General features: G+C 40.3%; 10 protein-coding genes, 1 non-coding gene and 1 pseudogene across 19 annotated transcripts; 9 read left to right on the forward strand and 3 right to left on the reverse strand.

The window, feature by feature from the left end:
* Positions 1 to 9005: 9005 nt before the first annotated feature.
* LOC103715686 (transcription factor LHW-like) lies at positions 9006 to 17414 on the forward strand. Of its 6 annotated transcripts, none has more exons than XM_088702224.2 (13): positions 9006 to 9173; positions 9490 to 9616; positions 9728 to 10131; positions 11024 to 11230; positions 13319 to 13397; positions 13496 to 13537; positions 13675 to 13734; positions 14511 to 14603; positions 14703 to 15749; positions 15949 to 16050; positions 16766 to 16906; positions 16977 to 17102; positions 17186 to 17414. In XM_088702224.2, the coding sequence occupies exons 3-13, from the start codon at positions 10031 to 10033 to the stop codon at positions 17282 to 17284; spliced, it is 2097 nt and encodes a 698-aa protein (XP_088558350.2). In that variant the 5' UTR covers positions 9006 to 9173; positions 9490 to 9616; positions 9728 to 10030; the 3' UTR covers positions 17285 to 17414. The 6 variants fall into 6 exon arrangements, with proteins under 6 accessions (XP_088558350.2, XP_089780776.1, XP_038980020.3 ...); XM_089924650.1 differs by having other exon boundaries at positions 9006 to 9091; XM_039124092.3 differs by having other exon boundaries at positions 14511 to 15749.
* A 3926-nt stretch (positions 17415 to 21340) lies between these two features.
* On the forward strand, positions 21341 to 34463 carry LOC103715684 (putative methyltransferase PMT11). The gene is made up of 9 exons (XM_088702225.2): positions 21341 to 22288; positions 24203 to 24352; positions 24444 to 24714; positions 25112 to 25222; positions 29154 to 29313; positions 30383 to 30640; positions 32844 to 32966; positions 33624 to 33701; positions 34042 to 34463. The coding sequence occupies exons 1-9, from the start codon at positions 21614 to 21616 to the stop codon at positions 34247 to 34249; spliced, it is 2034 nt and encodes a 677-aa protein (XP_088558351.2). The 5' UTR covers positions 21341 to 21613; the 3' UTR covers positions 34250 to 34463.
* Positions 34464 to 37041: 2578 nt separating this feature from the next.
* Positions 37042 to 37201, forward strand: LOC113463283 (U1 spliceosomal RNA). The gene has a single exon (XR_003387271.2). It is a non-coding gene; the product is annotated as a U1 spliceosomal RNA (small nuclear RNA).
* A 6165-nt stretch (positions 37202 to 43366) lies between these two features.
* Positions 43367 to 53512, forward strand: LOC103715683 (very-long-chain aldehyde decarbonylase GL1-8-like). Its single transcript, XM_008803404.6, has 7 exons — positions 43367 to 43655; positions 46886 to 47023; positions 50562 to 50707; positions 50991 to 51110; positions 51179 to 51391; positions 51479 to 51559; positions 53152 to 53512. Exons 1-7 carry the CDS (start codon positions 43620 to 43622, stop codon positions 53219 to 53221), a joined length of 804 nt encoding a protein of 267 aa, XP_008801626.1. The 5' UTR covers positions 43367 to 43619; the 3' UTR covers positions 53222 to 53512.
* Positions 53513 to 54611: 1099 nt separating this feature from the next.
* Positions 54612 to 62034, reverse strand: LOC103715682 (tropinone reductase homolog At5g06060-like). Its single transcript, XM_008803403.6, has 6 exons — positions 61766 to 62034; positions 61459 to 61666; positions 58372 to 58588; positions 58155 to 58261; positions 54857 to 55173; positions 54612 to 54751 (listed from the first exon to the last, which is right to left on the reverse strand). The coding sequence occupies exons 1-5, from the start codon at positions 61861 to 61863 to the stop codon at positions 54994 to 54996; spliced, it is 810 nt and encodes a 269-aa protein (XP_008801625.5). The 5' UTR covers positions 61864 to 62034; the 3' UTR covers positions 54612 to 54751; positions 54857 to 54993.
* A 9171-nt stretch (positions 62035 to 71205) lies between these two features.
* On the forward strand, positions 71206 to 72054 carry LOC103715702 (uncharacterized). The gene has a single exon (XM_008803430.5). It carries the CDS (start codon positions 71206 to 71208, stop codon positions 72052 to 72054), a length of 849 nt encoding a protein of 282 aa, XP_008801652.3.
* An 8159-nt stretch (positions 72055 to 80213) lies between these two features.
* LOC149752942 (transcriptional regulator TAC1-like) lies at positions 80214 to 80780 on the forward strand. The gene has a single exon (XM_089924613.1). The coding sequence runs from the start codon at positions 80214 to 80216 to the stop codon at positions 80778 to 80780; it is 567 nt and encodes a 188-aa protein (XP_089780739.1).
* Positions 80781 to 86387: 5607 nt separating this feature from the next.
* Positions 86388 to 94645, forward strand: LOC103715679 (ethylene receptor 2-like). 2 transcript variants are annotated; one of them, XM_008803398.6, is made up of 2 exons: positions 86388 to 88400; positions 93316 to 94645. In XM_008803398.6, exons 1-2 carry the CDS (start codon positions 86712 to 86714, stop codon positions 93859 to 93861), a joined length of 2235 nt encoding a protein of 744 aa, XP_008801620.3. In that variant the 5' UTR covers positions 86388 to 86711; the 3' UTR covers positions 93862 to 94645. The 2 variants fall into 2 exon arrangements, with proteins under 2 accessions (XP_008801620.3, XP_088558353.1); XM_088702227.2 differs by lacking the exon at positions 93316 to 94645 and adding an exon at positions 90308 to 90445 and having other exon boundaries at positions 86603 to 88400.
* A 7658-nt stretch (positions 94646 to 102303) lies between these two features.
* On the forward strand, positions 102304 to 104513 carry LOC103715680 (AT-hook motif nuclear-localized protein 15 pseudogene; annotated as a pseudogene). The gene is made up of 2 exons (XR_015967681.2): positions 102304 to 102812; positions 102932 to 104513. The product of XR_015967681.2 is annotated as an AT-hook motif nuclear-localized protein 15 pseudogene (transcript).
* A 6569-nt stretch (positions 104514 to 111082) lies between these two features.
* Positions 111083 to 119580, reverse strand: PTAC16 (plastid transcriptionally active 16). The gene is made up of 9 exons (XM_026807924.4): positions 119441 to 119580; positions 119255 to 119317; positions 119015 to 119085; positions 118770 to 118884; positions 114598 to 115864; positions 114000 to 114464; positions 113842 to 113910; positions 112780 to 112838; positions 111083 to 111724 (listed from the first exon to the last, which is right to left on the reverse strand). Exons 5-9 carry the CDS (start codon positions 115048 to 115050, stop codon positions 111211 to 111213), a joined length of 1560 nt encoding a protein of 519 aa, XP_026663725.3. The 5' UTR covers positions 115051 to 115864; positions 118770 to 118884; positions 119015 to 119085; positions 119255 to 119317; positions 119441 to 119580; the 3' UTR covers positions 111083 to 111210.
* Positions 119581 to 121457: 1877 nt separating this feature from the next.
* On the reverse strand, positions 121458 to 128698 carry LOC103715678 (uncharacterized). Of its 2 annotated transcripts, XM_088702228.2 has the most exons (12): positions 128547 to 128698; positions 128336 to 128425; positions 127860 to 127982; positions 127620 to 127787; positions 127450 to 127536; positions 127170 to 127309; positions 122901 to 123446; positions 122697 to 122819; positions 122337 to 122576; positions 122140 to 122244; positions 121840 to 122040; positions 121458 to 121659 (listed from the first exon to the last, which is right to left on the reverse strand). In XM_088702228.2, the coding sequence occupies exons 1-12, from the start codon at positions 128565 to 128567 to the stop codon at positions 121644 to 121646; spliced, it is 1860 nt and encodes a 619-aa protein (XP_088558354.2). In that variant the 5' UTR covers positions 128568 to 128698; the 3' UTR covers positions 121458 to 121643. The 2 variants fall into 2 exon arrangements, with proteins under 2 accessions (XP_088558354.2, XP_088558355.2); XM_088702229.2 differs by lacking the exon at positions 121458 to 121659 and having other exon boundaries at positions 121840 to 122065.
* Positions 128699 to 135623: 6925 nt separating this feature from the next.
* LOC103715676 (protein PSK SIMULATOR 1-like) lies at positions 135624 to 137767 on the forward strand. The gene has a single exon (XM_008803391.6). The coding sequence runs from the start codon at positions 136121 to 136123 to the stop codon at positions 137549 to 137551; it is 1431 nt and encodes a 476-aa protein (XP_008801613.3). The 5' UTR covers positions 135624 to 136120; the 3' UTR covers positions 137552 to 137767.
* Positions 137768 to 143237: the final 5470 nt, after the last annotated feature.

Raw genomic sequence — 143237 nt, forward strand, 5'->3', positions numbered from 1 at the left:
GGATCTCCAAGGACCGGAACCTACCGGAGTCACCACTAGGTAATCGCATGTAGTGAGCCGAAGGCGACTCGTCGAACCAAGAATTCGCTGGAGGAGTTTGTTCGCCATCCCTGTACTGGACTATGGCCTTGTAGATAAATGGAATGAGGCCTTCCATTTTGAGAGTATAGCAAACGCGCGCCGAATCCTTTCAGCTGGAAGAAATTAAAGGGATCCTTTTGATCCTTGCTTTGCTTGGGAGGAGAGGGTGGTTGGCTGAGAGAGCCTGGTGTTTTCTGGACCTTTGGTGGGGAAGAGGGAGAGGGACTGGTTTAAAAGGAGGGGAGGTTTGAGGCCTAGGTGACGTGGAGTGCTTGGTGGAATCCAGCTCCATTAATTTGAGGAAGCTACGCACTTGGTCAGGAAGGACTACTTCAACGCAGAAGAGTAAAACTGGAAAGGGTTATCCACAAGGAGAAGTTGCCATCTACCTATTACATCTCACCAAATCCGGAATGCGATGATATATTTATGGGTTTGGTAGATTTTGTCTCTTTATAATGCTATGTCATGACTCATCCATTGTTGGTAAAATGTTTCTTTCGACAGCAACAAAGTGGAAAAGCACTCGGTTTTGATTTTGATTTGTACGCACTCGGTTTGGCTGAAATTTCGTAGTTTGACGATATGACTTCTAGAATAAACTACAGATGACGTTCATAAGTTGAACCGTGGAATTAGCTTCTCTGAAAATTATAACAACTCTGAATAAATCAAGAAAGCTAGTATTCTGCAGCAATAACACAAATCTCAGCAAAAGATCATGAAAATATTGGTTATATATTATATATATGTTGTGTGATTTTTTTTTTATAAACATAAACTGCAGGCAGTCAACTACATTTTGAGAGCTTATGACATAATGGCATCATCAAACTTTCTCAGGGTTAAGTAGCCTTCTCTCCAAACATTAAAATATTATATTTTAGTGTCATTGCCACTAGGACTAAATTTATATCTGCTGAGGGGTTATCACAATGTAAAAAAGTAATTTTTGGTAATTAATATTTTTCTGAATTATCATATTTAGTGTGTACAGCATCTGCCAGCAATTCAAACATCAAATGTTCTGAACTTCTGATTAATTTACCTCTGTCATTTTACTTGCTTTATATGTCAAAATGTGGCTATGGATATACTCAAATAATATGGCACTTTTTCTCAGAGAATGGTCATATAAACATTTAACTACATATAAGTTGCTGATGTAACAGTAGCTAGTGAAGAATTTTCTGCTATTGATGATGTGCTTAGAATAACTAACCATACTTCTTTTTTTTCGGGAGATTTCTTTAGTCTCCAAGGTCATAGTCCTTCTAGATCAGCAAGAAAAACGAGGACACTGGCCACAAAAGATAGACAAAAAATTTAGCAATAGTTCAATTGGCTCTTCTGCTATACAAAGTAGAATTTTTGCATCTTGAGCATACTCTAATGATAATTCAACAAGCCAAGTCTAATGCAGATGACCCTACATTGCCTAACTGGACATATATTCTTTTAGTAAACTTCATTATACTTATAAATAAACTTAATTACGTTGTCTCCAAGAAGTTTCTTCTAAATTTGGGCTCATGGATAAGAGGAAATGCCACCTAGGTAGCATAGTTTATTGATGTTATCCTTGTGCAGCTGCTAGCTGAATACGGCATTGCTTCGATTGTGGGCATGCGTTGCCAAAATTTAGAGAACCAATTAGTAGTTGTTAGCCTATAATTTAGAGTAGACGTGTCGTCAAAGTCATTTCAATTCAAAATGGGTAGCATCATGATGGTGCCATCTGGATAAATACCGTAATGGTGTTTCAAAGTGGGGCAGGTTCACAAGAGGAAGATGCCTTCTTTTCTCTATCTTAAGTTTTTAGCTTTCTGCACTCAATTGCCAATAACAACTGCATATTGAAATGGGGCCAATGACTCTGATCCATGTTAAATTTTAGCAAATCAATGATAGCTCAGAAGCTAGACCTTGGCGATCAAAATCTTCTAAGAGATGGACTCTACAACGAACACTTGTTCCGTGCAAAATTTCCATTTCATCAGGGAGGACCGATTGAGTTCTGTTGATGGTTGGAGAGAAGATGAACATGGGAAGGGGACAAATAGCCGCGTGGTGTAGGACGTCAGCAAAGCCGATCAGTTACGTCGACATCTCATCATAAACTTCTGGACAAAGAAAACCATCTGATGACTGTTCGAGATCATCTCAATCAAGCTTGGTCCGCAATATTCGTCATGGATAAGATGCGAATCGCTTTGTCAATAGAAGTAGTATTGGGATGTTTTCAAGGGAAGTTAAAACCAAGGCAAATCATTTAGATGCCATATTTTTCAACGTTAAAAAGAAATTATCAGGGCAAATTGATGCAATGGATTGTGCAGATTGGAGGTTGTAATTGGAGAGAGGCGGACTTATCTCCCTTCTACAAACCCAACCAAAAGAGAGAGAGAGAGAAAGAAGGAAAACTTCGTCGGCAAATAAATCATCGTATCGTTATCTTGTAGGCCGATTATGAACGGACTTAAAAACAAAAAATATCAAATTTTATATAGGCCCAACTTGAAGCCCCATTAAAAATAATAAAGTTTAGGCCTGAGGTCTGGGCCACATCAGCTCTACGTGTACTCGACACATCATTTCTATTAATATGAAACCATTTTTTCAGGAAAGTTATCCAAGCTCATTTTACTGTGCTCAAATTTATTTCGTTAAGGGAAAAGTATTTATTTTGTTGAATTCTTAATTTTTAAGGACTACTAGACCTAAAATGGAAAAAAAAAAAAGATGGACGCAGACACTAGAAACGTAGCTGTAGATTACGACCTATAAAACTGGGCAACTAGGATGATATGCCCTCTGAGACAACAAGAGGTAATCATGAATATTTGAAATTTAATAGGCCTTCACAAGACCAATGCTCCAGGCTAAAATTTGCTACTAGCTTTTCTGACATCATCTCGGTGTAAGAGCTGTCATCAGGGATCGTGCACCCTAAAGCAATCAGTAAAATACCATAGCTCTGCAGGGATTCAAATTTGGGTCCCAACTGTTCTTTTGATGCTGTTCTGAACCTAGGGAAGGACACAATTATCCATTTGATGAATGGTGTTCATGGTTCCTGATTCCAGATGCTTGTACACTTAACTTTTAGTTTGTAACCATGCACAGTGGCATTAGACTCCAGTTTCCTCGGCCGAAGATCTGTGGCTTTTTAAGCTAAATCTAACACAATTTTCACATTGCTCCAAAAAAAGAGAGGGTCGTTGCACATTTTCTCACAAACAACCACTGCACATATTTAGATAGTTTGAGTGTGTAAGGAAATTCAGACGGATTCAGCGTTATATTAACGATCCAGTAATCAGATTAAGGTACTCTATGTGCAGTTCGCCCCCGCCTCGGGCCGAGCTTGGGCCGGTCAAGTGGACCGGGCCCAGGCGGGCTTCACAGAGCAGGTACTGGGGAATCTAATATGCTTTCACTTATTCCATCGTGTGCTCGATGTTTGAAATAATAGCTGTCTCCAGAAAATAAAATAAAATAACTATCATTTACTCTTCAAGAATGGCCCATATACGGAGATCTTAGGAGTCAACCAATGAAGGGAGATTCCAGGAAATAACCATTATACTAATAAGCAAACTATATCTATTGCCCTTTCTGTGGTGCCGTGGCCTGGAGGGTGCTAACAACATCAACCAATAAGTAAATGACAGAAAAATATTGATTATTTCATAGATTTTTGAGTATAAGGGAGGCAAAAACATTCCGCCACCACGGGCATAATCGAACAGCCATGCCACCTCCGGTTGAATTTACCGACCAGACAAATAGGGGAGTGACTAAGTGAGGAGAGTTTTTCAAATAAGTGAAATGCGTAGCCCAACTCACGTAATGGATCACAAAGCAAAGTATTCCATTATGCAGCTATCCATGCGTAGGGCATTGCCTGGTGAGCTCGGAGGGAAATCGCGCTTAAAATCAACTCATCTTCATTTTGTGTATTTGTGAATCATTTTTTGATCGACTTTTCCGAAGGGAAATGCTAACCACCCGAAAAAAATGAAAGTGATTATGTACAGATTAACAAGATGTGAAAAGAAACTAAAGGAATGTTACAGCAAGCAAGGCCTATATCTTCCTGAAAATAAAAATGGCCAGCAACACAGAACATTCATGAACGAGGTCAAGATGAAGGGATCTCACCGAACGATCAGGAGAGGTGGTCTCCAAGAAAGCCAGCAGCCTTTGAGCAAAGATTCCTTCTGGTTTCCAATTCCATATGCTTGAGGTTTCCAAGGGAGTTGTGAAGTGTAGGCGCATCAGTGATGATTTCATAGATAAAGGTGGGTCCTACAAATATTCGCCTTGTCTTACCATTTGGCAAAGCATAGATATATGAAGATTATGCACAGTCTAGTGCACTGCCGTCTGAAAACAAAATATCATGAGATTTTATGAAGTGTAAACTTTCAGTGGTCAGCTAAGTTGCCATGCATCATATACTAATCGTATTAGTGTTCTCAACTAGTAATTTTTGCCTAGAAGTATCTGCCTCTTGAGATGGAAAGCTCGAGCACCTCAAAGCTTTTTTCTTTTTTTTCTTTTTTTTTCTTTTTGTTTGTTTGAGCAAGGGAAGCTCTGCAAGGCTGCCTAGAAGTAATTGCATAGTCTCAAACCAGTGGCTTAGTTTTCCATGCTGTTTCTCTAATCACCATTGCAGCTCTACAATTTTTGTTGCTGGCTATCATTGATGGAAACGAACGTTTATAGGTTAATTCTTTTATTTGGATGCTGTAAGGTCACGACTTTTTTGTATTCCCATATTATAGTTAACAGATTCGGTGTCAGATACTGCTTTCACTAAGGGCCTGTTTGGTTGCCAGCTTATATTATCCGCGATAATGTATGCACTGTGGGGGAAAGAGATGAGAAAGAAATGATCGATCCAAAATATTTCCAAGGTTGCTGCACTCAAGAACTCTCAGACGCTGGAGGGTGCGAGAAAACGTTATCTTCCGGATGGTATAACCCAGCATCTAAACAGCCCCTAAAAATTTATAGGACATCTATTTCTATATTACGATGAACTGTGTCTAGTGAGGTAAAGTCACAATATCATCTCTCTTCATACTCGTGGCATGGTGTTACCTTATTTTCGCTTGTTTTCTCCCAAGAAAGAGATGATTCCATCACGGTGTTCTTTCTTTAAGATTTTTTTTTTTTTTTTTTGAGCAAAACATTGGGGAAGCCATCCACAATTCAATGATGGAATCAAATGGCTACAGAGGCTGGGGTGGAAAGCCCACACCAGGCTGTGGGTTTCATAACTTTTCATACATAATATGAGGAATGGGAAGGACATGTCACTTGATAAGAAAACATGTTCTCCTCACAGTCACACATCATATGATGATATGAAGCAGCGGTCATCAATGTGACTCTGGATACCAAGTGGGTAGTCAGTGGTCCCAAATCCTTTGTGATTTGTGATGGTGGACCTCATTGAACAACTAATGGTTTCTTGTGTAACGTTCTTTTTATTTTCTTTTAGTTCCAACATATTGCCAGAAGGAAAAGAAATTTCATAACTAGTGTCCGTCCCCCCTTAGTAAGGATTAGGTACTACGCGCTCATTAAGGAATGACTTGCCACAAGTATAAGCTTACAAGAGAGAATAGAGGAGCAAGAAGAGAAAAGGAAACAACTAGAAAAAGCTGAAAACTATTTTCCTACAAGACAGCTTACAAGCTTGGCTAGACCTTTAAACCAAGTTTTTCCAAGTTACCTTTAACCTAATTCCTGGCTTCTGGAATCCCCCACCTTTATACTATTCTACCAGAGTCCTGATTATGAAAGAGTCCGGAGTTTCTTTCTTGCCAAGTGCCCCAGAGCACCTGCTATCAAACTACTACTCTCAGAGCTTAAACCAGATTCTCCACATGGCTGTTGAGCCGCATTGCTTATGCAGAAACTTTTGTTCATGAACAACTTGCTACAGCACGGTATTTGGTGCTGGAAGAAAGCCAAAGCATCATGAATTTTACATGACGAAGCAACTGATACTGAGAGTAAGTTTATAAGCTCGCATTCTTTTCCCTTCCCATACAGATGCCAGATTCCTTACTGTTAATGGATCATAGACATTGGTACAGCTTGGTGGTGCGAAGACGATGATTATAGTTTGACTTTGAGAAGCTACTCGATGCAAGTTAATTAAAAGAGGAGTACTTTAGGCTGATGGATTGATGACGTTTGAAATTGAATGATCTATCCCTCTTTGCTTGTGGCTCTCTTCTGTGATCTCACCAGATGCTGAAAGCCTGTCTGCCTGTCTTCTTAGGCACCGAATCTGTTTTCGTTCAAATGAGCATTCACTCTGTTTAAAGTTGAATTTTTTTTTGCTGACCTATGGATAATAGTTGACCATTTCTATGTCAGTACCGTTAATTATGCAAGGAAATATAAAGCCACAGTTGTTCAACCCAATGAAGTTGTCTGTCCCATCCCCCGCCATCCAACACTGAAAAGGTCCTGGTTTTGGTAATACATCTCTAGCTAGGTAGTAGCCCTTCCATCATCATATGTATCATGGAGAATCAAATATCAACTTGGTTTGAATGGTCAGAAGAGGCAAGTGCATTGCATCTATCATTAATCTTTTCTTTTCTTTTCTTTTTTTAGTACGTTATCATTAAGGCCTCATCTCCACTGCAAGCCTTAACCTTTTCTTTTTCGAATGATGACGATGCATAGTGAGGTATGACCTTTCTGGTGTGTTGGTGGGTCGGTGCATGATCTCGTCCATCCTTTTTGTTATTATTATAAACTGGAGTGGTAGACAAAGGCGAAAGAGACCTCTCAAAGTCCCTCCTACCGATTCGCCCAGCATCCCTTTCACACGTCACAATCTCAGTTCTCTCCGTTGTTGAATGGAGCACAACAATGTAGAAGGTCATGCGCCGGAAGAGCTCCTCTTTCTTTCGAAGGGTGGTCGCCTTCTTAGTGCGGCTTTTATGATAGCAAAGGGTTCTTCTCCTGCATACCTTGTCATCCACCGCGATTAGGAGGACGGATGCAGTAGTGCTCTCTTGGCGATAAAACTGAAGGAAAGGAGGGAGGTAGGGTATGCCATAAGTTTGGGCCAGCTTCATCCCTGTTCTCCGTCTGGTTCTACCATTGGATTAAGGGTACGTTTGGTTGGAGGAAATTGGACTTTAGAACGAGAATAGAAATAAGCGATTTTTATTAAAGTCATTTAGTTACAAGAAGAGTTCTATTTTCATTCCGATTCCAAAAAAAAATGAAAAATGTCTCAATCCTGTAAAACTTAATTCCAACTCTTTTTTTTATTTAAATCTTACTTTGATTCCAGTCACAAACCAAACGAAAAATATGGCCATCTAATTTTTGTTCCAATTCCATTTGAGATTTCAACTGCGAACCAACCACGCCTTAAGCTGCTTTGCCATGTGTTGATGATGAGGATGTCATGCTATCATCTCTAAGGATATATTTGGTTGGAGAGAATTGGACTCTAGAATGGAAATAAAAATAAATGACTTTCATTTCAACAGTTTTTGTTGGTAGGAGTTCATTCCCATTTCAATTCTTAGAGGAAATAGAAATACCTCAATTTTTTAAAATCCAATTCTTACTCTATTCAAATTTTATTCTGATTCAAATTTCGATTACAGTTGTGAACCGGATGTTCTAGAGGGTATAGCCATTTCAATTTTCATTCCAATTAATTCCAATTCCAATTTTGGTCACGAATCAGATATGTCCTGAAGGTTAATAAGGTGATTTATATGGTGGCTCAGGCAGTTTGGTGATCAATCAAATGGTGGTGAGTTCCCATAAGCGAAATTAGGGAATGCACGGCATGAATTGCAATGTCACGATGGTTTTATCCTACCTTAAATGAAAGTAAAGTGAGACGTCTTTTTGGCTACCAGAGATACCCCTCCACTAATCTAAATTTGTGCATAAATTACTGCTAAACAACTGTTTTTGAAAATTGGAATCCGTGAAGCTTCCTAGCATATTGAATATCCTAATCTCAATTGCAGACCTTTATGTCGCATGCTATCGACCTCTTTGAACCCCTGTAATCACTTAGTTTTGTCCATGCTTGGCGTATGGGAGCATGCCCTCCGAGCCTAAAATCTTTTAACTAAGCCATAGTTGTGAATCGTAGATGATGGTTAATTTCCTGATACGTAGAGACGGATTTACAAGTCTGCAGATTCAGGATTGCGCAAAGTATTTGATAAGATTTTTTATTTCCTTTCTTTAAAAATGAACTTAAACATATATATCAAGACTTCAGGTCTATTGACACGTCGAACTCACGCATTTCAAAGTGGCGTTGTATTATTGCTTTCAAAAGTCAACGCTATCTGAAATATAGAAGTCGACGTTTTCTGTGGATATTTAGAAATAATTGTATATTTTATAGAGCAATGCTATTGTAACTGAGAAAAATCATTCAAACAAGGCCACTTCTGGTGCTTTGCACCAATCAATTTGCCTCATTTTGCTTCATTCAATGCGCCCAATCTCCACGCTGCGGCTGCTGTAACGTGACGAGAAAAATCGGGGAGAGAGAACAGTTGGTGTGAAATTATGCTGTTGAAGGTGCGAGCTTTAAAAAAACAAAAAAGAAGTGGCAAGAAAGGGTTTGATAATCACGTGCGAGGAAATGATTGGCGGTGGCGCATCATCCGACGTGGTTGGTGTGAAATTATGCTGTTGAAGGTGCGAGCTTTAAAAAAACAAAAAAGAAGTGGCAAGAAAGGGTTTGATAATCACGTGCGAGGAAATGATTGGCGGTGGCGCATCATCCGACGTGGCGTTGACGCGAGGAGAGGCCTATTAAATGCGGCTCTTGGACGTTTCGTGTCCGTAAGGTGAAAGGGGGTCCCTGGACTTCGCAAGGCCCGGTGAGAGAGAGAGAGAGGGAGCGCAGGGGTTTGTGTGGAGGGTTAGGACTCTGGGCGAGAGAGTGGGAGAGAGCCCTCGTTCGCGCTGAAACAAGGGCAAGATCGAGGTGTACTTTGCTTCTCCTTTGATTTCCGTTTATGGATTCTGGTTTAGTGGTCGAGTTGTCTTCTTGATAGTTTTGATTCGAGGTGATTACGTTTCTCGGCTGCGAACTGTGAAATATGGCGATTTATGGGTTATCTTGCGTGGTTTTCTGATTTCTTGATCTCTGATCGATGATAATACCTAATTGTAGTGATCTTTTGCCTTTCTTTACTGCTTTCTTTTTGCGCAGTGATCATCGCTTGTGTTTCTTGGCGAAACTAGATTTAGTTGGTCGCAGCATGATTTCAAAATTTGGAATTTTCAGAGTCTAGGTTTTTTTTTTTTTTTTGGTCTGTCTCCTGTTCGATCTCTGAAGAAAGTTCTTTTCTGCTAATTTTCATGTTTCTTGAAAATAAACAGATTGATAATTGAGGCCATAAAAATGTTGCCGCATGAAAAGACTCTGAAAATTGTCTCTCTCTGAAGTCGCTACCGTGGTAAAAGATATAGTGGAGGACGGCAAAGTTGGCTTGATCAAATTCTGACAGTTATGGTCTAGAGGGCAGCAAAAATTTGCCCAAGTTTTCATCTTTATCGAGATATCTTTTAACTAGATTTTATCTTTGCTGATTTTTAAGTTTAACTGTTGGTGAGACAGGTTATCTTTCATGGCTATCATCTCCAGCAGCGCCAATCGCATCGAGAAATTACTTGCCTTCTCCACCATCAAGTTGTGAATTAGATTGTTCTCGCTTTAGATCTTAGGGCATTTAGATACTGAGAGGTAGAGAAAAGGTATGGGCTGCTTGCTGCTTGGTTCAACTGGACCACCGATAAAGCGACGAGCTGGTTTGCGTAGGAAACAAGCAGGACGGGGTTCTTACAGAGGCAGTTAGGGTACTGCAAGGGTGTGGTGGCTTGACATTCTACCTGGTTTGAATCACTCTGTTTGACTTGGGCAATGAGAACTCCTGCTGCATTGAGGCACTTGTTAAGGAGCTTATGCCACAATTCTCTGTGGAAATATGCGGTCTTTTGGAAGCTTAAGTATGAGAACCATATGTAAGTTGTTTCGCTTTTCATATTCTCAGAAGTTACCTCAAGTTCTATATGCTAGGAGATTATCGAGGTCTTCTTTTAATAATACTGTGTTTTACCATTAATCTGCCGATGCCATGCGTATGCATGAACTGGCTACATCAGACACCCACCGATTTATTCTTAACATGCAGATGGGTTGCTCCTTTTGGTAATTCTTGTTCTGGATCATTCCATATCTACTTAAAATGATGCTTCCGGTAGTTTTTGGATTTGAAGCAGCTAGTTTTCCAGAAAAGGATGATCAGAGCTGTACCAAAGCCTAACAATGAAGCCGCTGCTTACTTTATATATATATATATATATATATATATATATATATATATATAATTTTGATGGTGCAACATCCATGATAACAATAACGTGGAAGTTATATTTGAGCTACATTTTCAGAAGCTAAGAAAAATATGCCTAAGTCAACATCCATATTCTTCAATGTTATTTGTGTGGCAATGCTCTAAAGGGGTTTGTAGATAGGCATCATGGTAAAACATCAACATCATGCACAAATAAATAATGAAATCAGTATTTGCTTTCTTTACATTATCGTATTTGCGTATCTATACTATGGATAGCGATTTACTTTTAGGGATAATTACATTACAGTGTTTGTTTATATTCCAATCACATAGGCTAGAAAGTGGTGCTCCTGTTGCTTGTCTTGGTTCAGGAGTATCTTGAGGTATATAAACCAAGATACTATTTCATCCAGGGGAAACACTTATATAGTCTTCTTTGCTTCTGTTATGGATTTTGAGTTTGGAAATAATTTCCTCTAAAACCTATTCATAAACATTAAAGTATGATTTTTCATATGTTAGTATCCATTTTTTGTGTCTTATGGTTATTTTTGCAGGACATTGACATGGGAGGATGGTTATTTGGACAATGCAAAAGAAGATGTTACCGTGGAAAATACTTTGCGTGATGGATTACCTAGTGCTGAACCTGGGATCATTTCATTTCGCTGTGATAAGGATGCTTGGGTTGGAAGTTCTGCGGGATGCCCCATTGAGATGGTGGTCGCAAGCATGTCATGTGAGCTGTACTCACTTGGAGAAGGGTATGCTTGCTTCTTTTTACTTTTTTAACAGATAGATTTATAAACTTCCTTGACATGTTAAAATATTATGTGAAATTTTCCTGTACTTCAATCTTTCCATCGGGGAGGATTTCACTCAACAAAGCACTCGCTCCCTCTCTCTCTCTATATATGTATACACACAGACACACTCTATTGCTTGATTGATTTTTGGCTGCAAATTTAAAATCAACAGGGATGCTACCAAAATGCCAATCCATATAGTTCAGAAGCTAATAATAATTCATAGGATCTATAGGTTTGTTTTAAATCCTTCATAGATGATGACAGGCATGGCATTCTCTTTTACTTCAGTTTTTAGGAAAATCTAATATATTGCTTTTTGTGTGTTGATTGGTGCAGATTTGGTGGTTTTGAAATGTTTAAATTCAATGTTTTGATGTGTTTGTTTCATCATATTCCATGACTTTATTTGGTGGATGTTTGCATTTGGTCTTAAGCCAGCATTATTCATCAACAAATGCAGCCCGCGAGTTGCAGTACATAGTCATTTTTCTCTATTTGGACTTCTAGAATCAATATTTTTGAACATGCTTCTACCATCGGTTAGTCTAGCCCGGTGAGTAGAAAACATTGTAATGACGGATATTGTTTAGTGCAATATAATATTAAAGCAATGTGAAGTCCAAGGAAATTGCTGAATGTACCGTAAACTTTTTTTTTCAGTTAATGCAGATCAATATTCACGTTATCCTCACTAAGGAGGTATAGGTCTTTTACCTTATACAGTTCTCTACCTTTGCAAGGATTTTCCAGCTCAAGTACTTAGAACCTCAATTTAGTCCAGAATAGTTATTTTTGCATAGTCATGTTGCAAAGCAGTGTTAATCAATTTATGCAATTCGTTGCTTCTTTGGAGAACTTACCATATCTTCTACTTGTGTGTTCAATGCTTATATTGTGGCTGATGATCTTTCTTTCATTGTACTAAAATACATACAACATAAGTATACTGCTCTCTTTAGATCATTTGTCCAATTGTCCATCATTTTATAGAGCTCGTACAAATTTCATCGACAACTCTTTTTCCAATTAATGGGCATCTATTCCTACAAATTTATTCTTCACCAAAATTCTGATGCTCTGTGTGACATAACGTTCCATTACTGTGAGTAAATGCCACTTGCAGTTCAAGCAACCTGAATTTCTTCAACGCCGTATATTTCACCCCACCCAAAGTATGTGTTGCTCCAGTCAAACATATTCTTATTCTTGTGCTAATGATCTTGCAGTTTGAATTCTTATCCTGCAACATAGGAATGAAACCAATATTTATGAGAGCTAATACTTTATAAAAACCTGCTCAACAAATAAAGTCCAGTGGATGTAAAGATTGTGACAATGTGTCAATCATCTTGAAAATAACCAGTATTTATGTGTAATACTTCATTCAATGGATCTTCCTTTTCACATAATGTTAAAACATTTTTCTTGACCTGCACTCCTTATAATGGTAAACTCGCACCTTTCTGTCCAACCAAATTCTGTACCATTTCTTGCTAGGGTTGAAAGACAAAGTCAAAATGATCTGGCTTTTATTCCCATACAAACGTAATTAAGGCCCTATCCTATCTGCACATTCTACCTGATCTGCATAATGCCAGGCTGCATATGCAGGTTGCCTAGGCTCAGTATAGGGCGTCCAAGGCAACATGTACCTGTGCAGCCATATGGACAGCTTTCTAGAGAAGCGTTTCTAGCCATTTTGTAGAAATATAGATACTTCGTTCTTTCCCCTGTCTAAGATCAGAAAGTGCCACCCATAATTTCATTCCACGAGGAAAAAAGGTGAAACACCAAAGATGGACAGAGACAAAGGAGACAAGAAGTGTAAAAGCCAAAATCATTAAGCAAAGTAGCAATCTTATGACGAGACTCATCCAAGTTGGTGTGTCCTAATGCTGCATATTAGTTGAACTTTGCTGAGCTAAATTTCTGGGAATCTAGTAGGTTATTTCATTAAAATTGTCTCTAGAATGTTACCCCCAAAAAAGATCTATTGAGAGTTCCTTTTGCTGCATAATTAAGTAAATGCTTATTACATAACAGGATTATTGGTAAAGTGGCCCAAACGGGGAACCATCGTTGGATTTTTGCTGGTGAATTCAACTCTAAGTCACCATCAAAGGTGAGATATTAATCAATCATTCCTAATTCTAAATTGATTAGTGTTGTGTTTTGACTTTGAATAAGGATGTGGACTGAGGCAGATGTTGCTAATTACAGTGCAGTGAGAAATGGCAACTTCAGTTTGCAGCTGGTATCAAGGTAATTGAAATCTTTGTAAACAGGATCAACAAAAACCTTTTGCTTTCAGTACGGATAAGTTAGTTCATTTTCAACCAAATTCTCCATGCATGACAACTGCTAATGTATGCACTGGTCATTGTTTCATGGTTTTGCAGACAATTCTGCTTGTACCTGTTATACCTCATGGGCTTGTGCAACTTGGCTCATCAGATATGGTGCGTTCTGTTATACCATTTTCATTGGTTGATGTTTGAATATCCTTAAACTGATGAAGGATGAATTGGACCTACTCTTAGGTAGTTGGGATAAGGCTTGTTATGATTTTCTATAGTTTTGAATTGTCCTTTTAATCTAGGTTCCTGATAAAGGGTATTTCTTTTGACTTAAAATGTTATTCAGTGGTGAACTCTTAAATCAGATTGTTGGACATTTCTATATTCTTTTTGTCTTCTACTCCTTGTAAAGCATAAGTTTTCCAGTTTGCTCCATTTAGAGCACTTAATACATATTATAGTTGGATATATGGTATTTTATCTTCTTGATTATCAGAAAAGGTGCTTACTGTCTGCAGTGAAGCACGGGACATGGTCCTCCTAAACTTTTAGAAGTAATAGCCTCCTTTTGCATTGTTTCTTCAGGATCAAATTAACCAATAATAATCTAGATTTTAGAACTTCACAGTTTGAATGAATCTTTTCAAGCTTGTTCTGGAAGCATATTTGATCTTCTATATACATCATACCAAGGTTCGCTATCTCGATACCGGGCCTTATACCATTATTATGCTGGTACAGTGTCAGTATGTCCGGTATAGGGGTCGGTTCAGCGTATCAAGACTCAGTACGTCCCCCATATCGAGTCTTGGTTCCATGCTGATATTATACGGCACGTTTAGTATGGGGTAGTATGCACCAGTATGGTGAACCTTGCATCATAAAATTATTGCATATATCCTGCCTAATACAAAGTTTGTTTTTCCTGCAAAGCACAGGTCATGGAAGATTCAACACTGGTGGTTCACATTAAAGATTTATTTTCTACACTTTATGATATCTCAGGGACTTGCAGTTCCTTAGCCCCAAGGGTTTATTGTCTGAATCCTTTCTCATCATTCACTATGCCTTTATTGGGGAATCTTTCAGCTCCTTCAGCACTTAATAGTGAGTTGTTTAATTCTATCCAGATGCAACAGTTGCCGACTATTAGCCCTCATGTGCTACAAGATAATGTTCCAACCTCACAAGATGTTATGGACCATATATTTGATACAAGCACAAGATCATGTAAATATGACAACTTATGGAATGCAAGGTACAGCGACCTGTGGATAGATCCTGCAGAAGAGCCATGCTTACTGAATGGTTCTACAGACCTTGATAAGATACTCGAGGGTGATATCCCCTTCATTGACGATGAAACGAATTCAATCTCACACCCTAATGATGTGAATCATAGCTTGACCTATGAACAGATTGCCTTATCAAATGTTTTTGTGAAGGATGCAGAACTTGGTGACCCTGATCTTTGTAAAGTCAGTGATGTGACAAATCAGGAATTTGAAAAGGAGCATGCTGATATAGATGACAGATTTGTCAATTTCCCCATTGGCTCTGAGCTACACAAAATACTTGGGCTTCATTTTAATAACGAACATGATGACTATGTAATGGCTGCTGCTACAAAAGCTGATGAACTAGGAAGCTCGACTGCCATATGCCAAACAGCAGGACCTGAATTTAATGGGTCATTGGTTGAGGAATCTAATGCATGGTTTGCAAAAGAAAGTGATGCAGATTATCTCTTGGATGCAATGTTAGCCAATTTACAGCATCCAAATGATAATTCATATGAGACATTCAGTTGTATGAAATCATGTAGTAACTCATCAGAAGAGTGTATGGATTCTTGTCTGACACACTGCAGAAATGAACGGAATGTCTGCAATTTGGGAGATTCATCTCCATCCAATCACGAAATGCTTACATTTGTTTCTGAGAATGAAGGTTCCACGAGTGCTCCGACTGATTCTTCATCCAAGAGCATTTGTATGTTGATCAACAAAAAGCAGAACAGTTGCATGGCCTGGGACAAAAATGACGGGGGCCCAAAGTCGTCGCAGACTAACAAAAGACGAAGAAGTAACAAACTTCACAAACAAAGGCCTAGGGACAGACAGTTGATACAAGACCGAGTTAAGGAGCTGCGGGAGCTTATTCCTGATGGATCAAAGGTGACTCTTTGATTGTCTTGTTGCATTACCTCCATGTTTGTGACCAAAATTATTTGTGTGCGCATATTGAACACAGCATAGTTGGCTTCATCTTTACAAATAAGTTTTTGCTTTGTTGGTCTTCTATGTGATCATATGACATAGAAGATGTTTTGCATCTGGCATCAGCCTTTTGATATCATCTTCTTCTATGATACAGTGCAGCCTTGATGCACTTCTGGATAGAACTGTAAAGCACATGTTGTTCCTTAAAAGTGTTTCCAGCCGAGCTGAAAAATTGAGGATGTCTGCAGTTCCAAAGGTACATTAGCCATTCTGGTACCTATCTATGATGACTAACTATAGGATATTCTATAAATCCAGGTTAAATTAGCTCTGGTTGATTGTTAATTTGGACTCTCCGAAAATAGTGTTACAATTGTAAATCTGCAGCATTTCCAGCTTCTTGGCAACTCTTAACCATTCCTTGGAGTTCTTAATCCATCCAGGAATGGGATTGCATATGCATTCACTTGCATAAATTGGTGTTTGTGTTTGTATCCTCAGGTTTTTTCATCATTCATGCATTTCTTTTGAACAGATTTCACTTGCTTGAGGAAATGACAAAATTTGGCTGTCTCGTTATTTTCTAAAGACATCCTTACTGTTATAACAGTTGTATTTGAAACTTGACACATCAATCCCATTAATATTGAGGTGGTAAATGATAGCCAGAAAATAATGCCTGTTCATGGAGACTGCCAAGGCCACCCTACACTCATGTTCTTAAATAATACCTGACGTTGGCAACTGAGGTCTGTTGTTATTTATTTCCTTGTCACCCAGACTTGATTTTTTTAACAGGTTGGCAGTTTTTTTCCGTCTTGTTTTTATCTCTTTAGTTAAAAATCAGTGAAATGCCGCATCATCTTAGAACATTATAAATTGACGATACGGATACTCTGTATGTTTGCAATTAATTACTACACACTAGGCATTAGTGAGCTGATGTCAAGTAACACCACATCAATTTACAGGTTACAGGTGAGGGTTGGAACTCTGAAATTTCTCAAACTCAGCAAAATGGAGCCAGTTGGGCTTATCAACTGAGATGCCAATCTGAAATTTGCCCTCTTAAAGTTGAAAACCTTGACCAACCAGGCCAAATCCTTATAGAGGTACAAGACTATATCATTGGTTAAATTCAATGCTATACAGTAACTTATCGCATGCGATTCTACAATTCAGATGCTATGTGAAGAATATGGGCTCTTTCTAGAGATCGCTCAGGTTATCAGACGTCTGGAATTGATCATCCTTAAGGGAGTTCTAGAAACTAGATCAGACAAGCTATGGGCTCACTTTATTATTGAGGTAGGTAAATTGTATCCCACTTTGCTGCAAAATCCTCATTTTAAAGAACAGGATCGATATATAACATTAGCGCTCGTTGACAGGCTTCCAGAGGTTTCCACCGAATGCACATTCTCTGGCCATTAATGCAGTTGCTGCAGCGCAATCCCAAAGCTAATTCTGGTTGTTTGGCAAGTATGTAAATGCTCCAGATTTGTGATCATCTGTGGACCAATGTGAGCCACTTTTATTAAGGTGACATGAACAATTTCTACAAACTAGTCTGTGTAATTCATAACTGATATGGAGAGCTGGCTTTTTAAGTTGCATAAATTATTACAGAATATAAGAAAGCTACTGCACACCAAAGAGCATACTGAGACTTTAAAAGAATGACTGCATGCTTGTGATATATGGAGCTACCGATAAATACATCTCTTTGGGTGAAATCTGTAAACTCTCGACAAAATCTATGAAGTAAACAAATCCTTGAGGAAATCACACTCAAGTAGGTGATTTGACCAGCACGATCATATGCCACCAGCCACGGTATACAGAAGTAGGGTGGTATGTCTTGACTGGAACAGGCAGCGGTATGTTTCTGTCAATTGCATCTCCTTGCATCTCCCAAACCAAGCTGTTAGATGCAATTGACGGAAACATATCACCCTTTTATGAACAAATGGAATGGTGAGATGAACCGGCCGTACTGGCCGGTTCGGTCTGGCCTGTAATACAAGAAAGAACATAAGAATACCTGTAGAAATTATAACAAATATTTACAATAATTAGCATTGGCAAAGGATGTTGACCCTAATAAAAACCATGGTGAAGATGGGTTAACCTAAAATATGTGGGATGATGGCTGTAGTTACTTAAGCATCTACAAAGATTATTAGACATAGTATGAGATTTCATAAAACATAATCTTCAGATAATAAAGTACATCCAAATTACGACTCAGCATGGAACAAGAAAGAATTTTAAATGAAGCTTACAAAAGTTAGCAAATAAATTTTCAAGACATAAAAAAAAGTAAAAATAATTTTCCTTCGATAAACAGGTCAAGTTCACTATCATATAAATTACTTATAGCTATGCAAAAATAAAAGCTAAAATCAAACTTTGCACGATCATTACCTTGAAACAGGAGGTTTAGCATCTTGCACAATCACTCTATCCATCTCTGGATCCTCAGTTAGCCCAAAGAATTAGGCATCAGACACAGGCGAGCAAGCAGCAAGAATCTGCTTATGAGCTTGGAATGTCTCATCACCAACCTCAGAGTAATGTGCTTATGAGCTTGGAATGTCTCATCACCAACCTCAGAGTAATGTTAGAACCAATACAAGATTCCAACAGCTCCTTAAGACCCTTACCCATGTTTGGTGGTGGCAAAGGTATAGAAAATTGCCTCGGTATTTCTATGCAATTTCTAACAACCACTGTGCAACGCATGACTAGGCAATCATCCATAAGATAATCTGATGTTTCCAATGCGGTCCTGAAGAAAATGCTTATAATGCCTAACAAAAGATTTTCAGAATAATCTATAAAACTTCGCATTAAAAAAGAAAATATAGTTATGAGTCAAAAAGGTACAGAAGTGGAAATATACATCGTGTGCACAAAGTAGAGAACCAGCACAGATAATACAAAACAGAACACCTTATTGAGAAAATACCAGCCAGGTCAGGGCTGATAAAAGATCGACAACAAATTTGTCCAGCACAGGACAACTTTGCCTAGTAGATGACACTGCAGAATAGGGAGTGGATTGGTCTCACAAAATGAAATGCTTTTGACAGCGTGTCTCATCAGATTTTAATCTGTAACCGATCACATTCCTGCTGACTCCCATATTGGTTGGGCTTTTATTACAGAAATTTTCAGTGCTCCACTTACATTTGTAACTAAGCTGTTTTTTCTACTAAAAAAAATCCCTTTTCAACATCCCTGAATTTCTGTCAAATAATTTGTTAATTAATTATCTATGAGCATTTGTTACAAGAAAATCAGAAAATGTCATTAAAATCCTCCTCTATAGGCATCAATTGTGAGGAAATCAGATAATATCATATATTACTTAGATATCTCTGACTGCTTAAAGTCTGGGCTTTTATTGTTCCAAGAACCAATGCTGACATATGCTGAACTCAGTAGAGCATAAATAAGAAAGCTTAGCAAGAGTCAAAACATCGTCAAGAACTCAATTTGACCTCAGCCTATCCTCTTTCTTTACAGTTGCCGGCATCTATGCCCCTTGCCCAGTTTAAACACATAAATCAAGAAGCATTATTTGTATTCTATCTAAAACATTCCAGCACAAACAATTTAAGAAGAATTGTAGCACAAAATCATATCATAGTGACACATGAAAACATGATGGGAGATTTGAAAAACAAATAGCTATAAAGAAACTATGGCTGGAAGCATATCACATTCTCCGATTCTATTGAATCCAACCAAGAAGCAAAATAAATAAACGAATAGCGAAGCCTGGAACACAGCTGCAAATAGGAAAAGAAACAATAAAACATTCAAGAACCAAATATGTTCCTGCAACGTACCACATTCGCCCACCCCCTGCATTCAATAACCAGCCAGCGCCGGATCGAAGTTGCTGTGCACCTTGTGCTTCCCCTTGCCGCTCTGGTCGAGCAGCTTGAACAGGAATAGCACCCCCGTGCCCTCACTTGCGAGGGCGATGAACATCGGCACATAGAAGGAGTTGTCCCCGAAGTTCTTGCCATTCCGGGTAGAAGTAGACCGCCCACTGGTAGCCGCCGACGCTGAAGATGTCTCTGGTTATGTACATCCCGGGACCCATCCCCTTCACCAGGGAGTACCCTTCGCTGTGTTCTGGTGCGACCCATTCACCGTCTCGCACACCCACTTGGACTGCGATTCGCTGAGGCAGCGGAGGAGGTCGGCGGTGGCGGGGTGCGACCGAGCCCCCCAGTCCCCTTCGGGCTTCCCCATCTCATCGGATTCTTGGATCGCTTCCCGAACCACGAGCGCCAATCCCTCGAATGTGGAACCGAAGAGAACGGAGATCTTGGAATTGCTCTGGGATCGGTTCGGGGTTCTCGGAAGCGAGGGAGGAACCCTCGTCTAATCCTATCCTTGGTTCTTGATCGAAGAGGGGATGGAAGAGGGAGGACTTTGCGAAACGGTGGACATGGAAGTGTATGGGGCGAGGGCGGATACTCTTCTTGGGTTGGGAGTCAGGGCGTCGGCCGGAAAAATCGCAGAGCTTTCTGAAAAGAACTCAGACAAAGGAAACGGGGCGAGGAGGTTCGTAATGAATTGTTAAAAAAAAAAAAAAAACATGATAATAAATTATTACTCTCGTGAGAGCAGCCAACAAAGCCAAAAATAAATAAATATATAAATAAAACAAAAAAAATAGTAAAAAAAATTAAAAATATCTATTTGATTTACTCCAAAAAAAAAATTATGAGAATAATGCGCTGCATAAAATGCCACCTAATCTGCCATATTGTTTGCTTTTCGATAAACATAGATAGCTCGAAAGGACCGACAAATCTTACGAACCTTCGGATGATAAATTGATAGTAAGCATGTCGATTAGTGGAAGGACATAATAAAATATACTACCAAAGAAAGATTAGACCTTTTACGCGCCCTATATGACTTTTGGACATCCACTTGCATGGCTTAAAGGGGTCACTCAACTAACATAATCATAAACCTCATGCAAGAGTTCAAGAGCTTGAATGGATTGCAGGACGCAATTAGACTGGTTGATAAAAGTTTATTTTTTAGATATTATCATTCAAAAAATCTATCAAATTATTATAAATTTCTCTAAATATTCTAGATTAGGTTAGTACAATAAGTAAGAGCATACACTACGGATTAAATTAGGATCTATTTTTATAAAATATTCAGAAATAATTTTGGGATTCGAAAAGGCCCACTTAAATTATTTTTGAATATTTTATAAATAAAAATCTAGCCTACTGATCTTACGGGTTGTACTCATGTTACATTCCAATCCCAAGAAAAATCTATATTAATTTTTAATATTTTAAAAAAATTTAAGTCAAAGCTGAGCCGTTCCAAATTCAACCAGGATTAGGAAATCCCTCCCACCCAACACCTGATTCCCACAGATCCAATGTAGTGCAGGTTAAGCCCGCGTCGGACGGGTCGAGGCGTCCACGTGGGGAACATCGTACGAGTCACACGAACCAAGCTGGTTAACGTCTAGAAAAACCGGTCGACGAGATCGCACCCCAACATCTCGTTTTTAAAAGTCGTGCCTCCGATGGATCTGCGACCCGAGCTCGGAGTCCGGACCTCCTCGGAGCCTCGAAGGCATCCCAAAATTTACGACCTTATCGCCTTCTGAAGTTTATAAGCGACCGAGAGGCAGGTCATGATCCCTGCTCCAAGATCCGGCGCTGACCGCCCGTTCGTGTCCCTTTCTTCAACTTCGATCCAAAAGCCCTCGCTCCCCCTGTCCCCAGCGAGAGCACAGAGAGTTTCGTGGAGAATATAGAAGAATGACAGGCCTTCGCGAGCTGGGAGAGGTCTTCCACACGCCGCTCTTCGCGAGGATCACCGTCCTCGCCCTCACCGCCGTCGTTGCCTTCTACCTCGGCCGGCACTGGTCCGACGGCTACCCCCAGCTCGTCTTCTACACCGGCGGCGCCGTCGGCGACCGCCACTCCCCCTACGTCGCCGTCTCCACCAACGACAAGCTCACCCTCTCCGCTCTCCTCGCACCCGACGCGGCCGTAGCGCCGCCGCTGCAGGACGAGTCGCCGGAGGCGCTTCCCTCCCCTCACCCTCCTCCTCCTCCTCCGCCCTCGCTCCCGCCGACGAGGGTCGGGATCGTGGACGTGAATGGGACGATGAGGGAGGACTTCGACGTAGGGTCGTTCGACCCGGATTTGGTGGATGACGATGGGGGAGCGGGGAATGAGATGGGGAATGGGAATGTGGAGGTGGAGGGGAGGGCCAGGGTTAAGATTAAGACGTTTCACCTCTGTCCGAAGAGCATGAGTGAGTATATTCCTTGCTTGGATAACGAGGAGGAGATCAAGAAGCTCAAATCGACTGAGAGAGGAGAGAAGTTTGAGCGGCACTGTCCAGCAGAAGGAAAAGGGTTGGACTGTCTGGTTCCTGCACCGAAGACATATAAGACTCCGATTCCATGGCCTAGAAGCAGAGATGAGGTATTCTCTTTCTCCGTTTCACTCTCTTCTCCATTTGTCAATTAATGTATCTATCGTGTTTCATGAACGCGTTCTGTTTTCTTGTTCCTTCGGTGTGGTTGATTTGCTGTAGTTTTGCTTCGATTAATTTAATTATTGAAGCCCGTGACTTTGGAAGCATGATCGGTTTGGCCAATTTGTACCTTTTGGTTGAGTTCTGAAAATGCCAAGATATTCTGTAGCTCCAATCAGCAAAATGCACTTATGTTGTTTGTTTAATTTCAACTAATTAAATTGAAGTTTAAGCAACTAGTACAGTTTCTAATTGCCTGAATAAAGAGGACTTAAAATCTAAAAGTTGCAAACTGCAAGAGAAGGTCAATTAATTTAATGTAGTATTTGTCTGATCTTTCAAAAAGTAATACAATGGAAGTAAGGATTGCACTAAAATCTGATTCCTATTCGTACACTATAAAATTAGTTTACCCATCATGCTTCGACTGTTCTTATGCTCCCACCTTTTCTTTTTTTATCCGCTATTATTCACAAGTCTTTCTTGCGTGCATTTTTTACCAGAGCCAACCTGACTGCCTAGGAAACAGATTTTTTTTAACTGCCATGTGTTAATATCTTTGACTACAATACCTCCAAACTACGCATTAACCATTTCCAAGGGAAGGGGCTCTGAGCATGTATGTTCTTCTGACAAGCCCGTGTCCTCTTCTGATAAGGCCCCCAGCTCAGAATGCAACTAACAGAACTTTCGAGACATGTTATGCTCTGATAGGGCAGCGCCCATGAATAATTTGAAGATAGAAGATCTGTTGCATCTGACAATTACGGCATAGCACACAGAAACTCAGTTAATATAAACGCATTTTTTTAATTATTCAATTATGCGATGAAGTTCGCTAACCATTACAAAATCATTTCTGCCATCTGTAGCATAAGTGCCAACGAGGTTAGCCTTCTCTAGTGGGAGACCTTCTTAAAGTTGTTGTTTTGAAGAGAGAAAATTGAAGAAGTTGGTTTATACCTAAGCATTAGATAATAGGAGAGGCTGGTAACATTGAACTAGTTTGGCTTTGTTGAAGGCTAATGTCATCTATGTTTTTTTTTAAAAAAATAAATCCTCATTTTTGAGTATGGGTTTCTTCTGAAAGCTAGATTCATCTTTTTGGAGCGTGAGATCCAAACCTGACAAGTGAACCAAGAAGGTGGAATTTACAAAATCCGTGGAACAATGGAAAATTATATAGAGAAGTAAATCATATAGTCCAAAGGTAGTCAACTACCCAATTCACCAATATCTACATCAAAGTATTTTGAAAGTTAACCTGGAAAAAGTCAGGATGCTCAATTTTAAAAACTTCTTTTGCTTAAAATCTAGCCAAATGGCTGTTGTTTTTCTCCTAGCTCTGCTGCTGCAAGCATCTCTTACACCATACGATCAAAATTCGTAAAGTGGCATTTTGTAGCTACCAACTCAACCTTTGTAATTTGCTAGAGGAGTAACAAACTTTGTTTACTGAATATTTCGAGAGGCACAAGTTTTTTAAAGTTACTGTATCTTGAGTTTTTAAATATACCTGTATCTCTTTTCCTTTAGAGCAACCTTGAGCAAGCTGCAGCCATAAATTCAAAGTTTTTTTTTTTTGACTCCTAAGTAGCTTTGAAAGTGCCAATTGAAATGCAACACTCTTATCCCAAAAAAAGTAGAAGATAACTGAAGCTCGTACCCCAATCTTCAAATTAAAGTGTCATTTGAAGTGTCACTGAACTACATGTGAGAATCAGTGGTCCTTTGTTTCTTTCCTCATAGATAGATCATACAATCCACATTATTGATGCAATTTACTTTTGGAAGATCTTGCTGTCATCTGAAGACTTTTACTCTGACATGCTCTCTTATCTCAAATTAAAATTTTATCACAGGTATGGTATAGCAATGTACCACATACACGCTTAGTGGAAGATAAAGGAGGGCAAAACTGGATTTCAAGGGATAAAGACAAATTCAAATTTCCAGGTGGTGGAACCCAGTTTATACATGGAGCAAAGCAGTACTTGGATCAGATTTCTAAGGTTACATAATGCCCAAAATGTCTAGTTTTTAACTTATGTTCATCTTGTCTATCTGAGTTTGATATTTCTTATTCCTCACATAAACATGCAGATGGTCCGAGATATCGCATTTGGTACTCATACAAGTGTTGCCCTGGATGTTGGGTGTGGTGTGGCAAGTTTTGGTGCTTTTCTATTGTCACGCAATGTCATCACCTTGTCCATTGCTCCAAAAGATGTTCATGAAAATCAGATTCAATTTGCTCTCGAACGTGGTGTGCCAGCAATGATAGCAGCTTTTGCAACACGACGGTTATTGTATCCAAGCCAGGCATTTGACTTAATTCATTGTTCAAGATGTCGAATTAATTGGACCCGTGATGGTATGTCATTCTTCCTTTTTCACTGAACCTAAAAATCACTAAGCTTTAAAATCTTGAAGTTATTCTTACATGCATCCATAAAGACACTAGCATGCAGTGCAAGCACTGTATTCTGATCTTCACTAGTCCGACTGCTCTTGATGGATATATATCTGCACTATCTCTAAACTTGGTGAAATTGATGTATATTCTCTGCCAACTTTCAATTGCATGACATGTTCCATGGCATATTCACAACAAGGACCATAAAATGTCAGTCATTTTTTTGGTGTTGAGTTCAGATATTTATACCTGCTTAAAAAAAAGTTCAAACATATAATTCTAGAAAGAGTAAAGTTGTGATTGCTAACATTTGCTTGGCTTCTTTGTGCTGATAAATTTCCGACTTTTGGTGAAGATGGAGTTTTGCTCCTCGAGGTCAACAGAATGCTAAGAGCTGGAGGATATTTTATTTGGGCTGCACAACCGGTTTATAAACATGAAGAGAGCCAGCAGGAGGCATGGAAAGGTATCTTCCTTCTATGTTCAAAGTTTTTGTGATGTAATTGGTGCTTATAGGCGGATAGCATGCTGCAATGGGCAAGTTTTTGAATATGTTAAACATGTTTGCATTTGTACCATCTCATATATCATCTCTTTTATGAGTTCTTATTTTCATATAAAATTTATCATAGTCAGTTAACACATTGACCTTATTTGACTTTAATGCATAGCAAATTCTATATTTTTTTGTTATAAATTGGATAGACTGAGTTTGATACATGTAGCATTCACCAATGATGCATAGTTTCGATAATGCATTTAGCACAATCTTTTTTTAGCCTTTAACTTTTCGGGGTGCTCGGTACTTTTTTTTTCATTGTTGTTTGTTTGACAATGTAATAAATAAGAGACTGTCATCTACCTTGACACTGTCATCTGAATAAGTTAAATAAGTTCAATTCTTTACCCTTATCCTTAATTCCATTCCCATTTTAAATTTGGGAAAATACCTCTTGACCTCCTCAAGTATGCCTGACATGGACCCTCTTGCCTATAAAAAATTGCAATCAGGTTCCTTATCATAGGCATTCGATGAAATGTGATACAGCCATCTCTCATCCCACAAACAGTGCTAACGTAGTGCTTCAAAAGTCCAAAATGTCCCTTAATAGTAAAAGAAACTCTAGAATAATCTGATAGGCCAGTAAAAGAAATAAAGCACAACTAGACCAAAGGGAGGAGGCCATGAATGCTTGCCACAAATGCCTCCTCGCTAGAGATGAAGAGAGAGACAGAGAGAGGAGGTGGCTTAGGTGGAGATTGAGTGATGCAATGGCTCTTTGGGAGAGAAGCTCTTCCTCCTTACTTCCAACAATGCTCTAATATTTGTGTATTTATACAATTTGGGAGTGAAAATCTTGCTCTAATATTAGTGGATTTGGCTTCCAAGTTGACCTTTTTGGAGAAAGGCTTCCAAATTGACCTTGGCTGGATACCAAACCACGACAGCATAGAAGAAGAGGTATAGAAGAGGATTTTCAGATACCAATGTTGGATTTGCTAAGAAGGTAGAGAAGAAACCCAATCCTAAGCAGGTCTGGCCATTTTTGGCAAGAGTATATGCCTAGACTTAAATAAGGTGGCTGATATAGAGATGTGCCACTGTCTCTTCTACCGACAGTATCCTACTGCCTATCCCCAAGTCAAACAACCTAAAAGATAAGAAACTCTTTTATGTCCATAGCACAATTATCAAAAGGGTGTCTAATAATATGCCTAAGAGAGGTTTGGTTTCCTGGAATGCATTGATTTCATGGTATTGTTCAAATGGGTCTGGCCTAGAAGTTTTTGAGGCTCTCCAACTGATTCAGGAGAGTGGTTTCTTCCCTAATTCAAGCCGTAGAATGTTGTTTGAATTACCTATCAAAGATTTAGTTGTTTGGAATCTAAATGGGAAATGGGGTGAAGCCCTTGAAGTTTTTCAGCTCTCGCATCATGCTGATGCAAGGCCTACTTTAGTCACACCGGTGTCTGATTCTTCCTTCTTGAAACAATCTCTTTAGCATTATCTATTAAAATCAAATGCTAAGATCTTGGCCATTGCTGCCCTTGTGTCAATAGACTAATGTCAACTATTGGCGCAAGGAAGAAAATGCCATCTACTCTTTGAGATGGTGGACGAAGTAATGCTGTAGCATGAAATACTCTGATGTCTTTCTATATCCAAAGCAAACACATGTAGAAGAAATGTTTAATTCTTCTCAGGAAATGCTTTGAATGGAAAACAAGGCATGACTTTGCGGCAATGTTATCTCAAAATGCTCGTAGTTAGAAGTCCTAGATTTAGCACAACGTGTGATGGGTTTTGATGCTCACGAGGGCTTTGTGAAGAACATATCTGTGAGCAATTTCTTGTTATACATGTTTGCAATGTGGGGAAGTGCAAGAGAGCTGTTTGGTGGCTCAAAAGACAAGGATCCAAACACATAGAAATGTGATGATAAATGGATATGGGATGCAAGGGGATGGTGTAGCTGTCCTTGGTCTCTTCTTAGAGATGAAAGAAGCTGGGTACGAGCGAAATGATATAACTTTCATTAGTATTTTATTGGTTATAGTCATGCTAGCTTGGTTAAGCAAGGATGTTGTTCAAGTCAATGTCAAAGGAGCACAACATAGCACTAAGGGATGGAGCACCATGCCTGCATGGTGGACCTTTTTTGCAATTGTGCAGGAGCCCACCGTGGTGATGAAGAGCCAGAGGAGAGTCTCGCCATTGAGGAGCATGATGGCCCTTATGGTGTTGATCTTGACTAGGACGTCATTTCCCTCCAAGGCCTCCTTGATCTTGTTCACCATTGCCAGCATACCCTTGTCAAAGGAGAAGTCGGGCTTGGGGGCGGGGGCAATGTGGGGAGAGATGCTGAGAATGGAATGTCATCAAGCTATTCGCTTGGCCCTCTTATTTCTGGTGCCTTCAGCAGATGTAGACCTAGCCTATAGCAAACACCAATGCCTTCTAGCTCGTAGCAGCAGTAATGCTCCTATTTATTCCTCTTCTGCTTTAGAAACCGGGTTAGTGCTGGCTAAAGCTTAGCAGAATTGACTTCTCACTGAAAAAAGGATAATCATCAACTTCTAGCTTTAGAACATTTCGATACTTTGAAAAATCGACCTCGAACATAGGATGTCAAACCTTGCCTATGGAGGGTGGTTTTTAGTAGGCATAAGCTGAATCACAAAGGATAGAATTCTTACCATCGGTTAGAGCGGCTAAATCGAGATTGGGGAATACAGCTCCAAGCTAAGCTTTCGAAGCACGTGCCGCTAGAAGCTTGCCCACCCTCCAATGGACAAGGAGGTGAAGGAGGGGGTCGAGGGAGGCAGAGTCAAAGCGGCATTTTGTCGAGGAGAGGGCAATTTGAGCTCCATCTCTTTTTCCTTCCTCTACTAAATGGTAGGGTCAAATTGGATCATTCAAGTAACTTGAAGGTTCTAGTTGCAAGTTTTTGTAGTCAAGAGAGTCCATGTGCAAATCGGAATAACTTGAGGGGGTCAAGGGGTATTTTAAAGTAGCTATATCATTTTTGTTGCTTAAATACCATGGGTCTAGATACCTTTGATGTTTGAACATTTAATTTGAGATCATCCAAGTAAATATCCTTTTGTTAGTTCTTATGCTCATTTAATGTCCTATTCTGCATGGTTTTCAATAACTCTGTAATTTTTCAGTGTGCAAACAACTCTTTTATTAAAAGAGAAAATCTGCCCTGAAGATTTTACATTTAATTATGTAACTATTGTTTTCTCGACTGAAAACCCTTATTCATAAGATGACGAAGTGCTTGATGAAGTGCTCCTCTAATTTTTTTTGTTTCAGCAAAAGGATCCATCTTTTTCGATTGGCTGCACAGAAATATTCTTTTCTATCAGTCCTGTCAATAACAGGCACAGAAATATTCTTTTCTATTGATCCTGTCAATAACAGTAGAAATTGAGGACAGTTGCACATATGCAGTGTGAGTTTCCACATGTTGAACTGAATAAGAAAATTATCAAGATTTTATAAATTTCTTTGCGATACTGAAATATCAAATTTAGTTCTTTTTAAACCCCCTTGTAGAAATAAAAATTACATAAATAATGACTTTTCTCACTCCTATTTTATTCATAGATATATAAGGTTTTAGGATATCTATCTTCAGAATAAATAACACCTTGCCAAATCCTATTTTATCTGTAGAAATATAAGGTTTCAGCATATCCATTTTAAGAATCAATAATTTCCTTATTAATAATACCTTTTCTTCTCCTATTTTATCCACAGAAATACAAGGTCAGAGTATATATATCTTTAGAATCAATAGGTTTCTTTTGTCTGGTTATATCTGTGAGTGCGTTGATGAATCTTTTTATTGTTTCTCTGCATGTGGATCTGATGTGATTTATGTGTATAGAGATGGAGAACCTTACGGCTCGTATTTGTTGGGAACTTGTGAAGAAGGAGGGATATATTGCAATATGGCAAAAGCCTTTAAACAACTCTTGCTATATGAGTCGCAGTTCTGACGTCCGACCTCCACTATGTGATGCAGAGGATGACCCAAATAATGTTTGGTATCTTTAAATCCTTTAAGCTTGCAGTATTGTAGGAAAGGATCCAAAAATGTTTTCTATATAATGCTCTTGTTTAGTTTAGGAATTTTGTTTAGTTTAGGAATTTTAGACAAATAATGAGTTGCAGACTAGAAGCTTCTTCTAGGCATCCCCACCTTCTCTGCCAACCATATATGCAGTTGAAAATCCTTCTTAAGAAGTTCTGTGAAGCTTATTCTCAGAATCTTATTCTCACTGTTTATTTTACTAATTATAACAAACTATCATCTTAAAAGATCATTATTATCCCTATTAGTCACCTTGGATTGTTGTTGACTTGTTGAATGGAAAGATAGCATATATGTGGTACATAAGTTGAACTTTTAGGAAGAAAAGGAACGGTTGGCAGTGGCTTTTCTACATTTCAATATAATGCATGGCCATGATATTTTTGCGATATTCATGTTTTTGCCAGTTATAACTGTATTCAAATTGAATTCCGCTATGTTCTGGAAATTCACATAATGCCTAAGTCATGCAATTGGAGATTTGTTTGAGTAGTAATTTTGAATATCACAAGCCAGCTGGACTTGGGTCTCCTGATCCACACCCCTCTCCACTCCCACCATTATCTATTCCTTTTTTTTTGAAAAAAAAGAAATCAAATTCACAAGCCCTTCCATCTTATCCTTCCCTACTTGGATTTCTCTATGTTACAACTGATGACCTCTTATAAATCTTTTTTTTAATACTTTAAATTATTTAATTCAAAACAAGAAAATAAAAAAAACATGAATTTAAAGTGAAAACCTTCAGTTACAGCCTAAAATCTTTTAGTGTAGCAAACTATGCATTCTTGAGACCTTTTTTTTTAAGGTGCATCAACTCTTGTAGACCTCTGAAAATTATTAGTTTTGGCTGAAAATAGATCTAGGATCATAACTGAGTAACAAGATCCCCTGATTTAGCAAGAAATTTTGTTTTCTTCTGTTCACCAAAAATGCACTGCATGATGTTTTCCATGTTTATTTTTCTTCAATTTTCTTCATTTTCTCAGTATGTTCTGTAAGTAGCTCCATGCTTTCTGCAGGTATGTTGATCTAAAAGCGTGCGTCAGCCGACTTCCTGAGAATGGTTATGGAGCAAATATTACAGCATGGCCTGCTCGCTTACATGTGCCACCACAAAGGCTTCAAGGTGTTGAGATGGATTTTTATGCAGCAAAAAATGAGCTCTTCGAAGCAGAGACAAGATACTGGAATGACATTATTTCAGGCTATGTCTCGGTTTTCCATTGGAATGAAATGAATTTGCGAAATGTGATGGATATGAGAGCTGGATTTGGAGGGTAAAATTTTCCCCTTCATCCTTCTACTTTGGAGTGTTAATGTGATACTTGACAACATGATGCTTTAAGATGCTTTCAGCAACCTTTGTGAAAACCTGATTTAGAAACATTCAATACAAAAATTCACACACTTAAAAAAAGAGTAACAGATCAAATAATGGAGATATTAGAATTTACTAGGAATAACTTGATTAATGTATGTTTATCATTATGTAAATTGCATTCTCGTACTTTTGAAGCAATTGAAAAACATCAATAATTTCAAGTCTGAAATGCAATATAATCGGATAACTAATGATATCTTGACCAAAATAAAGCAACTTAGAAGAAAACTTTGTAAGCAGTAATGAAATATATCATTCAGATAGTTCTTCTATTTCTATAGACTACTGAAAGGAGAGTATTTCTATAGGGTAGATGGACTTGGTCCATGAACAATGTGTCTCTGCTGTATTCACTAAGCAATTAAGTTGATGGAGGTTTTTTTCTCCCTCTGTTGATCTTCCCTGTTAAGCTGATTATGTTGATAATTTTATTGATCAAAGTGTTATTAGACAGGGAAAAAATGAGGATTAGGATGTGAACTAGAAATGCTATGTGCTTGACATGGTTTTTTAAATTATCTCAGTTTTTTATCCAGTATATTGGCTGAATTTTACAAGATCCTGTAACCATACTAGTAAATATAATATTTCTAAAGAAATGATGCTATTCCAGATTAAGTATCTCTAAGTTATTTCTCTAGGCTAGGATGATTTGATTTTTAACATTGACCGGTTTGAATTGATCTTAAGTACTGGTAGAAAAAGATTAATTTTCATAGTGGTTGATTTGATTGTTTATTTGGGCCCTTAGTTTAATGAGTTAGGGGGCAGGTGTGGCATGCGAAATAGATGCTTTCAAAACTTAAGCATATTATAGATATTTAATTATTATTTATTTAAAATTATTGACAACATAAATAATCTGCAAATTCAAATTATTTATAGAATAATGACTGGTGCATTTTTGTACAGTTAAAACTGATTTTGGATAAAAGATACTTGATATAACTATATAAGATGGCATAAAAATGCTGGGAAGCCGTAGCAAGAGTAGGAACAAGCTTCTAAGATGGGTTCAGTGTAGTACTTGTCTATTGCATTTGGACGCTGGCTCATGGTCCTAATCCATAGTTGATTGAAACCCACTTGTTTGCACAAATCAAACTATTTCATTAGATTTTGAGAAAATTAGTTGGTCTAATCAAGGTTTGCTAGACCAAATCCAAGGCTTGTGTCCGCCGGTGACTGGTTTGGTAGGGTTCAGGTTCGTACCATACCATGCCGGGGTATGCTAAACTAGGGAGAGGGATGGGGAGAGAGCGGGGAATGGAGGGAGAGGGATAGGGAGAGAGAGGTGAATGGGCTTACCTAGGCATCGATCAACGTCAATCGGCATTGATCGGTGTCAAAGTGGAGCGAGACTAGCAGCTGTGTGAGCAAGATGAGTGACTGAGCTATCGAGACAAGCAATCGAGCGAGCAAGATGAGCGACTGACGCACGCGATGGAGCTTGATCATGGTGGAAGGGGGGAAGGAGAGGAGAGAGGGAGGGAGGGGAGGAGAGAGAGAGAGAGAGAGAGAGAGAACGGAGGGTCGGGGGCATCGGAGGAAGGGGTGAGTGACACTTGAATCGTCCCGGTTCTTGATTGGTTCAGTTTAGTATGGCTCGAACTGCCTGGTTTGGGACAATTCAATGTACCCTTGGTCTAATCATAGTGGAGAAATCAATTCATTTAAAAGTCTCATATATTTTATAACCGAAATTTCTACTATTGCTGGCTATGCAGAGTGCTTAGATAGTAATAAGATTGATCTTTTGGTACAGTTGCTATCTTATCACCTTCTGGAAATAGCAAATAGATGACGGTCAGTCTTTTCGTTAGTGAAGTGTTACCTGTGCAGATCCTTTTTCTGTAATTTTTTTGCCTTTTGCCTCCCTTTTGATGTACCATGGCCCTCATATCATCCTTTCTATGGCTTTGCTCTATTCCTATTACCATGCTATTTTATTTCTGCTTCATAATTTGTTTAGTTCTGGATTTACTGACTAGAAAGGAAAAGAAAAACTAATCATTCTTCACTTTTGCTCTCCCTACTGCATCATGCTGCTGAGCTGGTATTCCTTGTTATATGATCATGCATCACCATTTTTGTGGCAGGTTTGCAGCTGCGTTAATTAACAATCAGATAGATTGCTGGGCGATGAATGTTGTCCCAGTTAGTGATCCAAACACGTTGCCTGTAATATATGATCGTGGACTCATAGGAGTGACACATGACTGGTAAGAGCTCTCCACTGTCTTATCTCTATCATTTAAAGAAGAAAAATGACTAGCTATCATGTTTCAGTTTGAATATTAAAGATGGGGAACTTTAGACTGTTTTCTTTCTTTTGATGGATGTGACATAGTTAGAGACAATTTCTTCATCATTTTATGCATGATTTGCAGCTATACATGTTTATATGTGCTTAGATTCATCTAGGCCTTGTATTAAGCTGAATTATACTAGCTTTGATCAAATAAGCATGCCAAATATCTTGTATCTCAACTAAAAACCTTCATCTGCTTTATCTAAGCTATTAGATTGATACAGTAAACTATCGCATTGGATTGTCTGCCTAGGATCTGCAGACCTTGAATCCTACTAGTCTTTCTATGCAAAACTATGTAATACTATTTCAGAGCATGGAACCTAATCTATAGTATGATAACTTGAGGTGTTTTGAGGTTCATATGGTTCTTGCAGTTCAGCTACCTCTTCTTCACTTTATGCTTTTTACATTTTGTCCAAAGTCCTTCCACCATTGGACTTAACATCAGATATATAATTGATATTCAACGCATTGGTCATACATTTAATTTGTTTAAAGTAGGCTTTCCAATCAGTCCATTGTAATCTATCATTACCTTAAAATAGACAAATATTTTCTTCTACAGGTGCGAACCATTTGATACATATCCAAGAACTTATGATCTACTGCATGCTTTTGGCCTGTTCTCCAGAGAGCAAAAAAGGTACTATCAACTATGAGTTTTTGTAGTCAGAAATTTTAATTTGCATGGTTATATTTTGATATCCATGTCAGTTCGGTTTATGTCTTCTTACACAGTTGCTTTCTGTCCATTTTTACCCTCACGAAAATATTGGGGTTGACTATTTATGAAAATACATTTATTCTAGCTGGTAACTGTGGTAAACCTTGGTTGGTGACAATCCTCATTACGGGCTTTCTATGGGCCTTTTTTGATATGTTAGAAACCAGTTGGTCTAGATCAGTCATTGTACTCAGGATATGGAAGCAGGTAGGCTTATTCCATTGTAGCAACTACCTATACTAATCTCTCCTATTGTCAGGTGCAACATCTCAAGCATCTTACTGGAGATGGATCGCATATTAAGACCTGGCGGGCGGGCGTATATTACTGACTCAAAATACATTATGGATGAGATTCAAGAAATTACAGAGGCCATGGGGTGGAGGACAAAGCTGTGGGACACAACTGAAGGCCCACATGCTAGTAGGAAGCAATTGTTATGCGATAAGCCAATGTCGCTTTCATAAAGTTTATGCAGCTTATTCCCTGTTGTCTTCAGGAAGAAATATACCTCCCCTCTCGCTCTCTCCAGGTACAGATTGAGAACTAGCAAGCACACTTATTTGGGCAATAGTGCTTGATGGGTGTAACGTTGTGCATGCTCTTGGCTTCCAGGAAATGGGATTTAATGTTGTAGCAGTTAACAATTCTTTATCAATAGCCTATTCGTAGTTCCATCAATTTAATATCTCAATTTGTGTTGCTATTTTTTTTTTTGTCATAAGAGTGGATATTTTGTGCATGGAGGCTTTTCTTTCAAAGTTAGGTACTGTGACGAAATGTATATTTGTGAAGGAGACAGAATGGCATCATTTCTCAAGAATGATTCAGAAGCTTGTGGACAAGGTGATTTCCATAAAAGATAATTCTCTGAAGGTTTTTGTCAAAATTCATGCAGTTTAAGCGATTTTCCAATCTCCTATTTTGAGTTGCTCTTAATGGGGCCTTATTTCTCTTTTCTGGCCTCGCTAAATGAGCTCAAGGACTAAAACTAGCAGGCAACTGATCATTTCTTGTGCACTTCAAGATCCCTCTAAAGTGTTGGCTACCATGTGAACTAAGCGGGCTGCGCATATATATAATTATTTTTTCTTGAATGACCTAAGTATAGACGGTTTCAATTTTGCACTTTAAAACACTATTTTGAATTAACAGATCTACTAGTAAGTTTCCATATGAGTGATTTAATATACTATGATCTTAAGTTAAGGTTCAGATTAATGTTTATCTGAAGATCTACAGTATTGACATATTCTTAACAGAGATGCGTGGTTCTCTGTCGTCTGAAAGATCAGGTAATTAACAATACGTGATTAAAGGACTAGCGAAGGGCTTTTGGTTGCACGGCACATGTCATGGTTCTGGGGTCACCATAAGGAAGTATATTTCGGGTGGTCTTTGACCTCCTTAAAATCCAAAAACTTTCAGGCCTAAGCCCGGTCCAAAGCCCAAAAAAGCCAGATTTTGATTGGGGCATGGCCCGGCCCGGCCCACTTGCAGGCCGGTTCCTCGGGGACGGTAACCTGCATACGACACCATGCGCAGCGGCAGCTGTCAGCATATTGATTCGTATACTGATTTACATCCGCCTAGAAATTTTATGCGCCTGTCCTCACGTGTCCACACAAACCACATATCCGTGTACCCCCGCTCCGCCGCCTCCGCTGCCGTTAGCGGAACAACGCCACCGCTGGCGGCCGCCCCCCCCCCCCCCCCCCAAAGTTCGGAGGATGCGGCGATAGAAGACACCAGTCCGGATTAACGTAGAGATTCCTCCCCTCTCCTCTGCACCTGATCTCGCCGTCGCCGGCAACGGAAGCTCTTCGCCACGAGTCCCCAGGTCATGGACTAACGTAGCGATTCTTCCTCCACCTCCTCCACGGCCGCCGTCTCTTCTTCCTTCTCGTATATAATCCACGACTCCCTTCTACTTTCCCTTTTCCTTTTCCTCGTTTTTTACTTCTCTAACTGAAATATAGACTGCAAGAGATTGCTGAAAGTTTCATCTTCTGATACATAAGGTGTGTGCATTCCATGCCCCAAGACATAACATATCATTAATTAATTTGTCTTTGCTAATTTTTCCTTCGCATTGCCTTTGTATTGGTCTCTTCTTCTTCTTTCGTTTTTCTCTTTTTCTGACGTTATCGATTTTCAAAGATATGTTTTGGAGCAATTGTTGCTTTTCTTAATAATAGAACAAAATGATATGGAAACCGAAAAGACCTTTACTACTATATCTTTGGTTCAGGATGTGTATGCTTGTAGCTTCTGCCATCATATATGCAAGCCAAGATTTACGTCAGGAATCTTTTCAGCATCGTGTTCTTGTTATTTATTTAATAATTCTATTAGTCTATCATCTTAAAAGATATATTTCTTCATGCCCGGCAGGGTGCCTTGGTAACTTCTTGAATGGGAAGGTAGCTTGTTTGAGAACATAATATGATGCACCGATAAGCTTCTGATAACGAAAGGAAAGGCTGGCGGAGACCTACCTGCTTGCATGTAATTCGTAATCATGATATTTTGTGATTTTGCAATGTATGCTTTATCTAAAATAAAGTTTGGCTACATGTTGTAAATCCAGAAAAATGACAAGATCATGCAACTGAGAGTTTATTTGAGTAGTATCATTCAAGCTCACAGCCCCTTTCTTCACACACTTTCCTTCTTAACTCTCTTTCTTTTTCTCTCTCTCTCTTCTCACAATCCAGACATCGTAAAACAATCTTTTTAGTTTATTTTATTTGAAACAAGTAAGAGAAATGGAACGGGAATATATATAAGTGAAAACATTCAATTTAACATTAATATTCCAGTCGATCAATTATGCAATCTTGAGATATTTTGCTGGTGCAGTAATTCTAGGAGAGCTCTAACAATCGTAGTTTGGCTAAAAAGATTCAGATTTAGAGGATGATCACAGATTAGCCAGATCTTGTGATTTAGCAAGAGATTTTATATACTTGGCTGCGGGGGGAAGGAACTTGTTTGTTGCAACAATTAAGCAATCCTGCAGACAAGTGCTGCTAACTATCAAGCCTATGGCCAGAAGTTTGTCAGTTGTTTCGTTACTTTGAATGTGGTTGTAAATTTATTATCACAAGAATGGATGTTCTGGGGGTGGCCGGGCTTTTATTTCAACGAGCATTCGCCGATCATGCGATGCAGGGCTCTTTTAGTCCCACATCGGGAACGCGGGCAGCACGAGAGGGCCGACGGTCTATAAAAGGAGGCGCCCGTTGTACGTTCAACCATACTTACCTGGACGGGGTCGATGGGTGATCCTGAAGGCCCATGGCCTAGGTCAGGGGCCCACATTGCACTTGGTGGGGGCCCTGGCCTACCATCTCCCCAAGTGGGAGAGTGGACGTCATAATTTGTGGTAGTGGGGGTACGCGTCCGCGCGGCCCCTGCCAAATTCTTGAGCTAATTTTTGTCTTCTGACTAGGCAGGAGTTCCCTGATTTAAAATCTAGTGTGTTTTCTTTATTTCTGTATGAATATTTTTGATTTTGATGGGCCAAGATCGGTCCTGCAGAGTCGTCGTTGGGTCAGACCAGTCTTCGATCGGCCAAAGCTTGAAGCTTTCCGACGGGAGAAATTTGGGACCGGGGTCTGGCTTAGCTGTCTTGCTGATACCCTTCTTTGTGAAAATTAAGGTGAAAAAAAGACACCTCACCATGTCAATTCTGCCTTTGCTTCCTTGCCTTTAACTGTGTTTTTTTGACAACAACAGTTTTCTTGGCGTCGAATCATCTCTCTTTGAAGGTGCAACCACTTCATAGATGATTGCATCCATAGTTTGTTTATAGATGTTGACATAACTAATAAACAGCCTGATTCATAATGGTGTATGTATAAAACTAAGATGCGTTGATTTTTGTTGAAGGTGACTAAATTGATATTTCTATAGCTCTACAATTGAGAGTATTAATGGCAGAGTTGCTAAAATCACTAAGGGGTTGAATAATAGCGGCTTGTTATTTCAATCTTTTCTAATCATATATTAAACCTTTCTGGAGATCAACCCAACCAAAGAGCCAGGTTATCAAGTCATCGATCTAACGATCTAACGATCTAACTATTGAGTCAACTGGTCAAATTAGATTGATAAAAATACTAACAATATAGAAAAGATATAATACAAAAATGATATGAATTATTATTGATATTTTTTTACTATAAATGTTACTTTTTAAATAATACAGTTCTACATCGTCCAGTATTTGTTAATTGTAGCGGAAGTAAAGAACAACCATGAATCATTTATTTACTTAAATATATAATTCAAAAATACTTAATGATATTTTTAATTATTTTCAATAAAAAATTTAAAAGAATAAAATAAACTTTTTTTTTGTGTGTGTGTACTACTAAAGATGAAGAGATTGGATTTGTTTGATGAAAAGAACTGATTATTGAAATATTACATTACAATTACAATCTGCTAGAAAATAGGAATACCTTCAATTGATACATAATTATATCTTATATGCAGAAGCATAAAAAAGTATTCAGTAAAGTTGCTTCAAATTGTGCCCAAGTGGTTTACAGGTTTCTTACTAATTAAAAGGCCATCAGGAGGTTCCTCATGCATCTTGAATATCCAGTATTTATATGTGTTGAATAAACTAAATTCTTCAGATCTTTTTAATAATTGTTTTGCTTCTTTTACTGATATCATACAAATTCCTTCTCCTGATGTCCACCATATATATACTTTCATTGTCTCTAGACGTACTCAGATCTTAATATACACAATGTCGGCTTAGTATTTCTCATTTTCTTAAGAGGGAAATGAACTAGCTAAAAATAAAAAAAAAATATTAATCTTGGATATCTAACCATATCCATTGAGTCTTAATTGCCTTAATTATACATGGAATGTTATCACAGCATTGAAATAATAAAGAAACCCCATATCTCTATTTTCATATATATATATATACACACTCCAAAATCAAGCTAGGGCAACGAGCACACACCTAGGAATTTGAGCCCTAGTTAGTTATGGTAGATCAGCCTTAATCCTTTATTTAGCACGAAGGATGGATTGAAAAAAAGAATGAATAAGAAAAGAAAGATGGATGAAGAAAAAGAAGGAAGAATTTTTCATTCATCTTTTTAAGTGTTTTATGAAATGTAGAAGAGATAGGAACGATTTTCTTACCTATTTGGTATCAAAAGGATGAATGATACTTGTACGGTAAAAAAATATTAGAATTTTATTAAAAAATTAATAAAAGATAATTTTGTTAATATAGAAATCCATTCTTCATATACTTCATTGTTTCATGTATTTTTTTTAAATTAGAAAGATGTAAATTAATGAGCCAGAATGGACAGATAATCTCTTATTTTTATCTATTTTTTTAAAAAAAATTAAATCAAATGGTGAATAAGAATTATCCATCCCTCCATTGTACAGAATAAGGAATCCTCGCGGCAAGAGACGGGAAGCGCCGAAAAGGAGCGACCGAGAAGCAGGGACTAGCGTTGTTCTCATCTCGCATACGGTGGGAGGGAAGTTCTGGTGGTGACTGGTGACTTAGATTGTATGGTGACAATTCCACCATGCAACATGACGGCTTTAGCGAGAAGGGAAGGTCTGGTGGTGACTGGTGTGATATTGTATAGCGACAATTCCATCGTGTGACGTGGCCGCACAGCAAGAAGTGCTCTTCAACGTTGTTGGTATTTCCGCTCGGATTGTGCATCGAAATTCTTTGTCTTTCGAGTGACATCGACCGACCCTCGGAACATTGAATCCGCATGAAAATGACCATCAGTCATGCACCTTGACAAGAAGGATCAGGATAAGCTGCGTGGTATCAAAGAAATTAATTATTACCTGTACTGAATGACATGCAACCAAAAACAACCGCAGGTTTCTATATAAATATATTTTTGATACACTTTTATAAAAATTCGAGGTTATGGTTGATTGCATACACATACGTGCAGTGCGAGCAATAAGTTTTCTATGCATCAATCAATGCAAACTAGGCAATAATATCTCATATCATGTGGTACCTTCTTTTTACAGTATGTGAGAGTAAAGTCTCTGCAGAGTATTTCTGAAATCGGAGGTTAGAAGACAAATTTTCTGAGCTGCGACTTAGGTTCGGACTCTGGACACTTAGTTTTAAATGGAAAGGGAGATTCATCATGGTTTTTATCATTTCACCTGCCCAAATTTGTTGTGCATATTGATTATGGGAAGAGTTTTTAATAAAATTTTATCATATATACCAATTATTGTAATTTTTTACAACTACAATTGTAGGGAATCTTGTATCGTACAAATATACTATTCAATCTTTTTAGGGCCTGCACTGAGTTCATTACTTTTTAAGCTTGAAAATTATTTGGACTTAGGCTAGATCATAGGATGTGGTGCCAATCTAGTTGCTACGACTTGTTGGTTCCCGGATATCATAAAAGAGCCAAAATTATTAGCTCATAGTCAAGAGTTGCGTCTTGTGGTAAAAACAAGGTGCAGGGGAAGGGGAAAGCTTGCTTTTAGCTCAGGAGTTATCCAGCAAAATGCTGGACTTGCTAAGGAATAATCTGAATTATTAAATAAAAAATTAAACCAAATCTAGGAGGAACGTAGAAATAAAATTTAAAACCTAAAGGCTAAGAGATTAAGAAACTAAATTACCTAGAGGATAACCTGTAGGTTAGTGTCTCACTACCAAGAGGGCTTATCCATATTAAGGACTTCACTAATTGAAGCCTTGAAGCATGTTGTGACCCAAGAATTCACCGATCAATCTCGTTCTCATTCATAGAATACACCAGGGCCAACATAGAATCCACCATATAAAAGGAAGAGGGGCAGAATAGCATCTAAAAGAGAATAATTCATTGACTGACTGATCAAGATAGGGTATTTATGCACTCTAAACCCCTTACAACTGAAATGGGCGAGTATATTTACACCTTATCTCAACAACTTAGTTGGGGATCATAAGTAAGCATCACATGGATTAAGCGAATAGTAAAGACGGATGTAAATCACGTGATACTTACTAGACTGGATAGCATCTGTTACGATAAATCTTACCTATGGTGGTACAAACCCTGTCATAATGCTGATGAGCAAACCGATAGACTAACCACAATATAAGGCATATCAAGCTAGATGGTTGGTAGGAGTAGACCAAGGTGACAAAATCAATCTCTAAGATATTTTTGAAGTAAGGAGATCAAATTATAAGCTGGAATAAAGAGAGACAGCTAATATAAGACGTTTGAATAGGCAAAGGCTAAAAAGATATAATTACTAGTCTGATAGTTAGTGCAAAGCAACTATACCAATAAACGTGTATAGTGAAAGAACAACCGACTTCGGTTATCAAAATTATCAGGAATGGAGGTCAGACATGATAGCAACCGTTAGAGTAGGCAATTATTGACTTAAGTGAAAATTGTAGTTTCTAAAGGAACACCTTCGATAATCCAAATCAATGCATTTTTTCTTATTTTAGTTTTTAATCTGCCATTAGTTTCTACCTTAGGAGCAGCTATAACTTAGAATCTCTACTATTGTTGCCCAGTACTGCATTCTTATCTTTATCTAAATCCATCTTCTTCAAATAGTGGGATGACAACGATGAAAGTTTTTGAAAATCAACGCACCTGAACCTACATTACTTTCTATCTCTTTTCGATCACCATCTTTCCAACTAATCCAACATTTATGGCACGTCCGCGAACATATTTACCCCATGCCATCTAACTTTCTTTTCTCTTTACGGATGAGTTTCGTGGTGCAATCGGATGGGATGGAGCAAGAGCAAGCATGGTGCCATTAGTTACTTGTTCTGATGATGAACCCAAACAATTAGAGAATTTGTCCGCCATTATGCTCTAAACTATGGTGTCCAATAATCATAATTCATTCTGAAATAGATAACAATGCTAAACAAATCATGATCTAGTGCATGAGGCTCCTAACATTGTAGGATATAGAGAAGGTTAGATGCATGCAGTTAACTTTGCATGCGGAGAAGTTGTTTTCATATTTTAAATCCATGACCTCTAAATTATAATAAAACAAGTTTATAGTTGCGCCAAGACTCACTCTTTTACCAATGCTATTCACCTAGCTTTAAGTATGAAGCATGGATTCTTTTTTTTTCTTTTTTTTTTTCTTTTTTTTGTGATGAGGAGCTTTCAACTACCTAACTCATAAGCAAACCATTCAAATTGGTTCAGGCTTTGCTTTGGAATAGTAAAAGCCATAAATATATAGTCTTGCGTCCTCTTCTGTATCTATGTACCATCCAATTTTATATGTAACTGTTTTAAATATTGATGATTGTTTCTGATAAAAGAATATGGAACTGGTACCACAAAAACAGCAACAAGAAGAATATATTCACATGCAAGGATGCTAAGACATGAAAATTATTGAGCTTCCTTTAATGCACATATATATTGCATTGCTTAGTGGAAGATTTTCATCTGCTTCCTAATATACTATCTTGTGGAAACATTATAGAGTATCGACTGAGAGGTAACTTTTAAGAAAACCATTACAAGAAGAAACCCATTTTTTCTTTCTTTCCTCCTTTCTTCCCTTCTTCTTCTTTTTGCCATTTTTGACTCTCAAATGAGATATAAGATGTTGATTTATCTATATCGGATCTTGCATTTGCAATATTTTGGTAAACTATTTTTTGCCCCAAACTTAATGCTCAGTTTTAGAGAACATGCAAAGAATGGGCATCTCGAACAACTTTCGTTTCCATTTGTTTTTTCCATATAATTTTGTACTTTCATTTTTGAGTTTGTGTTACCATCTTTATATGTAACTAGCATAGGACTGTGCAATGCACAGAGTTTTTTTTTTAACTATTTATGAAAGGCAATACAATAATATAATAAATTATAATTTATAGAAGGTTTTAATAGCTCAAAAAATTTATTTCACAATAAGCGATAAACTTTAATTCTTTGGTCGATTAGAAACTTTTAATATCAATACTGATATCGTTGGTATGCAAGGTATAATTTTATTTTTTTAATTACTTTTGAAATATAATATAATAATATAATAAATTATAGCAAATAAAAAAAATATAATATATAAGTTTTTATTGTATATTAAAAAATAAATTTTGATGATAATTACACATATTAACATCGATATTATTAATATCAGCGGCCGAGGTTTTTATTATATATATATATATATATATATATATATATATATATATATATTAGGAGAGAAAAAGATTTGTATGATACATCCATTGAAAACTTGCTACCCTCGCTGGTCGCACGCAGATTTGGACACAGCAAAGCAAAAGGTTAGGTGGGTACCGTAGTTAAAACTTGCCGCTCTTCGCAAACCACCGGTCTTGGTTGTATCTGGCCGTGGTTAGGATCAATTCAATGGTCCTGGCCGGCCGGGAGGAGCGCTGGGTCCGGCGTGGCAAGTTATGAGTATGATGCGTCCAAATCGGAGGGCAATTTGGGAAACATGTAAAATAATCGAATCTCCGGGCCGGGGAGGCAAAGGGAAATCGATTTCAGTTGAAAAACCCCGCCCCAGGAGGATCCCATGTCGCTTCCGTATATATATGGGGGGCTTCCCCCTCCCCCCTCCCCCCTGGACGGCAGCCTGTTCGCGCTCCGCCTGCACACACGCACACACTCTCTCTCTCTCCCACTCTCCTCTCCACCGTCTTCCTGTCCTCCTCCCCCTCCTCCTCCTCCTCCTCCTCTCCCTAATAAATCTTGCTCTCGTTTTCTCTCTCATCAGTCTTCGGGGTTCTGATCGCTCGCGTCGCATCGCCGCCCGCCACCTCCCCTTCCATCCATGGCCATGGCGTCTCTTCTCGAATCCGGCTGGACGGTACTCTCTCTCTATGCTCATCTCGCTCGCATTCTTTGAAGCGCCGTCTCTCAGCTCCAGTGGCTTTGTTTATTTGCTCTTCTCTGCGATCGGATCATCGCTTGTCGTTCTTTTCTTGCTTTTCGCTAAAAAGTTCCTGCGATCTATCTGCTCTTGATATTTTTGTGTTTTCTTGAGGGGATCCTTCTTGGGCTTCCTTGGATGGTCGGCTGTTTTGATTTTGACTTTTGGGATCGTCGTTAGGGTTTTGGAGATGTTTTTGATCGGATTTGGTGCGATTCTTGATGTTACTTTGGCTCTTCTTTCGGTGGATGGTTTTATTAGAGGTCGGAGTTTTTCTCCTTTTTTTTTTTTGGTTTTTTTGGGTTTTGGTTGGTTGGCTTTTTTTTTTTTTTTTTGGGCTGGTGTCGAGGGTAAATCGGGTAAACGAATCAGTATTTACTGGCACTGCCCAAACGGTGGCATATATAAAAGATCATGGTCCTTTCCAAGCTGCTGAACGGGAGGCGATATAGTATTCCATCAATTCCGAGTCCAGATTTTCATATATTTCAAGAAATTTCCAAAAGAAAATAGTCATACTACGGTTGATCACTGGTTATTGATTTGGCACCTTCTAACGTCTCGTTCTCATATTATATACATCTGTTTGTTCGTAATGGGCCATGACCTACTTGCTCATAACTCTGTAATGAAATCAGCCAATTCATTAATTCTGTCTTCCCATCTTCAGGGGTCTAGTAGTGATATTGTCTAATTTTGGAAAACATGTCGATGATGTTTGGGATGGCTTCATTTACACATGAGTCACAAGCACTGTCATTAGAGCTAAGCCATAATTTTTTGACCGAACAAGATTAATAAAAACACTCTTGTTTCTCTCCCTTGACATAAATTAAGGAGAATAATTCTTTATTTGATTTGCATTGGAACTTTTCTGTACAGTCAGTTTGTGCCAGCAATGTTTGACTTGAAATTGCATGCTCATGAAAACAATGATGAAAATCACATGTGCTGGTGCAAAGTCGCCTAGAAATTGCTATGTTGCTGTTTTTAAAAATTTTAGAATAGTGCTGTAAAAGAAAAATCTAATAAAAGAAAATCAAAAGATTGAAAAGATTTTGTCTGGATCGAGGCGGCTGATGCATATTGCCTTAAGAACGTGATTCGCTCTCTACATGCGGGCCTGCGGCGATCTAGTCCCTAAGGTATAACAACCTAGCTCAGTCCGATCCTTCTTTAAACAGCATGATCTCTGGAAGGTTTGATCTGAATGACTCCTTTAGATGCATAGAAAGAAAGATTGCGAAAAAGAAAAACAGTAAATGGAAAAGAGAGTGACAGAGTGAAAACAGTAAATGGAAAAGAGAGTGATGGAGTCTGTATCTTAGACTGGCAGAAGAGAAGAGTCTCTCAGGAGATAGACCACCAGTGAGTGCATGTGATGCATTTGATATATCCTAGGGTGCTGAACCCAGAGTCAAGATGATGTTTCGGAAACACCATAACCCCTCGAAAATCAACGTAGAGAAGTGTCTAGCAAAAAAGGTATGCGGTTCGCGTATGCAATGCACCCGCACCTTGCTATGGGCACGGCACGTGCGCACGTGTGTTCACCAACCCACTTTCTATTTAAGCAAGAAGACTTGCTTTCAAATATCCGATGTGGGACTAAAAAAGAAAGGTGTTTTAAAATATTTAAACCAACTAAAATTTAGGGGATAAGGTTGGTTCATGTTTTTTAAATTTAAATCTTTTTCCAATTAAAACTCCAACAACATGGACAAGCACGTCCTTAGTATCAATGATATTTAAACAATGTCATCTTTCATATAATCAAATGATCTAACTTGCTGTGTTTATTGGTAATAGCTGTTAGAATGATGGGCTTTCATGATGTTGATGTCATGTTGGTATTTGCTTTTTTGTCCTGAGGTGTTTGCCTAGTTCAATTTCCAAATAACGAGACATGCCCCTACCAAGTACTATGCTTTTCAGACTGCTTTGGAAGAAGGACGTGTTAAGAGTTTGTGTTTTGGCTATGGGAAGATGAGGCTTTTTTTTAAAAAAAAAATAAAAAATGTCTTTGAGTGCTTTTTTCTCCTCCTTTTTGAAATGAAGTCCTTTTTTCATCAAAAAAAGAAAGAAGAAATGAAGTCCTTTTATTTTTTGCTCATTTCATCTGCTTTATCCCTTGTATCTAAGCCTCTTGCATATTTTTATACATCGTACATGGGAATTTTACATGTATATGGTAATCAAAAGCTATGCCATAATTTTTCTCTGTACAAAAATGTGTTGCTTATACTAATGTTGATATTGATAAATATTAAGGCTTTTATATTTTAAAAGAAACATAACATGATGCATCTAAATAATTGCTTATATTAACGTGGTTGTATATTGTTCCCAATGGCTTCCATGACTGTTGAAATACTTGCGATATTTAATTCTAATGCTTATTTACCAATTACCATGTTTATCATTAATTTTGAATATACGGTTGCTACTAATATGTATGCTAAAACTGTTATGATTCATTTACTAACGTTAACAATAATTCCAAATTGTTATTATAGGAAAAATGCCCTACAAAAGTTTCTTGGTTAACAAGAAATACCAAGGGAATCATTTTGGTCCATGGGGCCCAGTCTAGGTACTTCCTGAGTTCTATGGTGCCAAAAAGCCAACGGTGCAAGCACCACTATTCGTAGGGACCTAGGTACCTGAGCAAGTGCCAGTGGTAACCACGAAATTGACATTGATAGCATAGTCACGTTTCTAATTTCTTGATAGCACATAGACAGCATTGTTACCCCATGGCCTACTTGCATTACGTTAGTGATTCTTATGCAGATTTTCCGAGGTATTTGTGTTAATAATTCAGTAAATTAGTCTACCTGGTTCGAATGACAACAACATGATCTCCTTTTTCCTAGTTGTCTGTAATTTGCATCTGCACTCTTTTCTTGTCACTATTTATTTGAGTGCTTTTAAGACATTAATATGTTGGACAAGTAGCTTTTGCATCAAGTTGCAAAATGCACATCTTTTCTCCATATACTAGCTTGCACATTCAACTTTCAACTACTGGTAGTAGATCCACATGTTTCCAGCAAATTTATAAAGAATCTTGGTGTTTGCGCAAGTTCCTTTTTGCAAGTTCTTGATTGGATGCCAACTGTTATTCACATGGTTAGTTTCTTATCGATCTTTATTTGGTTCTGCAGTATCTGATCACTCATTTCAGTGAATTTCAATTGTCTATCCTGGGCACGTTCATAATACATGAAAGTGTTTTCTTCCTGTCTGGGCTTCCATCAGTATGCTTTGAGAGGGCAGGCCTTTTCAGCAAATACAAAATTCAGGTTTGCTGAGAAATTCCCAGCTTATGTTATTAACTTTTGGTCTGTAAAATTCAAGATCTCTTCCCCATTCATGTGCACTTGAATTTTGTTCTATCCTATGCTGCAATAGCTAAATCATTATGATGTTATCGTTCCATACAACAGGATAACTATTTCCTCAGGAGAATTGTCTGAAATACAAATTGAAGCACAATTTTTTTCTTGTTTGCTTAGCTTTGTCTTACATTTTGGCTGGTTGTGTTATAAGTTTCAGTATATTGCAACTTTTCTTCTATTTATATTTATTGGAATCACCACTTCTGATAAAGTTCTAGATTCCTTGGAAAGGAGGGGAAACTCCTTAATCAGATTGCAATGCATCTTTTCCATCTTCTTCAGTTCTTGATTTTGAAAATGGAAAAATTGTAATTGTTGGCACTGGACCTTTATTTTTATGGGTACAAATTGATTTCCTGAGTGTCTTCTTTTTCCCCTTTTGTTTCCTTATAGGTCAACTAGATTCTTATCCGTCCATCAGTTGGTTCTACCTTATGTTGCATCTTATCTGTAGTGTTCATCATGCTAGAGTCAATGAGATATTCTACTTCGAGTTTCAACTTGTATATATAGACCAGGAGTTACTTTCACCTATTACCTAAAACATATTATAAACCTGCTGTCTTTTTTAGGAAGTGCAAAATATTTGGCTTTGAGACCTGAAGACTATTTAAAGATGTGTGTGGTTCACACTGGTGGAGATCTCACTATTACAAGCTATCAGATAAATAGAGATCATATACAAGCTATTACTTAGAGATCTCCAAGAAACCCCCCAAACCATGGCCCCCCTTGCCCCCACCCCCCGAAAGTGGAAAAAAAAAATAATGAGATTTTGGATACAATCATTTGCAAGCTATTGCCTAGAGATCTTGCTGAGAGTTTTTTTTTCATAAAATTCGAAATAGATTTGCCTTTTCTGTTTGGACTATCTGAAATCAGAATTAAGTTGCCCTTTTAATCTGGATTCTCTAAAATCTCAGCCATCAATAAATCATGATTACTGTTATTCCACATCGAAATAAGATTCCACTCTAATCCAGATATTAAGGATTCTGTTACCTAGACAGTAGGTGGTAATTGCTAAGCAATCCCATCAAAATATTGCTCCTATTCCCCCACCCCCAGGGTATGAAGGAATGGATGTGGTGATGCTACAGTAACAGTCCTTATTTCTTTCCCACCTCCCATCTTTGGTTTTCTCCCTCATACATGTCCTCTCACTCTCATTCTCATCCTATTTTTCTTGTGCTAGTATAAGAATGATATCATTTGGTCAATATTTCTTCAAATTATTTTGATGTGTGGTAACTTATTCTCTTTTTTGTTTTGAAAATATTCTTTGTTTTCATCAAAACTAAGACTAGCAATATGAGACTATAGATTGCATCATCAAACTTGCAATCTTGCATGCAATTTATGCATTTGTGGTATTGAAGCTGGGTTAATTAACAATATATATATATATATATATATATATATATATATATATATATATATATTTAAACAAATTGTCCTCTCAAAAAGAGAATGGTGATTAGCTAAATCATTTACTTGATACAGGATGCATGCTTTCATGTTAATGAACTCATCTAATTGTTAGGCTTCATGTAGGAAAAGTCAATCTCGAAAAATATGCCCAATTGGTATATGCTTAATTTGTAAGAGACATAATATGTATTTTCTAACATTGTATTTCAAAATATTTGATAAAACTTAGATAAATTATTGCTTCTCTTCCAAAATCCTGGTTCCGCCACTGGTGGTTGATGAGAGAGATCTTTATTTGGCTTCCCAAATTACTAACTGTTATCCCGATTAATTCTTTATTCCTATTCTTCCACCTTTTGGACTGATTGTTGCAAATTTTCTTTTAATAATTTTTAACCAAAAATTACAGATGATGTATCAAAGAGGAAATGTGACATATAGAAGCAGAAAAAGAATGGCAGATACTGGAATGGTGATTGAAGAAAGAAAAACAAAGAGGCTGTCGGACATTTGATTAAATATCTCTCTTAAGAAGGATATTATATAAATTACCTCCTGAATGTTGGCCTCCACAGGCTATCTTCTTTTTTACCTCTTCACATGACACTGGTCATGTGGTATCACAGTTCGACTAATTGTTGACGATATAACCATTGTTGGTGGTGATGACTCCATTGCCTCTTGAAGCAGCATCTTTGACAATCATTGCAATTTATAGAGCTTCCTTCATCATTTTGCATGTCTCCTAAAATTGCACTTTCTCCTTAATGGCATCTGTTTTTGGTATAACATAAATTTGACTCTTGTAATGGATGCATATTTAATTTCTCTATTGATGAAACTATGATGGAACTTTGTTTGAAGTTTTGTTCCGTAAAAATGATGATTTCACTAATACATTACTTGGTATAGGCTGGTGGGTTGTCTTGACTTATTTTATGCACCTTACTTTTAGTGCTATGCATTCTTTCATGTCTTCTTATGTGTTTTCATTGGAAAATCAAATTTTCTTCGAAACTGACCCACAGTTCCTGTACTATCTTGTGCACTTTCTTTGAAACTTCAATCATCAATTAGAGTAACAAGTAGCAAGAAACTGTTTTCCTCTCTTTCCTCTTATGCTTTTCGAATGGAACATCAAATTTTCATCCGACATTGATCCATGGTTCCAGTACTAGCTTTTGCACCTTGTTGGGAACTTCAATCATCGATTGGTGTAACAAATAGCAAGATACTGTTTCCCTCTCTGATCCTGAGATTCGGTTTTCTGTTGTTTTTATTGTCTCAAAGGCTGTTTTCCCTCCATACCTTTTCTCTGACAGGGGCTTCACATTTGCCACTCCTATTTCTTTATGTTGAGATAACCAGGGTGCTATTTATAATGTAATAACCTGGTTTTACAATAACAAGCAAAAACTTGTTTTCAGGTTAATTTACTTTATCCAAAAACCAACTTATATGGATGATCTCTTGTCCTTCAATATCTGACAGCATTATACTAAGGGTATTATTCTTGTATTCTACCATGAAAATGTATAAGCATTCATGCTTGGTCATGAACGAGTTAGCAGGTTGCATGTTCCTACTGATTAGATGAACTTTCTTTAACCATGTTGATGTTAAATAGGACTGCTAATAAAATGTTGAAATCTGATTTTAAGTGCTCAGTTATGAAATCCATTTCGTAATGCATCTAGCAGTCTCTGGCCCAAAAATTGTGCAATTAGCTGAAGTCTTTTGAACCTTATAGCAGTCGTTAAGTGACTTGGCATACTTATCTTCCATCTGCTTTTGCATTTTTTTCTTGCTCTGTAACACAGAATTCTTGCTTGCACATTAGTTGATGTCGTTTTGGGGAATAAGTTTGTAGTTGTCCCTATATTAGCTGATCTGACATGCATTCCTCCCCACATTCCATCATAAGTCATGGTTTTAGCATTCACCATTTACACCTTTTTCCTATGAATTCTTTTTGGTTTTATATCTCAATGACCAGACTTTATCTTTGCAGAGAAAGAGTAACACTCCAGATGTACATGGAAAATGTATTATGCGCCTAATCTTCTACCATGTCTTTGTGAATTTACCAGTTATGATCGTTTCCTATCCTGCCTTCAGATACATGGGCCTGAGACGCAGTCTTCCATTACCGCCCTGGTATTAACAGGTTTCCTCTGATATGATGCTCTAGAATCAATCATTCTCCTAGCCAAGCTTCACCTTTTCAAAAATGCCCATGCAATTTTTAGCAGAATCAAAACCCACACTTTGCTGTGCACCTGAAAACATTTGAAGAAGCTAGTGATGTCTCTGTTATATGGCCTGAAATGAATGAGGAAATAAAAAGATTAAGTGCAATCCAAATAGATGGGAGTTGCTTATTGGTTTCAGTTAAGGTTCATGTCATTTATGCTAATCCATGGTTGATTATGTTTTGCAGGAGCGTTGTTCTATCTCAAATACTTTTCTACTTTTTCCTGGAGGACTTTGTGTTCTATTGGGGACATAGAGTACTGCATACAAAATGGCTGTACAAGCATGTCCACAGTGTTCATCATGAGTGAGTAGCACTGCTTCCACAGTTTTTGTTTGCTCATTACTGCTCTCCTTATATGGTACATTGTGCAGACATGCTACACCATTTGGATTGACTTCTGAATATGCACATCCTGCTGAAATATTGTTTCTTGGATTCGCAACCATTATCGGTCCTGCTCTCACTGGCCCTCATCTATTAACTCTGTGGCTATGGATGATATTGAGAGTCTTGGAGACAGTTGAGGTTCATAGTGGTTACCACTTCCCATGGAGCCCTGCAAATTTCCTGCCATTGTATGGAGGGTGAGTTCCAACCTTTTTCCATTTTGATCTCGTAGGTGAGGGTTGTGTGGTTTTCATCACCTGAAACCTGGTTGGCTGATGTTATAGTGCGGAATTTCATGACTATCATCACCGTGTGCTCTACACCAAGTCTGGAAATTACTCATCAACTTTCATCTATATGGACTGGTGAGTATGTATTTTGTGCATGTGCATAATGAAACAGTTAGGTAGCAATTTCCTTAGACATAGTCATGACAACTTGCATTTAGGCCGCCGCTTGAATTTGTGATAAATCACAAGGATGTTCTATGGGGAAAAATTGTCCTGTTATCAGCCCATGTCTTTAAAAGACTGAATGATATTTACTGCTTATAGCATGATCATTCTAATACATCGAAAGTTTTACCTGTTGTAAGGAATATTACCATTTCATGCTAACTGGTTTGAGCATCTTTGTCAAGATCCTATCTCTCAGCCTACTTCCTGTTTAGCCTGACTACTTTAGTACAAGTGATCAAAGATCAAGTTTTGAAATATGGCGTACTGTCAAAAATTATGAGCGGTTTAATTTTAGTAAGTTTGGTTGTTAAAAAAGGTTATTTTTGTTAGCATCTGGAAGATAAATTAGCACAAATAAATTATTTACATGTAAGCTCTAGTGTGTTGGATCCTTAAATTTGTTTACTGAATGAAGTGGGCCTTAAGTATCAATATGTTAGATTTCTCAAGTGTTGGGCATGAACAATTATAGAACGTCAGTCACACCATCTAATTTTGATATTTTTTGAGGCTAGTTACATGAGACATTAGGACTTTCCAATACACTATTAATGTACATATACTCTTAAAATCTTGTTATACGGTACATATATATATAAATATATATATATATATATATATATGTATGTATGTATATATATCTGCAAACAACAATAGAGGCTAACCAACCATGAATAACACAATAAACAAACAGTCGGATATGTTAATCTTCCCATGCAACATTGCCTAGAAGTGCACTCCGTAATAGCCTAACATTTTCTTGGCCATAAAAGTGCATCATGATTGATTCTCACATTAGCGTTTAATTTGGTGCATGTCCCATGCCTTGACTGATCTTTAAGGATACATCCTTGTGGGAACAACTCTTGGTGCATTTCAACAGAGTTTTATAGTTGCTGACTTTGGAACTGACCCTAATCATCAAGATCTAATGGTCATGGTTGTGGTTTTTTGTGACTGCTTGATTCAAGTAAGAAAACTAAAAGGCCACCAGAATCTAGCTTCAACAAATTTGATATCATTAAGCAAATTAATTCAATTATGGGAATTATAACATCATCTAAACGTGGACTTTCTTTTCTTCATGTATATCTTTGTGCCATCTTTGCAGGTTCTTCTGTTAGAATGTATTCTTTCCTGATGCCAGGAAAAATTGGCAGTCCTAATTAACATATGCGCTCACACATGCAAAAATTTGCTGGCTTGTTTATATGAATTTTGCTGATTAATCATTTTCAGTTTTAATAGAGTGAGGACACCAATCTTGCTTGTACAAATTTTATATTCAGAAAACATGGTTCCCAGACTATGGGCATGTTCTATGAAAACTGACTTGTTTCAGCTGTTCTCTTCATCCCAAGACTAATCCATTGCATTGGGGCTTGAGAAGCTAGAAAGCATTTTAGATATGTTTTTCAGAGCTGGTATATGCGAGTAGTCTGGGTGCCTTATTTTTTAAAACTATCCTTTTGACCAATCCAACTTTTTGTCACTATCAGGTTGTTCGGAACTGATAAAGGTTATCGGAAGCTAAAAGCGCTTGAGGAGCAAGAAGGAAAACAATGTTAATTAGTGAGGCTTTCTCAAAAATATGCAATGAGGTGTATTCTTTCTAACATCCTGAACTGGTCTAAAAGCATCTCGGAAGTCTAATGTTGTGTCTGATGGTGCAATTGTGAGCAAGGATTATATGAACTTGAGGCGAACTATTTGGTGAGCTCTCTTGTGTCCGTACCGTAGTGTACTGATGAAGTGATGTAGCTGCTTTTTTCTTGATTAGAGAGCAGTGATTGAGTGACAGAAACATGTGTGCTTCCACCTTTTTGGCATACAACGATTCAGGCTCATTGAAGTTTAAAACATGAGCAGTGTTTGCTACCGGCAGTAAATCTTGTCGGCTGTCGCTTTATTTGTTGTATGCGTCCAACAAGCATTTGGGCTGGTGCTACGGGCAGGTGGCTCGGCTCTTGTTCTGGCCTCAGGCGACTGTATGTATGTATTAGAGCATGGGGAGTACATGCGAACATCAGTTGCGGAGGTTTGTTGTGAAGGTGTCCGGTCCTCTCCGGTTTGGTATCGAAGCGGAGAGGCCAAGTTGGGACCTACACGGTACACTGCTTTATGTACCGTATAGGGTTTATATAATCATGACTGTCCTGCCGGACATGGACAGCCGTGATGTGATCAACCAGATCCCCAGTTCAATACCGAACTGAAGAGGATCCCAACTGCTTATGAAGAGTGCTTGATGGATACTACAGTAAAATTATTAGTTGGGGGGAAGATGAGTTGGCGATAGAACTAGGGAGCTTGAGGAGCCATCAGCTGCTTTTCCAGCACGAGATTTAGATAATGATGCTCCATCCCCAGCTGTGAGGTGGCCTACTCTTGCGTAGCTTCGGCATTTTCACTTTGTTTAGCTGTTGGCTAGGCGGGGATTAGAAATGTTGGTGCCACGAACGCTTGTGGAGGCCAGCCCTGCTGCATGTCAATCTGTTATGTTCAGTCGTGGTAAAATGGGTCAAAAGCGCGCTAGGTGTCGAACATTTCTATGGCATTATCGAGTAGTTCTAATCCATGATTGCAGACAGGCCAACGCATCCAAGTCAGGGTGCAGGTTTGGCCTGTTCCCAGCACATTTCGATGGCTTATGGCATATCTATCCAGACCGAGGCAGATTGGTTGTGGCTATTGGGTATTGTCTCGTATGATATTACCATAGATGGTAGAATTTTTATCCATAGAGTTTTGAAAAATAAAACTTTCACTAATAGAGTTTTTAATAATTTTTTTTTTAACTATTTGTTAACTATATTTTCGAAGTGCTGTAAAAGTTTAAAACATCTATTTGGTAGCTAAATTGATTTTTTTTAGTATCAAAAAATATCCAACTACGAGAACAATTTAGCTATCATTAGTTGGGAGCAGGAGAAGAGACCGTTCCCAGCAATTCCTCCATCAACCGACATAATCTGTCCGGTGATTTATGAAGCAGCAGGCAAAGGAATGCCTCCAAAGGTGAAATATCCCCTGGCTCTGCAATTCGTTCAGGAGGCGTTCGACACTGTCGGATGCCTATGCATTTCCCTCATAAATGATCTGCAAAGCTACGTTAAGAGATAAGATTAGAGCATATATATTGCATCGGCCACTCCATTACACACAGGAAAACACGAAAGGCTCATATTAAACCAGCCTAAGAACCTGCTGGGAGCTATTTAATACTGTTAAAATTTGCTGCACGTCCGTCACACACAGTTGTAACCTTATCGAGAAAGGAAACATAATAAAGAAGACGGCCAGAGCATCCACGGAGGAGACTTGGTGTTATCTGATAGTCCCTAGAAAAAAAAACCATTTACAGACATTCCTCCATCAGCGATGATGACCTGCCCGTTTATGTAAGAAGCAGCGGGTAGGCAAAGAAATGCTACCAAAGATGATACTTCCTCTGGCTCTCCCACTCGCCCAAGAGGGGTTCGATGCACAAACCTTTCCATAAATTCCTCATCTTTGATCACCTGGGAAGAATCACGAAACATATAAACAAACATGTTGAGCAAGAAGCTTATAACGTTTGCAACAGTATAAGAATATAAAATAAGAGCTCGCAAAAGCAATTGCACTTGCGGCAATTTTATCACATGCATAAACCCACAGGTACAAGAAAATTCTATGATTTACCATGAAGCAGTGTGAAATCATGTAAATTTATCATGTTATGGTAAAAGAGGGGAGCACCCTTCTGCTCACCAAAATCAAACAAGATCCTGGATATCATGTGGATGCATTTGACTCAAGGCCGGCCTAACCCTTAGGCTGGCCCAAAGAAGGTCCACTGTGAGTTCACCTAAGGCCGGCCCACTGTAGGGAAGACCTTAAAGACAAAACGACCTTAGGCCGCTCCTGATTTGACTTGCACGGTATCAAGCAAAGTTGCAGAAAATCACAAAAGGTTCAGAACAAGAAATTCAAATATGGTCTAAAACATACTTCCTTCCGGAAGATGTAACCCCTTATGGATGAAGATCTGTGCTATGGTCAATAGTTGCAATGATGACCCATCTGCATCTCCTAACTCATACATGTACTGGTATGTCATATTCCCAAATTATATATACCATGTATTCGAAGCAGATGTAGCCATCAACACATAAGACAACTGAACACTGAATGGGAATACAAACCAGGCTTGGCGAACTGTCACAGCTAAAGATGCAGGAGAGGGACAAGAAAGAATATAAATAATAAAACAAAACCATGGCCTCTAATTTGAAAAAACAATGTAACAGTCCAGGCATGATTCATGACTGTATGTTAAATGAATCATGATGAGGTAACTATCTATAGATGCCCCTTAGGATACGACATAAGTTCTTAATACCAAAACTCATTTTGATTAGACTTAAATTAAGGTTGAGAGTGGTATTATCATGGTCATTTTAAGTCTGCAAACAAATAACATGGTCTAAGCAGTACAATAAAAGTGCAGCCCAATGCACGAGGCTCCTGCCATTGCATAGTCTGGGGAGAGTTGGATGTACACAGCTCTACCCCTGCATGTGGAAAAGCTGTTTTCGTGTTCCAAGTCCATGACCTTCAGATCATGATGGAGCAACCTTTCTTTTATGCCAAGGCTCAACCTCTTGTAATTAGCATTGTCTGATAAAATATTTATACATCTTTTTTGAGAGAAATCAAATATTTATATATTAAATGAACTGAAATGAGAGGAATAAACTGACAGAAAATAATTTATAGTATTCTAAAAAGTCACTTGCCCTTCTAACAAAAAGCCTCAAGTCTCAAACTCTTGAGTTCGAAACTTCTGTGATTGTCGACTTCCACATTTCCTCTTCAATTTAATCTAGGAGGATTCTTTGGTGATTCAACTAATGACAATTTCAAGAGTTATCATTGAATGTTCAAAGCTATTTGTGCATGACATATGGTAGCAATCACAATGAATCCAACAATGGTATCAAGAATCAGTTTCCACATTCCAAATCACATTAACAATTTCTACTATTTCTCAAATGACAGTACACTAAAATTTGAATCCTCGCAAACATTAAGCTACCGGTTTGAACAAGAAACTATGATAGTATCTAATATATAGTCGCTTGAAGTGAGAGCAGGGGCTGATTTGGGTGCATCAAAAATTGGTAGGAAATTGATGTGCCCAGGATGAACTATATATAAACAAACCTTCATGCAACAATGAAGTCGTATGATTGCATGATATGTAATATTAAAAAATGACAAAAAAAAAAATATGCTAAAAACCAATTTATACAACAATAACCCCAATAAATGATATTCACATGAAAACACTTTGAAGCATCCAACATTGCAATTACGCTAAGGCATGAAAAGTTTCAAAAGTGTAAATACCACCTAAGGCAGATGGATCTTACAATTACGCTCCAATAAATTTCACTTGAACAATCATAAATATTCCCATCAAACATACTCTCAACATTGCTTCCTTGATTTCACAATCTTTCGGTTGTACCCATTTCTCAAATACTTTTGGACAACATTGGAAATCCATTTTACCTAAGATAGTTCTGTCTGAATATTCATTAGCACATAAAATAAAAAAAGTCATAATTTTGCCCTTCCAAACCCGTCTTTCTAAACTTTCTAAATAATTAACTTATCTTGCATTAGTCATAGTATACTTGCAACTCCATATTTATCTCCTTATCGGATATCCAATTCTCTAGATGAGATTAATTTTTAGCCTCAGCTCTTGAGCAGGTTTAAGCTTCCAGCAATGTCTATCTAGATTCAACCAATATATCTAATATAGTTCACAATTACCCTTGTTCTTTAAGAATAGATCAATGGTCTCTCCATTCTACACTAGACCCTTTTTATTCACCAAGCTTACTTTCTTAAATAAGTTCCATATCTCCATATGTAGTCATTGCTGCCGATCAAGAGTTGCATGAGAAGAAATGGTGAGGTTGCTTAAGAAAAGCTGGGGAATGCCTATTTGATTTGATTTCCTATTTGATTGCCAATTCAAGGAAATTACATAAGCCTACTTTGATCATATAAATAAATGATCCAATTAAATGAAGTGCATTTTGACTTACTAGCTTCATCTACACTGAGGCTAGTGTATGTAAGAACATTACAAATTTTGGTTCATTGTTCTAAAGTTAAATCATCATTAACTTTTATCAGATATTTATCTAATCTGAAGATTCAAATCAGGTTGACTTGTGGCGACTCCAATTGTAATAGTGGACTGAGTGTGTGAAGCAAGAGGTGCTTCACAATTGCTATATCTAAAGAGAGGCTATATACAAAGACCATAGCCATGACCAACAAAACATATGCCAATCATTCAGTCTATAAATTAGAATCCAATGTGGTGGAAAAGAGCTCTCTTGGACAGAAAAATTATGTGAAGTTCATAGAATGCAAAAATACCCAGGTTTTGAAGAAACTACATAGCAAGCATAAATACAATAACCAGAGATAAACTTACATTTTCCACGAGTGAAGTCCTGATGTACCACGGTGCAACAGAGTTGGTTCGAATATTGTCTTTTGCCCACTCACATGCAAAATTCTTTGTCAATTGATTAATTGCCCCTGAAAGAAACAGACAGGAAAGGGGTAACTATAAGGTCAAACACCATAACTCTCCTGTTTTGCATAATGAAGGAAATGGTATGGCCATATTTTGCTATATATGATCTTACCTTTAGTCGCTGCATATATGGTTCCACTAGGTACAGCAACCACACCAGCAACAGAAGAGATGAAGACAATACTTCCCCTCCCTGATGCTTTTAGAAGGGGATGTGCAAGTTGGCACAAATGGAAAGCAGACTCAAGGTTGGTAGCCATAACGAATGAGTATTCCTCTGCAGTATATTCAATTGTCTTTTTCCTTATATTTGTTCCAACATTATTTATCTGAAAAATGTATATAAGAAAAAGAAGACATTATTAGACATATAAATAGAAAACAAATACCTGAAAGCACTAAAGCATTGGGGTTATTCACAAAATGCATGATCAGTATGGAAACTATTACTGCTATCGCATTAGGTTCAGAAACACTGATACTGAAAGTTTGTTTATCTGTTGCATCAGACAGGAAGAGCATATGTCCTCCCTCAATTCATCTATATGATAGAAATTAGTTAATGGAATTATAAGAATGAAAGAGCCAAACTAGCACAAATTTCATAAAAACAGTTGAAAAAAAGAAGCAATTAACACCAACGATGATGGAAGAAAGCAAATACAGAGGTCATCGTATACAATCGTTGCAGTGTGGAGTCAAATCCAGAATTCACAAGAATTCTATGAAGTGAAATAGCCATCCATGAAATGTAGGATATCCTTCCTCTCATTAAGAATATAATAATAGCCAACTCATCACATTAGACTAAAAAATAATTAAAAAAAATGGGATAATTTGTTGTAAATAACTGATTTATCTATGGAGGACAGAAGTACGAATAGACACTGTTAATATAAGCAGAATTAAAAACACCATACAGAGATCAGAGATGATTAAATCAACCATACAACATAATATAGTTAAAACATCTGCTGTACATTAATTGCATCAAGAAAGATGTATTTTAACTGAAACCAGGACCAAGTCTGGGACAAACAACTACATTAGGAAAATAACTTTTATGCCACAATCTTACTCATTTCGAATTTTTCTGGTTTAAAATTTCATGATCCTACAATATCCTATCCACAAGAGCAAGCATAAGTACCATATAGTGTTAAAACCAATTACTGGAACAACTATTAGCTCCCGCTTATCTCATTGCCCCTGGGCCTTGGGTTAGACTATATGTCAGAAAAAAGACTATACAGACACAAATTATGAACAGTTTGGAGGGAAATGTATCTCATCCATTGGTAAACCCCAACAGCTTGGAAATTAGGAGCGAAGCAAGCAGATGAGAAGAGAGGAGTCACTGCAGGGAATCTCCAGATAGCAGAATCTTTAAAAAATTGGGGACTTAATATTCAGCATTCCAGTTTCCATGGCATGAGGCATTTGGTTGTCACCCCAATCACTAAACCTTTTGTCTCACTCCTGCTACCTAACTTTTCACCTTCAATCTATATGGGTAATCTGGCAGTCAAGATATGTGGGCATCCAAGCAGGCTTGAACGTTGCAAAGGAAACATCAACAATCCTAGAATCTCTTATGGTCAAGACAAGTAAGTGGTCTTGCATGAAACAATTTTAAAATTTCAATATCAGATTCTATATGCCTGCTAAACTGTGATATCCAGGGTATGGATTCCAAATTTTGGGTGTTTAAAACGGTAAATTGTGGTGGGCAAAGAAGGCCCATATGAGGGACAATAGGACCAGCAAAACCAAAGTTCTAATAACATGAACTATCAATTAGACCAGCAGCATGATAATAGGGGAAAAAATCAAGAGTTTACTTGATGTAAAGTTGGACCTACCACGTTAAGTTAAGAAGAAGCCGATGCGATTACTGTTTGATGTTATGCAACATAGTAACTGTTCCATGTCTTGCAGTCATGAAGTGTGATAGTGTCCAATATGCCACCATAAGTAGTAACAAATGCAAACAGCCAAATTAAACATTACTTCCAAAGGTTTAGCTACCAAAACCTCAAACTTGCATAAGAACTTTTGAAGGTTTAGCTACCTAAAACTTCAACTACCAACCATACCAAGCTTCAAATAATGAAATTTCACCAGTATTTTGTTTTCCGACCTTTGGACACTTGGAAGTTGGGACAACTCCAAGTAGGACTAAGTTTGAGCCCATTGCGATGCTCCAAGTGGTTCGCCTAAACCACAGCCATCCAAATATAAAGCACTCAAACCAACCGAAAATAAGTCTGAATGATTTACCACTTGTATGTGTCAAGTAAAATTAACATGTGCCCTGGAACAATAGTATCTTGGGCACAGATGATGCAGAGCATTGTGTTCAACAATTGAAAGATCTATCGGTGTATGCCACCATTAACATTGAATTTCAGCAGCTTCAAAGATTGACCTGTTGATTCAATCAAAAAAAAAAAAGAAGATTGACCTGTCGATCCAATTTGCTCCATTCTTGGATTCACTAAGAACTACACCAATTGGTTAGCTAAATATTCCAGAAAGCTACTCAATTAGCCTTGTGTTATAAGCCCTTGCATTTACTCCTTCTAGTCCCTTTTTGAAGCTCACGAAAAGAACTGAATGGAATGTGCAATCCAAACAGAGTGGGTCTTTCTTTATCTAAGTTCAGGAAGATCATCATAAGATGCTTTACAAACAGAGATCAAATTGTACCGCGCTTCATCCACATGAACCATTATTCATTCGGTCGAACATGTTTTTAAGCTATTGAAATTACTACTGAAACCGACCTCATTTCCGCAAGCAGCTCTCTGTCTGCGAAAACTTGGTCGAACACAAAGAACAACCCCTATATCGCCTCCAAGAACCACATTTCGGCCTTATTATCCAAAAGGGAACAGCACCAGCCCTAGTCCAGGTTTTTTTTAGATGGAAAAATGGAGGAAGTGAGAAACTTCCCGGAATCTTTATTAAGAACTAGTCCATGTTATACCAACAATTCGAGAATATTGCATTCTTGATCATGAATTCCCTCAGGCCATTATTTCTCAGTGGAAGTGTCGATTATTAAGAACAGATAGTAATTAGTAACCGTGCACAAAAAGAGAAAGATGAATGCAAACTAAAGAAATAGACAGGGCGAAGAAGAAGGTTACAAGAAAAGATGATCGAGAGAGAGAGAGAGAGAGAGGAGGTTGATGACCAGGATGTTGAGCTTGCCATCGAAAAGAGAGGAGACTTTGCGCATGAGGTCGTCGCGCTGGTCGGGGACGGAGAGGTCACAGACGGAGCCGGTGACGCGGAGCCCCTGAGCCTCCCATTTGTTCAAGCACTCGCTCAGCTCCCCTTCTTTCCGGGAGCACGTGTGCACCGTCGCCCCCAACCCGGCCAGTTCCTCCACCACCGCGTGCCTACCAAGACAACAACAAATATACAAGGACGAGATGAGGGAGGTAACGGGAGAAGGAAGAGAGGGAGGTGGAGAGAATAAAAAAGAAAAGAAAAGAGACCCGATTCCTCTGGTGCCGCCGGTAACGAGAGCCGTCATGCCCTGGAGAGACCATCGACCGGGTTTAGGGCCGCCGCTGCATCCCACCACCTCTCCCATCCCTCTCTTTCTCCCTCCCTCTCTTTCTCCCTCTCACGGGTCCTTTGCGGATTGAATCCGAGTGGTGCAAGTTGTGCGAGCACGGATAGCCAGCTGCCAAGCTAAACGGAGGGCTCTCGTAAGATCTCGCAATATCACATGTTTGGGAGCTATCAGAAGTAGTTGGAATTCCGCACATCGTGTCGAGATAACCTCTCCATGTCATATTACATCAGCGGAAGGGCTCCGGCAGTTGGCGACATTTGGAGTTTCCATCCTGCTCCGATAGTACTTTATACGATGTTCTCCATCTGAGAGCTTCCATTTTTGAGCTTGCTCAAGATCCATTTTAGTGGATCTGTTTCGAACGGAGGTACGCAAGGTGGCGTGAAATTTATTATCAGGATCCGAATGCCAGAGTGGTGGTAGCAGGAAGATATCAGCTATTCAATGTTTCGATTTCTGGTGCAGAGTTGAGGGCCACATAGGCAGGTTTTCGACATGCCCGACTAAGTTTGCGGCTCGCTCAGTCATCCTGGAGGACGACTCGGCCACAATTATCAAATGGATCCAGGAGGTCCGAGGGGTGTGGGTGACGACCACCCTCTGCTTCGTGACTCTGGGCTATGATGTGGGATAGAGTGGCCTTTCAGGCCAAGCATATCTTTCATGAAGCTAATGAGGCTACAAATTGGGTGGCCGCCTACGTGGCCAGCTATAAGGGTAGTACCATGTGGGCTGGGGATGAAGAGCTGCCTCGGGCACTCCAAAATATTCTATTTTCTGGTTTTATTGGATGTTTTCGTACTCGCCGAATATGAATTGTCTGTCCTACCCAAAAAAAAAAAAAAAAAAAAAAAAAAAAAAAAAAAAACAGCCTCTCCATGTTGGAGTTGGACGGGAGGCCACGCGGCCCATGCCAGCATGCATGCATTCTCCATGGCCGCGATTCGAGCTTGCGTATCCGATTAGCCCAGTCCCCAGCACGCGTATCCGATTAACCTCATCCCGAAGTTTTTACATTACATGGCAAATTCCCATGCGCTTTTGCTCGTCGGTTGCGACTCAATCCGGCCTAGAGTTGCTCCAAACAAGGGCACAAGCCTAGATTATAATGCAAATAAGATAGACGAAGTAATTGCTATCCCATCCAGATCCACGTTACATAGTCAAATGCATTCACGGGCGATCGATAAAGTTCCCATTTAAGCAGTCTAACAAATAGACGAACATAAAAGTTTATCCAACTAATCAAGTTTAAAGGTTTTACTCGGTAGTGATTGGCTCGACGGGACGTCAGCCCAATCAATCGAGGAGGCGTTGTAAATTTAATCATAATAGGAAACATGCATTCACATCAATCTATGTAAGAAAAATTAGCTTTTAAATGGACACGACCTCTTTTGCCAAATAAAAAGACAACACATTTTTTTTGGTAATATTATGCAGCTCTTGTAACGTGCAAGTGAATAATCTATTAATCAGACTGCAAGGAGGGATTGGTGCGACCTAAAGATTTGTTACTAAAGAAAAATGCTTGTTGATACATCTTAGAACCCAACATAGCCGATGCTTGTTGCCAATTTGGCTACATCTCGCTACCAACGGGCCACCTGGAGCGAAGCGTTTCCTACCCAGCTTGCACAAATTTTTGATAGTGGAGTGTCTTTCTTGAGGTCCTAATGGGACTTTTGCTGCTATTAAAAAAAAAAGAAGCCAGGGACTGTTTAAATTCCAATTCCAGAGATATCCTTCTTTTGAATTTGACTAAACCAATGAACTCATATCCCTCCCCACCTGAGCTTACCATCGAAGCAGTCCAATTAGTTCTATCCCACTTTTGGGCCTTCCAGGCTGCGAGAATCCGTTGATTGTGGGCTTACCAAGGCACCAGTAATGGGCCTGATGGCTTTTCAATGCGCATGCTATGGATGCCCTAAAGTACTAGGTTTTTAAGGAGGGGATTTGCTTTTGCTCGATGGAGTGTTTGCTGATTGATCCTCCAAGAGAGATCTGCATGTCTCTTCTTATGAAAAAAGAAACTGAAATAAGTTTCGCTTGTTTCTTAACAGAAAACCTAATTTAAACAATGGAGAATACGTTACCACGGAGGGCGTTGTGTTTAATATGGAGTAGCTTGTTTCCCTCCTCGTTTGTGTCCGAGAAAGAGAGACTGAGAGCAGGGAATGATAGGCAAAGCCTAACGGTTGAATAAATTTGGTGACTAATGGTTGATTGCTTGTAAGCCCTTATTCTCCTTCATCCTCCAAAAAAAAATAAAATAGAGCCTACACCCAAAAAATTTTAAAAAAAAAGAAAAAAGAAAAGAAAGCACATTTCTATGTAATTTCCTGTGCTTAAAATCGGGCAACCGAGAGGTCAAATCAAATAATCGCCTACGGCAGGACCAATCCGTGGCCTGGAGCTTTCGTTGCAAGGTCTGGGAGGCCTCAAATTTCTCGAGACCAACACTATGGCGCTTGATACTTCTACAGCTTCGACAAACTGACTTTTGGAATGTGAGTGGGATATTATCGAATCCAATAAAGCCTGGGCAAATTCTAGTTGTGGGCTCTAAATCTTGAGTTGGAATTTCTGCAGCCTTGCCTTCTGAAACAGCCACGTCAAGGTGCGGTGCTCCTCTCCGGACGAATAAGCCTGCTGACCGAATACTTCCATGCACTTTTCGAGTTCTCTCCTCGGATAATTTCTTCCCTCTTTTTCCTTGGCGGCTTTCCTTTCCGCCATGCCTTATGAGCCTCTAAAGCACGTCATGTCATGTGGGGTCAGAGTGCGCGCAGAAGATGCTGGACCGGTGAAAAAAAGTAATCGTTTAAAGACCACCTACGAAGTATTTGATCTTATTTTCCATCGAACTCCGATAACAAGAAGCTTTTACGAGTGATATAACAGATGTTTTTGGTACGTAATTGATACTAGTCCATGTAGAATGCCTGCCGTTATCATCGACAATCTGTAGTTGTAACAAGATTGTGTGAAAGAGCCGTATGAAATTCACACACATTCTACATTGCGAATAATAATGCAGATCGTGCATTAACTGCTCAATTACAGGACGAGCTATAATGTCCCACGACATGCTTTATAAATAGCAAAATCATTATCATGTCTTCGACATGCTTTAACTGCTTTTAATGCACCGTGAATTGAAGACACATAGCTCTACGGTCGGTTGATGAGTCTACTCGGACCAGCAACTCGATCGATGTTGAGGTTAGCAACTCGGTCGACTATAGTGGCTGATGGCTTGGTTCATGTCGAGGACGTCACTTCGGTTGATTGCCGAGATCAGGCTGACGAATATACACTATATCAAACACTTATATTAAAATGCATTCAAATTCTTAGAAACTCCATTGGGACAATCAGGATTATTATTCGAGTCTTGCCTCGAATCATGATGAAAGACTCTTTTAGCATTAAAAGTTGGCTTTCTTGTTGTTATTCAAATATTTCCACACGTCATAGGGTGTATATCCTTCGAATGACAAAGACCTTCCGTTGTGACATATAAGGTGGTAAGTAAAATACGTCCCTTGATTGGTCAATATAATTCAGAAAAATGACAGGGACCTTTCATTAAACTGTTTCAGTTTTGTGCCACCAGAGTCCTGGACCTCATGCTGTCAAATCTACACCTCTCTTACCTTCATATATGCTAGAGTTGGACGAAGAATTACTTCTCCCAGTGCTGCTTCTCCTATGTTTTGGCCCACCTTCGATCACCATGTAATAGAACTTTGTTTTCTAATTGTTGTATATTCTCTTAGCAACCATTACAATTGATAAGACGAATAAAAAAAATAAAAAATAAAAAAATAATAAGAGCACATAATATTTATATGATTTGGTTTATTGATCTACATTCACGGGCGGAGACGGTGCAAATTTTTTACTATAAGAAGCAAGAAATTACAAAATACAAAATCTCCTCACAACCTTTATAGCTTCCAATAGATCCGTATCTCTAGAACACTCAATTATATTTTTTTTTCTTAGGATTATAAGATATATATATATATACACACGCACAGAGATAAGTCGATTCAGATTTGGACCAGTATCTTAAGTTGATTCAAACTCGAGGTGGTGTCTTAAGTCAATCTAGATGTGATCTCGTAAACTCTTAAGACATGCTAAACAACAGTTTATATAACTTTATATTCTTTACATCACATCAATAAATGCCGGATAGTTTCTATCTCCTTTTTAGTCAAAAAAAAAATATGTATATAATTCATTAATAATAAACTTGGTAGCAGCTGCTATCGTTGCAGTCGCAATCGCTAACAAGTGGGCGATCCCATCAGCAGCTTAGTAGGGGGGAAGAACCTATTGTTGAACTTTCACGTGATAACGTGTCTTAGTTTGCATCGAGTGATCCAGGAAAATAAATCAAGTTTGCATCAACAATATTAGTGGGGGATTAACATACCAGAAGTAAACTTGCACTGTTAATTGAAACTATAAAGTTTTGTAGCCGTAGAAAAGGAAACGAGAAAAGAAGAATGTCACCGGCGGGGCCCAATTTTGTTATGGTGATGCATGTGAAGGCACAGAACTCATGCTCTTTATTTACTTTGTGCAAATTATGAACCTTCATAGCTCCAATATTTACTGTTTTCAACATATTCAGTAATGTTTAAGCCAAGAGAAACGGATTCTCTATTACCCGAATTAGATTTAGTGAAAAAGTCTGTATTTTTAAATGAAATGAGAAAATCTACTATTTGATTTCTACCGTTTGATTCATAAAACAATATATTTGGAATCAAGTTAAAGACCCAAACGAGAGAGAGGTTTTATTCCTTTGTGGGGGAAGCAACAAAGTCGCGTGTACGAAAAAGAATAGGGATTGTTTTTTTTTTTTTTGAGCAAAAAATAAATGATTATTGTAGTATATATGTCATGGATCTGCTCTTCTTGATCAATGCGCACAATATCTTCTCAAACGAAGTTTTTGACTGCAAGAACTTGATTGAGTGGACTGGGGTTCTTCTGTTGTATTCTACCGGCACATTAATTTTTAGGTTCTTTTGGTTGCACAAAAGATGATGTTTTTAATTTTTTTGAGGGTGTTAAATCTGCAATCAGTTAATACCAATACTAGTTACACCACAATTAATTCTACCTTCTAAACTAGTTTTTGAAATAATGAAAATTGAAAAGTTGACTATGAGTATATGTGGTCACAAATTACTTCTTTAATGATATGAAAAGTAGATAATACCTTATGTGATGATTACTATTTTTTTTTTACTAGCTCTACATTAGGTCAAAATAAAATTTAAGAATGTAATTTTCTCGTAAATTTTTCTCCCACACTCCCACCATTTAAATTTTAGTATTATTGTCAGACTAAAGATTTAAATCCAATCAAATTCAATTGCAAGTACCATCATCAACCTATGATCAGCTCTAAATGACTTGTATTGTAGCATCCCCTAACAATACATATAGAATATGAACCGGATCTGCTTTAAAACCAGTTGTAATGATCTACGTATTAATTCAAAAAAGATAACTAAAATGCATTATATGAGATTTTTGACCATTATATAAATCAAAGATGCATCCAGTATATAATCGATATGGAGTAAACATAAGCCTATATGATTTTTTTTTTTTTTGAAACAATATAGAATTAATACTTTAAGTATAGCTTGTTGCATCTTGTCATTCTCCAGGTCCAGGCTTGTTTGGCCATCATCGACCAAACTTTCCAAGCCACCAAGGCCAAATAATGCCAAAACACAGAAGTTTTTTAAGTAGACCCCACAGTTACGGCATCATGTCATGTATTTATACCATGATGCCTTTCAAACGGATTACCCTGTCACACACTCAATGTCACATGGTGCAAGACCATTTGTCACGTAATTGAATCTAGAATATTTGACAAATGACCAGTTAAATATCGGAAAATCCAGGAACTCGACCTGAAGAAGGGCCAGAAAATAGAAAAAGGGTGACAACTGCTCATAACCCTTCAAGTGTATATCTACATTAAGCACTAATGCTGCTGTGAACTGTACCGATTTGCAGTCCATCTAGCTCAGAAAACTAGATTATTCCGACCGACACCGATGACGCTTACAAATACTAGTTTTATGGATCTCTCTCTCTCTGTCCCAATCCTTTGATTTGAAGTGTGGGACTACGCCACCTACTCCCTCAAAAGCCTCTAATCTATAAATTGACACTATAACCTAACTTTCAATGCCATGGGTTTTCATTATGAGATTATTTAAGAACATGAGGAATCTCCCAACACACAAAAGATATATAAGCGAAAAGATATAGGCCCACAAAAAGATATATATGGTTGAATTCAAGGAGCATGTTTTTGAATAGATACGCATTGCATGGTACCTGCTGCTGGTTGTTTTGCCAGTCCCACTAAATAAATGTTATATTTCATTCAATGTCTCACTGTCATGCCTCAACCAGAATATCCTGATGCTTTGCGTCCAAGTCACCAGTTTTATATATTATATCCATCTCTCTTCTCACCTCTTAATATTTATTTGTCTGTAGTCTTCTTTTTTCTTTTTTTTTTGTAGAGAAACAAAAAAGATAATTTAGGCAGAAGCTGTAACAAAGGGCTGTAATAGTTCTCGCTTATCTTTGTTTCCTGACGGAGAAAGTGCTATGAGTGTTTCTATTGAAGAACATCAATACCGCGGTAGTGTTTATTTGTCTGAGCCAACGGAATTGATTGGGGATAGATTTCGGAGTGACACCCAAGATGTATACCAACCTTTCCTAAAAATTCTCAGGAGTCTTGGTCAATTTAGAGCAATGCGTTCTTATTTTGGGCCCCAGGAAAATGAAGAGGATTTTTTATTTCAGCATTAAAAGTTTCTATATACTTGGATCGGATGGCTATAAAATTTTCTTATCATAAGAAGTATCCTCATTTGTCGTATAAACTTATGAAAGTCACCTCAAAAGAAAAAACTTATGAAAGTCCTGATAATGTGTTTCCTTTTAAGGGGTTGAACCATTGAAGGTCATTCATAATCTACATTTTTTTGATAATAAAGGAGGCTGGTAAAACAGCCACCTAATTTTTATTGAAGAGCAAAAGTAATTACAGAAGAAAGAAAAAAAAAGAAAGAGTTACAATAACTAACAGAGATTAGATTAGAGCGAGGTAATATGATAGAAACAAAAATAGTTGCAGAAATAGAAAAGCAGAAAAAAAAAACTCAAAAAAACAAATGAGGCAACTTCAGCTCAACAAAAGAATCAGTTTGCTATCCCATATTAAGTAATCCTTTTGCTTAAGTACCAGCAAAGTCAAGCTCTATTTAATGAGATAGATAATCTCCTAATTTTGTGCTAGATTTTTACATGCTTATTAAGCAACTTCATGTTGCAGAAGTTGAACTAAAATAAGACTTACTGTAAACTTTCTATAGCAACTGAGCTTGTAGAAGTTACTTGTTCATAAAAGTTTGGTGTTGCTTTCTTTCTAGCATGACCATGAAATAGCACCAAGCAGCAATAGAACCACCGGCTGTGTGGCTTTAGAAAAATTCCTCTTCCACAAATCCAAACATGGTCCTTCAAAAGTTCTATGAGATTGCAGCAATACACTAGCCAAATGACAAAATATTCTCTAGATGGTAGCAAAAAAACTGTACCCAAAAACAAATCGTCTACAGATTCAACAGTGACAATACAATATGCATCCTCCCATATTTTTTCCAAGCTTCCTTCTAATGCTATATCTAGTATTAAGTTGTTTCTTCCAACAAAGCCGTAAGAAACATTTTACTTTAATAGCACAAAAAAGTTCCAAAGTAAGGAGGCAAAGTTGCACTTTACTCCTCTAGAATTAATGAACTGATAGTGGGATGGAGAGGTGAACATCCCTTTAATGCTCAATTTCCAAACAATCTTATCCTCATCTCTATTCAAGGTTAGGCGAGCAAAGAGATCAATTGATTTTGTTATTGAAAGATCTCTGCCTATTGATTGCTAGATGGTCTAAATTTCCACGACATAGTTCTGCAATTGAAAAAATCAGAGATCTGCATGAAAAACAAACATCGCAATTTAATCAAAGATCATTTATCCTCAAAAAAAACCAGAGAGAGAGAAAAGATCAAAGATCTTTTGATGAAATAATTTTGGCTACCAACTATAAAGAAGTACCAACAAATAACAAAAATAAAAGAATGATTGTTAGGAAGGAAGAAGGGATCCTTCGACTACATTGAGAAACTCTTTCGATAAGATGATTTAATTAGCTCATTATATCGACCTAATCCTGAATATATAACTCAGGTATTCCAAACACATGCACTCGACAGACAAAACAAACCACAAATGAAGGAAGACAAGCACAAGTTATCGCTTGTTTATTGAAACATGCTGTTTAAATAAACATAATGATTGAATGTTTGTAGGAAACCTGTAATATTATTGGACAAATGGGACGCTGCATAGAGGACGGTTGTCGTTTATATTATTTTTAGTTAATTTGGCATAAAATTACTCCCGCAGCACTGACAACCTTTTGATCCTATCCATACGCATTCCAGCCCTCCCTAAATATATTAAGAAGATTGGGCCAGCCAACTCTTTACATCGGCAACTGTGCAAAGTCTGTTTCTAGTCATCAAGACCTGATAAAATAGGACGCATGATAATGAACTACAAATTTGTCATCAGATGGCCATGATTTAAATAGATATATTAGTTCTCGAAGTTGTCTATCAGATAGTTAATTTGTGCGCATGTATATCTTATAATTCTAATAATTATCAACACTAAATAAATGCTCAAAATCAATGTACCAAATCTGGAATATTTGCTTGACCTAGCGAAACTAGACTGTTGTTGAAGTGCGAGAAGACCATGTAAAGGGTGGTCGATCGTTAGGAGTAGGCCCTGCTTAATTACTTGAAGCTGTTTCATCTTCAAACAGATTACTGCTGCCAATTAACTGTTTTATGGCAGATGATACTGTTGAGTTTTTGTTTTATCTGAATTGACCTCTTAACTATTTCCCAGCAATCTTTCCGAGGAAAATTTAATTTTTATTTGTTTCTTTATGACTGTCTGAGAAAATCCTCTTAAGTCACCGCTTTTTACAAATAAAAGTAGAAGAAGCTTCACAAATACAAGCACCCAAAACTAGCTCCGAAAGACTTTTCAGCTCAGCTATTCTCTTCTCCATATATTCTCATGTTCCTTTCTATGTCTCTAACCTGGATACCGATGCTTTCTTCCATGTACATCCACCTTTCCTCAAAATCCTATCCAAAACCATCCTAGCAGCTTCCAAGTTTCAGTCCATTTCTCAGATTTCCTTCGTCCACGCACAGTTCCATGGAGAAAACAAGGTACTGGATGTGGAGTAGAAGGAAATTGAGCGAGAGGCCTCTCAGCTCCCAGATCCCTCCAGCCTCTGTTGGCTCCTCCTACAGCGAGTCGTGGGAAGAGCAAGCCTTTGCAGAAGACTCTGCAGGCCACTTGGGTGGCTGCATATGGCCTCCAAGATCCTACTCATGCAGCTTTTGTAGACGGGAATTCCGATCGGCTCAAGCTTTGGGTGGCCACATGAACGTGCACCGGAGGGATCGAGCAAGGCTCAAACAATCTTCAAGCCCTACCAGCGAAGCCCTTGAAAATAGTGACCATCATCTTAATCCCTGCAGTGTGCCACTGAAACGCACACAATATCCAACCCAGCTTGGACCTCTGGTATACAACTCTAACCCTAAACCTAACCCTAATTGTGGTGTTGTAGAATCACCTCTCTCTCCTTCTAAGGTCTCAGCAGCGTCCACCCAAGAAAATTTGAGTGCGCACACCTTAATTTCTCCTTCATATTCTTCCTGTGTCATTCGAGAAAACCTGAAGGAATCCCTTTTCTCTACCACTAGATCGCTCAAAACTTCGATACCTGATGGACCATTTACCATCCCAGAATTAAAGATTGGAAGAGAGAATTTGAGATTAAGAGAAGCAGGTTGTCAGGCACGAAGAGATCCAGATGATGAGGAGGAAGAGGCCATCACTATCAAGAGACGGAGGATTGATTCAACATCTTTCTTCGTGAGACGATCTCCAGATGATTGGCAACAAGACCAGGCCGAGGTATTGAAATTTAGTCCCGGACCTGTTGAAGAATTAGATCTCGAGCTAAGGCTTGGAGATCCCCCTAAGGTTAAGTAGAATTCCATAGCCCTTGTTCTTAAATGAACAGACTTCTTGCCTTTGTATTCATCCTTATTATCCACTTCTCCTTAGTTTAACTTTTCGTCTTCCTCTGTCCTTCTCTCTCTCTCTCGTGAAAGGCCCCTTTCCTTCTTCAAATTGAATGTTTGAATTTGGAAGTTTCTCTTTGGTCAAAAATTATAACCATATCGATGTGTCAAACAATGGAATGAGATTTTATTTTCTAGAAAAAAAGTCGCAATCATTTATACTATGGTAATATATATCCTTTTTTCCCTGAGATTCTCGCAAAGAAAAGAGATGATATTGCACCTGTTGACAACTTCTATTTTGAGGGAAATAATTTCTAATCATCATAAAATAGTGCTTGTTCTCATCGTCGCACATATTGATATTAAGATAGAAGCCGTTTGCAGATGTCTAATATGGCATTCATCGATCGTTTCTACAAGTAGCAGATGAAAATATCAAGTCTTCGTGCACTATTACTTGTATTGATGTTTCTGCTGTTAGTTTTTTGAAAATTAACTTTCGGATAAGTGAAAGAATTCATTGCATCACTAGCTTCGATTACGTCAGTTTCCACCGATCTGACTACTAACATATGCTCCTACTTCCCCTCTAATTGTCGATCTCCTATATATCTAGACTCTCTTCATGCACCGTGGCTGTACTGATCGATTACCTTTTCTTCTCTTTGCTTTGTCATTTGAAGTCATCTTTTTTGCAGTAAGAATTTCCTCAAAGGAACTTCTTTTTTTTTGTTGAACATCAAAGAAAAATAAAGAACAAGCTGCGAACTTCAACAACTAAGAACTGATTTAAATTGGTTTATATTCTTTTCTAGACTGATGTTCGATAGAGAAGAATCTGTGTTATCCTTTTACACCAGAGGAGAAGGTGGATGACTCATTAGAAATTGTATTTGTCTCCATATAATATCTCCACATTAGCCCCTGGAAAGGAGAGAGTGAATTTATTTCATTCTTCTATGCAAAAGAACTCCCAAGCCTCGCAGCGGGCCGGGGGGTGCGGCCGCTGTGTGTGTGTGTGTGTGTGTGTGTGTGAGAGAGAGAGAGAGAGAGAGAGAGAGAGAGAGCTTGATGCATGAACACCAACTGCTGATTTGAAGTGCATGGGAAGTGGTGAGTGAGGTTATCTTTTTGTTTGTTTTTTTTTTTCATCCTACCGAGCGCACCGACTGACACATTCCAACAGTAGAACTAAACCACATGCATGTGAGTCTGTTTTAAGACGTATGATCTGATGCATCAGTACGTGGATTCCCTTTTCTGCAGTATTCCTGGACGAGACACATCTCTCTTCTCCATAATCCCACCTGTTTGAGTCCTGTTATTTTTCCTTTTCCAAGGCTCCAAACCCAAGCACCCCATGGACATCCCACTATAGTATTACTCCATCAGCCATTCATAATACCAGAAGGAGGAAACCCAACCGCTTTCTGCACTCCTTTTGTTTCTTCTCTTGCACGATTATAGTCGCTAGATGTAAACCTAAACTCGAACCCTAATCTAGCCCTTGCTCGCCATGCCAAAGAAAGGCTTAGCGCTAGAAGATATGCAGTGCATAAAAATGGCTATATGTACGCCTGGATATGTTTAAATGCTTGAGGGGAACATCCAGTTTGACTTAATGGATGGCAGAAAATTTTATGATGGGTTGCAGAAGAATTTAAGAACATACCCAACAACTGCTTGCCATTTGAGTGGGTGTGATTGAGAGAATAGTCTGGAGAAGGAGGGTTTCTGAGAAGGGTTCCAAAGGCGGAAGCTGCTCTCTTGGTGCAGGAGGCTTTTTGTAAAAAGGTTACAGGAGATACTGGTCGCCTTGAATTCTACAGTTTTCCAAAGCTGTGAAAAAGGATCATTAAGGAGATCGAGGAGAGGTTTTGTCTTGTCTTGCGTTGGGATGTTGGTTGTGGGGCAAATCTGGTCGCGTGATGAACAGCTAGAGATGTAGGAAGTACAGATAGGGAGAGTGGAGTTTATGGCAGTGCCGGAGGAGCACATGGGGTGGAGGGTGTCGTTTGTGGGGTAGAGGGGCGTTACAGAATTCAGCAAAGGGAATGACTTATGCCCTAGGGTTGTGTGTGGAGAAGGGCTGTCTTTTTAAGGTGCTCTTGGGCATTACATGCTGAGCCACATTATACTAATTAATTATACGGACAGAGCTTTAACAAAGTGTCTGAGCAGAACGGAATCAACTGCGCTGATCATTTATTTCATTGTTTATTAGCTGTTTTGGACTACATGCAAGTATGTACAACTGGATCCGGTCTTAATCTATTCACTTGAGACTTTAAAGCATATATGTTCTAGATTCTCTCTCTCTCTCTCTCTCTCTCTCTCTCTCGCCCTCCCTCCTCAAGCATGCACGCACCACACGCAATCATCAACATGTCCAAGCCAAGCCAATATTAACATCCATCTTGGAGCTGCTTTTGCAAGTTCACCTGACAAGTGGATCGAGCATCAAGATTAATTTGCATATCAGACTCACACTCTTAAGTTCCGTTGTCCTGTTCTTTTTGGTCCAATAATTGGAAGGAGACGAGGCATCGTCTATAATCAGAAACTGTATTGAAGATTTTCCCCTTGCACTTGCAAGCTGCACTGTTTTTGCAGCAGTACTGCTGTGGTGCACATACAGCACGCATGCGTTATCAGTATCATGATCGTTAGGGATGGAAATTGATAAAGAGACCCTGGCATTGACATGATTTGTTGACATGCGCATGTCAACAAACTTTTCTTGTGCATCCATGTCCCACGTATGCCAGATGTCTCCTTTCTGTACGTCAACAAACCATGTCAAACGCTTACTGTTTCTGATGCAATGCTCAGCATGATGCACCAATCATACCTACAGGCGCATCAAAGTAGGTCGGTCCAATTCTGGCATGTGAGGGGCTTCCTTCATTTTATCTTAATCAGAGTGATTTTTTTTTTTTAATTTGGAAAAAAGCTCATTGTGATGGACTGGAAAGCCGAGAAATCTAAGAAATGAATGAAAAACGGGTTTGCAATGTTTAGATGATTATATCTTTCTTTGAATTACAAAACTTTGTAGCGAATCATTTGCAACTGCTACATGAACTTCTGTTTCATTTAGTAGGTACACGTATGGAACCAAACAAACCTAGAGCAGTTGACTTGCTTTAGCGTTATATGTTGATGGCACTTGGAATTTAGATGGCACGAGATGCGCGACATGTCCCAGCGAAAGCTAGTATTTGAACTGCTATGTCCATCATCATGCAGGAAGGATATGGACATGTTTTGTTAGACAACATGCGCATGGATGTTAATGTTTTAGTAGAGACAATTGCACAATGTCTTACTATGGTTACAAATTAATAAGTGGTTCTCTGGTTAGACTGGTGTTTTGACCCTCCTAAACCTTAAGTATGTTCTGTTCCTTTTCCATCTATATATAGCACTTAAATTCAAAATTCAGACTACGCGCTTGCGAAAAATTTAGTCTGCCCGATCACCTTGAAGTAGGCTGTTACAGGCCTTAATTACCATGAGGATCCAGTCCTCTTTCCGATACCTTGAACGAGTCTCGCTGTCAAGCTTCATGTACTCAAGAGAAGCACTTGATCTTTACAGCTCATTTCCTTTGCTTTCCTTATTTTGCTGACAATTTGTTCCCTTAAGAAAAAAGTCCAGACAAGACAACATTCAAAAGTTTTAGCTGTCATCAGATACGAAGTAGTTGTTAAACTAAGTTTGAATTAAAATCACTCTTACTATGGTTGACAAATTTATTATATGATGCCGATAGGTGAATGTATGTTTAATAAGATATAAGAGCATTGCAATAATGGTATTGGAGACATCTCGTGTATACATTCATGGTCAATCTAATAAGCATACCCGTTACCATTTAGGTCTAAATTTTCCCCTTCTACATCTGCTGATTATGATAGGGTCATATATATAATTGTGTGTGTGTGTATGTGTGTGAGAGAGAGAGAGAGAGAGACTGGCAAGACCATCATCACCGTAAAATTACCCGTCTGTTTCAGTTGCTGAAGATCTAGGAGGGAAATCCAGTCAAGAAGGATCATGCAAGTTTACTTTCTAGCTGGAGCAATATGCCAACCGACAAGAATAAACTGGGTGCCGTGTTTGCGTAACCTTTGTAGCTCTACCTGTCCAAATAATTCCTTTTGGGGTGAAAACTGTTGAAAGGAAATCCACTAGTTAGAAATTCTTCGATCGCTTAATCCCCGGTAGGTGTTCTACAACGAGCCGGAAGGTTGAATTATTCTGCTTCCCCGAAATGCAATGGACGGGTTGTTTCATGTAGAGAAATCAAGGATAACTTTGACCATATCTGAGTGCAATATTTCTCTCTCTCTCTCTTTTTAGGGGGGAGAAATCCAAGTGCAATATGGACTAGATAGGGTTCTCGCATAGGTCAGCGTAGTGCTGCTGGCTTGACTTTTGGCAGCCGACGGGTCCAAGTATCCGAGCTGAAAGACTCGGAAAATTTACTTCTAGAAGACGAAATTTTTATCGTTATATAGACGACGAGGCCAACGGAACAAGGGTCCGCCCCACTATCAAATCGGGTTTTTCTTCTTTTTTGACAAAATAATAAGAATAATGGAGTTGCGCGATGGGCGCCTATCTTACTAATAATGGAGTCCCGCTGGCCTCATGTACCGTCGTCCGCTGGGGCCTGGGGGCTTGGCCCCACCAAATTATGGGCCGGCTACGACCTTGAGAAGATCAGACTTTATGCCATTGTGAGCTGGGCCTGGAATACAAACAAGAAAGCATGGGACCTTGCCGGAAAATGGAGTTTGTGGCGAAGTCGAACAAGAGATCTTTTATTTTACCCCCTTTTTTTTATTTTAAAAAAAAGTAGTGTGACTTACAAATCGTAATTCACGCTCCATAGCACAAAATGATCCCTGCTAAGTCAACTGGAAGACGGGTAGTTGGGGTGGATGGCAAGATTCACTTTACCTGGGACTAAGTTGTGTCTCATTGAATTATCTAGTATCATTTCATTTAAAGTAAGATTTTGATAGATACGGCCCGGATCATTCAGCGGTACCAGCATTGGAACAGGAAATCTATTTTGCCTCCTTTTGGAGTGCCCTCCGTATATAGAAGGCTTTGCCACGAAGGCCTCCGCCAGTATGTTCACATTAACGTGCAGACATGTGAAACTCTACAGCGTTTGATCACATTCAAGATGGGGAACTCTTTCAGAGTATAAGTAGCATATTACTTACGATGATGACTCCTCTACACTTACCAATAATAATTAAATAAGAAAGAAATCCTGAACGCAGGTCTAGGTTGCATTGGAGAAATTTGCCAGAACAATTGACCAGCTAGCAGGCCAGCCCTCAAGCTGGGCATCTTGAAGCCAGTAAAAAGCCCAAAACGATGACCAATAGTCAGCGGTAGCCAGCCACGTGGTGTGTAAACGACCGAGGTGGACCCCAGCCAGCACCAGCAGCTCTTCTGCTAGAGCCTTCCAGGACTGCCCCTGCCTGGCCATAATTATATATGCTTCAAATAAGTCAAAGATTTTGCTATGGTCCGCCAAAAGGCGGAAAGATATTTTTGTTCTTTTACTGCTGCTCTGACCATTGGATTCAACAAGGATAACTTGGACTTAGCCATCGGCAACCGATTGCAGTCGGTTAGGAACAGGTCGAGCACTTTCCCAACGCCCTTCTCCCTCCTCAGCCTCCATGCCTGCTCTGGTAGGGGGGGAGAGAGAGAGAGAGAGAGTGGCGGAAGCGCCACGGCAACGTAGGGCTCAACCGAGAGGAGGCGACGACGGAGGAATGACGAGGACCCGGACAGAGGAGGAGGAAGAAGAGGAGAAGGGGTCGCCGGGTCGTCGCCGAGGGTGAGGTAGGGGGGAGGAGGAGGAGGAGCGGGGGTTGGGTCGTCGCCGCCGCAGACGGGGAAGAGGTCAACGAGGAAGGAGGAGGAGGAGGAGGGGTGCTGGGTCGTCGATTGGCTGAGTACTGGAGGCCATGGCGATGGCCGCCTCAACCACGAGGATGTGGTCGCCCAGGCGCGGCGATCGCAGACGCTTTCGATGCGGGCAATGTGGTCGGCGGGCTCGTCGGGTTTGGCAGCGGCGATGGAGAGGAGAGACAGGGATGGAGACGCTGCGGGGAAGTTAGGGGCTGGCTTGAGGGGGAGAGTGGAGGAGGGAGGATAGAGGTCGAGGAGGGCGGCAGCGGCGGTTCCAGATGAGGAGCTTGAAACCGTGATGGTGATCGACGGCGACGGCCATTGGAGACGCTCTGAGGTGGTGGGAGGGGTGCAAATGGTGGGTCACGGGTGCACCCAGCTCTGTTTTTTGCCCGGTCCAAATGTTGGATCTAAACCCAACTCAATAAAAAAATCAGGCCAAGCCGGATTGAGTCTTAGGCTACAATTTTTGATCAAAAAAATTATTCAGATCAGGTAAGGACTATATATAATTCGGTTTCAATCTAGAAAAATTTAGATTCGAGTTGAATCCAATTAAATCTGAATAAAGATATAAGTAAATACTCTAATAACTTTACTTATAAATAAATTTATTTAAATTTTTTTTAATTTTTTTAAATAAAATTATTTAAATTTTAAATGGATTGGATTGAGTCGGATCGGATTCAAATTCAAAAAACTTAGATCTGGCCCTAAAAATAGAATAAATCAAGTCTAATCAGGATATCAACCTCCCTCATTTGCGGTCTTAGTTGGTAGGCATACACGAGTTATCTTTGGTTTGGGACTGTGAGTGTACGCCATGGAAGAGGAAGAGGTTGGGTCGTCTCCGCTGCGTTCGAGGCCGGGGGAGGGGGGTTGTGACTTGTGATGGGTGGACCGTCGCCACCATAGATGAGGGCTAGCTAGGTTGGGGGCGAGTGGGGCGGTCTGTGGTGGGCGGGAGACCACAGCTGGGTCGTCGCCGATGCAGATGAGAATGAGGCTGAGGATGACGAGAATGGCGACAGACAGTGATGGGGCGGCGGAGGCAGCGTCGTCTTGCACCATTCGGCAAAATAGCAAAAAATAAAGAAGGCTGTTAACTTGTAATTAACCTGTTTTTCTAAATACCCAAGAAAAAAATGAACGGTCAAAATATCTCCTATATTTTAATAAAATAATATAAAAAAGTACCATAGGGAAGACCCATTAATTAATGGCGGGTATTACCGGCCGGCAGAAACGAAATAGAAAAATAAAAATAATGAGAAGCGAGAATGTTGGCGAATCCAATGCCGCGATAACAACAATTGCCTTGGTGGCGAACTGGCGATGAATAGGACCGCGTCACCAGGACGAGTTCAGGAAATTGGTCCTCTTTGTGGGACCGTTATCCCTTCCTCCCTCCTTCGTGCGACCACAGCCACCATATATGACAAGGCCAGGGTTTTGGTTTGAAGTTTGAACGGCGAATGTGTCAGAAAGCTCGGAACTTTCCTTGGAATCCCTACTCGTTCTTGCGAAGGCATGATGGCCTTGCGACAGTCGAGAGAAACTCACACGAGTTTTTTTTTTTGCTAAAGAAACTCACACGAGTTTCGCAATGGGTTTTAAGGAGACGATAGACAACGGCAGTGCCAAGGTTCCTAATAAAAGGTCACAACTGACGTTTTAACCTGTTTTGGCAAGTCAGAAACACGTTGGTTTCAGAGTCTCCGTCGTCGTATCACCGTGGCCTTGGGATTATTACGCGAACCCCATGTTGCCAGCTTCCTTTAATAGAGGGCCTCTGATAACTACGTCCATGCTCCAATCTGACGACAACAATGATGCCTCCCGTAGCTTGTCCTTTTGTAGCAGCCAACATCAATGCCCTCAAGGTCAGATCAACACCTTAGACGGTGGTGATTGGAAGTATTCAAACACGCCAAGTGAATTTTATAACCAAAGCTGCTTTGATTAACCTTCGGCCCTTTCAAAGCAGCACAATGCGTCCTTGATTCTATAATCTGCTGAGTTTTTTTTTCTTTTTGTTAGGTGGTTATAATGCGGTCAGTAGGACAGTGCTTATTTAATCCGAGAAAAACAGCGTTGCCTTTTATTTACTGGTATAAAAACGGACCCTTTCCTTCAGTCGACCCCTCCCTGGCCGGCTCCCCTCCTTTCATTCGGCGAGCGATGGAAGCCGATTGTCCCAGATCAGACGAGATCGAGCCGGCCGCGTCCGACGAGCATGACGGCCAGAGCAGCCAGACCCGGTCCTACGACTGCACCTTCTGCAAGAGAGGATTCTCCAACGCCCAAGCGCTCGGGGGGCACATGAACATCCACAGAAAGGATAGAGCCAAGCTTAAACAGCCGTCCCCCAGTCAAAGCCAATTTTCTGCTGCCGTCTCCAGCGACATCGTTCCCCCGTATCCACCGCCCCTTCATAGCTACATGCCGCAAACGCTGCCCGGAAGTGAGGATGGAAGGTTCGCCTCTCAATGGCCATGGATGGCTCCATGCGATCAGCACCATCACCCTGGAGAGATGACCCCCGATGGCAGCCCCCAGCAGCTGCCTTTGTTTGTGGAGAGGCCATCGCGGGGATATGATCCGCCATCGGGTGGCCGTGGGGGGGAGCCGGTGGGAGAGGTGCAAAGGCCGGGCGTTGGAGCGGACGCGACGGGATTGGACCTCGAGCTCAGGCTGGGGCCGGAGCCCACCGATCGATCCACGACAGACCAGAATGATCTTGTTTGATATGGAGAGGAGGTTGCAAGCTAATTGTACTTACTGCCTTGTTTTATTCTCCCACTAACATATGCTTTACACGAAGGATGAAGATTAAACTAAGAAAAGGCACCGGGTACTTTTCTTTAGTAGCTATAACACTTTTGCTGATCTTCCTGACTGTTTTCTCTATTATCCAATCTCATGCTTGCTCGCTTTTAGCTTACAAGCAATGAAGAACATCAATAATTAGAAGATACTAACACTTGTCTCACTTCATCATAGAATGATATCCTCCTTAATTATTGCGGATAGCACGAAAGTTAAATCAAGAGTTGGGAGGGAAAGGAGACAGGAAATGGAGATGTTTAATATTGTCCAAAATATTTAGAAGTTCATTTTTTTTTTTCATGGTATTTGGGGTGTGTTTGATCTTTCTGTCAAACCTTCTTCCATCCTACGAGCAGAAAAATATTATTACAGATACTTTGTAATCGATCCCTTGTACCCTTCTATTGCATTCAATAAGCGTTTAGCCTTAGAGTCATGCTCTTGATGATACCTACTCTTCGCATCCCTCATTGCCTTTCCTAAATTGGAACCACACATGGCTAGCTAATAACCAAGACGTCAAGAATGCAATAACCAAGGGATTCTAATCTGGAGCTTCTGTGCGAGGCTTAAAACTACAAAAAATTAGGTCTAGAGCAAGGTTCAGATTGGCTGCAAGTTTCTGTCAAATCACCTATGTACATGTGAATTTCCTCTAAAGGAGTTGTTAACTGATGAGAATTCATCATGCTTATTTTCTCAGAAAGAGAATTCATCACGCTTACAAGATTGCTATTAGGGCAACGTAGCTCGAAAGTAGTTACTGCCACCTTCCAGTTAGCTGATCTGTCCATATAATTAATAGCCCTCTTCTTGTAATGGTATAAATGCATGCCGAGTGAATGAACTTACCACCTATTCGATGGAATCAACTTTCTGGAAGGGAACAAAAAAAAACTCATAGGTTCATCCGTTGGGGTAATCCAGAAAGTGTGATCCTCCTAACGCAGTAAAAATCATCAACTTATCATTATATATCTACTACATTGCTAGGAGTATATTCATTTGCCTCAGTGAAAATTCTTGCCCATTTAGCTTGTGCATATGATTTGGTGGTCTCATCTCCGGCCTATGATGGATTTTATGTTCAAGATTAGCCTCCTGTTTATTTTTATTTTTATTTTGATGTAGGATTTAGGTTCAGCATACGACTACCTACATGAAACATGGTTATCACTAATGCCATTCTCAAAATAAGACGGGCTTCATTCATCTTGTGCATTCTTCAGAAATATCTAATGATGCCATTTTTGGCATTATTATTTTTGAGTCATTCGGTGACATAAATATGTAGGTTATACTTTGGTGCATGCATACCTAGCTAAGATGTTATTACCATGTTCTCCATGCTCCAGACCACCAGTTTGCACTCTCAATTTTTGAGAAGTAATTTTTCCGAGAGGCATCCTTATCTGAGTACCACCCAAAGCTTCATTGGGTTGTGAAGTATATGCTACCGCAATTAGCGGTAGTGCAAGGATTTAGCCCCTCAATTTGATTTTTAACCAGTGAGCTCAAAAATGAATTTAAAATGGTGAAGTAGGTAGAACATTGAGATGAAAGGTTCATGGATGCTTCATAATTAAGCTAACGTGACACCTTTGCATGTAGTAGAGGACATATACATTAGCCAAAGCGCAACATCAAGCTCAAGTTGCAAAGTAATGCAGGCTTCATTAGTTTATTAATTAGGCTCCAACTAGACGTTGCTTGGGGAGTATTTGTCTACATCAACGAAAAGGCGCTAGTGATTGACTTACTCCGGACCACATATTTTATTATTGTATCAGAGAGTCGGCCATCTCACCAGGTGGAATCTCCAACAATGGCCAACCAGGATTTCTCCATGCACGGCAGCAGTTGGTGAAGAGGCTGAAGAAATAGGAAATTTTCACTGCAAGTTAGGAAACGGGAAGCTTATCTATGTGCATAGCGAGTGTTTCGGTTGCCTCAGGGAGTGTCTCGTTGGATCTATATAACTTAAAACTGCAAGGGACGGCCATGAGTTCCTCTTTCGATTTCAGTTCCTATATCCTTTCAGGTATGAATCGCTGCACTGCTGGAAAACAGAAGGGTATGAAAACTTCAGGATGCCACTTAGAAACAATAACAGAACTTTGAATTGCGGAAAGTACTTAAATAGATCATTAGGAGTATGCTCACATTTATCCTGCGTCTCTGTAAAGATAGATGAGCTACCTCTTTTGCAGCAGGCAGCAGGGCTTTAATTGTTTCGTTCTTGACTTGAGTGCAGAGAAGCGGCAGTCATCAAAGTATTAGATAAAAACAGGCCGAAATAACACCTGTAAGTATCTAATCGGGAGGCAAATCTTTATCCACACCGGAAAAAAATAAATAAAGGTAAATCTTTCATCTGCAATGCAAATCTGAGTTCTTGAGATCTCCCCCGTCCCCTTAAATGAGATTTTGTTTGTGGGAGACAGGAACTTATTTTTCTGGTGTCAATCGAATGGTGGGACCGTAAGAGCGTATTTTAAAGTACGGATCCTGTCTAATTCATATAATTCAGGTTTCCCTTCGGTGTTCAGTCTGCTCAAAATTTCGCTGCCTCAGATTTAGATCGCCAAACCACCTCCTACTTTCAAGTCAATAGTAGGTGCTCTCATAGGCAGAATATTTACTTGACAGTGTTCCAGCATTTATTCAATCAGTAACCATTCATTGATGGGACCCATCTAAATGATAGTGGGCGATTTTTAAAGAATCAATGGGTGTTTTTAATCCCTAAGGTAGAAAGGCCTAACTCAAAGTCATTACAGAAAAACCAGTGGATGAATAACTGAGCAGAAACAAAGCTGCTGAGATCAAGTTCTCGACTAGGATGAACAGATTTATGATTAAGCTGGCCAATAAAGCCCTTGTTCTCAAAAAATTCTAAAATTATAATTTTTAGGCATTCGCATTAAGTACATGCGCAGATTCAATCTTTTGCGACCGGTCAAAATCTTCCAGCATCTGAAATTCAAAGATAAATATAAATGAAGAAGGTTTTCCAACAACGAAGAGACCATGTGGATAAAATAGTTGTCCATCCGTTGCAAGTGCAGACCAGTGTCTACATGATCTGCAGCACACATAATACTCTTCGTAAAGATGTTCATAGATTAATTTGCTAGCCTTATTAAATAATTATTAGTTTTATCTAGAGTAGTTGCATGAGCCTTTAAGCTATGTTATAATCACCGGAGGTTGTGAGAAATTGACATTGGGCTTATTATTAGGCAGAAACTATGCTCGTGCAATGTTCTAAAAGATCTTTATCATACCCTTGGTGGAGGGTGCCTAGGACTGCCAAGCCGGCAGCAAGCTTCATGCAATCATACTTCTGGGTCTTTGGATCTGCATGTTTTGCACCACAGAGGATTGTATAGCCTTCCTTAGCCACCATATCATTTTATCATGGATATGGATGGTTGTCAAACACAATGTATTGCATTGGTTGTCGAATATGATGCATTGCAATAAGGTATCGAATAATCATCTATTTTCACAATCAGATGATGTGGCAGCTATGTAGCTGGCCCTCTGTGATGCAAAACATGCATTATGATAAGGTAAATTGAATTGCATAGGTTCATCCTCCAATTTTACTGTCGGGGTTGGTGGGTGCGGGGGTGAGAGAGAAAACGTAGTTAAATCACATCCTCTACTACCATAAGCTTGTCACAAGTAAGCATACAGCCTATCTCTTAGCAATGCTCGTGCCTCAAGCCGAAAAATTGATGTTGGTAGACATCACTTATCTTCAATATCATTGTTTATACCATCATTCTATTGAAGTAGTGGAATGGTTGCGAAAAGTGAACCTATACAAACCATGGTCTAATCTTGTGATGACCCATGCAAGCGTTGTGCCTTGTCCCACATTGATTATTTGTTGGACAGATCTTAGATACTTATATAGGATCAAGGAATCCAAATAAAACCTTCCAGCTAATCTTTTTGGGTGAGGTCCCGAGTTGTGATAAATGGTATCAGAGCAGACCAAGACATAAACGGAGGGAGTATGTGATGATCTATGCAGGCATGTACTTAGTCCTACATCGGTTATTCGCTAGGTAGATCTTAAGTACTTATATAGGATCAAGAAATCAAAATAATATTTTTTGGCTAGCCTTTTTGGATGAAGTCCTGGGTTATGATAGATCTAAAAAGAAACCAAAACAATGTACATAAAACACCTCAAGAGCTAGCAGGCAAAGTAACTTAGTGCTAGTCTGCGGACAAGTAGAATTGCTAAAATGCAAGAGGGCAATAGGTTGTTGCAGTGAGAGATCTCAATTAAGAAGCCGAAACATACGTAATTAGCCTTTAAGGGATCCAAAGGACCCCAGAATGATTTTTAATATAGTACAGATTTTTTTTAAATAAAGATACTGGTAAGTAAATATGATGTATAAAATCTATTCCACATATCTAGAAAATTCTAGCGACAAAAGCCACAATTTGATTATTAGTAAAAAAATTGCAAGCCTACTGATTTTATCTATTTGCATCCAATAAGTTATTAGCGATATTCACTTGGATGGGTTAGAGTCTAGTTGAGTCTAGTCTGATTGGCTTGTGTTGGATCTAAGTTGGTCGGATTGGGTTTGATTTAGTGGAGCAAGCTTCGTTTGGCCTTATTAGATATACTCAAAATTTTGTATGATTGATTTTAATTAAACTGCACATTCAAATGTGACCTATATTTATTTAATTAATATCCAACAAGATAAAACAAAACCAAATTATTGGATTCTTATCGCTGTTGTTTGGTGGCATGTAGATATCTTCATATAGTTTATATTGTTATCGAGGCAGATCAATCTAAACATAATCTTTCTCCAAGACCATGCAATATCTAATTAATTTATAGCTAGCCGTGACAACCTATAATGGTAACAGCCGAAGGCATATGACACTTGACAAATAGGTAGCCTTCATGTAAAATAACAACTCAAAATCTCGCTCTACTCGACCGCATCAATTTCTCTCTTCCCTCGCAAAGTGGATTGCATCTCGCGCTCGTGCAACGAGCTAAGCAACCAACAAAGCAAACAAAAAAGTCCGACAAAAGATTAAGAATGCCAGCGCAAGAGACCTAATTAATTAGACATTAATTGGAGTACTAGCTCTTTATAGGCTTAGGATCCAGCCTCTTTTAAAATTATATTAAGTATTTATGAATATAAATTTATAGTTTTATTATTTTGCTAGTTGTATTGGTTTAATTTATAAATTTTATAAATTTTTCAGCTTAATTATTTAAATAAACTCTTACCCATGCTGAAATTTAGTGCCAAGCGGGGGAATGGAATGGCGGCGGAGCAAAATATTTTTGGATCCTATGAACCCGAGTTTCAAATCGCATTCATCGTCTCGTAGTCGTACGCCACGGTGCTATCAGTCTCCTCCTGCAGTTAAAGCGGTGAGCATCAAATGACCCGATGAATAGCTGGTGCAACGGTGATTGATGGATGAGGTGTTTGATCAATAGACTTGGATGCTCCCAGGTTCAACCCTATCGCCTCTCCCGTGAACTTGAGACCCCACGTACCAAAACCAAAACCGAGGGACACGGCCGCCGGTTTTCCAGCACCCTTCTCCACTTCCGGACGCAAGTGCAGTGCTGACACCCCCATTTGTTTGGGGTCCGACAAAAGATACGGAGGACGCCGCCAAAACAATCTCCAGAGGAGAGGGACAAATAGATTAAAAAAATCTCCCAGTGGCAAATTTCTTGCAGTCACTCTCCTCCCCCCTTGAGTTCTTTTTTAAGATGCCCTGCCTCCGACGTTGTCATCGCTACCTCCAGCCGCCCGCCGCTCGGACATTCCGTCGAACACCATGCGGTCGTCGTCGTCGTGGTCGTGGTCTTTCGCCCGCTGCGGCGGCTGCGAGGAGAACCCCACCTCCCTGTGGACCCTGGAAAACGTCCTCCAATGCCAGAAGGTGAGCGACTTCCTCATCGCCCTGGCCTACTTCTCGATACCGTTGGAGCTCTTCTACTTCGTCACGTGCTCCGCCATCTTCCCTTTCCGCTGGCTCATCCTCCAGTTCGGCGCCTTCATCGTTCTCTGCGGCCTCACCCACCTGGTCGCCGCCCTCACCTACGCCCCCCATTCCTTCTTCCTCCTCCTCTCCCTCGTCGTCCTCAAGCTACTCACCGCCCTCGTCTCTCTCGCCACCGCCGTCACCCTCCTCCCCATCATCCCACAGCTCCTCCGCCTCTTCGTGCGCGATGGCCTCCTTCGCCAGAAGGCCCGCGACCTCGGCCACGACCTCGGCCGCATGCGCCGCCAGGAGGCTGCCACCTGGCGCGTCCGCTTGCTCACCGCCGAGATCCGCCGCTCCCTCGACCGCCAAACCATCCTCCACACCGCCCTCGTCCACCTCGCCGACGCCCTCTCCCTCCACGACTGCGCCATCTGGATGCCCACCTCCCCCGATTCGCTCTCCCTTACCCACCACCTCAACCGCCGTCGTCTCGACCACCACCACCACCACCAAAAAGTCTCGATCCCCACTGCCGACTCCGACGTCGCCGAGATCATCACAAGGGAGGAGGTCTTGACACTCGACCCGAACTCCAATCTGGTCCGAGCCACTGAGTCGGAGCCCGTCGGCCCGGTGGCCGCGATCCGAATGCGGCTGCCTCGAGTGTCCAAGTTCAACGAGGGCATGCCGGAGCTCGTGGAGGAGTCGTATGCCATTCTCTTCCTCGTGCTTCCCATCGGTGGGAACAGGGTCTGGACGACCGACGAGGTCGACGTCGTGGAGGTGGTCGCCGACCAGGTGGCCATGGCCCTCTCCCATGCCGCCGTCCTGGAAGAGTCCCTGCTGATGAGGGAAAAGCTCGTGGAGCAGAACCTGGCTCTCGACCGAGCCCACCGCGAGGCACTGATGACGAAAGAGGCCCGGAAGTCCCTTCAGAGCGTGATGACTCGAGAGGTCGTCGGGCCCATCCGTTTGGTGGCGGCACTCTTGTCAGCATTGCAGCTGGAGAATTTGAGCACGGAGCAGCTTGCCATGGTGAAAGCGGGGCTCGTCCTGTCCTCCCTCATCGAGGAAGCTGCTGGCGTCAGTAGGTTCGAGCAGGGTAAAGTGGAGCTGAGATTGCGGCCCTTTCACGTTCGGTCAGTGGTCGAGGAGGTTGTGAGCGTGTCGAGGCTTTTGTGTGCTTGTCGAGGTGTATCCTTTGAATTCCATGTCTCCGGAGGTAATCCTGGACCAGTGCTCGGGGATGAGAGGCGAATACTTCAGGTTTTGCTATACACGATTCAGAATATTTTGGGCACTGGTGATCGGGGGACCGTTTCTCTCCAATTGTGTATAGAGGATGCTACCGATGATGGAAGCTCACATGGTAAGTACGTAGTTGGGAAGCAGAATTTTGGTCAGGGGATGGTTGCATTAAAGTTCGAAGTTTGCAGAACCGGTTTGGGAAAAGAAGATAAGATCTCTGATTTGAAGGAATCCAAAGATGATGTTGGTGATCGCCAGATTAGTTTTTCCTTCTGCAGGAAGCTGGCAGAGGTGAGCTTTTCTTTCTCTGGTGCTTCAATAATTATTCGATGGTTAACGATGCATTACTTTGTGTTAAAAAAAGAGAACGCGTTTGACTTGTTTTGATTTTGCTATCGCATTGCTCGTGTGCTTCGTTGATCCCTAAATTTCTTATAATTTACCACTAATGGTAGAATAAAAGTTCATATCGAATGAGATCTTGCCATATATTTGGTTCTGTTAAAGCTTTTGTAGCACACTGCACCCTGTATAAGAAGTGGTCTTTTCATCAGAACAGGGTAATTAAGAACTTAAGAATGCTGCTAATTTCACTTCTGCTTCATGCATTGATATCCAGTTGTTTGACATTGTTTGCCATGCATTTTCCCCTCTCTTTATTGTATCCTCACTTGAATTTGATCCCTATCTTATCATTTATACTTTAAGGATAATGTTGTCTTATGGATTTTTAGTTATGTGATAATTAACAGACACAGCGCAATGAATTCCCTTCTTAAGATAGACTACAACAGTAGAACTAGACGAAGCAGAAATCTCATTGACAAAAATATTTGAGATACCACAGTGGTCTAAAGTTGCAGGAAGAGAAGATATGAGCAAGGGATCTTGGTTCTCATGCACCAAATAAATTAAAACTACTGTATGTTTAAATTGAATATTTAAATCTTCTTTTTCATGGTAGATTGCTTCTTTCTTTCTATCTCTCCTTCCTTGATTTCTTTTCTCATTAATCTTCCTTTTCCTCTGTCACAGCAGCAACTACAATAACAAACCTTGTTTTTTCTCTTTTTCTTCTTCAGGTCAATTAAAAAAACAGAACTATTTGATCTGAAGTTCAATTTATTTTTACATAAAGGCTCTTTTGTATAATTCTGCTGCCTTATCTGTATGATATCAAGATAGATTTACTAGAAGTTTGAAATCAGGTTCAAACCTGAATTATATATTTTAATTTCTCCAATACTAAAATCCTATGACTTTCTGAATCTCAAATTGCTATAGACCCCTCATGATTATATCTGGGCTTTTCTTTAACGTCAACATTTCACCATTTCCATTGCCATTGGTGATCCCCTAGTCTAAGAAATAGCACAACTTAGTCCTGTTAGGTATTTTGGAACCACCTAAGAATTATCATTATCTCACAAAGAAAGTAAAACCACTAAAAATAGAAGCTACACAATTACTATGAGGATACAAGTCGAGCCCAAATTAAGATACCTCCGTAGGATAGTTACTGACAGAGATAAACAAATCCTTCCACACCCCCTTAATCCTAGATTAAACAATTCATTTTCAAATGTTTAACCCTCACCTTGTCTGGATTTTTGTCAAGCCCCGAACCCCTCTCCTGAGTCGACCATGTGACACGGCCACATAATCCCTAAAGCGAAGCCCTAGAGATCATGTATGGCCTAAGATGTACAATATCCACATAATACCAACAATTATAATCCAATCAATCTAATAAAACCACCAACATTAAATAATCAACTAGTTCAATTGCAAAGATTCAGATGTCCATCGGTATCAGAAAAATAATAGAGATAACTAGCTAACTAACTACTAGTTGCACAAACTTCATGTCCCTTCCATTCAAAACTACGTCTTCTATGACTGAAAAAATTGTAAAAAAGAATATGAGCTTTTTCAGCCCAGTAAGAATTTCGAACCGCTACGCCATAAGTAATAAGAAAATAATCAAGTGAACAATACCAGATAAAATGAATACCATATCAATACTGGAAAAGCTCATGCACATAACATGCACATAAGCTATCATTATTACCTTACTAAAGAAACACACACACACACACACACATACACACACACATATATATATATCAAATTTAACCAATTATTCAACAACAGTTTCTTTTGTTATGTCATTTGTTTCTCATTAACTTGATTTTCAGGTTTCATAGCAATATTTTTCTAGCTTTAAGCAAGATCATAACCCAATCTAAGACTGCTAAACAAAATCCCACGCGTAAATCCGTGGAAGCTATCTCACGCATAAGCTCATGAAGGCTATTCTACGCATAAGCTCGTGAAGGCTATTCCACACAAAAGCTCGTGACGGTTATTCCACGCATAAGTTTGGGGAGGCTATCCCACGCATAAGCTCATGGAGGCTATCCCATGCATAAGCTCGTGGAGGCTATCCCATGACGAGGTTAGTCCGAATTATATTTTATTCGTCTAATTTACATGTTATTCTTGTCAAATCAATTTTCACTTATACAGTGCATATCTCTCAAATTCAAGATATCATTATTTACATAATCATGTTTTCAATGTCTGATATATAAAATAACCATACAAGTATATTCGTACTGAAAATCATATAAAACATACCATCACATTCCAAGCTAAATCTATCCATGTAAATTTTGCGATGCATATCTAACGGTACAAATCAATAAACATGTATATATATTTATATTGATGACCAAGTATAAGAATTCTTACCTCTACTGAAGACTAACTAAACACAGCAATCACTAACCCACTCACAATCTATGAGCTGGGGTGCAAAGTACCCCGATCGGAACCTTCTTACGCAGATGACTCTACTTCTATAGAATCAAACTAATTTATCAAAGAAAAATCATATAGTGGACTAGTAACCTAGACCGCCTACCGGCATCCACAGGGGTCCGTCACTAGGTCCTCCGAATCTCTTCTACCAATTACGGTCAACAAGAGAGAGAGAGAGAGAGAGAGAGAGAATGCTAGAGAAAAGAGGTAGGAAGGGAAGAGAGAGATAGAAAGAGGAGAGAGCGAGAGAAGGAAGAGAAGAGAGGGAAGAAGAGAGGAACATCTCTCTCTTCATGAACGGGGAAGTTCATCTTCCCCTTTCCCCTGCAAGTCAAAGGGGGTGGCAACCACGGTGGCCCAAACCCCCACCCGACGGCGATTGCAGGTGGTCTGCAACCTCGGTCATCGCCGGTGACGACGATCGGCCATCGCAAAGAAGAGATGATAAAACACAAAAGGAGCTCTTGAATCTATCCAAACTCGGCCAAACCATGGCTGATTCCCCCAACAACTGGTCATACCATCCCAAAGATCTCGAGAGAGGTGAAACTCGACCAGAATTCAATGGTCACGACGGTCAATAGGGGAAAAACAACCGAAATAGAACACCCCTATTTCAGATGGTTTTCCAGCGATTTGCCGGCTCAGATCGAGGTGAATGACAACTAAAACACAAGAAAAGAAAAGGAAGACAACGTGGAACACTTACCTCGGTCCGGCGAGGTGATCCGGCAGCCCTTTCCGGCGAAGAACTTGGGACAAGAGCTTGGGATCGGTGGCTTGTTTCGAGATATTTGTGATGGGTTCAACCAAGGACCAGGAGACCTCCCACGATCGAATCAGCTCAGGATTTTCGGAGTCCGGCAAAATCAAGTAGGTTGGGAGTCTTCTTCTCCACCTCCCATGATCAACAGAGCACGATCAATGGGCTTGGCCTCTTAAAGCCGGGCCATTAGCCTAGAAGAGTTGGGCTATTACAATTTTAGTCACCTATATTACAAATCTAGCTAGAAGAAACAAAATTATATCTCATATTTTGCATCAAGTGTTGAGCCTCATACGACCTGGTCTATGCTCATCCCTCTTGTCGAAAAGCCATATGTTGCAAACTTCTGCAAGTTCATGCACTATATCTCATGCACACCAGCAACTATACCATGTGGTTGTCCTCCATGCATGCGCCATGCATGTCTTGACATTTATACTATGTTTTCATTAGCACTGGACTTTGCATCAAGAGTCTTGGAGTATTACCAATGCTCATGCATGGTCTTCTAGCCTCCAGGCATTCCATGAGACAAAACGACAGCACCCTAAAAGTGATTCATGTAGATAATCATGCAACTAGGATGAAAGATAGATCCGAGGCGCACCACCTTGGGCTCTTAAATCAGGGAGAACAGTTGTTGTCCCCACCTATGACCTCACCTAAAAAGGTTAGATGGAAGGTATTATTTGAGTTTTTTAGCCCTGTATAAGTACCCCAAGACTTACCTAATGCATAGCCAATGTGGGACTAAACAAACCCACACGGATCCTCTCATACTCCTCCCGTTTAGGTCTTAGTGTCCTTGTAAGGCTAAGAGTTCAAATTCATTTAAATCTAATTACAAGCACCACGATCGGCTTGTGGTCAATCTCAATAGGCCCGTGCTGCATTGTTCCCTACTCCGCATAGGCCATAGGCCACGCTTTGATACCATTTGTCACAACCCAAAACTTCACCCAAAAAGGCTAGCTGAAATATTTTGCCATGTATAAGTATCCAAGATATGCCTAGTACATAGCCAATATGGGGCTAAATATATGCCCGTACAGATCCTCATAATTGTAACAACCAAAAGTAATACATGCAGAACTCTCTTTTCCGGTTGATCAAAAAAAATGCAAAAACTGAAAGTTTTGGCTTGAGCATAGAATAGAACATACCCTATTTTTGATAATTGATAAATTGGGACCTTGGGTTTTTTTTCCCCATCCCGAAAAAGGTTCAGAATTTGCCTGTCGCTTTTAAATATACTACATATTTGCTAGAACAAATAAATGCACAAAGCATAAATGATATGTCATTCGGATGTAAGAGAAGCGTTTCTTACTGGAACTGATTGGAACCATGTATTCTTTTATGTCAACACTTGATGTGCTTAGAAAACTATAAATTGCTCCCTTTTTTTTTGCTGAAAATTTTGCTCCCTTCCAACAGAAGGTCAGAAGTAACTCAGTAATATTTTGGTAGCTGTTTTCCCTTTTCCAGTTCTTTCATCTTTTCCTCCAGATCTATGTGCTGATGTTCTTTTAAAGCTTTAAATATTTTTCTTGCCTAATTTCAAGTGCTTCTGCCATCAGATTATGATACAATATTGACCTTGATCCATATGTGCAGCTCATGCACGGGAGGATTTCAGTTTCCAACACATCAGCAAGTCTGCAGAAAAATATGGAACTGCTAATCAGAGTACGACATGAGCGGTCAGGGGAAGGATTTGTTTGGCCAAGATATATGGATATTGAGGCTACCAGATGCCCGTTCAAGGGAATGAGGATTCTCCTTGCGGACAATGATTGTTATAATGTCTATCTCACCAGAAAGCTTCTTGGAAAATTTGGCTGTCATTTATCCATAGTGTCTTCTAGGTACCACTGCTTGGAGATGCTGTATTTAAAGAGAAACCAGTTCCACCTGCTACTTATTGACATGCAAATTTTTGAAGAAGACAGACATGAATTTTTTGCTCACATCAAAAAAAATTGCACAGAAAACAGGCCACTGATTGTTGCACTCACTCCTAATGCTGATAGGAATGCCAGAGAGCAATGCCTTCATAATGGAATTCATGGTGTAATATGTAAACCAGTTATATTGCAAGATATGGTAGATGAATTGCACAGGATCACCCAAGGAACACAATCTTCACTTCCTTTATGGTGACCGAGAAAACAAAGATAATTCGACAATGTTCTCTTGATTTGTGCAGAATTCTGTGCCGTTAATTGGAACGATGTAGAAGCTTTGTGAGACTGCTTGAACTTGTTTGAATTTCCAGAGTTTGGTAAGATCTGTGAGATTAAATCAGCAATGAAGAAGTGATTTGTAACTTAAGAGTCTGTTGAATGATATTCATCTTCTTTGAGGGGTATTCGGATTTCCTTTTGAGTACTTGGACAAATAATCTGGGTTCCCATTAAGAACCGTGCAGCTGCAGCTATGTTGCTTGAACTGTGGAGAACCCAGTATGGATGTGTCTGAAATTGCTCTTTTCCTCTTGTTTGCAGCAGCGAAATGATGGCTTCTAGTGATCGTATGTCAAAAGGTAATTATCATGGCCCCTATTCATGGTTCTTTTAACCACTATTCAGATCCCCTGTTTCCCAAAAGCAGTAGAGCAGGAAGTCTCAGATGCAAGAAAAGAAGACTTGATGATGGTTGCCATCCCATTAAGAGATGAGGTGCATATGATTGACTCGAGATGTTCATACTAGACTGGCTGCGTATAATTTGACAAATGGTTGCGACTTTATCAAGGTACATTTTCGAAAGTCAAAAGGAGTATCCTGTGAATTGTTGTGTTATGGTGTATTCTTCTCACAAGTTAGCACATGCATCTAAAGCCTGTCGTGTATGGAACAGCATATTAATTGTAATATCTTGGTCAAACATTTCCAATCCATCTTAGTTCATAATTCATACTGCACCTTAAGCTGCCTGATTACCATGAATATACTTAATGCAATAATGTATGCACAAAATTATTTCTTGAAATCAAGAAGCATGTTAGTGGAAATTTAAGATGAGAGCAGAAGCCTGTGGAGGATATGTCCAGTGGAATACTCACCTCACCATTTGATTTTTGGGTACATCTGATAGTTTTTGATTTTCGGGTACATCTGATAAATATTGCACCATTTGATCATTTATTGTTATATAAATATAATGTTACGAGGCTTTCAATGTGTGCACACGAACAATTCTCTTACTATGCGGCAATAAGTGAATTGTAGCAATTTACAGGATTGATTATAAAGTTGCCAAATCAGCAACACGGAACCCCATAGGTGGCATTTGTCTCATTTTAATGAACACCTATTACTTTGCAATATGTGTAGCATGTGCAGCAGAAGTGCTGTATGCAGGTGTAGTGTATTCTTTGTGACACATGTTCAAGCATGGCACTTACCGGCTCATTCTCCGTGAAACAATATGAACCCATGCCTCTTCTTTTATAATATTTATCTTGAAATCGGATCCAAGACTTAGGTCAAAAGATATGGGTACTGTTGCTGCTAGGAATCAGCCTAACCGAGGTGCCAAGCTGGCTGAGTTACTAGAGTGCTTAGACAATCAGATGCTCATACCTTAAAAATCAGCTAAAGATCGCGATATGTCTTCCAAGTGGCGATATGGTAGCCGTTATGCTCAGGTGGCGATGGCTCCAATGTTGGTCACTCTTGAAGTAGTATTGGGAGGAGAAGATCTTGCCCAGACCTTCGCTTCAATGCTAGATCCGATATAAAAGAGCAAAGACAAGAAAGTCCTCTTACTGGAGAGTATTCGATGGGGATCCTCTGATGCCTAAACCAAACGGATTTTTAGGAGAATAGTGGAGGATTGGGAGAGCAGCAGGGTGGTAGCACAAAGGCGTAAGAGGGCTCAAGACCACTTACCCGGAGGGTCCTCCAGGAAAATTGTAAGAGGGGCAAAGTGCCCATCGCCGAATAGTTTGGGAGTGCGGATCGGTCGTTTTTGGTAATTGATCGCACATTTCAAAGATCTTGCACGAGCATTTCTCTCGAGCATCATGTTTCGCATGTCTTGCCCGTCCGTCATATGATTATAAAGATCGTTCGCAATCGTGGCCAAGGTGTCATCGGCTGGGAGGAGAGTTTAAATTTTAAAAGGTTCTCCACTTTTTTTTTTTTTTTTGGGGCCGAAGGCTTCGTGGCGAGCTCCCGATCTACCATATCAGCTGTGGCTGGTTCAGAAAAATATCAAGTACCAATCTATGATCCTAGATCCAGCTATAGGCTATGCATTCAAACAAAATGGGGCAGTATATCACCTGCACTGCATGTGTAGGAATTGCTCGCTCAGTCTGTTATCAGAGGCTAACATGGGTCCAGGAGTACCCTCTCTTCGTCAGGGCTACGTTAACGAGAGTTATGGGCCTCCACTACGCGACTGCATTCAAATCTTTCAACGCGAACCTCGCGGGCACAGGCGCCCTTTTTTAGGGTCGGCCGGCAATGCGGCTTTCAAAAATAATGGGCAGCAAGGCGAGGATTTAAATAAAGGCCAAGGTGGGGATCCAAGTCATCAAAAGGCTCATCCACCCATCTCTTATCTCCCTTTCTTTTATTTTCCTCTTCAAAATTTCGACAGTACCCCTTCTTTCGCGACATCAACCGTTCCATCTTCGAAATCTATACAGACGGATGGGAGGAAGCGATTGAAATGCTTCGAGATCCGTCTATTATACGATCCAACGGTTGACGTTGCGAAAGGACGGTTGACGTTCTCTGGCGCGGAAGGTGCAACCGAGCCCAGATGGTACCTCCGGACGGAATTGGTACTGGGAAGGGGTTAAAAGAGGCATATCCAAAGTTTGGAAGTACGACCGGCGAAATCTGGAGGCTGCCAAATGGCAGGCATGACGTGAACTCCAGAGTCCACTCTACCTTCTCAGTCCTCCCATGCCTGTTTTTTTAAAGCTTTTTTATATAAGCACAAACTATATTTAAAGCATGACTAATAAAAAACAACATGGAGCATCGCACGGCAAACAATGGCTGTTATGACTGTTATATATATTGGTGCTGTAAATAAAGGTTACAACAATCGGTGTTAGGTCTTTTCACTCTATAAAATAAAGAAAACTACTTAACATATTAGCAATGTTATAAAACATAAAAAAACTCACTCAAAACATAAAAAACTGAATATGTGCGGGAATATTTCTATTTTACACTATTTTTTTACCTAAGGGTGATTGTTATGATAGGCACTGCTTTAATAAATAAACTAAAAACTAGGGTGAAAGAATAATCAAATATCATTAGCTACTGTGACTGGTAATAATAATCTTAAGATAATGGCATTTTTTTAAGTTTTCATCAAGCTATAACATGCACTGCCTTGACATAGAATAGAATGCAACTTCTATCGCTATGACATTCATGATAGCTATGGGCTATATAGCCATTATCATAGCTAATTTTCAAAAAAAAATATATAATTTTAATTTTTAGTACTATAATGGTCATAATTAGCTAGCTCTTATTACTGGCTTACAATCGCTCTCTTTATCTACGCCTCTGCCTATCTTTCTATTTTGTATGTGAGATTTGTCATCGCTATGATATAACTATCATAACATGATGTCGCTGGAAACATTTATTTATACATCGCTCCTTGTAAAGGAGGCATGCCAACTTCTTTATAGAATTAGACAGTTTATATGAAACCAAGCTACCTATTGGCATAGGAAATAAGGGGATTTCATGAATAGACTTAAAAGCTTGGTTGCAATTACTGTCACAAAATCAAGGCATCATGTTTTTGATGCTTCTTGGAAGGAAAGAAGCTCTTATAGCATTCTGCCATGTCATAGTTTGCATTTGCTTGACAATTGGTATGGTAAGGTTCATGAGAGATGCTTAGCGTGAGACAAAATGAACCATATAGCACAGGATGTAATACTATTTATAGCTCCCCTATATGGACGGTCTCGTTGAGTTTCCGCTAAGTTTATTGTTCCACTTTTTTTTCTCTTAGAAATCTTAGTTCCTATCACCATTGTGAACCGGCTTGACCAAGATGTCGAACTGACTGAGGTGCTCGGACGATTAGCTACTCAGACTATAAAAATCGGCCGAAAATAGCAATGCATCTCTGAGGTGGCGATGCGATGGACGTTGTGCTCGGATGGTGAAGGCTCCAACATTAGTCATTCCCAAAATGGCGTTGGAAGGAGGAGATCGTGCTCAAATTTTTTGCTTCGACATAGAATCTACCTGAAACAACAAAGATAATGAAGTTTGCTTATCGGAGAGTATTCGGTGGGAGATCCTCCGGTATCTAAGCCAGACAGATTCTTAGAAAATAATGAAAATATCATGAGAGTGACAAAGTAGCAGCACAGGAGCATAAAAAAGGCTTTTTGGAGGGTTCCTTAGATTCTAAGATTTGAGGGTCAAGTCCGTCGCATAAGAGTTTAGATGCAGGGATCGGCCGTTTTTGCTAACCAGTTGTGCATTTCGAAGATCATGCGCGACCATCATGCTCTATGCTCATTGGTCACGCAATTGTGGAAGCCGCTTGGAATTACGACCGAGGTATTGCCACCTAAAAAGAGAGTTTAAAATTTAAAGGACGCGCTTCTGAGGTTGGCTATACGGTGGAGTTCGACTGATTGGTTGAAAAAGCTTTATGGTGACGAGCTTTGAAGTAGTTGGCCTGCCGTATCAATTCCTTTGCAACAAAGTAGCCTGTTTTTGGATGCTTTTCTGCGCATGATCACATTCTACGGTGCCAAGAGGCCGTCAAAGTTCATTCCATCATCCACATCCACTCGATCTAAAAATACAAACAAGGGAAGCCGCATCTAGGGTGTCGTGCACGTGCACATTGATCAACTCCTTACAAGCCTGTGGAGTGGCGAGAGAGAGAGAGGGTGGGCGTGTCCCTGATCTGATCCAATCTGTCTGTCCCCCATTCACCGCCTCGGAAAGCCCCCCCGTTTGCATGTGGAGCCACACCGTGCCACCCACCCAAACCGCAAGCCAAGGCTGCCTTCCCTTCAAACAGACAATGGGATGCCATTAATGGACACGATCACCCTCTTTTAAATATATATATATATATATATATAATTAGTTTATGAGGGCAAGCAGGATTTTGTATAAGTTTTTTTATCTTAAATATGATAAAAAGAAATTATTAGTTAGATCAAATCTACCAACCCAGAAAGCGTTATATATCATATTAAAAAAAAAAAGAGATCCGAGCGTATTCGAAGCTCCATTGCCTCTACATTCATCCCTAGCAAAACCCTAGCACCTAGCCTCGGTGTACCGCTGATCTCCCTCGTCTTTTTGCACTGCCATTTTTCGGTTTCGACGCCCCTTGTTCTCTAGCTCTATATGTCATCTGCGTCCTTTCAAGCCTTCCTTTCCGCTCGATTCTGAGCAAATCTATCGGAATCATAGACCAACTCTCATGCACAACCACGATTCTCCGATCTACTTGCACCATCGACCTCCTCCTAAGCCCCTTATGGGTTCTCCAAGTGTCGTCGTTCTCCTCTCCAAGTCTTCCTGTGAGACTATCCAAGTGCCAATCTACAGCCTGAGTGCTTTGCCCTCTTCTTGCGCCACTTAAGTCCCCTTCTAGGTTTTACCCTCCAAGTTCTTTGAGCAGTATTGTTCTCCCCTCTAGATCTTCCAATGGAGCTACCTGAGCTACAAATCAAGCGCTCCACTCTTGTCCCAAATGTTGTCCACCGCTTTCCATGTGTCACTTGTTCCTTGGTTATGATCGGAACATTATCCATGCTCGACTTGATTCCAACTATTCAACCTCCATTGTTGCCAGATCTGCAAGTTCCCATTCTTTTTGTTCGATTAATTGGTAAGCATTAGAGCTAGAGACCACCGGTGCACGCTAAACCTTAGGGTTTCTCTCAAGATGATAGGAGAGGAGAAAGAGAGAGCGAGAGAAGTGCATTCGAACTCCATTTCTCTCTTTTTTGCTTAATAAGTCGGCTTATGTGGATCCCTTGTGGATATTTAAATTGCATGGATCGATCTAACTAATATTTTCTCCATGATGGAAAAATTAAATCTTAATGCAAGCGATTAGTAGGCTCGCTAAGGTGCACAAAACTATCAAGCTATTGCTTGGTTGCTGGTGTTTGGCACGTGTGATATCCGTAGGAGGAACAGAAGCCTTACCATGCAAAAAAATGTTATAATTCCATCTCGCATATTGCACTTCAAGCCCTTTACATTGTATTAGAGGATAAATATCTTATAAGATCATTAAAAATTAAGGTAAACTATTCAAAAAACACGAGATTTCACAATTCCTGCTTCCCTTTTACAAATCTCACTTAATTAAGACTTTGTTAATTTATCACCATACTTTTATATTTAAAGCAAAAGCGAGCGCAGTCCAGTGCGCGCAAATTAGTGATTAATCACTCGGTAATAATTTTCTCTGTGTTCCATATACTTTGTAAAAGTGATCATGGCTGTGCGTAATCTTTCCAGCGAAAAAGATCGACACAAGTAAAGCTAGACTCGATTAATACTCCCGTTCATCCAGGAAAAGGTTAAAAAAAAGAAAGAAAAAAGTGCTTTCCTCTCAGACTCGATTAATACTCCCCGTTCATCCAGGAAAAGGAAGAAAGAAAGAAAAAGCGATGGTTTTCGAGTGTCAGGCAGAGGCAGAGGCAGAGGCAACGTGGATGAATGGCACCAGAAACAGACCCTGTGCGAGAACGGCCATGGATGATGGGGAACGACAGACCGCAGGCATCCAGGGATCGAGTCTAACGCTTTGAGCAAGTGGACGGCTAGTGCAGCTTTAATTAATTAATACCATATACTTTTGTCTTCCTCCTGCTCCCTACGCCCATGTGACGCGACATGCATTTCCTTCTTCCGAGTGCCTGCCCGAATATATAATACTGTATATTATAATCTTGCATCCATTTAGCGATATACCGTGAGCTAGGTAGCCAGCCAGCGAGCCGATCGATCGCTCGCAAGATTTCTACAGCCCCAAGTCCCCAACATTGGAACCTCTGCGGGCTACAGTCCTGTCCCCCTCCGCTGCAGGGCCACCATGCCCCACGTCTAATAAAATCCGCTTTCTGGTGTCCTGCAGGATTATCTCTGGGCCAGCCATAAAGCCGAGTGCATTCACATCATACAGGGCATCAGAGCACCCGCATCCGCCATCCTGTCAACTCAGAAGACCAAGTTTACCGGTGTGTATCAACTTCGCCTTGATTGCTAGGGTGGGAACGCGGGAACGCTACAGTTTCCTTTTTTGGAAATTTGGTGCACTACGGAACGTTTCAATCCGTCAAGGACGGATGGTTCGGAGAAGCAACCCTCCGCGTCGGTCGTAGCTACCGAGCAAGACTGAGTTTATGGCGGCGAGCACTGTACCTGAAATAACAAACAAACAGAGTACAAAAATGACATCTTAGCATACAATGCCTTCGAAATTTCTGCATCTTTAGGTAAACTCTTAGAGATGCGATCTGTTCTAGGGTATCCGAATTTAGTCCCATATCAATCAAGTAGCAGAAAAATCTGTGCCTTAAATAAGGAGGGCTCAAAGCCTCTTCCTCAGAATGCACTTTTTAAAAGACAAAATCATGAGGGATATATACCTACGCGGACTCCAGAGCGGACAATATCTTCTGCTGGAGCACAGCTCGCTTTCTCTGCTCGACTCGGTGTGGAACTATGCTGGTGACTGTAAGAAGCTAATACCTATGCGGACCCCTAAAGCGGCAACAACACGATCATTTAAGCATTTCAAAATTGCAGATGGCCAGGATCAGATTTTGACCAGGGCAAAACTGCATTAAAGAAAGGAACAGCTTCAATAGGTCAAAAGTGCCAGGCTTGTATTTGCTGGCCGCCAGTTGATGCATTCCCACGAGTTGACATATTCCGACTCCATTTGCTTGATTTATATAAATTTTGCTCGATTTGCTCGATCTATATGAAATATTATAGGCCGATAAATGGTTGGTCAAAAGAAGTGCAAGTGGATGAAAAGATGAAGTCAAACATGACAAGCGTGCGATTCAACTCATCCTTATCTTACATACAGTGGAGGATTTGAGAGGGTTACAAAGATGCAAGGATAGGATAATCGAGAGATAAGAATACATGTAGTGCAGATATTTTACGACTTCTCTATTATGTTTTTCTTGTCATTCAAAAATAATAGCAACATGTCACTTATTATTTCAATCTAAGCTGAAACTAGCTCAAACCAAGCTAAGAATTGGCCATCTATGATTCTTGCTAAAGATAACATTCAAGCTGTAACCTTAACATGATGCCAAGTTATGGTGCATGATGTCAGAGCTTAAATTGGAGAGAAAATAATCACACAGGAGCCGCATGCAAAATTCTCAGCAGCATTACTCGTCAAAAAACGCATGTGTTGGTGGATTGAGCGCTGGCCGAATGCGATGGGCGTGTTCGGGGGAAGGCGGGTGGGCCCCTTTGATTGATGCCCGTTCCGGACCGTGACCTTGGCCACTGCGTGGGGACTCGAGACGGTGACGTGTTCCCACTCCGCCCCACTTTGTCGTGCGCACGTTACCCCACGCCACCTCCCCAATGGCCCAAACCCAGCCCAACATTTCTCTCTCTCTCGATAGAAAGATAAAGATGGCGAGAAAATAGAGAGAGAGGAGCTCTATGGGGAAAACCGAGATTCCACCAAAGCAAGCATGCACCCAGCTATCGCAAAGGGAGCACCAGAACGAATCCATAGCGAGGAGTCAAGGCGAGGGGCGAGGGGTCATTTTCTTTCTCTCTCATAACAGATGGGTGGTAGAATCTAGATGGAAAGATAGACGGACCCGGGGGGCGAGAGAGAGAGAGAGAGAGAGTGAGTGTGTGCGCTTCTGATAAGCCCATGTGTCCTGGGAGCGGATCATTCCTGTACTGGATCGGCCGTATTCTGTGGAGTCAGAAAGCGGAGAGGCCAGGGGGAAGTCTGCCGGTGGTTTTGTTTATGAAAAGAGAAGGCTTCTAATTGCCAACGAAAGCCCAGCTACTTCGTTGTTCAGAGGAGTAGTTGGACTCCCATCCATATGAAATAGACGACGACGACGACTTACTTGCAAGCAGGTGCTTCTATTCTTTGCTAACCACTTTATAACCAGAGACCTTAACCATTCCTCCTCTTCTCTCTCTCTCTCTGTCTTCTTTTCCCCTTCTTAATTTATATCGACCTCCTCTTCCTATAGTTTGCAGTTGGCTGTAAAATATTTCATTGAAGAATAGGATTCGTGCAAGGAAGAGGAAGTCTAGCATGCAGAGCTCGGAGGAGAGCTGGAGTTTGTTATTCTAGCCGGGATATCTTCACGGGATCTGAAGCAAGAATAGTAGCAGCTAAGGAAGGAGGAAGGAAGAAGCTTCCAGAAGAGGGTATAGCCACTAGATCTAAAAGGAGGAGCAGGAAGAAGAGAGAAAGAAAGAAAGAGGAGTATCGGAATAACAAGTATGCTTGTACCTGGAATCCACCCAAGAGCCTTTTGCACGGTGATGATTTTTTAGAAGGAAAGAAAGAAATCATAATCAAGCAGTGGCCATCTTCCCTTGCCTCTCTTGTGTGCGAATTTCGAGAGTCGACGAGCTGGCAAACCGGTGGTGGGCCGGGAGCGTGGGCATGGGAGGGGTCGACCCGGTGGTCACTTCCTCGGCCGCCGCCCCCCCTCCCCTCCATCTCCGCAACCCCAACAACTCCCATCTCAGCCCTCACCGCCGCGAACAACAGCAACAACAAGATCCGACGCCCAACCCCGCCACCCCCAACAGCAGCGCCAGCAACAACGACGGCGACGACAGCCGCGCCGGCACCAATGCCGACGACCACTCCTCCGGCGCCGGCCTTGAGGTCGTCGATGCCGGCTCCGGCGGGGGAGGCAGCTCAGGGCGCCGCCCCCGCGGACGCCCCCCTGGGTCCAAGAACAAGCCCAAGCCCCCCATCATCATCACCAGGGAGAGCCCCAACGCCCTCCGCTCCCACGTCCTCGAGATCGCCAGCGGGACCGACATCATGGACGCCGTCGCCGTCTTCGCGCGCCGCCGGCAGCGTGGGGTGTCCATCCTCAGCGGCAGCGGCGTCGTCACCAACGTGACCCTCCGCCAGCCCGCCGCCCCCCCTGGCGCCGTTGTCACCCTCCACGGCCGCTTCGAGATCCTCTCCCTCTCGGGCGCGTTCCTCCCGCCGCCGTCCCCGCCGGGGGCCTCGGGGCTGACGGTCTACCTTGCCGGTGGGCAGGGGCAGGTGGTCGGAGGGAGTGTGGTCGGGGAGCTGGTCGCCTCGGGGCCGGTGATGGTGATAGCGGCGACGTTCACCAACGCCACCTACGAGCGGCTGCCCCTGGGGGACGAGGAGTCCGAGGCGGCGGCGGCCCCGCCGGGGTCGGAGGGCATGCCATTGCAGCAGAGCCCGGGGGGCAACGGAGGTTCGTCGTCGCAGCAGTCGCATGGGGGGATGGGAGCGGACCCGGGCTCGATGCCGCCGCTCTATAATTTGCCGCCGAATCTACTGCCTAACGGTCAGCTGCCGCACGACGTGTTCGGCGTTTGGGCTTCCACGGCTCCTCGTCCTCCGCCATCCTACTAGGTTCTCCTTCCCTATACTATTTTCATCGTGAAAAAACAATTGTTGCTCTCTTTCAAGTCCTAGTTAGAAATGTTGTCTATGTTCGGGTTCTTGTTTTGTTCATGTCATTGCATGGTTTTTGTAAACTTTTAGCGATGTGATATTAGCTACTTGTAGAATTGGAGGACAGTTTTAAAAGAATGTGTTGCTTTTCTTCCCCCTTGTTATGTTCAAGTCATTGCTTGTTATGTTCACAATTCCTGTTTATCTCGTGTTTGGTTAGCATAGAGTTATGCTATCTGTTTCAGCTATATAATTAGAAGATAGATATATAGTTCTTTAATAGTAGTTTCCCCCTTCTCAAGAAAATAAAATGCTCTCTTTCCTCCAAAACGTCTAGCTCAAGTCCATTTCTGTGATACTAGCTACTCATGATATGTTATGTTATTTTGTTTGGTAGTTCTTATGTAGGCTTTCCATGATTTTTTTTTCTTGGTGGGGGGACAAGAAGTCTAACGGAAGGAACAAGAAGATAACTAGTAACTAACGGTAGGAAGGAACAAGAAGTCTAACGAAAACAGTAGCAACCCATGGAGTCCGTTTGTAAGATTATTGAGAAATCTGAAGGCAATAAGGCTCCATTCGTCCAGTCGAAATTACTTTGTCCAACTGCCAACCAAGCTGCTGCATAAGTTAGCCTCTCTGTAAACATGACAAGCCTTGAAAAACTCAAGATTCGGTATATAGTCTGATGAATATCCTGTAGAAGCGGGTTAGCCATCATTGTATCTGATTTACCATCGATCCAATTGATGACTACCTCACAATCTCCCTCAAGAAATTTTTTTGTGCAATTTAGAGTATATGAACAGCTACCATCGAACCTTCCCGTGCTGCCCTTAGTTCAGAGAATGGGATCGGAGACGATGGAAGACGCCTCGATCCAGCATAAAGAACCCTCCCCCAATATTGGTCATCATAGGAGCCATCACCTGCGAGGGTTAAAATTTCAGAGATCTCGAGTTTATGTTGGATCAACAAAGGGGGATTCTAGTGTGAGATTTTGCCATTTTGGTGATCGTTTCATGTTTGGATCTCTAGTAAATGATGAGAAGAGCCGTAGCTTCGATCTGATGGTTTTTGGAGCCTTTTGCATGCGAACTTGCCGAGTGCAATGCTTCCATTTATGAGAAAGATATTGGTGGTTGGCAATAATTTTAGGTAGAAGATTCCAGCAAAGGCTGATTTGTTTGGAATGGATTTGGTTTCTTGAGGAAAAACCAAGGCGTGCAAAACTAGGATGATGAGTTGGAGAGATCGAGTTTTCGGGTCATTGGTGCCTCGAATGCTTATCTAAGTGGGCCATCTCAATTTCAAGTTTTGGGTGACGTTGTTGTGGGTTTGGAATGCAAGCTATCACATCAAAATAATTGCTCGCTCATGCATTCCTCTAAAGGGTCTTTTGTGCGATGAAAAAGATTACCTGTTAGGAAAGTAACCTGGCTCTTCTGTGCCATTGGAAAAGATAACCTATGAGGAAAGTAACCTGCTTTTGGGAACTATGCATGAGTACACAAGCGGTACGAATCTCCACCCATTTCTTCTCTGTATTTAATCTGATCTCGTCTGGTGGAATCTCATGCGTCTATTTCCTGGTCGACATTATGATAGATTAAGTGGAGCAAAAATATTGTCGGCAACGCTGCATTTTTTCCCCGATGTTGGATGACATTTCATTTTTCATCTAGACGTAAAGTAAAGTCTCTGGTAATTGCCGATTCATGAGTTTGTCGATATGTTCGCTTCTTAGATGAACTTGTGTTTAGCTAGCTATGATGAATCACTGGTAAGGTTGGTCTTTAGAAGGTTATGTGTTCGGCCATTTAATTTTCAGTAATAAATAGTATTGCACTTGTTTCTGGTCTCAAGGTGAATCTTTTGCAAGAATGGGGCAGTATGACCCAGAGGCACAGACTTAACAGTGGAGGAAACATGGGGATGAGGGACATAGGGTCCACAAGGGCCATCGACAGAGACTTAACACTGATCCATTCATTTGCATCCTTGACCATATCATGGGCAAGGTGAGATTGTTCTTGCTTCTTGACTAGGCTTATTTGCCGAGTTTTGAGCTTTCGGGCCACTGTCCTTAGCCTTGTTTATACACGGCGAGTTACTACTTCCGGGTTGCCTACTTAGTTTTCGGACCTTGGTGATCACATTCATAGTTTTAGACGACTGTTGTGTGTGCTTAACTTGCAAGGAACTTATGACTTGAAGACTTGATGAATTGGGTGATTTTTCACTGAAGACACGAACTTCATGTTCTTTCATCTTGCTTTGTGTCACCAATATTTGCTTACTCTTCTTTAAGTTATACGTTAATTTGTTAGAACATCAACAATATTCTTAAAATCTTACCATTAATGTTGGTTAATTTTTGACTTGTGCTTTTATAGTCATGAGGATTTTTTGCCTTTTGAGACGGTCTAATTCTTTGCATCGTTCATTTGTCGTATATTAACTTTTGTTCGTTGCAGGCTTAATGACTATTGCCTTTATGCACTAAATGAATTTAGTCATTCTCAAATATCACTCTGATTGTTTGAGAAATCAGCTTATTACCTTCAAATATATCCAGAAAAGTCTTTGGATAGAATAGCCTTTTGCCTTTTTTTGTTCATGTTCATGTGTACTTGTCTAGTGTCCTTTTTACAGAAAAAATGAAAAAAAGAGAGAAAAAAGAATAACCTGATTCTTGTTTGACAGTTCTTTAGTTTGGGACCTAGAAAGGTACACATAATATTCATGAGATTAAAACTTAGAAAAATGATGAATAAATTATATTCCTTATATGGTTACAGGTAACCAAGAGCGAGTTCTCTTGTCACTGGCAGATGGTCGCCCTTGTGTTTATCTTCCTTCTGTTTTTAATCATGGATTGAGTTGCCCATGGATCTCATGAGCTTTGTTTAAATGTCAATTATCCACATGGTAGTGCCATGTTTGACAGCAGACCATTCATTTAAATGGCTGCAAGTGATTAACATATACCTGGTACCTGGAACATTGATCTGCAACCATATCTATTTGACTCCACCTTGATGGTATACATTTTGTATTTTGCAAAGGCTATTGAGCCATGATGATTAGGCTTCCAAATCCACATTAATTATCTCTATTGTTACTCTTATTGGATTTATTTTGGCCCTACTAGAGTAACCCCTAACTCCTAAAATGACTCGAAGTTGTTCTTGCCTTGAGTGTAGCTCGTTAGCAGAACTCATGTTTGTACAAACACATTTTGACAATAAATTCATTCAGTGTCAATTAATTAAATCTGTGACATGACTTGGAGTTGTTCTTGCCTTGAGTGTAGCTCGCTAGCAGAACCTATGTTTGCACAAACTCATTCTGACATCAAATTCATTCATTGTCAATTTAAGTAAATCTGTGCATGATTCAAACCAGTCTAATGGACTTACCAAACCCAATTCACTCATAATCTGATAGACACAGTATCAACCAGAGATTTTGGTTATTGCATCAAGCTCTCCTGGTTGTGAAGTCATCCTTGGGTTTGTAATACTTTGATATGTTGAAAATACTTTCTTGATGCCCATCCAGAAAAATATTGCTGTAGCTCAGTGAAATCCTATATATATGTCGACCACAGTCATATAGAACTTGGTATATATCCTCTGACTTGTATACGATCTTCATCACTGCATCTCTATGTATCAATTATGTAAACCATTTTGCTCCAGTTATGTTAAACTACATGTAGTTAACAATTAGCTTGCCTTGAGAGTTCATCAGTCGACTGATGCCTTCGAAATCTCTCGCTTGTTTAAGTTAGCATATTATCTAGCTGAAGCAGTTTTTTCAACTTCCAACGGACTTATTTGATCTTAATGGTCTTGCATTGGAAATGTTTCAGAAATATGTGACCACCTTTATTATTGTTTGGCATCAGGAACATGTGCATTTGTTTTATAGATAGATGTGTTTTTGGTTTAATCAGAAATCTCAATTCAGCATATCATATTTCCTCACATTTCTTGTCCAAACGTCGCTTCAGCTCAGATGAGTATGTTTGAAGCAGTCACCTTTCTTCAGCATGTGAACAATGAAATGTGTAACAAACCTTCTTTCCAAGCATCAAGAACCATTCTTTCATGCGATTTACTGGCTCTAAAAATTATCTTTGATTAGCCTCTCATAATTTAATTTAGTAAAACATAGGCCGTTGCCTAGTTTGCGGGGCAACAATTTACATGACATATATTGAATTCATAAGCTTGAGGTCGAGGATCATATTAGCAATTAACCAGAATAGAACAATTATTGAGCCCTCGTCTTCTTCAATCTTAATTAAGAGACCGATTCGTACATCATCTACAAGCAATTCTAATTGCTGCATTTATCTTTTGAATTTTAATCAAAGAGATCATATTGACAATAAGCAACCATTTACAGAAAGTCAAAACTCATCCCGACCGCTTTGGTCTACATAGAACTTTAGTTTTGAAGCACCTTTCTGCGATAAGACAAAGTAGCAGTTAAATATTTACCTTTGGCTATTCGTGGGTGTGGATCCTTTCATCTCCAAACCAAAAAAAAATAGAAATAGAAGTATGTGCAGTTTAAAATTAGCCCGTGTTCCTTAATTTTTACCTTCTTGTTTCAGATAAGATTATGAAAATAAAAAAATAAAAGCATGAGCTCATCAACGATTCCTCTTCTTTTAAAAATCCAGAAACAATCATTACGTATGTACTTGCTTTCTTTCACTGGCAAACAAATAGAGAGCCGATACCATCTGTTTATAGTATACTTGTCGACAAGTGTCTATTCAAAAGCATAGATCGAGAGGTTCCGTGCCAGCTCTTCGATTTGAATGGTTCGTATTTTATCAATGAAGGAAACTTCCCTCGTGAGGAATCAAAACATGAAGTTTGGTGGATGCTGGATAGGCTCGATGGTCCATCCAAGGGAGGAACTGTGTCGCTAGGCCCAATCCCATGCTATCCCACGTGCGTGTAGCGACCTGGCGGATGTCAAGCTATCAAGCTTTCTTTCTTCTTCCCCATGGGCCAGTCCTGCCTAACTTATTCAATGGTTTGTTCCCCCAGCGTGCACGATTTCAAGGGAAAATTGTCGTTTTTTCAAGTGGGCGATAATGACTTTGCAGCGCAGTTTGAAAGAGCGGCTGCAACTTGACCTCGGGGGATGGTAGGGTTTTTGACCCGAGTTGGCTAGGGATGGAATAGAGGATAAGGAAAATAGAGCTAATTAGGTAATGAGTTACTCTGGCCATCGACTTCCGATGGGTTGCTTCTCCATCAGTGCGATGGACAAAGATGTGGACCTTTTCCAACTGGCGCTGAAAGATGGGCAATGATCAAAGAGTCACGGTGCTTGGCTGATTGCCTGAGATGCTTCTGGAGAAATTTCATGCTGTTCGTGGATGACTCTTTGATCATTGAAGATGACCGTGTATCTCGGTCTCCCCTGAGGATGCGGGAAATATACATACCTATATTTTTCCACCACGACACGCATATCGTGTCATTGCTCTCCGCCCCGCTTCTATCTGTCTAACTGTGATCCAAGCAGGTTCAAGCGACGTATCCGCCTTAAATATATCGACAATTTCTTTATTTTCCAAGCGCCTGGAAAGGACGAAAGAAACGCCTTGTTTTTTCTTTGCAGCGCTATTTGCAATCGTTGTGAAATAAACCGGACCACTTGTCCATGTCGCCTAAATCTATCCTACTTATTATGGGCCGACATATAGCCTGACAGGAAGCCAATTTCTAAGAAACGTTGAAAGGTAGTACAATTCGGACTCTAAAAAGTCCAACTTCGATGGGACTCCTAAGCGTTGGAGGATCCGACTAGAGCTAATCTTCTTTTTGTATGCATATCGGTTGATCTCTACGGTAGATGGTTGCTCCATCTTCCACCGTGGCAGACCAATCAACATTCTCGTCCCTGGCCTCTACCATCATCCGGTAGGATTTGGATATTAACACTGTTTGATAGTCTAGTGGCTGCAACCGTCCTCCTGTTTGGGAATTGGGAGGTGTTCCCCTAGACGTCACCCTCACAGTCTGTTTCTCCGACGCTTGAGTGCTGCTTCCTAGCACCATTCTATTCATACAAGTCGAGGATTAATGCAGTAGAGTGACAAATAGGGCCCTATATACCATCCTACCGATCACCACAAAGAGGCCCCGTTTATCATCCTACCTACCGATCCCCCCGGGGGTGGCGCCATGAAGAACTTTCTTGGGCCCGGCCGCCAATAAACTAGACTCACTTCGCACACATGACCACTGATAGCCCGGCCCAGAGCCCAACTTGACTGGCCTGCTCCTCCCCAGTTCAAAGCCAACGGCTACTGTCTCGTGCGCGAGCCAAGCCCGGGATGACCGTGACGGACGTGTCCCTGCGGACCAAAACTCTTCGACTCGCGCGTGCACCGATCCTCACTTGGGGCAGGCCCATGCTTGGCCCAAAGTAACTAGAGTAAACCATGGGCGACGAGCCCAAGATCCAAGTGTCGCAGCACGCACGCTCTTGGCTAATTAACGATACTATACTACATGAAATGTGCCATCCAGGAAAAACACTTTGCCCAACCTGACGTGCTAAGACATGAATGAAAATTATAAGATCTATAATGCATGCTTTAAATATTCATTAACACATTTTAAATTTTTTTTAAGTGTTAAAGTTGGTCGAGAAAGCTGGTGGGCAAGAAATAATTCATTTTACACAGTTTTCGAGGAAGATCTTCAATTCAAGAAAAAAAAGGAAAAGAAAAGGATGTTAATAGGCTTTCAACAAGTCCCTCAATAGTTTCAAAAGACGCATGCCATGCAATTCTGAACAAAAACTCTGCGAGACTCAGTCATCATCCATGTAAATTGTTTCTTGCTTAAAAAGGCCACCAAACACGTTCCTCACCTCTGGTTTTTTTTCGGGGCCATCTGGCTGCTTAGGTTTTGGTTTCTGTGCTGGTTGCTTTATGACTGCCTTCTGTGGGGGCAGATTTCGAGCCTTGGCCTGGCCTCTGATGGTGGCAATTTGTGTTTTTGGTTTGTCCTCAGTCTTCTGAGAAACTGCAGTCGCTACTTGCGAACTCAGTTTCCCCCACGAGAAGTCTGCACCAAATCCCTTCGCCCTACTCAAGAGTTCGTCCAGTGAAGTCCCTGCTGCCTCTGCTCTCTCTCGAGCTTTTTCGGCGACGCTAGCAGCCTGAGCTTCTTTCTCTGACAATTTCTTCATCTCTTCTTCAACCTTCTTAGCAGCCTCTGCTGCTTCACGAGCTTTCTCTGAGGCTATTATGGCTTCCTCCTCTGCCTTCGCCTTTGCCAGAGCTTCTGCATACGCTTTTCTTCTTCCATCTTCAGGAATGGCGCTGAAAACAGGGAAAGTTGGCTTGGCTTAAAAATGCTTGAAGCTACATATATAAAGCTTTATGTTCAAGACTAGTCAATGGGAGGAAACGAACACAATGATCCGATATTAGCCATTTCATAAATATAAGAGGAGAAGCGAAACTTCATATTTTTTAAAATTAGAATTGTTTACCATACTGTGCCATTGAGAAACTATGTTGCATACGATTAATAGATAACACTAACTGTAAAAGCATTTTATCACGTGCCTGTAGCTCCTGGACAGGGCATCTGTTTCCTAAACAGAGAGGCATAGGTTCGATCCTTACCTTTAACATCGATTATAAGCAACCATCCCTAAGGTTGAAATCTATGAATTCAAATTCCGTAAGGCAGATATACTGATCTGGCAGAGAATTAAAGAGTAAAGCATCACACTGAAGAAAGCATGAGATTTTATTCCCTGAAGGCTATTCTTTATGCAGTAGTCCTACCTTGGTTATCTTCAATTTGTCTCATTATTTGTATCTTTGTGTCCTTCATGGGAGCTTTATCTCTTGTAATTATGGGTGGAAAACAAGCTCGAAGATGAACCAAGTTAGGCCTAGCTCAAGCTCGGCTTGTTCATGATACAGCCAAGCTCGATGCTCACCAACAACTTGTTTACAAGATCTAGTTAAAAGATCCAATAAGAGTTTCAAATCATTTGATGCTTGTATTTATGTAGTTTGAAGTAATAATTTCTATTATATTTAAAATTTTATACATGGATATTGATTTTTAATAAATAATTATAAAAATAATTATTGATAAAATTAATAAATTTAGAATAGGAGTCGTGACCAAGTTGTATAAGATTGCTCGTGCCACTGTCAGTAGAAACCTGACAGTTCAAATGAGAAGTTCTTTCAAGATGTAGATTTTCTTGGTGTTTGGAGACATTCGAATTATTATGATTTTCTGGGTGACTATGATTTGGCGGTGCAAGGAGCACAGGTTTGCATAAATTCCTAACCAATACTAAGGCTTATTAAAAAAAGAAAAAAAGAAAAATGCGAGAGAAGTAGCCAATCACCTGAAAAGATCAACTATTGGCTTTGAGGTTGAAGATGGGTTGGTAGAGACTTCAACAACCTGAAAGTAACAACAGAAAAGCTCAAATCTCCTGCATGAGTTTGAGTAGCACTTCTTTAAAGGGCAGTCAGCTACTAACTTGCTTTCAGGTGGATTGCTGGCCATCTTAGGTACCCAAGATAGCATCGGTACTAAGAACTGTGCATTCTCAAAGTTGCTCTAAAACATCATGTCCTTGGTAATGTAGCTTGTTGGTTTAGCAGAATAGAAACAGCAGATATATGTGTTCTTTCGAATGATTTACACAAGATCACTGAATGTTAAAGGAAATAAGTTTTCGGGAGTAAGTCAGTCAGTATTTAGTTGCATTAGGTAGTTTAATTATAAATGGGTTGAGTATCATGATGCTTTCCAGTCTTGTACATGATTGGTACAGAATTATCCTCCATTTAACAAAAATTTAGTCTGTAAGCCTACCATCAGGTATTTTATGACAAAATCAGCCAGCATCTCTCTCTTTTATTTTCCTCCAAATGAGAAAAGATTATGCATATTATATGTATACATGCAGAAAAAGCATGAAGTCGGTATTCAAAGGAGATCCACTCTCAACGGCGATTGAAGGAGAAAACTGGGTACAGAGTTAAGGGGGGTAGCCAAGGCTCCATAACGATCAACAATAACCTTTGCAGGAGTGAGAAGAAATGACAGGACTGAGAAGCAAGGCAACAGAACCAAACAAGGTTATGACTCCGATGAGACCCATCGTCCGTTTTAATCCTTATCTCCCATATTTGTAAGAAGACACCAGCTTGCCTAAAAATTGAAGAGGAATGTGATGGTAAAAGTTGAGCACCAAACGATCTTTTCTTCAGAAACAAAAAATGCAGCTAGTTTGAAGTGTTAAGCCACCCGATGGACCAGAATCTGATAAATGCCATTTTAGGAAAGCGTAGCCAGAAGTAAATTCCGGGTAATTAAAAATAGATGGCCTAGATATATAGCAGAGCAGCCGTACGCCATCCCGATTCTGTAATGATAAATGTGTCGCAGAGCTGCATACCTTATTCTCTGCGATCGAAGTATTGGAGAAAACGTCGGCGACGAGGGTAGCAATCTGCGATCTCGCCACCTGAAACACGCACAGACCACCAGTGACTGTGAGGAAGAACGCAACTACGTGAAGCAATCGATCATACTAGGTCGGGATCGGGTCGGCACCCTGGAATTGGTCGGTGCTCCCGCGCTGGTCCCTTCCTTGGAGACGACCAAGGCATGGGAGCTCTCCGCGGCGTAGTCCTCGGTCAGGCAGGTCTTGATGAGGGTGTAGCTCACGTCCGTCTCCGCCACCTTGGAGAGGAACTCTCCCAGCGTCAGCTGCTGGGACCGAGCGAAGAGGTTGGAGAAGAAGGACGTGATCCCGTCCAGGACGTCGTAGGTGGACGGCCCTGATATCCCGGTCGCCGAGTCGTAGACCACGGCCACGTGGCCCACACCGGCCACCTGGGCGGCGCGGACGACCTGGAGGGCGTCGTTGGTGGTGACCTCCGCGGAGGGCCCCTTCTCGGCGGGGCCGATGGTCACCACCACCTTGGTGGCGGGGCCGATGGCCTTGGCGATGGGCTCCGGCTCCTCGAACGTCGACTCCACCGCGTTGAGCCGCTTCGACTCCTCCGGCGCGATGACCTGCCAAGACATCGGGCGGTTCTAGTGATACCAATTTCTTCTACATCATTCTCACGCGCGTGGACACCACATATTATCGACCCTCGCTCCAATCCAAGAAATCCGGGAAGGTGTCGTTATCAGATGGGCTCACCTTGTAGGTAGCAGCGATGCGGGCGAGGTCTTGGGCGGAGGGGAGGTCGGGGACGCCGGCCCGGACGGCGAAGCCTTGACGGAGGAGAGTCTGGACGATGCGGACGCCCGCTTGTCCCGTGGCACCCGCAACGAACACCGTTCGCGGATCCTTTCGCCTCGGGCTGAGAAAGAGAGACGTGGATGGAGAGCTCACCACCGGGATGACGGACTTGGCGTCTCCAAGCTTGCCGAAATCGATGAAGAAACGGTTGGGCTTTGCAGATCCCTGCTCGGCCTGGGTCTCGTCTTCGGATGCGCCCTTCTTCCGCTTTCCGAACCCAAACAGGTTCTGCCTAGCATATATAACGGACGCTGCCTTCGGAGCCACCTTGGATTCGGTTTTGGCACCGAGACCAGAGGATAGGCGGAAGGAGCTGGAGGTGAAGGAGCTGGAGGTCAGGGCCGGAGCCATGAAGGAGAGGGAGAGCGTAGTGTATGCAACAGCCTCCTCCCGCCACACAGGTGAGGCGAGCTGGGCCGAGCCTTGGGGAAGGTTGAGTTGCTGACATCCGCATATTTGGATGGGATGGAAGATAGTAGTCCTATAAAATGATGCCGCGTGCCAACAATCTATCTGCAACAGGATTTTTGACACCAGACAATTGAGCAGTCCCCCAGCCCCACCATGGGGGTCAGCCCTTGGCTAGATTTCATGGGTAAGAGACCCCGTGACCCCGAGAGAATAGAAGATCCAACCCAGAAGGGGAATGCAGAGCATATGTGCCTGCAAAAAGTTTGAAAGAACAATCAGGTTGATTAATGAACGTTCGAATGATGATGTCTTAGCACCATTCCATCCGCGTAACAATCAAGACAGCGCTTTTGGCCCAGAATTGCGGTTCGTTTGTTATTGCCGGCGCCAATCTTTTGAAGGTTTTGGCTTACAGGAAAAGAGGACAGAGAATGCGGTGGACTGAATAGCGGAGAGAGGTCAATCTGTGGCGGTGGAGCGGCCAGGACACGGCAACCAGTTACTACAATACTGCTACAAACAATTAAACATATATCGTATTTAGATTATCTATTTAATCATCCACACCAAATGAGTCTTTCCACTTAATTCGCATGTTTCCACTCATACTTTTCCAGTTTTTCTTTTGCAAAGTAATTCTCCATTAGTTATCATAAACCCAACGCAAAATCTAGCAGGACGGCAACTCTAGCACCAGATTGAACTGCTACAACCACCGCGCAACGGTACCATCTATCCCAAAAGCACGATCCACCTATATCCAACCATAAAATCAGTCTATCAGTCATCATCTACCAAGATTATCCAGTATATGGATACAGAATAATGAAAATTCATCATATTAGGTTGTTAATGGTCAGGAAATATGATTCTCACAACTTTTTTTCAAACAACTTGTATTCTATATACAGCATTTTGGATCTATCAAAATGTTTAGCGTGCTGAGACAAATATATACGCTTACGAGGAAGCACATCATGACAATTGCCGCACACAAGTTCACACTTTGTATAACCCAATCATGACAATTCACACAAACATAAAAAAAAAAAATCCACGAACTAGGACAAAAGACCGAACAAAAGATGAAAAATTGCATACCACAATAAAGATGCAATGCTACAATGTAGACATAATTCAAGTTACAGAAGTTCAGCCATACATTCTACCGTATCTACCAGCAGCAATAGGAAAACCATGAAAAGGCAATAATGCATAAGATCCTTGTCTAGGAGTCCGTCACCCTATAAAGTGGTGTATCGGTCTACTATAATGTAGGCATAAAAAGTCAGTTGTTCAGCTACATATTCTGCCGTATCTAACAACAGCAATAGGAAAACTATGAGAAGGCAATAATACAAGAGGGCATTCTCTTGGAGTGCATCACTGTGTACTAGTCCATCCTGAGCCCATTTAATTTAGTGCAACTCTCTTATTCTGTTTCCAGCAAATTAAGAACAAGCAATATTCGCATCTATTGTCCCATTCCCCATTTACAAGTCAAATCCAACCTGATCTAATATGGACCAACACTAAATTAAGCATCAAGCAATGAAATTGACAATGCAAAGTTCAGACTTGGTGGTTGTTTTGTTGAAGGAATGTTAGATCGAAGTCTCTTTTCATTGTTTCAATCACTTGATGGTAGCCAAAACTAACATACAAACGGATGATCAGCAAATCCAGAGCTGGAACTGAATAAACCAATGATTGAGAGAACCCAGCATGGAAAAAGAGGATTAAATAAACATGGTTAAAACTATTTATAAGTTCAATTTTTGATACCTTATTTGCTTAAATCATTTATTAATCACGTAAATTAATTTTAGCTTTTTCCAACTTTTGTTTAAACAATAATCTCATATATGATATAGTAACACTAAAAAAAATAATTAGTTTTGAGTCTATGGTATCTTCCAAGTATTCGCTGTAATGATTTGCAATATATTTCAAATGTCTGTGCACAAATATTCTCACTGGAAGAACAAAGTTCTGTCAAGTGAATAACTTTCAATGAATAAAAAATCGAAATTAAAATAAATAACTTTGTTACACTCTATATTTTCCATCACTCATCTGATACTGATTAAAATTGCAAAGGTGTTTCACACCTAGGAATCTGCATGATGGCATTAAGCTGATTTTTGCGTGCATGAAGCATATGAAGCTGATCCGGCAACTCCATATGCCAAGAGGAGAATAGTGAAAAAACATAAATATAGGCGAGCAAATTCAACATCAATGGGCAAATATGCACGTGATGAGTGGAAGTAATTAGGTTAACAACATAGTAATCTAAATCTTGGGGTCAGCTAATGACTATTAGTGCCCAGAACATCCACTTGTTGCAGACAACGTCACAACACACTGTTACGCCACGAACATCACATGATGCTGACAACGTGGATGACGAACATAACTGAAACATATTGGTAGCTCCTATAAGTGGAAAGGGAAAGCAGTGTTGGCTAAGATCAGTTCATGAAATTGTGGCTCAAACCATGAATTTTGGTAAAATCCAGTATCGTGTTTTTCTTCTTTTTAATGACCCTAGATGGAATAAGAAAGTTATAAAAAATGCTCAGGATAAATTGGAGTATTTCAATGATTCTGACAAGCTGCCACCATGATAACAATCAAGCTTTCAGATGTGTCAATAAAAGAGGAACAATTTGCCATCTTCCCCTAGTAACAAGCTTACTATTTTCAGGAGCTATTCTAAGCATTTTATATATTTTAATAATTTAGCAATATATAGACACCATGCGTTACCAAGTCCACCATGCCAACATCCTACAACTTGGGGATTCATGCTGAGTGCTGGCCAGGCTTTCTCTTTTCCAAGATGAACAGAAGACTCCAATATACAATTAACTACTTGATTTGCAGGATACATGGGAAAACCAAAGCAGACAAGACTTATGAGCATATAAATATCACAAAAATTCAATACAACATGCTGACAGTAGAAAATAAAGTATGCAGCATAATCAGAAGGAAAATAGTACAAGAATTAATCAAATTTAGAACTTCGCCACATGTTGAGCTATAATTGTGCAATTGCAATAGTTACTCAAACTGCAGAAACCAGTAAGAATCATTTGTTTTTCAAAAATCAAAACAAGAAGATTAATTACGAAGTAAATGGCCTTGTCAGAAAAATAGCTCAACAATATTGGCTTCGAACATGCAGTTTCTATGCATGATAAAGATGATTAAAAATTCAGCCATTCAAACAATTTCTCCGTATTGAACCTAAGATTATAGGTATACACATTCATATAGGTCACTGCATTCGCAAGAAAAGGAAAAGTGCCACCATAAATAGACACAGTGTGTTTGGTCATGAAACTGTATATAATATAATTGATGGGCCAACAAGAGCTCTATAATTACTTTCCCAACATTAGGCAGTAATTTCAAGTCAACAGCTCAGAATCACTATCTTAGCATGACTATAATAGAAAGATAAATCATATCAAGAATTAATACGATGAAATGCATAATAATTATGCTCAAGTAAGTTTCTTTCCCCAAAATCTTACTTGCAATAACTGGATGTAGAGCAAGATTTTACATGTACTAGCTGTCAAGTTGCAACGGTATCAATTTTGAAACATATAAAACATAACATATATTCTTACAGCACATGTACATACACTGGAACGACTTCCATAAAGGGAATTATCAGCTTGGCATGACTATGAAGCTATGATGTGATGGAAGCTTATAGCACCCCGATGCATATTTACGAAGTCCACAAAACGAGTCCAGCTGCCAATCATCCAGAGGTTAAACCAAAAAAAAAACAATGTAACTAATCACATTAATTACATTAAGCATAGCTTTTATCATAATTGCTAAATCTTTCTGTGGAAAACTATAAAGCATGTGCGACTTTCACCTGATTTGAGGTTCTAAAGGTTGTTCTGCACATTGCCAGCTCTACCAAGTCTTACTTGAAAATATTCTCATCTATCAGTCAATCACAAAACTGTTTTAGTTTCAACCTCAACTACAGGAAATAGCCAGCAACTTAAATCTTGGAGATTTAATATCTGCTAATGTTGTTTCCTTCATCAATGTCAACATTCTAAGTCTTAACTTGAAAAAAAAATTACATAAATGATGGTTCCTGTGATACCTTGTAAGAGTTTTCAACTGGAAATGTACTAAACTTGCACTACAATGATCACCATATGAAATCCTAGGAAGAGTACCAATTACTGGATATTAGCTACAAACAAACAAACAGTCGGCTCTTTTTCCAAGTAATTAGAACTCCTACAAGACAATAAAATCATCCAAACAAAGTTAGGGCAAACATTACCAGAAAATCTAGCAGCTAAGTCTGAACTAGGATGCCACAAAATACAGCTCAGGAATCCTCATTTATCCACTTCAGCTGCCAGAATAAACACAGGTTCCATCAAACAGTCTGCTATATGAAAGGATATGCTCACACCTTATGGTGAATATCTCATTCTACAGAACATATGAATGCATGGTAAAAAGCAAAAGTCAGATATTCTAATTTAATGACTGATAGCCTTCTTTGCTCTGAGAGATTCTAGGGCCTTTTCTCGCAGCTCGATCTCAAGCTTCTTCTGCTCCGACTCTGTTTCTTCTATGTCACCTAGATGAGGATGCTTTCCTATGGCACCATCATCATTTGATCCATCAGCATCATTATAAATTTTCTCCAAATCTGAAGGGGGAGTAACAGTATCCACAGACTTCACTTTATGCTTGCCTGCACGACGTTCTAACTTTCTGCGATGCCTCTCTTCACGCCTGCGACGCCTCTCCTCCTTGCGTAGCCTTTTCTCATCTTTCCTTCTTCTCTTGGCCTCCTTCTTGTCATCTATCTGAAAATCAGACTCAGAACTGTCGTCCAAATCTCTTTTATGCTTATCAGACCTTTTGCGCCTTCGCTTTTCCATCTCCTGGTATCTATGGGCACCAATTTCTTCAGAATCAGAATCATGGGTATCGAACTGGTTGCTCTGGTCCACCTTTTTCTTGAACTTTTTATCAGATTCTGTTTCATAACGTGATTCCCTATACTCATCACTTTTTGAACGTGATTGTTTTGCAGCTTTAACTGCATAACCATCACCATAGATGCTCTTCACTGTGTGCTCATTGGATACCCTTTCCTCTGAAGATGCATCTCTCACATGTTTCTTAGCCAAACGCTGTCTATCATAGAAGTTATCTGGTGGATAGCTTTCATCTACTATTCTTCCAGGACCATATTCTATTTGTTCTGGTGATTGTAATACTAGCCGTTTATGCCTTTCAGGAAGATCTTCTTCACTGCCAAACAAAATGTCAAAATCATTACTAGATGTTTGTTCATACATATCCTACAGTTCACAAGAGTACTAGATAACACAACTTCAGCGAAAATAAGTTGGATGCATAGACCTCTCAATTATCAAAGGGATCAGCGCAATGCATCCAATATAGAGTAGGTGATGTATCAAATACAGACCAAAAGGATCTTATTGCTGCCCTGTATGAAAGTGGACATTTTCAAGATGGATGCAGTTTCTGAAAATGTATGTGACGAATGAAGTATGATAAGACTAAATTAAGGAGAAAAGACTCCCTATCAGTAAAGTTGCAGGGAGCCCCAACTGTTTCCACATGAACCCACTTTTTCCATTATAACTGCTGAATTATATCACATTAGTAGTGGGAAAACTTCTGAGAGAGCTTGAATTCAAGCAGGCAGCTACGATTGAAGAGCTTGCTTAGGTGGCAGCAACAAAGGCACTCTCCAATAGCTTCTCCAATGCAAGCTTCCCAAAAAAAAAATTGCCTAATATCATGTGAACTACATACGAGAAGTATGTTTCACAGCCATGTGTACATTAAATGTTATTCAGACCCTTTAATTAATCCCCACATACCCGCACCCAACACTTAGAATTGGGTATTGGTATAACACCTGTGTCTGCAAGAAAAAAAAAGTTTCTAATAGAATAGAGGGATCTCCTTAGACACATAGCAACACCTGATACTTGTACAAAAGTCCCTGTAATATTGTCTACAACTAGCAGATGCTGCAAAACCTGTTTACTCTGAACCTTGTAGATTCCTGCAAGTTAAAGGACCATACTACAAAAGCACCTATTAGCTGCTCCTAACCAAGCAATAGATGCACATTTCGTGCATTGATGTTTCCTTATTTTCATATAGATTTCATTAAGTACTAGTTAGTTGCTGGAATAGACTGCATAACAAGAGACCTGAGAAACTCAACCAACAACTTATAGACATCAACCAGAACAGGTTGATCAATACACATTCATAATAGGAACTTCAAGTCAACTATATAGTTTCGCTTTACTGACCCTTACTTCTCCATTCAAGATGTCAATAAACGTCAAAAATGAAACAAAAATGAATGTCTAGACTTCTGGAAGTACACCATTGTTGGTACAAGACATGACGAGCTCTCAAAATGTGTAATACTTATTTCTCTAACAAAAACAAATGCTGCAAATATGTTATTTTACCTTGAATCAATCTCCCAACAGCCTGTTCCATGATAAAAAAAAAAATGAAAATGCATTTGTGCATGCACATATCAGAATGCAATAGTAAGGAGGAGGAAAGCAGAACAGAATGGATGGGCAAACTGCCACCATTAATAAACAAAAAATGAAATGGGTAAACAAGTGAGAAGAGAGATGGAGGAGGCAAAGAGGTTGTGATCACCTATTTTCCTCATGTTCCTTCTTTCTGATTTCCAAGTTACGAGCTTGACCTTGGGCAGCTGGAGAGTAGTCATCAGCCAATCTTCCAGAAGAATACTCTTGTGGACTGAAGTCCTTGGCGTGGGAATCCTTTTGCTGCACATTAGCAGGTGAATCTCTTCTTTTCTTGCACGAGGAATCAGACCTATGATAAGCATCCTCCCTAAAAATTAGAATATCCATGCAAACTGTAATAAATATGAGAATTATTGAACTTGAAAAATTTGAAAGTTGAGCAAGAGATGGTAAAAATAAGTTTGACCTGCCATAACTGGGTTGTTCTCTTTCTCTATTTGTTTCTGGACTGTCACGACGAGGCATCTGTCTTCTAGTTTGTTTAACAGGACTCTCCGAAGGGCTACAATATCTTTAAAGAAAAACAAAATATAACTTAATCAGTAGAGGAAAGGAGAAGAAGCACTAGATATTCACACCACATGAATTATTAGAGACACAGACCTAATTCCTCTTGGGGCTATTCTTCGCAAACGGGATGGTGACTCTGACTGATTTGGAGATTCTTCAGATGTTACACCATGCTCCCTATCATGAATGTCATTTTGATTTCTTGAATCACGTTTGGGAGACCTTGAAGAAATTGGAAGTCGGCGTGATTCTGAAACCTTGCGTCCTGAGACAGGGCGTTCAGTCGCTGCCCTATCCACGGTATGATGAACAGGTAACTTTTTTTCACGAGACCTATAGAGATTGGGAGATGTGTGATAAGAGTAAGTGTATTACAAAGATTTGCATGTCTTCCTCTCAACAAAATACCAGAAGGAAGATGAACTGAATGACAGAGATGCAAATAAGAACTACCTCTGAGATGTGTATCCATCACGATAATATTTGGAATCAATGCCCTCAATACGGTTATCAATCTCCTTGCTCGAACTCTGAGATGGATATGACGGACTCCGGCTCCTATATGGACTGCGCCTCCTGCACAAATACTACCACGTCAGATGCAAGTACATTAGCACAGCTAATCCAAACAAAGCAGTAAACAATATGCATCAGAACCTCTTTCTTTGCCGTGGAGATGTTTCATAATCCCTGACACGACTTCTTGGTGAACACAGAGGTGACCTTCTTCGGTGCTTTGGAGACCTAGGTGGGGGCGATCTTCTCCTTAAAGGAGATGGGGATCTGCGCCTTGCTGGTGACAAAGACTTGCGTCGGATAGGGGACCTATAACGAGAGGGAGAAGGTGATCTCCTGCGGACTTGAACTGGAGACCTACGACGCAAGGGAGGAGATCTGCGCCATGCATATGATGGAGATCTTCTTCGTGCATAAGGAGATCTCCGCCGGACAGGAGAGGGAGATCGGTGCCTGGAGAGTGAAACTGATCTTCGCCTAGTATGAGGTGATCTTTGTCTTAAAGGTGATCGAGCGTACCGTGGTGAATGCCTGCGGCGAGGAGAAATGGACCGTCGAGGTGGAGATCTGTATCGCCTCTCAGAAGATATAGACCGTTTGGATGGTGAGCGATGCCGCCTCTTAGGAGAAATTGAATACCTTTGAGACTGAGACGAACCAGATACGCTCCTTGATTTACGTCCTTCCCTGATAGAAGGAGCCATTTGTCAATTACGCTTAAACAAAACAATCAATGCAATAATAAATTATAAAGTACATAAAAGATAAAAGCTTACTAAGCTAATATTAAATCATCAACAAACGACATCATAAAATAATTCTCATTTCAAAAACTTTATTCTTTTGCAGAACAGAACCAATAATCATAGTTATGAAGAACACTTCCCAGAACATGAATTGACAAATTTCACGAAGTATGTACCATACTCTGAAGAGGATTTTTTTGGTAATTTTGGTCCATTTTCATGGCTGGCCACCAAGAAATTGATTAGGCATGTTTCACATTGTGGCCATCATACCAAAATATCTCATATTGCAAAGTCATGATATGCAATAGATGCTAGAACTACTCAAATATCTGCCATTGTCATGTTCAAATAATTTTAAAGGTCATCTTACTACAGAATAGGTTGCTAAAATCACAAACAATATGAAGAAAGCATGAAACTGATAGGAAAAAAGGAAGGAACTTTGAGTAGCTCCAAGATTTTGAAAACGATTTGCTGAATGATCCACTTGGAGAAGGTGTCCGCCTAGAGGGAAAATTAAAGTAACATGTTAACGCTATCAGCTATCGGTAATAATAGCCATAATAAGATAAGCATAATATTAAAAATCAAACCGAAGAAAGGTATTAATGGAGAGTGGGAAATGATCATTTGAAAATGGAGATAAAGAGTGCCTAAAGAAAAAGGGATAATTTAGTTTGTGAAAAAAACTAGCCCATGCAACAAACAAATGCATAACGAGCACTTCAGCTGCCTTCATATTATTTATTAATGAGAGGCATACGTAATCAGAAAGCCAACCGATTTATGCCCCAACTCAGAACCAACAAATACTAAACCGATCTTTACCTCAGAGAAAAATTGGTAAAAAGCATAAGCTACAATAAATAGTGGAAAATGCTTACATGCTGAAAAAGATTTACTAGATATACTTAAGTAGGCAACAACATAATGGCTCCACCACACTTAATACATCAAGTAAAACATGCCAAACAGTTCAATCATCAATGGTACTTCATGACAAAATGACAAAGCACTCCACATAAACAAGATAATAACAATTCTCAAAATAAAAGTGAAAAAAAGAGAGTATGAAACATCTTCTGTGCACAATTCATCAGCATGCAAGAGAGAGAGATGCATACACATAGCGTACAGCCACAGTCATTCCAGCAAAGAGCAATTGCTACAGATGCAATCTGCAGTACTTTCTTGCAAGTGGAATTAAAGAAAATATAATGGCATAAAAATAAGTCAGGAGAAAAAAGTTTCTAGAAGCACATCAAGTCAATGTGTATACGGAGCAACTTGTTTCGAATTTAGAAGCTATCCTAAACCTCCAAAGCAAACAAATGAATTATCCTTTTATATTGTAGGAAATTAAAATTCCTGCATGTAAAAAACCTGACACAAATTTCCAAGCACTAGTTATCATCCATGCCACATAGGACAAAATACAACCTTCTTTTATTTCCCAACTTTCATTATTCCACATGAAGTGGAAACAGGACAGATGGACGGAGGGGATCGTGAACTACGGAAGCAAAAGAGAGAATACAATTCAACTTTTTGTTCATTTTGAGAAGTGATTCTCAGTTAACACTATCGCCTTGGAACTTAGTAAAAGAGTAAATGGGACAAAGAAGCCATTTAGTTAACAAGATTTAAACATAAACCATAAAAAATCAATCTAATCCAAATATATCAACAAATAAATGGAAAGTTTAACGATAACAATGTCAATCAGCTAACATCATATCCTATGACAAACAAGAATCTAGTTTGCCTTTAATAGATGGCAAATTTTGGGAATCTAATGAATGATAGGAGAACCGAAAAATATAACAAATATATGCAGATGTTTCTGCTTTTCACCACAATCAGAAGATGTCATTCAGCATATCTTCTATTGTAAGTTCTGATATTTAGTGACTAATCATGAATTTAGAACCCTTTGCTCTATGTCTCCGTCTACGCATGCCTAGAAGCCCTATCATCCTCAATAAATAGAGTGATCAACCAGATTATATGCACAAAATCTTTTAATCTTTCTCCCTCTCGAAAGGAAACTGTCCAGTCATCTTTTTCTATTTTAAAATTATTTTCCCTTCTCCTATGATTTGGGAGCATATTATTTCCTTTTCTATCAATCAGGAAAGCGTTTTAATTAAATCTTACTTCCTGTTTTCTGATCTTCTTTCATTATTTCTTTTCTGCTCTTTGTTTCTTAACCATTCCCCGACTATCTATGATCATGTACACTAAGAAGTAAGAACCGAGATGAAAGCTATTTGTTCTATATAGCAAGCTCGCTAGCCAAAAATATTCTCGGTCCTCCTATTATCCCTCTTTAGCAATGTTTTTCTGCTACTATCTACCTGCCCTCCTCAATTCTCCACCTTCCTGCCAAAATTTTAAATCTGGATATCTCGATTATCTCAGTGGGTTCCTGATACCAATATAATCAAGACATCAGGTTACTTCTCCACCGCAATCGAGGGTGGAAATAATTTAGAAAAGTTAAAATTTCCATTATCAAGGATGATGTCTGGCGACCGAAATATCGGGAAATCAGCAAAATTTCAGCCAAGACATGAGAAAAAGAATTAACTTCCTTCTAAGAAGACTAACTCCGCTTCTGTTCCCCTCCCCTTCCTCCAAGCCAGTCCCCACCACCACCATCCATGGATAGCTCATCTTCCTTTCTCATAAGACCATCCAAACTCACCTCACCTTGAAGAACCACCTCTTCCTTTGATTTCCTCCTTTTGTTCCCTTCTCCATTGAGCCCTTCTCCTACTTTGACACCATCCATGCTGTGAACCCACCCACCTTTCTTCTTCGCACCTCCCCATCATCTACCTATCTCCTCCCAAAAAAAAGGAGAGAAAAGAAACTGAAACAATCCATTTTCATCTTCATCACCACACCATGAACCAGATCTGGCCATCAACGGTTTTAGACTCCAACAGTCATGGCCATGTCTAGCAGTCCCAACCTTCTGTCCTCAGGATCTGACCAGAGCAATACCTGAAGCGCTGAACATGAAGTTGTCTTTGATTTTATCATTAACCCATAACGCATTAATAAATGCAATTAAAATATCTTAGACAATACAACCCACCATTTTAACCAATGTTTCAGGAGATATCAGTTCATATCATCAGGTACATTTGGGTTGATTTTTGAAACATCTCGTATCAGCCGACCGATACAAACCAAGATCTTGGCCAAAATAAACGCATTGCCCTCAGCCTAGATAATAATAGCAATAAGAATGACTGGAAGGGTAATATGTTGGAAAAAGAGGTGGGGGCAGAAAAAGGAAATTTGGCGGCTGGGCGGAGGGGGATAATCTAAAAACAGCTGTAAGTTGTTGCATAGATTACTCAATGCTTCAGTATGATGTCTGGCCATATCTACAAAAAACATAGAACTTACATGCTTAAATGTTGAGCACTTGCAAGGGTAAAATTAATGATCAAAATCTTTATAAACCTTAGGAGGAAAAAGAAGTTTATATGACTACATTAAGATCAGCTGATGCATGCAAGGTTTTGAAGAATTTTAACCTAAACAACTGTAACTGTGATCAGATTGCTCCTTGAACATGACATGAACTGCTGTCTTGTATTAACGATAAGAGGGGAGGGGGGATGAAAGAAGGCATGTGGCTGCTTACTGGCTTTTTGATCTTGAATCGTGCCCAGTGTCCACTTCTCTATCATCCTCAGGGTGAACACTAAAAGCCATTCGCGGTGATCGCTTTGAAACTGAACCCAAAACCGCAGTAGAAGACCTCGACTTGTCAGCTGCCCCGTCCTACAGTAGTTTGAGGTAAAGAAGGATATGAACCCAAATAATCGGAGAAGGTAGCTGAATGGCATAGAGACAAACCCAAGTCAAACAAAAAGATTCCTCAATTAAACAACAAGAATACTTGCTCAGACAAGTTAAGTTACCATCCTCCTCTGTTTCTCTTGTTCTAACTCTCTTCCCTCTTTCTCTTTTCTCTGTTGAATTTCCTGAGCAATTCTATCAGTCTCCGCCTACAAAACATCAAAGAGTTAGATAGTTCAGGACACAAAAGCACAACAGAAACAACAACTCGATGCTAAGAATTTAGAGAAACCTTTCTTTTATCTGTTTCCTCTTTCTTGGCATCCAAAAACTGCTGAGGAACCCCGCTGGCATTATTCTGAGCACTAAGCAGTAGACCCCAGAGCTCCTTCATGAACTTCCCAGTATTTTTCTCCATAAACCCAGTAAGCTGGATCTGCATCTGCTTCCCGTCCACCTCCTGTTTGATATAATTTGATTACAGTTAATCATAATTCTCGATGAATGTGCATGAAACAGTGATGGTACAAACCTTGCCATCCAGAAGACCATAAACAAAGTTAATGAGGACTTCGTCTTCGAATCCAAGGAGCTCAGTCACCCTCGTTGCGATCCATGGCCTTATCACATCCATCTGTACCTTCGTCATATCCACCTACGCATCGAGCATAAAATAACAAAAAATCAGTTCCAGACAAATAAAACGGAAAAAAGGGGCTCTTTTCACGACTTCGATCTCCTACCAAACCATAAAAGCTCTAGTTTGATCTGATGGTCTGTTGCCCGCCTTTCCCTTAAAAAATTTAAGAAAAAAAAAACTAGTTTGTACTGAAAATTCTAGAATTTACAGGGAACAACGTACGGTGCTGGCAGGAATTTCCAAATCATCCTATTCTGCCAAAACCCTAAAGTCCTCATGGAAGATACCGTCAAGTAGATACTAGATAACGGACGAACGCTAAAGGAAATCAAAAGATCAAAATCAGTTTGTGGAATCGACGCACTAACCACGTGATCGAGCTCCGGTGCGAATTTTTGTGACTTCAAAAGCTTCGCTTGCTTGTTGGAGAAGCGAGCGTCCTGATCCGCCGAGGTTCCCTGAAATCGATGCCAAGAAAACCGTTAAAACCCTAACCCATCGCTAGATTGCAAGACATTCGAACTAAGGCGGCGAAGGAGATCGAAGGATAGACAGGATAAGGGAGAGGATTCCGCTCACCCGGAAGAATCCACCCGACATCTTCTAGGGTTTTGCGAAGAACCGGAACGGCTTCGGCACGAGGAAGGCGAAGGGAAGTCACGCCCACGCGCCTCGGATTCTTCCGCTGCAAGGGTTTCTTGCGGAAGCCTATCCAGGGGGTCCAGGACAGCGTTGAGGGGGCGATCGCTTATTTATATTTCTCCGTACGAAAAGGCCCTGACTGGAAGTCCAAAATTACGAAAATGGTACCGTCAAGGTCCAATCCGTGTCTTCCCGCTGGGGCTAGGGCTCTGGTATTGCGGTTTACGAGCAGGCCTGCTTGGGCCTCGCTGTCCGGGGTTCGGGCTACCCATCGCCTTGTACAGGCCGAAGGATAAGCCTATTCAGCCCATAGCCTCAATCCAACTAAATTACATTTTTGTAAAGCATATCAACAGCATGGTAACTGGTAAGATGTCCATTCCAATAATCTATTTTTTCAGACCAAAAAAAAAAAAAAAAATTCCAATATGACATTCAGATGTGTCAAACATAATGTTCCTTTTTTTTTCTATTTTGATGCAGAGGAGGCAAAGTGGTAGCAAGTTGGACTTGCATGTCTTGTTTGTAATTAGCATGGAGTGCTGGGCCATCCAAAGGATATTGCAAAGGTAAAAGGTCCATCCATCGCTGCTAGGTTGATCCAGATGAGGATAAGTTCTGACTAACTAGAAGGCATGAAACTATAGTAACTTATGTATCGATGATTGTAAGACAAAAAAAAATAGTGGAAGGCAGCATAGTAGCAAATTGGACTTGCATGTCTTGTTTGTAATTAGCAATCTACTGGATGCTGCAAAGGCTGATATGTCCATATGTTGATGCCAGGGGGCAATACAATTAAAGTTCTCACTACCCAGAAATCAAGAAATTATAATACTTATGTAATTATGATTGTAAGGGAAAAAAAAAGGCTAAGTTGTAGATTTATATTTATGGATTAGTAAAGTAGGTATGATATTTACCAAGGTAGATATTTCCTTTCTAGAGTGCTTAACACTGTTATGTTTGATCAACATTTCTGTACTAAATTTTTCGTTAAAGATGAAGGATACTTAGTTTTGCAATTATTCATTATAGATTTACTGAAATCTGATATGTGCAATATGTGTAAGAGTGTGTTAGCTTGGAAACTTGAATCTACTGCATGAATGAAAGAAAAATAAATAAGGTGGTGTCTCGAGTTTTGCATGATTTGTGATCGCAGAGGAGGCTCTAGAGTTAGATGTTAGTTGTAAAGCTAGGCCCAGAGGCTTTCCTATTATATATGTGGACTATGTTATTTTTCGAATAATCCAATGTAACTTCTATCTATTGCAATGGACGCAATTGCAAGGTGTTGCCTGATACAGTTGATATAACTCATTGCTTTAGATTTAGATGTGATAGTTACGAGTGTCGATGCATGATATGAAAATTTGTCATGAGCAGCATTCCATAAGTCATATAACATCACACAATGAAGGAACTACATCGAGAGGATTCGTTATCTATTTCCTACAATGTATTATAATCAAGATACTTGTTGATCCTATTAAGAACCCATTTGTTCTCTTGCATTTAGCCCTAAGATATATATGTCTACATCACATGCCAGTGCTTTAGAGGTTGTCAAAAGTGGAGAAGAAGGTGAAGAGATGGGAAGGGACGGAGAGAGAGAGAGAGAGAGATACCAAACGTAACCTCATCAGTAAGTTGTCACCATAATCTTATGGCATCAGGGACAGATAGTGGAGGCTTGTTTTAAAAAAATAAGAACTCTTATATTTAGATAGTAAATTCTACTGTTTTGTTTAAGATTCCTATGACTCATCTGGAATTTTATATATATATATATATATATATATATATATATATATATATATATATATATATATATATATATATATATATATATATATATATATATATATGAATAATAAAAGTTGTGTATCGAGCTACGTGATATATTCTTTACCGGAGGAGCCTTAGATCGAGAGGCCAATCATAAGAAGCTAGCCCCAAGCCTTTCATATTATATAAATGGGCTATGTTTTTTGTGAACAATCTGATATAATTTGTCTATATGCAATTAAAATGATCCATATATACCCTTTTTCTTAGGAAAAAATGTATTGAGAAGATTTGCATGGTAGCAACCAAAACTATGATTGGCAACGTACATCTTTATTCTTGGTAATAAATGCTTGAGGTTGGACCCCCTCTATATATATATATATATATATATATATATATGTAAGTAAATGTAAAAAGAGTTGGACTTGGTTATACTCGAGTTAATTTTCAATCATAACTACATTGAACAATGAGAGTTCTATATATGTGATCTAATATCTTAAAACTGCTTACATATCAAAAATCATATAATTTGGAGATCTTTAACTTATGCATCAAATAGTAATATATAAAATATTATTTAGACTATCCAATTTTTTGTCTACTTCATACATAGGCTACAAGTCTCCAAATCATATATTTTTGGTATATAAGCAATTTAAAATTAGTAGGTCACATCCAATGGCTCGAATAATCAATGTGAGATGTGCACCATCCAATCTAGATTTGACCTTATCTAAATGGAGATTCACTGGAGTGTAACTAAGTCAAGCGCTCTCTCTCTATATACATATATACATACATACATATGTACATACGTACATACATACATACATATTTAAAAATAATATAATAAAAAATGAAATTGAAAATGCTATGAAAGGTATGTCCTCTGAAAAGTTACATAGTCCGGATGGATTTCAACCATTTTTTGTTAAATCTTTTTTTGCATGTCACCAAAAAGGATGTTATTGCAATGGTTAAAGAGTATTTTAAGATCGCAAGATACGAATGGATTGGAAAGCTACATTCATCACTTTGATACTTATAAAAGTAAATGTACAAGCCTATAAGTTTTCTTGACCTTATAAATGTTGCTGCTGAAGTCTCGGTGAATGCTTTTGCTTAAACATATCCTTCTTAGTCTCGCATCTGATTGTTGGGGCATTTTTGTTGAAGGTAGAAATATATCTGATAATATATTGTTAAACCAAGAAATCTTTCATTCACTGGAAAAGGCTCCAAAAACAAAAGCTCTAGTTGCAATTAAAGTTGATATGGAAAAAGCCTACGTGGGAATTAATTAAAATTTTCTATGGCATGTCTTAATGCATTCTGATTTTCAAAGAATATATATACCATAGATTCAAGGGTGTGTAGCGAACTCCAAATTCTCACTTTTAGTGAATGATTCTCCAAGCAGATGGTTTGGCTCTTTCACGAGGGTATGACAAGGCTACCAATATTTGGCCTCTTTCCTATTCATCATGTGCTTTGAGATGCTTTCTTTATCTCTTTAGGAAACATATTTAATGGAAGGATTACTATAACGGCCCAGGACCTCACACAAAAATGCTAGCTAGTCAGAATGTATTATTTGGATTCCTTGATTCTGTATAAGTATCTAATATGTGCCCAATACATAGCCGATGTAGGACTAAATATACTAATGCATGGATCCTCACATACTCTTTCTGTTTCGACATCCTCACCAAGCTAAGAGTCCAAATCTATTCAAATCTAATCACAAGTACCATGATTGGCTCATGTTGCAGTATCCTCTAGTCCATATAGGCGATGGCCCGAGTCTACTCTGATATCATTTGTTACGATCCAGGATCCCATCCAAAAAGGCTAACCAAAAGATATTATTTCGACCCTTAGTCTTATATAAGTACCCAAAGTTTACCCGTGCATAGTCGATGTGGGACTGAATACATGCCCACGCGAATTCTCACAATTATGATATATCAACCTATCACTAATAGAATAATTTTGTTTATATACTTTTTGCAAATGACTGCTTCTTGATGACCAAAGCCACCACCCAGGATGCAATTAGGCTCAAGTAACCAATAGAAGATATTATTACACCTCTGATCAACTTGCAAATTTGGAGAAATCTCGCATGTACTCCTTTATATGTCATTAGCCAACTGTCCGGTTCCTTTGAAAGTTAATGATAAATTGGGAATGGAATATATATTATTCTTGTGGGGACATAGTGTAGAGAAGAGGAAAAATCCACTTTTAATTGGATGGGTCAATCCGCGCGAGCCTAGAAAATATGGTGGTCTTGGTTCCTAATCTCTAGAAGACGAATTGCATGCTTGCAATAGTTGCTGATCAAATTATACTTCAATCCTAGAGCTTGGGGAGTAAACTCATCAAGGCAGAAAAACAATTTCAATGGATCTTGGGAGGAGTACAAACCTGCTAAGAATTGTTCTTACATATGGAAATCCATTTGTCAAGCAGCCTCCTATATCAAGTATGGTTTTACTTGGGCGATTGCTTCTAGAATGGAGAATTGGAGATTGACCTTTCTAAAGATCATTGGCTTTCAAAATATGCCTCTTACTAGCCTTCCAATGCCTATCAAAAATATTTCCTATGCGAGGCTGATGTTGGGCGCATATTGTATCTTCTTTGAGGAAGACTTAGCCACGGTGATTGAATGGGTTCGGAGTCGGAGATGTGGTGCGGAGAGGAGGTCGCTGTTCCATGACGCCTGCAGATTATTGGGAGAATGTATCTTCTATTAGGCCACACGTGTATACAGAAAGGTAAACGGTGCTGCAGACTACGTTGCCTCTTATGCAGCCCACCACTCTAGAAATTTCATCTAGGCGAACCACGGGGCAGTGCATGTGCCTTTATATAGTTTTTTATTTTCTGATCTTGTTGGCCATATTCACGCCCGTCGAATGTGAGCCGCCGTTGTATATAAAAAAAAAAAAAAAAAAAAAAAAAAAAAAAAAAAAAAAAAAAAAAAAGAAGAAGAAGAAGAAGAAGAAGAAGAAGAAGAAGAAGAAAGAAGAAGACAGATCAACCGTGTCACTAGAGAAGTCCCTTTTGTATGAGTTAGCAACCAGGCAGCCCGTGGCCTGGCTGCCCTCTCCGTATATATGGGTTGCTTTGATGGAAGATCCCATCTGAAAGGCATCTTTGAACGTAGGATCGGTATTAAACCCGTGTCAGCAATAGTCATGCCGTGTATGGATTAAGAAATTAACGAGACAAAGCCAGAATGCTCACAACGTCTTCGATGGCTTACGTATTTGCAATTCTAAAACCAATGGCAAGGCAGTCGTAGTGATGACCTGAGGACTAACTTCGGTGATAATGTCCACAAATCGATGCCATGCATGGTCACATCTGATAAAAAAAGTGATAAACTTGAAGACAAACGGAATTGGGTGCTCCCTACAATCACGTCATCACGAGATCACACAATGTCGACTGCGAAGCTTTTTTAAGTTACAGAGATAACAACGCGTTTAGACCACGGCGGGGCGGAAACGCTGGGAGATAGCTGATTAATCGTAGGCCAAATGACCTTCAAAGTTCTAACGCCAGAAAGCCTCAGTCATACCACTTGCTTTCTACAACCCTCGGAATTTATTATTCAGGTAGGTTGACCAGAAGGTGTGGATGCAGTGAAGAAACAAACAGAAAGGGGAATCCAACCTCTGGAAAACCGGATATCAAGATATTACAAAGCTCACATCTCTGACCAGCTGATAAACTTAATTAGTAATTGCTATTTTTTTTGTTTTCTAGTGTTGAACTTAGAAGGAGCGACCTCACGACCTCTGTGTGCCACCCCATATTTCAATTAGAACAAAAATCATGTTGGACGGACACTAGAGAAAGAAATATCAAGCGAGCTTCCTATTTTGTTATATGTTTGCTAGTATCCATCAACCCTAAAAGTTAGAAACTCGTCCAACTAAGAAAGTCATCAAACCCATGATTAAAAAAAATCAAAAAAAAAATCGTATATGGCGTCCTCTTTCTTCTTCATTTCTAGAATATACTTTTTATCGATATACACTGCATGATTAAGTAATACGTACCAAACAAATTAGTCGTCTACCAAATCAATACGCATCTAGAGATACATAGTTAGGTAATATGCACCAAGCAAACTAGTAATCTAGCAAGTCAATACATATTTTTAAATAAATCAATACATAGTTTCTAGAATATGGTATTCAGCAGTACACAGTGTACGATTAGATGATACATACTTAACAAATTAGTCATTTAACAATTCAATATACATTTTCAAAAAAATTGATACACAATTTTTAGAATATCATATTCACCAATATATATATATATATGGTTAGATGATATATACCCATCGACTTTCTGATACATACTATAAGTTTTTTTGATACACGCCCAACAATAATTTAATACACACATACATGTAAATTGATATACAATTTTTAGAACATACCACATGATCGCATGATACATCAAACAAATTAGTAATCTAACAAACTAATGCAAGTCTCTAAATAAATTGATATACAACAAGAAATTATGTACATACCATTTTTTTTAATTTTATCAACTCTTATGTGCAAAAGATATTTTAAAAAAAAGTGATTTAGAGAAGAAGAAACATACTCAAAATAAAAAAAGAAATCCTCACGGATAGAAAAGACGGCTTGATAAGGAAGAAGACCTATGGAGAGGCCTAATGAGAAAGAAAGAGGATGCATGTGCAATTTCTTTTCCTTTTTTTATTTTTTAATTACGAGATTGACGATTCCGTTAGTAAAAAAAATTCCTAACATTTGAATTTCTTCTTTAACATGAGCACTATAATAAATGTGACAAAATAGGAAGTTAGGCATTTTGGTGTCCGCTCCGTATGATTTTTATTTCTTCAATTATAGATAAAATTTGGTACAATACCGCAACAGCCGGACCCAAGCTTATGCCACGAACTCGTCACTTAGTCTAAAGCATCACCAATATAAATTGAGGTCGTGTCAAGATCCACCAACACACAAAATCGATAAAAATCGAAATACTACCTAAATGGAGTTCATGAGATGGATGGATAGGATTGGAGGTTACCCTCAGCTAGCTGGCTATTGTCCGCCATTCAAGTTAGGCGTCAACTAAATGTAATTAAAAAAAAAAAAGTTTGGGCCTTTTTTGGTGCATTTTTTGTACCGTAGAATATGGTACCTGCCACGTCACCTATTTTCGAGACACTGTTTGCATTCATTTCATTAGTACAATATGCGGTGCGTTGCAATGACGAAGTAGAATTGTCTGTCCGAGATGGATTACGTGACGGTTATCTAGAGGCCGCGATTTCGTTTCATTAAAAAGGCGTTTGTCTGGTGCCGACTACCTCCAGCTTGGCGGTAAACGCCCGCTATTCGCTTCCAGTTCCTGGTTCGCCGATGTTGCCATCAAAGGTTTCCAATCCGGGACCATTCCGTATGAACTTCCCGCAACCGCGTCGCCGAGAAAGCTCTTGGAAATGGTGACCCCCAGCTCCCCCTTCCTCAAATAATAACCCGCCTCCAACCTCCCAAGTCCCAACCAAACCAACACCAATAATTCCATAACAAAAAAGAACCCCCCGTCGATCGATCTCGTGTCTGGCCAGAGAAGGAAAAAACGACGGAAGAAAGGAAAGCCGTACGTGCATCACTCGCGTCTCGCCTCGTCTTGCCTCTGTTCCAATGGTCGTCGTCATGGCCTGGCTCGCCGATCTGCGGGCCCGAGTGGGAACCGGTGACCGCGGCCTCCGCCGCGACGACCCTCCGGGCGTCGTCGGGATCCTCGCCTTCGAGGCTGCGGCAACCATGGCCCGCCTCGTCTCCCTCCACCGCGCCCTCTCCGAGCACGAAGTCCGCCGCCTCCGGTCCGAGATCATGCGGTCCCAGGGCGTGGCCTACCTCAACTCCACCGACCAGTTCCTTCTCTTCCGCCTCGCCTGCGCCGAATTGATGGATGACCTCGACCGCGCCGCCGCCGCCATCTCCCACCTCGGCGTCCGGTGCCGCGGAGCCCTCCCGAGAGGCTTCGCCAGCATCTACGCCGACTTTAAGGCCGGCGGAATCAGTGCCGATCTACGCCGGCTCGGAATGGGGTCCACGCCGAAGGCGGTCGAGAAACGGGTGAGAAAGATGGAGCGCTACGTCGCGATGACCGCGAGGTTATACACGGAGATGGAGATGCTGTCCGAGCTGGAGGCGTCGGAGCGGAAGATGGAGCAGCAGTGGAGGCGGTACAGCGGGCCGATACCGATGCAGAAACATATCGCCGCCGATCCGCTCCGGCTCGAGATAAAGTCGCAGCGCCAGCGAGTCCGGCGGCTCAAGGAGGAGTCGCTCTGGAGCCAGAGTCAGGACAAGGTGGTGGAGCGCATGGCTAGAGCCGCCGTCTCTGTCTTCGCCAGGATCTGCGCCGTCTTCGGCCAGTTCGTGCCGGGGCTCCCTGATAACCGGGTCAGTCTCAGACCCCGAACCTACCCGATATTTTTCAGCAAGCACTCGTCCGGTCCGATGGAAAGGCCGATACCGAGAGAATCAAATGTCAGAAACTCGGCTCCGATATTTAGAACGGCGGAAGCGATCACCAGGCCATGTGCTGACTGGAGGAAGCAATTGGTGGCGCCTCCGACCACGGTCGGGGGATCAGGCCTGGCTCGTCGTTATGCGAATGCGATCGTACTGGCGGAGAGGCTGCATCTGATGAGGTCCGGCGGCGATGGGTTGGACAGCGAGGAGGCCAGGGAGGCGGCGGCGGTGAGAGAGGAGCTGTATGGGCTGCTGCCGGCGGGGATGCGGGGGACAGTAAGGGCGAAGCTGAGGGAGTGCTGGAGGAAGGACAGCGGGGTGGTGGATCAGTGGCTGGCGAAGGGGTGGAAGGAGGCCGTGGGGCGAATTCTCGGGTGGCTGGGGCCGGTGGCGCACGACACCGTGTGGTGGCAGGAGGAGCGGAGCATGGACCGGCAGCAGCGGTTCGACACGAGGCCGAGGTCGCTGCTGCTGCAGACGCTGCATTTCTCCGACAAGGAGAAGACGGAAACGGCGATCGTGGATGTGCTGGTCGGGCTGAGCTGCGTTTGTTGGTACGACGAGCGGCGGCTCGAGTCATTGAGGTGTTGAACTATATTTGAGAACCAGGTTCCGACGGAGACGAAGCTCAGATGAACAGCGGGACTTAGGAATTTGTTAGGGCGGGAATTGGTAAAAGCATTCATGGATTCATGTCTGTGTTTACCCATTCCCTTCATTGCCGAGACGGAAGTAGTAGGAAAATAACGCGAACTTGTGATGATTGATTGATTCAATATAATAATACTTGATTCGGACGTTGGTGCTTACTTGGTCACGCGTCCGCTCGCTGCTGCTTTTTTTTTTTTTTTTGTTGTTGTAAATCGGCGGCTCACACTGGCGAGTGTGAAAAAGCTTTTTTTTCTTTCAATCAGGTCAAACTACACCATCATCGGTATCACAACGGCTCGTTCCTTCTTTGGACTCTGGATTGGAAGTCGTGTGTCTCACGCGCCAAAGCAGTGGACCGGTCAAACTCATCTAATCATGTTTGAGCACCACAAGCTATCATGATATTGTTCGGCGCTTGCACTGATACGATCGTCTCGATCCAAAACAAGCGCGTTGTATCTGCGTCGTTCATCTTTTGGATGCGACTTCCGCTGTATTCCCACTTGACTCCACATGATCAGGACCATGAACGTGCGACTATTAAAGCAGCTAAACAATAGTAAGATTGGAAATAGTTCCTCCGTTGTCGCCTGACTAACTGATTCGATAGGTTGTACAGGAAAAAAAGATCCAATTCCCTCATGCTACCAATGATTCAAATATGCGTGACATATAACACTTGCAGTCAAGTAGAATGGTGTTAAGGACATGGATGATCGACAAATTGATTAGGCAAATCTGATGGGTCAATAAGTCTCAGATAATGACAAATATGGGTTATCTAAGATCATGCATGTCATGCATTTTATCTTGAAAGGCGATTCAGCCACGGTGATAATGTTGATTCAAGGAGGTTCAAGGAGCGTGAGTATGGACCACCCCTTGATCCGAGATATTGAGATGATGACAAGAAATGAGGTGGCCTTTCAGGCCAAGTATGAACTTAGAGAGGTCAACGGGACGGCCGACGGGGTGGCGGCCTACGCGGATCACGACTCAGGGGGAGTTGCTACAGACGTTTCGTAAGCTTGTATTTTTTTATTTTATTGGATGCATTCGCACACGCATTATATGATGAACCCATAAAAAAACAAAACAAAAAAAAGGCTGGATGACCTAAAAATTATATATGGATAGTGTGTTATAACTTTCTTGGTGCAGTCGCACAAGCATATATCCATATCAATGCCAAGCAAGAGGATCAATTAAATCTTTCACGTTCAAAGATCAAAGCTGTCAGGACCGAATTGCAGCTTATTTGCCATTTTTGATCCAAGCAGTGCTCTTTTTTTTTTGAGTGATGACCTAATCCTAGCAAATGGAACGTAGAGTTGTTGCCATCTGAGGTTCCTTGTCTTTTTTTATAGGTGCCATGCACCAAGGATAGTGTTAGTGGAAATGTGTATTCATATCCGAGATTTTGCTGTCTTTAAATTATTAAATATCTTTTTTCCTGGCATGTTCTGTCACGCCCCGGATCCGGATCCGGGACACGGCCGTGCTATTGCCGGATATCGCCCACAGTAGCACGCAGCCTCATACAGGGGTAACAGGTAGCCAAAAAGGATTCATCCTTATATATATATTAAAAGTTTGCAGTACAACCTTCAAGTTTGAAACCAAAAATACAGAACTTCTATACTATTCAATGTACAGAAGTATATAAGCTTCTCCAAAAATACGAAGCTCTGTAACAAAATAAAAACATATCTGATTGCGACCACTGGTGAGGATCTGAAAGAAAACGAAACATAAACAGATGTGAGCTACACGGCTCAGTAAGTAATCCTGCATAATCCTACCGGATCAACCAGTAGACTAAACATGTAAATCAGAGTTTTGAGAAGCTGACGTGCATGTTTATCTAATAATCATCCTGGCATAATAAGTATGCAATTTAAACAAAGCAGTAGTGCAAATCACAAAATTTTCATATTATATGCATATGAAACCGTGCCCCCCCGGCATGCCGTGGTCCTTTTACTCTCGGATGCTACTGCGAAGTCAGACTCGGCCACTGGCGGGGCCAGCTCAGTTACTATTCAGCCACTGGCGGGGCAAGCTCAGTTACTATTCAGCCACTGGCGGGGCAGGCCCAATTCCAATTCAGCCACTGGCGGGGCAGGCTCAGTTACTATTCAGCCACTGGCGGGGCAGTTCAGTTACTATTCAGCCACTGGCGGGGCAGCTCAGTTACTATTCAGCCACTGGCGGCTCAGTCATTCTCAGTAGCATCTTTGAGCCCATTATAGTGCCTCTGGGCTAGCTAAGACTTTATAAACTTACATGCATGATTATAATATCAGTATCATCATGTTGCATACATAGCCATAGCTTCTGGGATCATTAAAGTTACTTATGCATTGTAACATATCATGTATGAAACATATATACTTAAAATAAATGCTTAGGAAACATTAATAACATAACATGATCCATAACAGGATTAGGACAGGTTACTTACAGTGATTCGCCTTTCTCCTAGGTCTCCTGCGTCCTGGTGACGAGTCCTAAGTCACCTACAATCATGTCATAATAACAATATATTATTTCCTTTTCTACCTGAAATTTAGCCCAAGCCTAATTCCTCTGTATTGGGGTCTTGGCTGGGCTCATAAGTCTTAATTGGCCTTCCGATTGGCCACTAAGCTTAACTCCCAGCTTAATTGGGTTTAATTTCGGGTTTAGGGTCACTGTGACCCGTTTGGGCCTGAGTCAGGGTCAAATCCGGAATCAATTTGGCCCCCAAATTAATTACATTGGCTTGAATTGGGCTTTAATTTTGGTTTAATTTATAGTCTGGCTTGCCCAGACTTAGCCCAATTTGATTGGGCTCGGGTTTAGTCAAATTTGGCTAAACCCTTTCCCTTTTTCTTTTTCTCTTTCTTTTTCTTTTTCTTTTTCTTTTTCTTTTTCTTTTTCTTTGGGCTTAACGGGTTGCGGGTTCGGATTCGGATCCGACCCGCGAACCCGTTATCACCTTTTCCTTCCCCCCTTCCAGAGGCTTCCGCCTCTTCGTCTCCATCGCCTCCCTCTCTCCTCCGGCTCTCTCTCTCTCTCTCTCCCTCTTCTCTCCTTCGTTCTCACCGGAAGCCACGCCTCCGACCGGTCCTCTGACCAGATCTGTGGCCTTCTCTCTCTCAGTCACTCCTTCTCCTTCTCTCTCTCTTTCTCTTTTTTTTTCTTCTTTATTTTCGCCGAAACCCTGACTTCCGGCCCACCGAAACCCTCCTCTTCTTCCTTGCAGGCGGCCGGGGAGACGAGGCTCCCCCCGATCTACCAACCGAGGTGGAGTTTCCCCCCGGAGCGCCGGCGGAAGGGAAGGCCAGCCCTTCCTCCCTCCGAAGTAATGCCGGAGAGGGGAAAGGCTCGGAGATGGGTCGGGATCCGGCTATAAACGAGAGCCTCCACCCGCTCCGTCCACGGCAAGGCATGGCCGGAGAGGATGAAGCCTCAAAGTCCGGTGAGTTCTCTTTTTTTTTTTTTTTTTTTTAAAAAAAAAAAAAATTTATAACAGCACTGCCCACAGTGAAATTTGGGCCCAAACTCTTAACTGGGCCCATTTCTTATTGGGCCTAGTAGGTTGTGGGCCCGGACATTACATCCTTCCCCCCTTAAATAAATTTCGTCCTCGAAATTAAGCATACCTCGGTTCTCGAAGAGCTGAGGGTAGCGTTGTCGCATCTCTTCCTCCAATTTCCAGGTAGCTTCCCTTTCAGTGTGGTTGGTCCACTGGACTTTAACGTAGGGAATGGTGCGCCTTCGGAGAATTTGCTCTTTTCTGTCTATGATGTGCAGGGGAGCCTCCTCATAGGTTAAATCTTTATTTAATTGCAGAGGCTCATGTGGTACCACATGGCTGGGATCCGGAACGTACCTCCGTAACAAAGAGACGTGAAAGACGTTGTGTACGCCTGATAGCTCTGAAGGTAGGGCCAATTTGTAGGCAACTTTGCCTATTCTAGCAAGAACCTCAAATGGGCCTATGTAGCGAGGACTTAGTTTGCCGTGTCTTCCGAATCGGGTAATACCCTTTGATGGTGAAATTTTTAGGAAGACAAAGTTCCCCTCCAAAAATTCCAAGGCCCTTCTTCCTCTGTCAGCCCATCTTTTCTGTCTATCCTGGGCAGCCTGAAGCCTTTGCTTAATTAGTAGTACCTTGTCTCTGGTGTGCTGGACCAGTTCGGGGCCTAGCATTTTCCGCTCCCCGACATCATCCCAGTGTAAGGGGGATCGGCATCTTCTCCCATAGAGAGCTTCGTATGGGGCCATCTGGATACTGGAATGGTAGCTATTGTTATAAGCAAATTCCACCAATGGTATGTGACTATCCCAGTTTCCACCTAGGTCCACAGTGCAAGCCCTCAGCATGTCTTCCAGAGTTTGGATTGTCCGCTCTGACTGGCCGTCAGTCTGGGGGTGGTATGCTGTACTGAGCCTCAGTCCGGTACCCATGGCCTTCTGAAAGCTTTCCCAGAATCTGGACACGAATCGGGGGTCACGATCAGAAATGATACTCACTGGTACTCCGTGCAGGCGTACAATCTCATCGATGTATAATTGGGCCAGCTTGTCTAAAGGAGTACCAATTCTGAATGGCAGAAAATGAGCTGATTTTGTAAGGCGATCAACAATCACCCACACTGCATCATTCTTTCTCACCGTTTTGGGGAGTCCTGTAACAAAATCCATCGTGATGTGCTCCCACTTCCATTCAGGAATTTCTATTGGTTCCAGCAACCCTGCTGGCCTCTGGTGCTCTGCTTTTACTAGCTGACAGGTCAAGCATCGGGCCACAAACTCAGCTATTTCTCTCTTCATCCCCTTCCACCAGTAATATTCCCGAAGGTCCCGGTACATTTTAGTACTGCCTGGATGAATAGAGAAACGGGATTGGTGGGCTTCTTCCATGATTTCCCTTTTTAGGTCAACATTTGCCGGTACACACAGTCGGTGGCCAAACCTTAGAGTGCCATCTGGGTGCATTTGGAGTTCGGGTCGCAACCCTTTCTCCACTTCATCCTTGAGCTGGCAAATGTGCTCATCAGACTGCTGGGCAACCTTTATTCTATCGATCAAGGTTGGTTGTATACTCAAGGCGGTCAGCAAAATTTTTGTAGTTTGGGTAACCACCTCAACCTGCATTTTATCGAGACCCTTCTGAATCTGTGGTTGAGTGGTGAGTAAAGCGGCGGAGCTTATAACTGACTTTCTGCTTAGGGCATCCGCCACCACGTTGGCCTTTCCTGGGTGGTATTTAATACTCAGGTCATAATCCTTCAAGAGTTCCAACCACCTTCTTTGCCTCATATTCAATTCCTTCTGGGTGAATATATACTTCAGGCTCTTGTGGTCGGTGTACACATCACAGTGTTCGCCATACAAATAATGTCTCCAAAGTTTCAAGGCGAACACTACTGCGGCCAACTCTAGGTCATGTGTCGGGTAGTTCTGTTCATAGGGTTTCAGCTGTCTCGAGGCATAGGCTACCACCTTGCCATCTTGCATCAGCACACAGCCTAGCCCGTTCTTGGAAGCATCACTGTAGATGGTAAATTCTCCAGTTAAGGACGGTAATATCAAAATTGGGGCAGAAACTAACCTTTGTTTAAGCTCCTGGAAGCTT

This window comes from Phoenix dactylifera, chromosome 8 (assembly GCF_051530095.1).
Source record: "Phoenix dactylifera cultivar Ajwa chromosome 8, Ajwa_hap1_PhDact_Kaust_v1.1, whole genome shotgun sequence".
In the NCBI taxonomy this organism is placed as follows: Eukaryota; Viridiplantae; Streptophyta; class Magnoliopsida; order Arecales; family Arecaceae; genus Phoenix; species Phoenix dactylifera.

Coding starts and splice junctions, on each gene's coding strand:
- LOC103715702 (XM_008803430.5), top strand. CDS start 71,206: ATGGAGAAAACAAGGTACTGGATGTGGAGTAGAAGGAAATTGAGCGAG.
- LOC103715686 (XM_039124092.3), top strand. CDS start 10,031: ATGAGAACTCCTGCTGCATTGAGGCACTTGTTAAGGAGCTTATGCCAC. Junction 13,538..13,674: donor AGTTTGCAGCTGGTATCAAG/GTAATTGAAATC, acceptor ATGGTTTTGCAG/ACAATTCTGCTTGTACCTGT. Junction 15,750..15,948: donor TTATTCCTGATGGATCAAAG/GTGACTCTTTGA, acceptor TCTATGATACAG/TGCAGCCTTGATGCACTTCT.
- LOC103715682 (XM_008803403.6), bottom strand. CDS start 61,863: ATGGGAGAGGTGGTGGGATGCAGCGGCGGCCCTAAACCCGGTCGATGG. Junction 58,589..61,458: donor ATGGCAAGCTCAACATCCTG/GTCATCAACCTC, acceptor TACATTTTTCAG/ATAAATAATGTTGGAACAAA. Junction 55,174..58,154: donor GGACTTCACTCGTGGAAAAT/GTAAGTTTATCT, acceptor GATTCTTCCCAG/GTGATCAAAGATGAGGAATT.
- LOC103715678 (XM_088702228.2), bottom strand. CDS start 128,567: ATGTCGGGTGGATTCTTCCGG. Junction 127,537..127,619: donor AGGAAACAGATAAAAGAAAG/GTTTCTCTAAAT, acceptor GATGTTTTGTAG/GCGGAGACTGATAGAATTGC. Junction 123,447..127,169: donor GATTCAAGATCAAAAAGCCA/GTAAGCAGCCAC, acceptor TCCTTCTATCAG/GGAAGGACGTAAATCAAGGA.
- PTAC16 (XM_026807924.4), bottom strand. CDS start 115,050: ATGGCTCCGGCCCTGACCTCCAGCTCCTTCACCTCCAGCTCCTTCCGC. Junction 114,465..114,597: donor GCATCGCTGCTACCTACAAG/GTGAGCCCATCT, acceptor ATGTCTTGGCAG/GTCATCGCGCCGGAGGAGTC. Junction 113,911..113,999: donor GAGCACCGACCAATTCCAGG/GTGCCGACCCGA, acceptor TGCGTGTTTCAG/GTGGCGAGATCGCAGATTGC.
- LOC149752942 (XM_089924613.1), top strand. CDS start 80,214: ATGGAAGCCGATTGTCCCAGATCAGACGAGATCGAGCCGGCCGCGTCC.
- LOC103715679 (XM_008803398.6), top strand. CDS start 86,712: ATGCGGTCGTCGTCGTCGTGGTCGTGGTCTTTCGCCCGCTGCGGCGGC. Junction 88,401..93,315: donor TCTGCAGGAAGCTGGCAGAG/GTGAGCTTTTCT, acceptor CCATATGTGCAG/CTCATGCACGGGAGGATTTC.
- LOC103715683 (XM_008803404.6), top strand. CDS start 43,620: ATGGCCATGGCGTCTCTTCTCGAATCCGGCTGGACG. Junction 43,656..46,885: donor TTCTCGAATCCGGCTGGACG/GTACTCTCTCTC, acceptor TTGGTTCTGCAG/TATCTGATCACTCATTTCAG. Junction 50,708..50,990: donor AGTCTTCCATTACCGCCCTG/GTATTAACAGGT, acceptor TATGTTTTGCAG/GAGCGTTGTTCTATCTCAAA.
- LOC103715684 (XM_088702225.2), top strand. CDS start 21,614: ATGACAGGCCTTCGCGAGCTGGGAGAGGTCTTCCACACGCCGCTCTTC. Junction 24,353..24,443: donor ACTTGGATCAGATTTCTAAG/GTTACATAATGC, acceptor ATAAACATGCAG/ATGGTCCGAGATATCGCATT. Junction 29,314..30,382: donor GATGACCCAAATAATGTTTG/GTATCTTTAAAT, acceptor TGCTTTCTGCAG/GTATGTTGATCTAAAAGCGT.
- LOC103715676 (XM_008803391.6), top strand. CDS start 136,121: ATGGTCGTCGTCATGGCCTGGCTCGCCGATCTGCGGGCCCGAGTGGGA.